Here is a 121,896-nt window from a genome sequence, read left to right on the forward strand (position 1 = left end):
GGAATGTCTGGCTAGTCTCCCTGCTGGGGACAATGGTGAATATGGTTTTCCAATGACCTTTTGAGGGAAGGAGACCTCCCTTCTGGCCCTGGCCTGGCTAACACGAGACGCTTGAGATTTGCTGGCAAGCCACTTAGTTCAAGGGCCGTTTGGGACAGTGACATTTGCACCGATGAAAGATTAAAAGAGAATAGTTAATCGTGTTGTCCTAAACCTGCTGTTGATTTGGATAGGAAACATTTATTGTAGAATTTGGCAAACAACCAAGGGTGGACTGAAAGACTTAATAACCCAGTTTCACAGCTTTTAAATGTTCGTTTTCAGCTTTACTTTCTGTCGTAGTATTCTGTGATGGAAATTCTGTGCTGCCAGTTATTTTAAGCTTGCCCTGCATTTGGCTCTGTTCCACTCTGCAGCCCTCCCCTCTCCTGTGCTGACAACGCTGTCTCATTTTGTCTGGGCAGATCTACATGCACCTGCGATGTTACAGCACCCCAAATGAGCAGCGCTACATCGTTCGAATCCTCTTCATTGTCCCCATCTATGCTTTCGACTCGTGGCTGAGTCTGTTGTTCTTCACCAACGACCAGTACTATGTGTATTTTGACACTGTCCGGGACTGCTATGAAGGTAAGTGAATTCAATAACTGTGGCAGCTTTGAGTCGTGGTTACATCTTTCTTATTGTTTTACACGATGTTGGCTGTTCTCTCAGCCCCCACTGGATAATGATGCTGGACTAGCCCAAGGTTGTGAATTCAAATCTTACTACAGCAGCTTCAAAACTGGATTCAGTGAATTTGGTTGAGATGCAGGGTGAGCCATAATCTTATTTGGAAAAAAGTAACAGTCTGAAGGGAAAGAATACATATGTATATCTCCCTCCCTCTCTCACCTAGTCTTTTTGCATTTATAACCTCTCCTTCTTTTGCTGCTTCTTTCCCCTTCTCACCCGTCCCATCCCTACTGTTTCCTATCCCCCCCTCCCTGTTCCCCAACGTCCTCTTCCTCGCTCCCCGCGCTCTCTCAGACAGAGACGAGCAAAATAAGCTTATAGTCTGCTCATTTTCAGGAGAGACGGTGGGTGGAATGTGAGGATGTCACTGGACTAGTGGTCCATACAGAGGCCCAGACTAATGTTCTTGGGATCGGGGTTCAATTCATATCGTGGCAGCTGGGGTTCAGTCTCGGTTTGAATTGGCACTTTATGAATTGGCGTTCTTGATAAACTGGCAAAAATTATATCCCTTAAAGACCACAGAGTTTACTATGTTATTGTGATTTCTGTGGTGTTTGAGTCACTGGTCGAGGGCGCAAGTGAGAAGGTTCTTTGGGTTTTATTTATTTAGTTGCATTATTTTTAAAACAATTTTATGCTGTAATTAAAATATAACAGTGATGAGTATGCCTCCCCCCATTGCATTTCTGTTACTTATCGTCTCTTTTTACATGGATTATGTAGAATAAAAGGTTTGCTGTAATAAAATGTGGAATTGAAAGTTAGTGGGAGTATTGGTGACACACATTGGTTATCATAGAATGTCATTTTGTTCCACAAATTCTCCTTCAGGGAAGGAAATCTACTTTCTTATTCCATTGTCATGTGACCCCCCCCCCCCCCCCCCCCCCCCCCAGAACCACAGCAATTGCCCTCTTAACTGTCCTAATGAGGCACTCTGTTCATGGAATGATACAATGCTTACGGTGTGGAAGCAGGCCATTCAGCCCATCAAGATCTGCACTGACCCTCCAATCAGCATCCCACCCAGACCTCCACCCTGTTACCATAACTCCACGTCTACCAAGGCTAATCCACCTAGCCTGCACATCTGTGGACTATGGAAGGAAACCAGAGCACCTGGAGGGAACCCACGGAGACACGGGAAGAAGGTGCAAACTCCACACAGACAGTTGTCTGAGGGTGGAATTGAACCTGGATCCCTGGTGCTGTGAGGCAGCAGTGCTAGCCACTGAGCCACCATGAGCCTCTAAGCTCCAATTGCATACCACCCACAGGCCCAGTCTGTCTAACTTTTTTGGTGAGCTATCTCACCCATGCCAGGAATTCGACTAGTAGACCTTCTCTGAACTGCTTCCAATGCATTTAGACCCTTTTTCCTAAGGAAAACTATATACTGTATACTGTAATCCAATTGTTACAACAGTGTAACCACAGGACCACCATGCTCCCCCCTCCATAGTTCAAGGGCAGTTAGGAATAGACGACAAATGCTAGCCCACATCTCACTTTAAAGAAGAGAAACATCCAAAAAGTTCAAAGCAATCTCAGATATAAATTAGACTTTAATTTAAATTAAATGCATAAGTTAATACCATTTTGGGGTCTGTTAATGCACTCCTGTGGCACGAAAACAACTTTACTCCCAGTTAGTCCCCAGGTTCTGAGGAAGGGTCACCAGACCCAAAATGTTGACTGATTTCTCACCACACATGCTGCCAGACCTGCTGAGCTTTTCCAGTGATTTCCACTCCTGTCTCTGATTTTACAGCATCTTTCGGATTTTTATTTTCAACCTCTTGGTCATTTCAGCCAATCCCACCCCCCCACCCCAGCCTTGAAATTAACATGTCTTACAGTAGCGAGTACACATGTAAAGTGTGCTTTTTGTAAATTGAGTTTGTTTAGTTCACTGAGGTGGCTGTTTGGTTATTGGGTGTACATTTCTGTGCTTCTCACTGATGGGCATTGTAGCTCTGGCAGTTTTGTTTTGTTTATTCATTCACATGATGTCTTGCCCATCTCTAATTGCCCAAAGGGCAGTCAAGATTCAGCCACAATGCTGTGGGTCTGGAGTCCCATGTAGCCCAGACCAGGTTAAAGATGGCAGAATGTCTTCCCTAAAGGGCTTAATTGAACCAGATTGGTTTTATTCCCGACAATTGGCAGTAGTTTCATTGGACTCTTAATTCCGCAGTTTTTTTGATTTGGATTTATATTTCGCCATGTGCTGTGGCAGGATTTGAAACTGGGTCCCCAGGGCATTAACTGGGTCTCTGGATTAATATCCTAGCAATTAATACCAGTTGGCCGTTGTCTCCCCTGTTCTGCTTTTTGTATGGAGCTGGTGGGATGTAAGCTGAATTTCTTTATTTGCTCACAAAATGAGTGCATTGCATTTATTACCCATCCCTAACTGCCCAGAGGGCAGTTAAAACTCAAGCATGTTGCTGTGGGGTATGAAATCACATGTAGGTCAGGCTAGGTAAGGATGGCAGATTTTCCTCCCCAGAGGGCACGGGATGGTTTTTTTAACAGCAATTGACAGCGGTTATGTGGTCACACCCTTAGGGTGGCTCTGAGGTTATAGACATGTTCACCGAGCCGGTGTCTTTCATCGCAGGCGTTTCGTCACCCTGCTGAGTAACATCTTCAGTGCGCCTCTGGTGATGCATTGGTGTTCCATCCCACTTGTTTATATGCCTCGGTCAGCTACTGACGAATGTAAAGCACCCCATACCCACAGCCAATAAAACTAACCCGGGTTCGATTCCACCCTCGGGTGACTGTCTGTGTGGAGTTTGCACGTTCTCCCCGTGCCTGTGTGGGTTTTCTGCAGGTGCTCCAGTTTCCTCCCACAGTCCAAAGATGTGCAGGTTATGGTGGATTGGCCGTGCTAAATTGTCCCCATAGTGTCCAGGGATGTGTCAGCTAGGTGGGTTACGTTGGGGAAATGCAGATTTGGGGAATGGGTCTGGGTGGGATGACCTTCAGATGGTTGATGTGGACACGATGGGCTGACTGGCCTGCTTCCATGCTGTAGGGGTGCTATGATTTTGAATGGTACCAAGCTCCTCCCTTCAAGAAGAGCTGCACACCATCGTCTTGAAGAGTTTTCATTGCCTCCTCCAGGGATGTGGGCCAGTTGAGAGGATGGGATCTGTTGGCGGGGGGTGAACAAAAACCAGAAGTTTGCTGGAAAAGCTCAACAGGTCTGGCAGCATCTGTGAAGGAAAATAAAACCGTTACCGTCTGTTGGGGGAAGATGGTTGACAGACACGTGAGCACAGTGTCCAGATTGACCTTGTAGGAGTGTTGCCAGGATGCTTGTGGAGCTCACTTCAAGGTGTCACTAGTATTTATTTAAAGATCCTCCCACAAAATCCAGACGGTATTGAAATTTCTCTAGCAATCTCCTATCGTTGGTCTCTGGGGTGACCACACTGTGATTCTGTAGGCCAAACTCAAAAGAGCTTTGATCGTTGCACCAACATAATCCGTTGTCTCCATAGTGATCATTTGGCCACATTGAGGGGGGGATGCCTTAAACTGTTTAATGGAGATCTCCCTCACATGGAACTTGCTGCGGACTGACAGAATCTCTGTCTTACAAGAGGAGCGTGGAAGGGCTTTTATGGCGCACTGGTTGTGTCTCTATCTCCAGGCCTGGAGATCTGGGTTCAATTCTCATCTGATCCAGAAATGGTGCAGCAGGTTGGTTAGTCTAGAAATTAGGAGTGGAATGGATTTCGTAGAAACCTATAAATTTCCAACTGGACCACATAGGACACATGCAGGAAGGAGGTTTTCAGTGACTGGGGTGTTCAGTATCGGGTATCACTAATAGTACGTGATGAAGCATTTAGAACTAAGATGAGGAGAATTGTCTTCCCCCAGAGAGTGGAATTCTCTGCACAGAAAACTGTGGAGGCCAAAACATTGACTGCTTTCAAAGAGGAGTTAGATGTAGTTCCTAGGGTTAAGGGGATCGAAAGGTTATGGGGAGAAAGTGGGTCCAGGGGACCGAGTTGGATGATCATTTTGAATGGCCTACACCTGCTTCTGTTTTCTGTGATAGTAGAAGATATCTCCCAGGGGAGGATGGAGCCAGGCTGTTGTTCCGTAGCTGACGTCAAATCTCCACCTAACTCCACCCCTGTAAGGTTAAAAGGGTTTTGTGCAGACTGAACTGAACCACCCAGCCAATGGGGCCTATTGTACCACATCTTTGCTTATCGGTGAAGATGTTGATATTGATAGTGACCCACAGCCGAGGCTTCAGTGGAGGTTAAAAAAAATCACGGGCTGTTCCTGGATCTGGCCCCCCACTGGACCCTGATGTAGACCCTTGACCTGAGTACCTGCTTCTGACATGCGCTGAAACAGGAAGTAATGAGTCAGCGCCCTTTCGTGTCTCCTGTATTATACAGTTGAAAAATTTAAGTTTCCATTGACTTACACATTTGCAGACTTAATGTATTTGTTTCTTAATTTGCTGTATATCCCCAATTAAAAGTTGTGTTTTTGTAGACCAGTTTCCTATAGGTTAAGAAAGAAAAATGACAGTTGTGTTTTATAGGAATAGGATTTTTGAGATCGGCAACTGCTTGATTTGAGCCAGTATGAATCAGACTGAAAAATTCACTTGAGTAAAATCACCTTTCAAATGTCACTCCCTCATTGGAGAAGTTTCCAATCATAGGGTTTACTTTGAATTGCCAGCAGTCTTCATTTTATTTTACTCACTTATTTTACAATAAGATTCTACCATCAAGCTTCCATCTTTTTTTAGGAATATCATCAGAATAACTGAGAGTAGAAATGACAAAAACATGAGCGAAGTTGCTTTAATTGCCAAACAATTTTCTTTCCTTCTCTCTTTCCTTCTCTCTTTCCTTCTCTCTTTCCTTCTCTCTTTCCTTCTCTCTTTCTTTCTCTCTTTCCTTCTCTCTTTCCTTCTCTCTTTCCTTCTCTCTTTCCTTCTCTCTTTCCTTCTCTCTTTCCTTCTCTCTTTCCTTCTCTCTTTCCTTCTCTCTTTCCTTCTCTCTTTCCTTCTCTCTTTCCTTCTCTCTTTCCTTCTCTCTTTCCTTCTCTCTTTCCTTCTCTCTTTCCTTCTCTCTTTCCTTCTCTCTTTCCTTCTCTCTTTCCTTCTCTCTTTCCTTCTCTCTTTCCTTCTCTCTTTCCTTCTCTCTTTCCTTCTCTCTTTCCTTCTCTCTTTCCTTCTCTCTTTCCTTCTCTCTTTCCTTCTCTCTTTCCTTCTCTCTTTCCTTCTCTCTTTCCTTCTCTCTTTCCTTCTCTCTTTCCTTCTCTCTTTCCTTCTCTCTTTCCTTCTCTCTTTCCTTCTCTCTTTCCTTCTCTCTTTCCTTCTCTCTTTCCTTCTCTCTTTCCTTCTCTCTTTCCTTCTCTCTTTCCTTCTCTCTTTCCTTCTCTCTTTCCTTCTCTCTTTCCTTCTCTCTTTCCTTCTCTCTTTCCTTCTCTCTTTCCTTCTCTCTTTCCTTCTCTCTTTCCTTCTCTCTTTCCTTCTCTCTTTCCTTCTCTCTTTCTCTCTTTCTTTCCCGCTCTCACTCTTCTCTCCACCCCCCCTCGTGCGCCCTCTCTCTTCTCTTCCCCGCCTCCCCCCTCGTGCGCCCTCTCTCTTCTCTTCCCCCCCCCTCCCCCCTCGTGCGCCCTCTCTCTTCTCCACCCCCCCCCCCCCCCCCCCCCCAATGGTATCCGTGTTTTGCCTTGGCATTTCAGATATGGATTGTGTAGACCCATATCTGAGAATCAATTTAGTCAATTTCTTTACATTTCATTGATATCGTGTAAGCGCTAAGGATATAACATCTGAAAGGCCCTGGAGATAAACATTCGGTGCCTACCATCTCGCCTGTAAGCTTGAAGAAGCTCCCACCCCATCCCCCAAATCGGCGGGTGTGGGACTGGGTGCAATGTTGATGATTTTGTGGTTTGTTTAACTTGTGATTTCTGGTGTCCTGATCCATTCCATCCATGATCATAGTTTGGTTCTAAAATTTTTGGAGCCTTCATCCCTGAGGAACAAAGATCAGCTTTTACGTGAGGTTTTTGAAAGATTATGAATGTCTCAGTCAAAAGTCCTGGTTTCGCATTTATGAAGATCTAGGTGTACCCGTGGTAAACATTTTGAAAATTATTTTCCTTTCCGAACCCTCCATGACCTTGCCCCTCCCTATTTATATAGTATCCAACGTAGAAAAGGGTTTTTCTCCCCCCTCCGAGTGGGGGAGCTCAAACCTAGAGGGCATAGGTTTAAGGTGAGAGGAGAATGATTTTTAAAAGGGACCTGGGGACAATCTTTTCACGCCGAGGGTGTTGTGTGTACAATGTACTGCCAGAGGAAGTGGTGGGTGCCGTTACAACATTTAAAAGGCGTTTGGACAGGTACGTAACTAGGAAAGGTTTGGAAGGATATGGGCCCAATGCAGGCAAATGGGACTGAGTTTAGTTTGGGGAAACTTGTTCAGCATGGACCATTTGGACCAAAGGATCTGTTCCCGTGCCTATGACTCCACAAATTTGTCTCTCCAAGCAGGACATTGGTGTCATTAACCTCAAAATAAGGGGGAGCAGGTTTACGACTGAGCTGAGGAGGAACTTCTTCACCCAAAGTGTTGTGAATCTGTGGAATTCCCTGCCCAGTGAAGCAGCTGAGGCTACCTAGGTGAATGTTTTTAAGGGAAAAATAGACTTCTGAACAGTAAAGGAATTGAGGGTTATGTTGATCGGGCAGGTAAGTGGAGCTGAGCCCATTAAAAAGATCAGCCATGAACTTATTGAATGGCGGGGTGGACTCAGTGGGCCAGATAGCCACCTGCTGCTCCTATTTCTTACGTTCTTTTGTTTTCTTTCTTATGATACTCCTGTGGACCCTTTTGTGATATTGCTTTTAGGTTAAAGGCACTATGTAAATGTAGATTGTTGTGCAGCTGCTCACTTGCTGCCAATAAAGTCAAATGATTCATTGCCTCATTGCTTCTCCGGGTCTGATTAATGTGGACAGTTTAGCTGATGTTTATCTGTTGTTACAATGCAGTCTGAGCCATGCAAAGCCTTTTGTTTACTGTGCTGAACTGTAAGAGTGTCAACAGATGGCACACTGAGGTGGCAGCCATGTTTGTTTTGCTTTTAGGCCTAAAGTGGGATGGGGGGGTGTGGCGGGGCGGGGTGGCAGGATTTGAATGTTTGCTCAAAGGCCGTTGCCTAGCAATTGTGCTTTGGTTAATCCCTCCGGGGAGTTCAGTAGCACAACATCTGCTTGGGTTGCCTAGGGAATGGTATGGGATGTTCAGGCAGGAAGGGAGTATGCAGCTATCTCTGTTTCCCATATTATATTTAAAGACCTCACTCCAGGCCTTGCTGTTTCAGGCCGCCCTCTTAAATAGTGCTGTTGTTGAAGCTCGAGGCTGTGCAGATTTTAAACACAGCTTGTCTGAATACAAATATCTGTAACCCTCAGAATAGAATTTGTTCTCTTCTAACAGTGGGCCTGTTTGAGAGAGGCTATCTTTAGCAAATGTTATACAGGGTTTTTTTAAAATAATAATGATCAGTTGATCTTCTGGTAGCTGATGGCGGAAATAAAACTGCTCCTCTAATTTATTTTTACTTTATTTCCCTCATCCCCCACCACCCCCCAAAAAAAAATCTGCAGCACAGTGGCTCAGTGGTTAACACTGCTGCCTCTGTGCCAGGGACCCACATTCAATTCCAGTCTTGTGTGATTATCTGTGTGGAGTTTGCACGTTCTCCCCGTGTCTGCGTGGGCTTCCGCCGGGTGCTCCAGTTTCCTCCCCAAATCCAAAGGTGTGTAGGTTAGGTGGATTGGCCATGCTAAATTGCCGTGTAGTGTTCAGGGATGTGTAGGCTAAGTGGATTAGCAAAGGGAAATGCAGGGTACGGGTAGGGAGGGGTTGCTCTTTGGAGGGTCAGTATGGACTTGATGGGCTGAATGGCCTGCTTCTCTACTATAGAGATTCTGTGAAATCGCTCTCCATATGAAAACAAATTCTTGCTCATTGAACTATGGGAGCAGTTCCTATAGATTGGAGGGTAGCTAATGTAATCCCACAAAGTAAGAAGTGAGGCAAACAGAAGACAGTGAATTATAGCCTAGCTTACTTGACGACAACAGTGGGGACAAGTGCTAGACCCCATTACAAAAGCTGTGATGGCAGAATACTTGGTGAGTTGGGACATTATGTTGAATTTGTACAGGATGTTAGTGAGTCCAGTTTTGGAGTACTGTGTCCAGTTCTGGTTCCCCTATTATAGGAAGGATATTAGTAAGCTGGAGAGGACTCGGCAAAGATTTACCAGGATATTGCTGGGAAATGGGGGGGGTTTGAGTTATAAGGAGAGGCTGGATAGGCTTTTTTTTCATTGGAGTGTAGGAGGTTGAGGGGTAAACTTATTTTATAAGACCTTTTATAGAACTCCGTAAAATCACGAAGTATAGATAAGGTGAACGGCCGGTGTCTTTTCCGGAGGTTGCCGGGGTTTCAAGATGAGGGGACATATTTTTAAAGTGAGAGGAGAAAGATTTAAAAAAGGACATGGGAGTGGGGGGGTGCAACTTGTTTTACGCAAAGAATGGTTCCTGTAGCAGGGAGACCAGAATTGAACACAGTATTCCAAAAGTGGCCTAGCCAATGTCCTGTACAGCCACAACGTGACCTCCCAACTCCTATATTCCATGCATTGACCAATAAAGGCAAGCATACCAAAAAAATCATGAGGGCTATAGATAAGGCGAATGGCAGGTGCCTTTTTCTGTACGTTTGGGGATTTCATGGTCAGAAATCACAACATCAGGTTATAGTACAACAAGTTTATTTGAAAGCACAAGCTTTTTGACCTTGTGATTTCTAATTTTATCCATCCCATTCAAACACAGGTACCTCCGTATCATGGGGATTTCAAGACTGGGGTGCATATTTTTAAGTGGAGATTGATTTTACAAAAGACATGAGGAGCAAGTACTTGACACCGAGTAGATTGTGGGTGGAATGAACCTCCCAGAGGAAGTGGTGATGTGGGTATAGTTGCCCTACATGTGACTCCGAACCCACAGCAATGGAGTTGACTCTTTGACATAACAAGCTACTCAGTTGGAGAGCAGCTAGGGCTGGGCATCAAATGTTGGCCTTTCTCCGATCCCACAAAAGAAGAAGCTTTCAAATAAGACCATAAAACATAGGAGTGGAAGTAAGGCCATTTGGCCCATCAAGTCCACTCCGCCATTTAAATCATGGCTGATGGGCATTTCAACTCTACTTCCCTGCACTCTCCCCGTAGCCCTTGATTCCTTTTGAGATCAAGAGTTTGTCAATCCCTGCCTTGAAGACCTCTACCGTACCGGCCTCCACTGTACCCCATGGCAATGAATTCCACAAGCCCACCAAATAAGGACTAGTAGATGGCCCGAGAATAAAACATGAGATTATTGCAATGGGGCTGAATGGTTTCATGTCCAAGTGTGTCAAGTACGAGTTTCTACAATCTCTCTGCAATGACTTAGTGACTGACCAATCTGTCTCCTGGTTTGCCTGATGACAAGCCAAGTGTCTCAGGTTTTGCCATGTGCCTCTCACCCATAACAGGTTGAGTCACTGAGCAGAAATCCTTGCATTACTTTTTGACTGCAGCATTCTGGCAGGAAGAGAAATTGTTCAGAATGTGGGGCCATCAGAAATGAAAGAGGTCAATTTTCACTTTGCCCTGTTCGTACTCCATTTTTTCCCATTTGGGGGTTAGGTGTGAACAAGTCAACAGCTTGTGCTTGTAAATATTTCTAGGATATTAATTTCTCTCGCTCATGCTCCTTCTCTCCCTCTTTTCCTCCTTCTCTCTTCCTCCCCACCCCCCCCCCCCCCCCCCCCCCCCCGGCAATCTCTCTTCCTCTCCCCCCTCTTTCCCCCCCCCCGCCCCAACCTCTCTTTCCCCCCCCCCGCCCCAACCTCTCTTTCCCCCCCCCCGCCCCAACCTCTCTTTCCCCCCCCCCGCCCCAACCTCTCTTTCCAGCTGAACTGTGTTTTTATAAAGCCCTTGAAAAGGCCAGGGCTAATTGAAGTCATCTGTGTAGGTTTTGTTTTAACAAAATGCTAATTCTCTGGATGTCGTGCCATGAGGCCAGAGTTCTTTCCCATCAAAGTTGTAAGGACACAGGAAATGGGAGCTCATTCAGCACCCCCAACCTGCTCTTTGTCAGTCGATAAGGTCATGTCTGATCGGGTTGTGCTGTGGCTCCAAGTTCCTATAAACCTCGACTCCCTTGTCATCTATCCCAGCTCCTGAGTAAATACAAGGGGAGGAGATGACCTACTGGTATTCTTGCCCATCATGGAATTTGAATTTCATAATAATCTGGGAATTATTATTTCCAGTTGCCAAGGAAAAGCCCATCTGGTTCACTACTACCCTTCAGGGAAGGAAACTACCATCGTTACCTGGTCTGGCCTCCACGTGACTCCAGACCCTCAGTAATTTTTTTCCTTAATTTATTCTCGGGATGAAGGTGTCACTGACCAAATAGCATTTATTACCCCATCCCTAATTGCCCAGAGGGCAGTTAAGTGTCAACCACATCACTGTGGGTCTGGAGTCACATGTAGGCCAGATCAGGTAAGAATGGCAGTTTCCTTCCCTAAAGGGCACTAGTGAACCAGATGGGATTTTCCAACAATCGGCTATGGATTCAAGGTCATTGTTAGATTCTTAAGTCCAGATATTTTTATTGAATTCAAATTCCACCATCTGCTGTGGTGGGATTTGAACTCTGGTCCCTAGAAGTTATCTGGGTCTCTGGACTAGCAGTCTAGCAATTTAATACCACGAGGGCAGTGTGGCTGAGTCTTCAGGGATAAGCAATAGAATCATAGAATTCCTATAGAAAGAAGGCATTCAGCCTGTTAAGTCTGCACTCACTCTCTGAAGAGCATCCCATCCAGACCCACTCCCTACCCTCGTCCTTCATTTCCCCTGGCTAACCCACCCTAACTTGCACATCCCTGGACACCATGGGGTAATTTAGCACAGCTAAACCCACCCTAACCCGCACATCCCTGGACAATATGGGGCTTAGCACAGCCAATCCACCCTAACCTGCACAGCTTTAGACTATGGGAGGAAACTGGAGCACCCAGAGGAAACTCTCTCAGACACGGGATAAATGCTTGTCTAGCTAGTGAAACCCAAATACCCAAAAAGAATTTCAAAAATGCTTCTACTACTCTTGGCGGAAGAGAATTCCAAAGATTGAGAGAAGAAATTACTTAAATGGAGCAGCTATAATTTGCAACTCTACCCCCTAGCTGTAGACTCCCTCGTGCAGTGAAGCATTCTGCATTGGCACATCCAATCTCCCTCAGAATTTTATATACTTCAATATTATCTTGTCCCACTCTTCTAAGCTTCAGTGGAAACTCCAGAAACGGTACAGTGGCTTTGAATTGTCAGAATGGCTTACTTGCAAGTTTCTGAGGAGGATGAGGGCTCACCCATGTTTGTGCGAGACTCGAGTCACAAATTATCTGACGGTTTGGTTTAGTTGCCATTTGTTTGGATGCCAAATGCTTTTTGCTCTTCGTTTTGAAAGGGAGAAGAAGAAAAGGCATTCAACTTTTTCAAATAGTGGGATTTATAAGGAGGCACGGTGGCCCAGTGGTTAGCACCGCTGCCTCAAAGCACCAGGGACCCGGGTTCGATTCCAGCCTCGGGCGACTGTCTGTGTGGATTTTGCACGTTCTCCCCGTGTCTACATAGATTCCCCTCCGGGTGCTTCGGTTTCCTCCCACAGTCCAAAAATGTTCACGTTAGGGTGGGTTGGCCGTGCTAAATTACCAGGGATTATCCGTGGGAAACGCAGGCTGTGGTGGGTCTGAGTGGGATGCTCTTTGGAGGGTCAGTGTGGACTTGATGGGCCAAATGTCCTGTTTCCACACTAGGGATTCTATGATTAAACTCCAGGGTCCTGGGCCTAGCTTATTGGAAGCTTGTAGTAGAGTGTTGCTGTAGTGTCGCTTTCTGACTGACGTGCGCTCTCTTGCAGCCTTCGTGATCTACAATTTCCTCAGCCTGTGTTATGAGTACCTGGGAGGAGAGAGTGCTATAATGTCGGAGATTCGAGGCAAGTCCATCGAGTAAGTCTCCCATGTTCCTTGTTGTGTTGCGCTCTGGCAATCCCACCTCAGATCACCAAATGCAGTTAAATCTGTTCCTGGAAGTTTCATTGACATGTTGCTGTGTTCCAGCCATTATTGACCAACATGTCCATCCTTGTGTCACACTTGCCTGCACCAATCGTAAATTAGAAAGACTCCTTATCCAACTGCATGATGGTTCATTGTTGGCCAGGTCACCCTTTATCCCTTGGTTTTGCTCTATAATCTGCTAAACGACAATGTTCAAAGAAAATGACCCAAAAATGCCCAATACTGTGACCTGGCAGCATCTTATCCTTCTGTTCAACAAAAATGCTGCCATTCAGCCCATCTTACCGTCACTAGTTCTATGCCCTAGTGTCAATCTCCTGTCTTTTCCTCCATATCTCTGCATGCCATTTCAGCCAAATAACGATCCAACGCCTCTCTTGAATACCCCAATTGATCCCGTCTCCATTTCCAGGCAGTGCATGCCATTCTCTAACCATTTGATGTTGCGGGGTGGAGAACGTTTGTCTTTTTTTTTCTATCATCACCCTTGCTTTATTTACACGTCACTCTTTAAATCAATTTCTGCTGTTTCTATTTTGAGTGGGAACAGGTCCTCCCCTGTCTACACTATCCAGCACCCTCATGGTTTTGAAAATCTCTATCAAACCTCTTCTCAGCTGCCTTCTCTCCAATGGAACTGTCCTAACTTCTTCGATCTATCCTCATTCCTGAAGTTACTCATACCTGGAAGGGTTCTTGCCAATTGCTTCTGTACTCCCTCGTATGCATTCGCATCTTTCTTATAATGCGATACCCACATTCTGGACAGTACTGCTGCTGAGGTCTAGTGAGTATCTTGCACAATTTTATCACCACCCACGTGCTCTTGTAATCTATGCTTCTATTAATAAAGCAGGGGGATACTGTCTGTTGTCACCTTCTGAAGAGCCACCTTCAGCAATTTGTGCATGAAGACTTGCAGTGAGACCTCTTGCAACTGATGCTGGGAATATTACTAACTAAGCGTACTCTCCTGTAGGTCCAGCTGTATGTATGGTACATGCTGTCTGTGGGGGAAGACATACTCCATTGGATTTCTACGTTTCTGTAAACAGGTACGATTTGCACTTTGAACCTTGACCCTCCATGCTGCCAGGTCGTTGCCAGAAGCAGCAATTCTTGCCTGGTAGTTTTCTCCCGCCCCTAACCCTTTGCGATTGCTGAATGGCATCTGCTTTTGCTTCCAGGCCACCCTCCAGTTCTGTGTGGTGAAACCGCTGATGGCCATTATCACCGTCATCCTCCAGGCCTTTGGCAAGTACAAGGACGGAGACTTCAAGTGAGCAACCGTGTAACTTTATCGTTTTGACTCTCTCATTGTCCTCCTTGCCCACCCATTTCCATTATCACCGCAGATGCTGCCTAGTGATACCAGGCAGAGGGTGGTACAGTCCACTGTGGTTGGTGACCTGTAGGGGATATGTATGCATGGGTGCAATTCTGTTGCAACGTCACCAAATCTTCACTGGTACTCTTCTAGTAGGTGGGCAATATTGCCGGGAACCCTCACTGGGGTCAAAGAGACGCCCAAAGGAGAAGGGGTCTCAGCTGTTGGTAGAATACACCCAGAGGTGGGAAACAGCCCTGACTACTTCACATGGGCTCCAAATTGACGTCCCCGCTCTTTGCCAGCTGCAGGATGGTGGGACTATCGGACCACCAGCAAAACAGTGTTACCTGTTGCTTCCCACCACATTGTGCCAGCCGTACCTCTCCCCCCTTGGTCCTCGCTGATTGGTCTTAAAATCCAGCTCATTGAGTCAGCTGGGTCAAAAGCTCAGGCCAAGGAGGGTCGGGGGCTAACATCCGAGCATGAGAGTTAGGAACTGGATTAGGCCATTCGGTCCCTCAAGTTTTCAGTGAGATTGTGGCTGATCAGATTGAAGCCTTGACCGCACTTTCTAGTCTCCCAGTAACCTTGTCAGTTGAGGATCTATCTAAAGCAAGCCTAGAGAGTGCAGGAGAACCTCAGCAGGTATGGCAGCATCAGTGGTGAGAGAAACAAAGTGTGGAGCTGGATGAACACAGCAGGCCAAGCAGCATCTCAGGAGCACAAAAGCTGACGTTTCGGGCCTAGACCCTTCTTCAGAGAGGGGGATGGGGAGAGGGTTCTGAAATAAATAGGGAGAGAGGGGGAGGCGGACTGAAGATGGATAGAGGAGAAGATAGGTGGAGAGGAGAGTTGGTGGGGAGGGAATAGGTCAGTCTGGCGAGGACGAACAGGTCAAGGAGGCGGGATGAGGTTAGTAGGTAGAAACCTGTCTGTCCGTCCCTGGATGGACCTATCCCCTCGCTACCTCCCCACCTATACTCTCCTTTCCACCTGTCGTCTCCTCTATCCATCTTCGGTCCGCCTCCCCCTCTCTCCCTATTTATTTCAGAACCCTCTCCCCATCCCCCTCTCTGAAGAAGGATCTAGGCCCGAAACGTCAGCTTTTGTGCTCCTGAGATGCTGCTTAGCGTGCTGTGTTCATCCAGCTTCACACTTTGTTATCTTGGATTCTCCAGCATCTGCAGTTCTCATTATCTCTAAGGTTTTGAGTCTGATGTGACTCCTCTTCAGACTCTAAGTCTGTCTGACTATGCCTTTAAATATGTGCAGCCTCCAACACCCTCTCAGGACGAGATGATTCTGTGGACCTGTGACAGAGAAAAGCTGTTCTGTTCATCTCTGTCTTAAATTTATTTTTAGCTCTAGCTCTGGTCTCCCCCATAAGAGGGGACATCTCCCCTGTTGCGTTCCCTATGCGCCTTGAATGATTGAACTCAATCACCCCTTTTTTTTTTCTTAACAGATCCTGGCCCAGGTTGTCCAGCCTTTCCAAATAGGACATCCTGTTCTTGTAGATGAGGGAATTGTGGGTTGTGTGTGTGTGGGCATGGGGTAGGTGTCGGCCAGCAGAAAAGTTGGGAGTTGAGATCATGATCAAATCAACCATGATTGAAAGCAGATTCACCTCGAAGGACCTATGTTCCTGTGTTCATCCCAGGAACAGTTCACTGACACTTTGACTCTTTGACTGACTGACGGATGCAGGGCTTGTGAAGCCAAATGGAGAGGTAGAGGTTTGGTTGTGAATGTTGGTGTTCTGAGGTAAGATGGTCAAAGCTGCCAGTGTTGGAGAGAAAGGAATTGGAGGTGTTGAGCAGGAGGTCTGAATGGGCGGAATACAGATTCCTGCGGAATGCCGTGTCGTCTTATCCTGATGTGGCCGTCGCTGGCTGGATCAGCACCTATTGCCCATCCCTTATTGCCTTGGAGCTGCCCCCTTTAGCTGCCTCAGTCCATTCATTGTACATAGATCCATGCGGCTGTTAGGGAGGGAGTTCCAGGATTTTGATCCCTGACAGTGAAGGAACAATAATATATTTCCAAGTCGGAACGATGAGTTAGTTGGTGTTGTTGCCCATACGTCTCTCTAGACGGTCACCGGCCTTGGCGTGGGAATGTACTGTCTCGGGAGCCTTGCTGAATTAGTGTGTAGTGCTCGCTGTGGTTGGTACCCACTGCTGCTGTTGTCTGTCGATGGTGTAGGAAGTGAATGTGGTGCCAGTCAAGCAGGCTGCTTCGCCCCGGATGATGAGATTAGATTAGATTCCCTGCAGTGTGGAAACAGGCCCTCCGGCCCAACAAGTCCACACCGCCCTTTGGAGTATCCCATCCAGACCCATCCCCCTATAACACACACGCACACCACTGAACATTATGGGGCAATTTAGCATGGTCAATCCACCTGGCCTGCACATCTTTGGGCTGTGGGAGGAAACCCACACAGACACGAGAAGAATGTGCAAACTCCACTCGAACAATTACCCAAGGCTGGAATTGAACCTGGGTCCCTGGCGCTGTGAGGCTGCAGTGCTGACCACTGAGCCACCGTGCCGCCCCTATGATTTCAGGGTTCTTTATTCTCCAAATCACTGGCACAGAATCTCAACGTTTTGCCGTCGTGCAACGTTTTGATGCTGTCCGACATTGCCTGAGACGCCAGACTTGTCTCTGATTACTGCAGTGGTTCAGTGTTTTTTTTTATTTACATACCTATATGTTTAAAGTGAGAAGGCAAAGATATAAAAGGGACCTGTTTTAATGCAGAGGATGGTGCATGTATGGAATGAGCTGCCAGAGGAAGTGGCAGAGGCGGGTACAATTACAACATTTAAAAAGATTGGTATATGAGTGGGAAGGGCTTAGAGGGTTATGACTCTGTGCCCACCCACTGAGACTCCAATTGAACAGGTTCCAGGCTGTTGAAACAGAAGAGCCTGTTTGCATGCTGTACACCTCCATGACTCTATCTCTCTGAGCGATGTTTGACTGGGATCTTTCTCTCCTCCCATCTAGTGTTGCCAGCGGCTACCTCTATGTCACCATCGTGTACAATATCTCAGTCAGCCTTGCCCTCTACGCTCTCTTCCTGTTCTACTTTGCCACGCGGGAACTCCTCAGTCCCTACAGTCCGGTGCTCAAATTCTTCATGGTGAAGTCTGTCATCTTCCTGTCCTTCTGGCAAGGTGAGAGCTCCTGCCGAGAAACAGCGCGGTCGTAGAACAATACAGCACAGAACAGGCCCTTTGCCCTCGATGGGCATTGGGAAAGTATAGAACCTGATGCCTGAATGGCCTGGGGAAGCGAAACTGACAGGTGTATCCAAAAAAGGATAAATACGTGAAGTGAAATATCACAATGGTGAGGAGTGCGGCAAATTAGATGGGATGGCAAAGAGCTAGCACATGAACAATGGGATGAATGGCCTTCCATTACTGCACTGCTCTGAAGAAGATATATATTTTTAACAATGTACTTTCTTTCAATAAAAAGGCAAGGGATTGGGAAGTGAATTGCGGAACATGTTGAGCTGGAAATGTTTTTATTTTAATGGCGATTAATGGCAATACGCTCACTGTAGTAGGGGTGTGGTCTGTAGATGTTTTTAATCAATCTCCTATAGATGTTCTAACACATCTCTGGAGCAGGTGGGCCTTCTGGCTTAGAGTTAGGGACATTGCCACAAGAGGTTGATGACTGACGGCTGTTGGGCAGAGAACGAGGTCTGCCTCGGCCTGTGTTGGGGGACAAGAAGCCACTCTCTCAACAAATCCAGCTCCTGTTCCTGGGGCCAGCATACATTAAAGCTCATTTTCCTGTTCAATGTGAAACAAAATGATTTCAATATCACCGTTTTAGAACTTTGCAAATGCACGAGTCAGTGTGGCCTTCAAGCTGCTCTGCCACCCAGTAAGATCATAGAATCCTTACAGTGTGGAAACAGACTATTCGGTCCATTGAGTCCACGATGACCCTCCGAAGAGCATCCCACCCAAACCCCCTCCCCCTACCCCTGTATCTCCCATGGCTAATCCACCTGGCCTGTACATCCCTGGCCAAATTGTCAACAGTGACATAACCTGCACGCCTTTGGACTGTGGGAGGAAACCGGAGCACCCAGAGGAAACCCATGCAGACACGGAGAGAAGGTGCAAACTCCACACAGATAGTCACCCGAGGGTGGGATTGAACCTGGGTCCCTGGTGCTGTGAGGCATCAGTGCTAACCGCTGAGCCACAATGCTGCCCATAAATCAAACCCGTTTGCATGTCTTGTGAATGTCGTCTTCCCACCTACCCACGAAAACCTTTCATTCCCCCGTCTGTCTATCTATTTCTGCCTTTAAAATAGTCAATGATCTCACATCCCATTCCAAAGTTGCACAACACCTGAAACAATTTTCTGCTCGATTCTTCTGTCCTGAAAGAATTATCCCTAATTTTAAAGCAGGACCCTCACCCAGCCCTGTCTCTCTGGAAAAGCTTTCCAATTGATGAATCCCCTCTCCCTCCACTGATTAGTCCTCCCCAAAACTCTGTAAACAGCTTCCCTTCATATATTTAACCCATTCTTATTATAACTTCTCATTTGATCTGCTTCCACCACCCTCTTCAGGTACTGCATTCCATATCGCAGTAGTTTAAAAATAAACTGCTTTTTTTTATTTTCCTCGACAGCTTCTCTTATGAATGATCTGATGTATGAATGTTGCCGGTTAACCTTAAACAAGGTTCAGCATAAGATAGACTTGTTTATTCTTTGGTTCCCGCCCAATTTTTATTTTTAATTGTTTGCTCATAGCATGAGGGCGTTGCTGGCCAGGCAGCATCTATTGCGTGTCCCTTATTGCCCAGAGGGCTGTTAAGAGCCAACCACATTACTGTGGGTCTGGAGTCACATGTAGGCCAGACCAGGTAATGGCGGCAGATTCCTTTCCCTGAAGGACGTTAGGAAAAGTCCCATCTGGCTCACAGCCATTGGCAGTAGCCACGTATAAAGGCAAAAGACTAGCACGGGGAATGCTGGAGAAACTCAGCAGGTCCGGCAACATCTGTGGGGAGAGAAAGAAAATTAACATTTTGAGCCCGGTATTACTCTTTTTGGCTGAGCATGGCCACCATCAGATCAGATTTTTATTGAATTCAAATTTCACCTTCTGCCATGGTGGGATTCGAACCCGTGAACCCAGAATATTAGGCAGTACTTAGGGTTAGGCAAGTGATTTTTTTTTTAAAATTCCTTTACAGGATTTTTAAAAATTCCTTTACCTGACTAGGCCAGCAATTATTGCCCATCCCTAATTGCCCAGAGGGCAGTTGAGTTGCCCACGTTGCTGTGGGCCCGGGGTCACATGTCAGCCAGACTGGGTAAGGATGGCAGGTTCCTTCCCTAAAGAGGCATTAGTGAACTTGATGGGTGTTTTCCTGACAAATGACAACAGATTCATTGTCATCATTAGACACTCAATTCCAAATTTTTATTGAATTAACTTCCACCATCTGCCCTGATGGGATTCAACTTAGGGTCCCCAGAGCATTAGCTGAGTTTTTGGATTAACAGTCCAGTGATAAAGCAACTAGCTCATATGTGTGCTTGTGTCAGGATGTGTGTATGGGTGAGCTGTGTGGTGCAAAGGTAGGAGTGGGAGTGGATAGAGATAATGGGAACTGCAGATGCTGGAGAATCCGAGATAACACAGTGTGAAGCTGGATGAACACAGCAGGACAAGCGGTGTCTTAGGAGCACAAAAGCTGACATTTCGGGCCTGGACCCTTCATCAGAAAAGGGGGATGGGGAGGGGGAGACTATTCTGAAATAAATAGGAAGAGAGGGGGAGGTGGAGTGAAGATGGATAAAGAAGATAGATGGAAAGGTACCTCTGTTGGCAAACAGCAATCATAGTATGAACACTCCCACAGAGCATTAAAGTGAAACGAGACTCTCGGGCTATTCTACAGGACAAATAGTGACTTTTCACCAACACAAGACAGACACCCTAGATACAGACCATCCATAAAATGCATGAGCAGTTGGTCACTCTGGGTCCGTCATCTGCCAGCGACAGTAAATGTGTGCTGAAATTAACACAAAAGGCCAGTATTGGAAACCTCAATCCTTCCTCTTATAAAACCCTTACATGTAATGCAAATGATTGAGAATTGAATGAAGTCGACCTGACAATATGGCCACGGATTTAGATGATATATGTAGAGGATAGTAGACCTTTTATTTTCATTTTGTAAGTTAAGGAAAATTGCATTTCTGGACACTTTGTTATGCTGAGATATTCATAGTGGTGCATCTTCTAAATTAGCTTATGTTCTAATTGATGCAGACAATATGAAGAATTATGATTGTTTGCTTTCTTTGTATCGTCATGACATTTCAGCAGCACCCGCCCTCATGACTTTTCAGTAAAACAGTTTAACCCGCCCTCCCGAGCTCTGTCCTGTGTTCCTGTAGAACTGACTGCTTTTGGATTACAGGACTGAGACAGACTCGGATAAAGGCCAAGAGCACCCTCTGCTGATGGAAATGTGCATAACCACAGACCCAAGACCACTCCATTTTGGGAATAGTTCATGGGTGTGATTTGGCAAGTGATACTGACTAGAAGGCCATTCGGACCATCGAAATGTAACATCCATACCCTCCCTAAAGTGTTGTTCTTGCCACAATGTTATTCTATGGGCACATTTCAGTGATGTACGAGTGTCAGCAAGCTATTCGACTTTGCGATGCATCACTGTTATGGCCAGTTGGTGCAGTAACGCCACTGGAAGGGTAACCCAGAGGCCCAGGCTTGAGCTGTGGAGACACAAGTTTAAATCCCACCACGACGAACTGGTGGCATTCATATTTAATTAATAATTGCAGAATTGTATACTAGTTTTTGTAACGGCGACCATGATGACCACCATTTCTTAAATTAATTCACAAGGTGAGGGCATCGCTGGCCAGGCAGCATTTATTGCCCATCCTTAATTGCCCAGAGGGCAGTTAACAGCTAACCACATAGCTGTGGGTCTGGAGTCACATGTAGGCCAGACCAGGTAAGGATGGCAGTTTGCTTCCCAAAAGGGCATTAGCGAATCAGATGGATATTTTCCCAATAGTGGATTCATGGTCATTAGACTTTTAATTTCCAGAATTTAAAAAAAAATTTGAATTCAAATTCCACCTTCTGTCGTGGCAGGATATGAGCCCAACTCCCCAGAACATTACCCCTGTCTCTGGATTAACAGTTCAGCGATAATACCATTAGGCCATTGCCAGCCTATAGTTTCTGATCACTCGTATTGTTTTAGGGAGGGAAATCGACTGCCCATATCTGGTCTGGCCCACATGTGGCTCCAAACACCAGGCAATGTTGTTGCCTCTTAGCTGCCCTCTGGGCAATTAGAGATGGCCAATAAATACTGGCCTCGCCAGTGATGCCAGTATCCAATGAAAGAATAAAGGGGGGGGGGGGAAAATATGGAAGCATGCCAGAAAAATGCAGCAGGCCTTGCATGAGATCCCAAACCTTTAATAAAAATAAAGCCCTCTTCATGTTTCAGTGTAGCTTCTGCCCAAGGTGACCTGGCTGCTGCTGTTTTAAATAAAAATAAATCTGGGGCATTAATAATGATATCAATCTGAGCAAGACCAGCAAACGTAGCCTACACCAGGAATCATAGGAGTATTGGAACTGGAGAAGGCCGTTCAGCCCCTTAAGCCTTTTCCACCATTCAGTGAGATCATGGCCGATCTCTAGCCTAAATCTGTAGACCCACCTTTGGGCCGAATCCCTTCATACATTTGCGTGACAAAAATTTTTGTTATCTTGGATTTTAAAGTTAACAACTGATCCAGCGTCCTGCTGTCATTTGTGGAAGAGTGTTCCAAACATCTGCCATGCTTTGTGTGTGTGGAAGCCCTTTCTAACATCCTTCTCAGACAGTGGGGATTGTAAGGCAAGGGGCAATTAGAGGAAATGGTTTACCCACCCTGTCTTTTCCTGTTAATATCTTTGATCAGATCACCCTTTTAACCCTCTAAATTCTGCAGTATCAAGTCATAGTATTCCTGTGCTTCTATTGATAAGGGTGCTGTGATGAACTGGGTGAACAGAGATAGGAGATTGAGTGTCAGACGTGGCTCAGCGGTTATTGCTCTGAGCCTCTTGAAGGTGATGTGAGCGCCATTTGAGAGAGACGTGAGGGTTTAAGTCCAGGTAGAAGGCTCGGTGTAGTGCCCGAGAGAGTCCTGTGCCGACTGCCAATGGAGACCTCGAGCTGAGGCCTCTCCAGTGGATGAGAAGCAAACCCCAGCCCCCCACAATATTTTCAAAGGTGACCCCAGAGGCTGTTATCTCCATTGCCCCAAACAAAATTTGTCTAGCGTCTAACAAAAGGCCAGTAGCATGTTGCTGCTTGTGGGAGCTTGCTGTGCGCCCACTGGCTGCTGTTTCCGCTGCATTTGAACGGTGACTACATTTCAGAAGAACGTTAATGGCTGCACCTCACTGAGGCATGCTGGGATTGTTAAAATGGGTTGCTAAAGTTCCACTTTTCTCTCTCCATTCAGCGCCTCTGCAGCGTCAGGTCCCAATCAACGGTTTCTGACCCTGGTTATTCATTCCAGTGTGTGCCCCCCCCCCCCCCCCCCCCCCCCAAACTTTGGTCTCTGCCCCCTCACTGTCTTACCCCACCGCCAGCAGTTGAGTGGTCAGTCCTCCCCACCCCTACTCTTCAATCTTTGCCGTCCGTCCCTCCCCTGCCCTTTCTGCTTTCCTACTCTGTCTTTAGAGAGATGTCTCCTTTAGCTGCTGCTCTCCACCTTCCAACTCCCCCCACTCCCAAAAAAACCCCAAACCAGCCAAAACCTTTATTGGAGAGGGATTTTTAAAGAGGAGTCTGATTCCTGTATTTAGTAGCACAAATGGACCTTTATTTGACGCTCCTTGATCACACATGAGACGGGTCACAGACTACTCTGAATCGGGCTTTGACATGGGGTCCACTTTCCCTTTTAAATACGGCTCAGATCGGAGGCCAGTGACACTCTACCTTCCCCAATAAAGGACAAGATATTTATACTTGCTGGTTGTATGCGACATTGCTGGCTTGATTGGCACTGCATCTGCAAACATTCATTCCCTCCACCACCGACTCTCAGTAGCAGCAGTGTGTACTATCTACAAGATGCACTGCAGAAATTCACCAAAGATCCTCAGGCAGCATCTTCCGAACCCACAAACATCTGGAAGGGCAACAGCAGCAGATACATGGGAACACCACCATCTTCGAGTTCTCCTTCAAGCCACTCACCATCCTGACTTAGAAATATATCGCCATTCCTTCACTGGGTCAAAATCCTGGAATTACCTCCCCAACAGCATTTGAGGGTCAACCCTACAGCAGGTGGATTGCAGCAGGTCAAGGAGGCAGCTCTCCACAGGGGCAACTGGGGAGGGGCAAGATGTGCTGGGCCCCGCCAGTGACGCCCATGTCCCACAAATGAATAAATAAAATGCAACAGTTGACATCCGTGTGTGCTACATCCTCTCTGAACAACCCATCCAATGTGACTACAACATCAACAATGGGCAGCATTATGGGCTACCTTGGGCCCTCCTGCATCTTGTGATTGTTTTCCAGACCCCCCCCCCCCCCCCCCACATTGTCCTATGATTATTGACCACTTTCCAATAATACTTGTTATGTACCTTCCTAGACATTTCCCAGCCACACTGTGAACTTGCTTTTTATTAATGCCTTTACAAATTCGGCCATGCAATTCATATCCCTTGCTGACCTTAGTACAGACAATTTAAAAAGGATGTTAATGCCAACCAGTTGTTATAATATTTGCAATATCAGCTGTGAGGTAAAGTTATACAAAATTAAACCTGATACAATGATTCTGTGATTAAGCCAATGATTTCGGGATCAACTTGCGAAGTGGCTGTTGTTTATTCTCTCAAGGTCGTAGCGACCCTGTTTAAAAATTGTTTCTGCTCCAGCCGCGACATTACTTGTCTCTTGGTACTGTTACGAGGTTATTTTGGTTATACCTTTTTTATTTGTTGTTCTGATCTTGCTGACGGGGAAGAAGTTTCTTCAAGGGTGTCTCTGCAACCAAGGCTTAACCGCCTCCGGAAATTTTAATCCCCCAAAATCTAACAAATTTAAATCTCTTTTTATTATTCAAATGTGTATCTACTCTGTCATATGTGTTCATAATTATTTTAAAAAGCTGCGTCTCGGGCCGGGCTAGCTTTCCCTTTCAATTTTGTAGAAAAATTGGAAATCTCAAATCACGTAGTTTTCATCACGGCTGCCTTATCAGAGGCTTGTTGTCTCCATTCTAGTCCCATCTTAGTAAGACTCAAAGACTTTTTGTTGTCTGCTTGTTAAGATTTGAGTTACATGCAATGCCGCATCAGGCAAAATTCCCTTTGATTGTCTATGTCTGTTAAAAAGAAAATCCCTAATAGACATTTTGTCATATTCAGCTGTGGCTAACTGCGGCAACCTTTCCCAATTTCCAAGAAATGCCCTCGGAATTTGGCGGACGGTAATCGGTCCTCACATACGTTGCCCCATCTTCGCATTCCGTATTCCCCGTGCCAGAGGTTACGAGATAATGAGGGAGCATGGCAGAGGAGACACTGTGTGCCTTGTGGGTAAGGTGTCTAAAATGTGGGCACAGACTTAACATAAAGGTCCAAGCATTTAGACCTGAAACAAGGAGACATTTCTTCACCTAGAGGGTTGTGAGTCTTTGTGTTCCTCCACCCCAAGACAATGTGGATCATTGAATATATTTAAGGCTCAAGGTTTGTTTACGCTTAATCGTGCAGCATGGAAAAGGACCTTTTGGCCCATCTTGTCCATGCTGATCAAGTTTCCCAAAAAAAGCCAGCCCTATTTGCCTGTGTTTGGCCCATTTCCCTCTGCACCTTTCCTAATCATGTACCAGTCCAAATCTCTCTCAAATGTAGCTGTACCTGCACCTACCACTTGCTCTGGCAGCTCACTCAACACCCTCTGTGTGAAAGTGGTGCCTGTCAGGTCCCTTTTACATCTTACCCCTCTCACCTCAAACCTACACCCTCCAGTTTTGAACTCCTGCACCCAGGAGGAAAAGACCTTGGTTATTCACCCTATCCATGCCCCTCGTGATTTTGTAAACCTCTATAAACGTCACCCTTCAGTGGAAAACATCCCACACTATTTTGGTGCGTGTATGGAATGAGCTGCCAGACAAGTGCTGGAAGCTGGTACATTTGCAACATTTAAAAGGCATCTGGATAGATAAATGAATAGGAAAGGTGTGGAGGGATATGGGCCAAATGCTGGCAAATGGGTCAGAATGGGATGTCTCGACTGCATGGATGAGTTGGACGGAAGGGTCTGTTTCCATAAACAATGACTTCATTGTTTTATCCAGCCTCCCCTTATAACTCGAACCCTCCAGTCCTGAAATTGAGGAATACGGGGAATTGAAGGAGAATTGGAAGCCAGTGATCAAATGTGAGAGTATTGGATGTTAGAACATTTTCAAAGGGTCTAACTCCTCTTATTCCCTGTGATGGCTATGTTGATGGCGAAATATTCTTTGGCTGAGTTGCTTATTTTCCAGGCTGTTGTTTGTTTGTTTAGTTGCTGTTCTTTCCCTTCAGGGATGCTGCTGGCCATTCTGGAGAAGTGTGGAGCTATTCCCAAAATCGACTCGCCAGAGTTCTACGTGGGTGAAGGGACCGTCGCTGCGGGATACCAGAATTTCATCATTTGCATTGAGATGTTCTTCGCGGCCATTGCACTGCGCTATGCTTTCACCTACAAAGTTTATGCAGACAAGCGAATCGACTCGCAAGGTAAGCTCTCACGTTCGATCTATGGGGTGATGCATGTTATGTCAGAACTGAAAATAATTGAATGAGGCGGTTGGTAACAAAGTGCCAGAGTTAGGAAGATACAAACCAACTCCTCAGTCAATCCCTTTTGTAATTTCCATAACAGCGAGCGTCCGATTCAGTTTTGCTTTAATAAATTTGGAAACAGCTTTTGTGGAGGTTTAAGGAGCCCACCCACTCATTCACAAATCGATCCATTCACCCACCCTCACGTCCACCCACGCACGCACACTCAATAGGGGTAAACACGGTGCCTGGCCTACTTGTGAGGAACTTCATTTCTGATCGGTATTTGCTTTATTGACACACATCTGTCGGTGTTCCACAAAGCCCAGCCATTTACTTCTGCGTGCATTCTCTCGCCTGCTTTCCCCCGCCCCACTCTCGGCCCTCTGTCTGCCTGGTACCCACATCTTTTTTCTGTATTTCTTCTTGACACCTTCTGCCCTCAGTCCCTAGCTCCCTACCCAGCACCGCCCCCGTCTCCTTGCTCCCTCTCCGCAATATCTCCTCCCCCCCCCCCCCCACACTGTTTCCCACCTCCCATTCTCCTTCACCCCTCCTCAGTCTCGCATGACACCCCCACTATCCTTCCCCCTCTCTTGCTCCTTCTGGCCTGTGCCTGTCCCCAGACATTGAACAGTAAGCATCCAGAGAACTAAATAGTTTTGGCTTTCCTGGTTAGACATGAGACGTCCAGCCCTTTTGAATCTGATGTTTTTTAACAAATTGTTAAAAGTTGCGGCTTTATGGGACGTTCTTAATGAGCTCTGTTCATCGTTAGCTCTTGTCATGCTATAATTAGTTAATTATCATGAATAAGCAACCTCCCAGGGGACAAAAATCCCTCTTAAAAAACATTTATGGTTGTTTTAGGTTATCCTGATCTGCATTGTCTTGATTATCCTGTCTTGTGGCCTCAAGGCAACACAAAGATCAAATGTCCCTCTTCCATCCAGCTCCGTCAGCTAACTCACCCCCTTAAACCCGAAAGCAGGCCCTGACTAGATCATATGGCCCAGAACCATTAATAACTGGCTCACCGCACACGCACCTCAACCTGCAGAGTGTTCCCAGTGTGTTCTGTTTTTGGTTAAACCCTGGAGCACCCTGGGAATGGCTGAGTTTCAATTGTATTTTTGCATGCAACACAAATCTATGTGCTGAGTTGATGTAAAATGAAATGGAAAAAATCCTCAATAATGAGAGATTAAACCGCATCCTAATCCTAATCGTGTAACGCATCTCTTATTAGATTGTGCGATAAGAGGATTGTTGGCTGGGCCAGCATTTATTGCCCTTGAGAAGGTGCTGGTGAGTTGCCTTTTGACCCCTGCGGTGCTTGGGGCACCGGGCACCCAAATAGTGCAGTCAGGGAGGGAGTTCCAGGATTTGGACCCAGCGACACTGGAGGAACGGTGATATATATTTCCAAGTCAGCACGGTCAGCGGCATGGAGGGGAATTTGAGGGCGGTCGTTTTCCATTGTATCCAATGCCCACGTCCTTCACAATGTCACCTGTTACGAACACAATCTGGTTTCCATCCACGTGTCTTGCCCTTGCACATCCTGGGATCCCAGCTTTACTCGGTTCGTGTCACTGTTGCTTGGCGTGACTGAGCATCCGTAAAGGTGCCACTTGAAGCAGGGGTTAGTATTTGCTGGCTCTGTCAGTTCTGTTGGTTTGCGACTGATACTCAACTGGCCCTCGAGTGTCAAGGCTACCGTAACTATGCTGAACGCCCAGAGGACCAGCAGTTTGAATCCCATTTCTGCAATTTTGAGATGCCTGTCCAATTATTCTTTTTTTTTGTGATTTTGAAAAGAACTTGGAAATGGAGAGCTGGTTATTAGTGATAATGGCCATGAAGCTATTGAGTAGTTACTTGAAAACTTGACTGATTCCTGGCCTTTTAAGGAGAGAAAGACAGCCTCAGTTGGGTCTTCCTGATTTCAGTCTTGCTTGAATATGATTTAACTTCTATTCACGCTTAACTCCGGCCATATTTCTCCAGCACCAGTCACTGTTTACAAAAAAAAAGCTCCCTGCAGTCTCTTGAGGCAGCTAGGAAATTGCACCGTTGTCAGTGACTCCCCTATTCTGTAAATGAGTATTACGTGTTCGGGGTGGGGGTGGGAGAACACCTTACAATTGTTGTTTTGGGTTTTTTAAATCATGGCGCTATCAATTGCAAGTAGTGTTTGTATGGAGTCTCGGGGGGGGTTCTTTTGCATTCATTCTTTTTTTTTCTCTTTCTCTCGCTCTCCACCCGACACCCCCCCCACCTTGTCTCTCACTCTTTCTCTGTCTCCTGCTTCTGCCAATCTCTCACTGTGGATAGTCCTGGCATATGGGCCCTACGGTAGGCTGAACTTATCTTTATTTTCTCATTTGTGTGTAATTGCTGAATTTGATTCTTGCTCTGTAAATATGCTGCATTCTTGCCTTGTCTGTGGACCTCGCTTGGGAGCATCAGCAGCAATGATTCCAGTAGAATGCGAGAGAGAGAGAGAGACAGAGAGAGAGAGAGAGATGTGCGCTCATATCACACCTTTCAGTACCTGAGGATGTTCCACAGCTGGTGAATGCCAATGATTGATTTATTTTTAAACCAAAGTGTAGTTGCTTGTAATGTAGGGAATGCTGCACAGCAAGCTCCCACAGCCAACTAAGGGTGATATGATTTTGTATTTTGATGATCGAGAGTTGAATATGGTCAGTGGTACAAAGGGGAGCACTCATGCCCCCTTGTGGAAAGTATGCTGCACCATCTTGCCCCCTGCTTAATTGGGTAGAAGGGATCCTGACTGAGATCTCATCTGAAGGGTGCAGCATTCGCCCCCCACCCACCCAAGTGGGGCACTGAGACGGCACAGTCTTTGACCGTCTTAGAGCAACAGGTTAGCAACTGCTCAGAGTGCTGTGGCAGATCTCCAATGCTTTGGCTTCTGAGCAGAACTGCATAACCCCTATCTCTGTTAATTAAGGGCAGGCGAGAGCCGAGCAGTATGATCCAGGCCAGTTAATCCAGAGACCTCGATAATGCTGTAGGGACCTGAGTCTGAATCCTGCTCATTGGCCTTGGCAAGTTGATGTTGAGCTGCTATGTTTCTCGGGGTGTGGATGTAATCACTGCACTGTTTGGGGGCATGTTTCAGTTCATTTGGAGGGGGGGTGTGCATAAAATCTGGAGTTAAAAGTCTAATGGTCATCAATACATTGTCGATTATCAGAATTACCCATCTGGTTCACTTTAGAGAAGGAAACTGCCATCTTTACTTGCAACAACACCAACAAAAACAGAAGTTGCTGGAAAAGCTCAGCAGGTCTGGCAGCATCTGTGAAGGAAAAAGTCAGAGTTAATGTTTTGTGTCACTGAGTGTTCGAGTTAATCACTGGACCCAAAACATTAATTATGATTTTTGTTTTTCCTTCACAGGTGCTGCCAGACCTGCTGGGCTTTTCCGGAAACTTCTGGTTTTGTTCCGGATTTGCAGGATCCACAGATCTTTTGGTTTTTATTTTGCCATCTTTACCTGGTCCGTACACGTGACTCCAGACCCACAGCAGTGCGGTTCGCTCTTAACTACCCTCTGGGCAATTTGGGTTGGGTAATGAATCCTGACCTGGCTGCTGGTGCCCTCATTACGTGAATAAGTTAAAAGGGGAAAAAATTCCAAAGCCTTAACTCATCAAAGTCACCCGAGGAGAGAATTCTGTTTTGGAATTGTTCAGGGGGGTGCTGGAATTGACTGGGTTGTGTTGAGTTGAGGCCGTGCCACCAGTGTTGGGAACTGACAGTGATTCTAACTCTTCCCTGATTACCAGTTTTGATCTGTTCTTGTGCGTTTGAAATGAACGTGAATTTGGGAGAAGGTTCCTAAAGACTCCATTTTTCAGCAGGGTGTCAGGAAGAAATTATGGGTCAAAATTGGACACAATTGTAGGCATCTGCTCCCACTTTTTTTTTGGGTTTTTTTTTGGGTTTTTTTCCCCATTTGGGTTTCAGTGAAGGCCTTGACTCCAGGAAACTCTCACCTGAGACCTGAAACCAAGGCCATAGTTTGGCTTTGATTGGATATTAATGTCCCCTTGAGCCACTCGTTTCGATGAGGGTGCTGGGGTGGTTATTCTGACTGTCATCACTCATGTTCAGCCCCTTGACAGGGTTTGAAAGCGCCTCATCAGCTGGTCTTGTCTCACTACTGTTCGTGGGATCTAGCCGTGTACAGACTGGTACCTCCCCCCACACCCCCTCACCCAATCACGGTGGGGAATGGTGGCTCCTTTCAAAATGTACTCTATTTGAGGGGAAGAGGGCAGAATGTGGAATTTCTAAAAATGTCACACTTACTGGCATTGGTTTGGCAATCTCTTGCGGAGAAGGTGCCAAAATAGGGGATGTAAAAATTGTGCAACTCTCTGGAAACCACATCAAGGAGCAGTTGGGGGGGGGTGGCATTCAGAGATGGGCTACTTTGTTTTACAGAAGCAACCTTTTGTCTTTCAAAGGGAATGTCTAAACTTAAAAAAAAATCAAGCATGCAAACTGCCTTCTTAACCGTCCTGTCTACATGTGACACAAACTTAAGGAATTACGTACCCAAGGTCCCTCAGTTCTATAATGCTACCCAAGGCCCTACTTTTAATTGTAAAAGCCATGAGGTGTCATGTTGAGGTTGTGCGAGGTGTTGGTGAGGGCCTCTTCTGGAGCACTGTGTGCGGTTCTGGTCGCCCTGCTACAGGAAGGATATTATTAAAGTGGAGAGGGCTCAGAAGAGATTTACCAGGACGCTGCTGGGAATGGAAGGCTTGAATCATAAGGAGGGGCTGGATGGGTTGTGGCTTTTTTCAGTGGAGCGTAGGAGGCTTACAAAATCATTAGGGGCATAGATAAGGAGAATGGCAGATGTCTTTTCCCTAGGGTGGGGGATTTCAGGACTAGGGGGCATATTTTTAAAGTGAGAGGGGAAAGATTTTTAAAAGGACGCAGAGGGCAACTTCTTTTTTTAAACAGAGTGGTTCATGCGTGGAATGAACGTCCAGAGGAAGTGGTCGATGGCGGGTACAGTTACAACGTTTAAAAGACATTTGAATCGGGACATGAATAGGAAATGGTGGGAGCGATGTAGGGCTAGTTTAGTTTGGGATTGCGGTCGGGATGGACTGGTTGGACCAAACGGTCTGTTTCTATTCTGTATGACTTTTTTTTTATAAAGACTTAACGAGAGTCCCAAGATGGAAATTTTGGCTTTGTCTGAAATGGATTATTTGTCAAATTGAGATTTCTGTGGTTGAGTAGAGTGCGGTTGACTCATAACTGCCCTCTGATATGCCCTCGCAAGCTGCTTAGATCATTTAGGGAAGTGAAGCAGATGCTGACACTCTCATTCCTATGAAAGAGTAAATATAATTTTTTTTAAAAATGGTCATTTGTACATCCAAGCCCAGTCTCTCCCTTCTTCCAACCCCACACCAACCCAGTCACTCCCCTACGCTCCCTCCACACCCACCCAGTCGCTCCCCTCTCTTATTTCCTCCTTCCCCAAAACACTCCCAGTTACCACATTCAAAATAAAACCTGTGACTCCCCACCCCCCCCACCAAAGATCCCAGTTACTTCCAATTCTTTCCACTGCCAACAGAGAAGAACCCAAGTCCCTTCTTTTACTCCTCCCTAGAAAATCCCACCCTCTTCAAAAATACAGGCCCCAGTCACTCTTCCACATGCACCCCCCCACCAAACACTAATGCTCCAACCATGTCCTAAGCTGTCCCTCCCCACCCTGAGTCAGCCTCTCTCCCTCCCCCCTGCCCACTTCCCCACGCTCCCGCGTTCTTTCTTCCCACCCCCCCTCTCCATTCCCAGGATATTGTGGGCAGTACGCTTCATAGAACCCCTCAGTGGGTGTCAGCTAAGCCTCACTGAGAAGCCTGGTGCCAACTGTACCCCCTTGTGTAGAGGCCTCCAGAGCACGAGAATATTCCTTCATTGAAGAAGAAATAGGAGCCGCGTGGTGATTCTGTAATTTGTGGGTGCTGTTCAGTTCCAGCCTCGGGTGACTGCCTGTATGGAGTTTGTACATTACCGTAGTCCAAAGCTATGCAGGTTAGAAGGGTTAGCCATGCTGAATTGCCCCGTAGTGTTCAGGGATTCAGGCTGGGTGGATTAACCATGGGACATGCAGGGTTACAGGGATGAGGTAGGGGACTGGGTCTGGGCAGGATGCTCTGTGGAGGGATGATGCAGACTCAGTGGGCTGAATGGCCTGTTTCTCTGCAGCAGGGATTCTATGAAACTCATTACTTGTATGTTTGAAACCGTGACGTGCAGCCCAAGGGTTGAGTTCTTTTAAAACTGCTGGAATGAGAGAAACAAAACCTGAAATTTCTGGAGAATCTCAGCAGGTCTGGCAGCATCTGTGGAGAGAGAAACTGAGTTTCTAATGTTTCAGGTCCGGTGACCCTTCTTCGCAATTGGGTTTTCAATCCACACAACAAAAGCCACTCTTTCCTTAAGGTTTTCTTTGTGTGAATATGATTTTCTGTTGCAGAAGTTACAAATTAATAAGATGTTGAGTAGCCGGCTAACGCTCCACAGTAGGTTCCGAAACTTTCAGGATTGGCTTGGAATTTCCAGGAATTGCAGATCCATCTCCAGGATGGTGCTCTGTGCTCCTCTTGGAGACGAATCGCAAAAATACTAAAATAAGGATAATCACTTTCTTTAAACGTTTCTTCCTAGATGTAACAATATTGAAAATGGGGAGGTCTTTTGACAGTCAAGTGCCAACCCATTTCGGTAATGAAGCTTTTTTTCTTCACTATGATGAACCCCATTTCTGGAGGAGCGTCATTTGTTTTCAGTTCACTCCCGGGATGTTGCCATCTCTGGATGGACCAGCATTTATTGCCCAGAGGGTGGTTAAGAGTTGACCACATTGCTGTGGGTCTGGAATTGCGTGTAGGCCAGATTTCCTTCCTTAAAGGACATGATCGTTTGTTGGAAAAGCACATCTGGTTTCACTGTCATCATTAGACCCTTTAGTTCCATTTCCTTCATTCAAATACCATGATCTGCTGTAGCAGGATTTCAGCTTGGGTCCCCAGAACATTAGCTGAGTTTTTGGATTAACAATCCAACAGTAATACAACAATAATAAATTTAGGGCAGTACAATGGCTCACAGCACCAGGGACCGGGTTTGATTCCACCCTTGGCTGACTGTCTGTGTGGAGTTTGCACGTTCTCCCCATGTCTGTGTGGGTTTCCTCCGGGTGCTCCGGTTTCCTCCCACAGCCCAAAAACGTGCGGGTTAGGGTGGATTGTCCCGTAGTGTTCAGGGATGTGTAGATTAGGTGCGATATAGGGGGATGGGTCTGGATGGGATGCTGTGAGGGTCAGTGTGGACTTGTTGGGCTGAAGGGCCTGTTTCCATGCTGTAGGGATTCTGAGCACCACCGAGCCATTGAATCCCTGCGTGGGTTTGAAACATTAACTCTGTTTCTCTCTCTGCAGATGCTGACTGTTTCTACCAATTCCTGTTTTTATACAAGGACAGGCATGTTGGCCAACTCATGGCTGAAGCCTGGGGGCAAATCATGGGACGTGCAGTCTCCCAGGATTTGGTTTAGTCTCAGTTGGCAACACTTCAGGTTTAGGGTAACACTTGTCTCCGTCTCCCAGTGATCTTCAAATCTCTTGTGAGCTGACAGTCCAGGAGAGGCCTGACCTTTTGGGGCCAGAGTTTGGTCAGACAGGCCTACTTTTACCCTTCCCCCTCAGTCTTTACTGCACCACCTTCCCCATCACCCTAACACCCTTTTTTTTTCCCCCCTGAAGAAAGGTGCAGACCCAAAATGTCAGCTTTCCTGCTCCTGATCCCGCCTGGCCTGCTGTGTTCATCCAGCTCGACACCACCTTGTTATCTCACTTCTTGTAAAGTTGCTTTTATTTATTAGTTGGATGTGGGCATTACTGCTAGGCCAGCATTTACTGCCTGTCCCTAGTTGCCCCTTGAGAAGGTGGGGGTGAGCTGCCTTCTTGAACCACTGCAGCCCACCTGCTGTAGGGTTGACTCACAATGCCCTCAGGGAGGGAGATCCAGGATTTTGACCCACTGAAGGATAGATTTCTAAGTCAGGATGGTGAGTGGCTTGGAGGGGAACTTGCAGGAAGTGGTGTTCCCCTCTATCTGCTGCCCTTGCCCTTCCAAGGAAGCAGGCATGGGTTTGGAAGGGGCTGCCCCTTTGGTGAACGCATGGCTCAAGATTTGGTGCAGCAGGAAGGGTTTCAGACCCCCCGGATCATTGGGACTGTGTCTGAGGAAGAGTCTGCAGCACCTGAAGCAGAGTTGGACTAACATTCTTGCAGGAGGGCCATGTGCCAAGTGGTGAAAGTGGGACTGTAAAGCCATGCAGCACAGAAACAGACCCTTGGGTCCGACTCATCCACACTGACAGGGCATCTCAATCTAACCTAGAGCCAGTTGCCAGCATTTGGCCTGTATCCCTCTAAACCTTCCTATTCATATACCCATCCAGGTGCCTTTTAAATGTTATAATTGTACCCACCACTTCTAGCAACTCATTCCATACACGCATCACTGTCTGCATGGAAAAGTTGCTTCTTAGGTCCCTTTTAAATCCTTCCCCTCTCACCTTAAACTTATGCCCCTCTAGTTTTGGTCTCCCCTACCCTGGGACAAAGACTTTGGCTCTTCATCCTATCCATGCCCCCCATGATGTTATAAAGCTCTATAAGGTCACTTCAATACTTAGTGCTGACCTGAAAGGGTCCCTTTGTGCCATATGATGCTCCCATTTGCTGTTACCAATCATAGGAATATCGGTGACACTAAGCAGATCCCTTGCCGCGCTCCGAGCCAGTGAACAAACTCTCCCTTGCATGACGTTGCAGGGGTGCAGTGAGCTGTGTGAGGGATTGGTGGCCAAATCAGGCCTGGGTGGATCGGTATGTCACTGGGCAACCTCAACCCGCAGTGTTGTCAAGATCAAATCCTTCAAACGCTGCGCATCACATGATTTGGCCCCCAGGCTTCAGACCAACACATCCATCCTTGTAATAAAAAACAGGAATCGTTGGAGAAACTGAGCAGATCTAGCAGCGTCTGTGTTGGGGGAGAGAGAGAGAGACCAGCGTGGGTTCTTGAAAAGCCTTTTAAATTTTATTTTTTAACTACTCCTCAGGTCGCTGCGCACCCATGAAGAGCATCTCCAGCAGCCTGAAGGAAACCATGAACCCACACGACATCGTCCAGGATGCCATCCACAACTTCTCCCCGGCCTACCAGCAGTACACACAACAGTCGACACTGGAGCATGGCACGCCCTGGCGTAACGGGCACGCTGCCTCACGGACCCACAGCTCCACCAGTATTCGCGACACTGAGAAGACACTCCTGCTGAGCTCAGACGATGAGTTCTGAGCTGGTCCTGGGTGGGTGGGGAATCCAGCTGCGACAGACTTCGAGCAGACCAGTGTTCTCTCCGAAAGGGGGATGACAGGGTTGGGGTGCGTGGGGGCAGCGACACAGGCTAAGAAAGCGGCCATGTTAATTTTGTTTTCTGTCTCCCAGCGGTTTTCCCTGCAATCAGTGAGCGTTTTAGAACCCACGTTAAACATATCCGCTCCCTTCGAAAACCAGCCTCTTTATTTTCTGGCTTTCTGTTTATTTCAACCTGTTGTTCTGCAGCCAGTTTCCAGTTAGCGAGACTCTCAATTGTTGCCTGAGTGAAGCATATCAGTTGGTATAGGCCAACCTGATTTTGTTCTGTGATTGTTTGTTTGTGTGTGTGTTTATTTTTAAAGAAATAATGTTTTGAGGGCCTTAATATCGAGGAATGGGTAATCCGCAGCAGGATAGGTAACTGGGACAAGGTCCTTGTGAAGGCCATGGACATGAGCAGCCTTGGGATTTTGTGGGGCGCTGTCACAGAGAGATTAGGAGGCCTGCTTTATGGATCAATGTCTACCTACCAGCCCCCTCCCCCCCCCCCCCACTCCATCAGCAACTTCCAATCTGCACTGATACTTGCAGGAGATGCTTCCACACCCCAGTAGGATGGAGACCAACAGAGATCTGTCACTGGAGTGTAAGAGGGCACCTGTGCTTGTCCAGCCCATCTCTGGAGCTGATGCTTCTCGTCAGACTGTCTGTGCCTGGGATTTGTCAATATCTCTGCAACCCCCCCCCCCCCCCCCCCCCCACCAGCACATTGGACTGTGCCGTGGAGCCTGTCTCCTGGTTCCACGTGCTGTGTCACAAGAGAGGCCACCTCCCTGTCGTCTCCAAGCAGCCCTCTTCACCCAATTCCACAGCTCGGCCAGGACTGACTCTGGTCTGAACCGCAGTTCGGTATCTTCCCATTCTCTCGACATTCCCAAGGGGACGAGCATCTGTCGCAGCCAGTCGCACTATGTTGCAGTGTGGAGATGGAGTCAACTTTCTGGGCCTCTGTTTTGTTGCACCCAGTTAATGTTCACTGACTTTTAAAGCCCATCTTTTTATTAATGTGAGCCATTTTTGCTTTGTTGGTGAGTACTGGGTTTTGGTATTACGGTTTTGTTTCTCCTCGGTCGAATCATTTTGGCTACCTTCAAACTTTTTATGTTGTACTCTGGGAACTGGGAATTTTAACTGAATCTACTCATTGGGCAGCTGGCTGGGTTGAGTACACTACCCACTGAGAACATTCTCTGGTAAGGATTAAACTCGGTTAGCGGGTATGTGAAATGACCCTCTTAATCTGACTTTTTAGTGATTTGCTTTTTGTTTCCTTGACTGATTTTTGACCGGTCCTGGAATTGTTGTTATAGGCTTGGCTGAATCTCACTAATGTGGAGTGGTGGGATGCAGAAGAGCTAATTATATAAGTAACACACCCATTTCTGCTCCATGCCAGTTGCTGTCTTCGCAAATGTTAAGCCCCAACATTACAGGTTTTACATTTTTACAGCTAAGCCCGACCCTTACTGGCTGCGGTCTTTTCTCTGGCCTGTATTCTGGCATCAAACTGATACCAATTACTTGCCATCAAAAAGAGCATAGACTTCACCCCCCTCCCCCCCCCACCAAGTTGACAGGAACGCTCCCCCTCAAAGGGTTTGTTTTAAGAATTGATCCAGTTCCAGGCTCTATCAGTTTGTTCACCATCGGCAGGCTTGTTCCTCTGGTTGTGGCGCTAGAGAAATGACCAGCGCCGTTGGCCGTTTGACCTGTTTTCCGTTCACCGCAGTGGGCGGTGTCGCTAAGAGCAGTGCTCAGGGCGTTGGGTTAGGGTTGAACGTTTGTACCCACCTGGTGCCACCCCATGCCGATCTGCTCTCAACGTGTGAGTAGCCCTGTGCGGGACCGTTCCTGTGACAGAAAAATTCCCAACACAGATCAAATTTCATCTTTTTTCTAAAATTTTTACTTCAGGGTGAAGGAACTTAAAGATGCTCCACCTGTTCACGATGCCTCTGCATTTTTGTACTGACATTAGAAATGAGTGCTTCATGTTCCAGTGAAGTTTTAAGAAAATGCTCCAGGGGTTCTTAGCTAAATCCCTAATGGTGATTAGAAGCTCCTTGGTTGCCTGTTTCCTTGCATTCTCCTGTCACCAAGTGAATTCTAATTGTTGCCACTTTCCATCACCCATTGAAGGGTACTAGCCATCTCAATATTACACATACACTGTCTCAGTTTCTATTTTTATGTATGGTTTTCCCACTGCTTTTACAGCATCAATACCTCCCTACCTTTTTAAACCTTTTGTTTGCCAGAAGTGAACAAGTTATTCCATTTTCTTTGCTCGCAGAACAGCAGTTGCTCTCTGCCAGCCCCCCTTCACTAAACAGCCTTTGCAAGAAAGAAATAACAGGTTCGAAGCCATCAGTGGGCACTGTGCCTGTTGTCCACAGTCTGTATTTTGAGTGAACGTAGATGGCTGTAGACCCTGCCATCGGAAAGAACTTGTGAAAGTAGCTTAGTGACCCTGACTCAGTGAGGCCAGCTCTTTTTGAAATTGAAGAAGTTCATCTGAAGGCTAACCCTTTTACTGATACTTCACCCATCAGTATTGCCTTCTCGGTTAATATTTTAATAAACTCATTGGGCTATAACCTGGTGTAGTGTGGTGTTTGACTTTGTCAATGCCAGTCCAACACTGGCACCTCTACGATATTGCCACCAATACATGTTTTGGCCAGAATGTGGCTACGAGACCATTTACCCTTCTGTTACAACTGCTGTACAGTGCCATGATGGCTAGCACTGCTGCCTCACAGCACCAGGGACCCAGGTTCAATTCCACTCTCAGGCAACTGGCTGTTTGCAAGTTCTCCCCGTGTCTGTGTGGGTTTCCTCCGGGTGCTCCGGTTTCCTCCCACAGTCCAAAGATCTGCAGGCTAGGGTGGGCTGGCCGTGGGGAATGCAGGGTTACAGGGAATGGGGGTGATGGGCCTGAGTGGGATGCTCTTCAGAGGGGCTAGTGTGGACGTGACGGGCTGAATGGCCCACTTCCACACTGTAGGGATTCCATTCTATGATTCGAACTGAATCCAACGTATCTTATTTCAAGAAAATCATTTGGCCATTCCAAACAACCAGAAGTGCCCACCACCTTCACTGTTTTCAGAATGTTGCTTGTTGCTTTCTGTAAATGAAAATGTTGTTGCATTGTCCTGATCTCAATAAATTAGTTTTGTACAAGTGGGCACCTCACTCACTCTAGGGCACTACCTGTGTGGGTGGAGCACTGCCTGAAGACCCAGGGTTTCTCTTCTCTGCTGTTGGCAAAGTTAGCTGCTGCAAAAGAAAAGTATATATTTTTGAGATTCACTCACTCCAGGAAACACAACTGGCTATTCCCGACACAGGTCGGGGTGGGGGGGCGCGTGCCCGACTAAGGTCGGCTGCCCAGAGGGATGGCTTTGACTTGATCCATAGCCGCATGTTTGTTTGTGGAAAATCACTCCAGTGGCTTCCATCTCGACGCCTTGTTTAATCGATGGGAAGGTGGATGATTGGAATCTCCGCTCCGCGGTGTTCCTGTCGTGTTGGGTCTGGCTCCGTGGATTCAGAATAGTGAGGCCCCCTTCGTTGCCTGCACCATCGCAAGCTCCTGAGGCAATCCTCAGGCTTCATGTTAAAGGTCTAGGCTTCAACCATTGGCAGGGCCTATTGCCACCTCTTTACAGTGCCCTCCCCTGCACCCCACCTTCCCCTGTGATTTTCAACATCTCCCTATGCTGTTGAAATGTCCTCTTGGGAAGAGTCTATTGGAGGCTCTGGTGGTTTCTCATCCCAACAGTTAGTGAGTGACCTCAACTAGGCTTTCTCTTCAGTTTACTGTGAAAGTTTCTTTTACCCCCAACGTTGGCAGCTTCAGAGATAGAAATGTGTTTTTAAAAACCGCATTTTCCTATCTGATTCCTCCTACCTCCCCCTTTTCCTACTGAGTTCCTTCCTCCCGATCCACTTGAAAATTAGGTTTTTGTTTGATTATTATTTAGGCTAGACTACGTTTGTCATGAAATCATCTCAGTCATAGCTTTAAGTAACTACTTGAGGAGAAAATGCGGCCTGTCTTATTTAATCTGTCTCCGCATCGTGCTTGTGCTATAAACTGTGTGGAAGAAGGGGGCCAGTTGTATTTGAAGGGGAGAAAGTCGAGGAAGCCATTTTGGATTTTCCTCCTGGCAACATAACTTGGGATGTAGAACTTGTCTAGTTCCTCTACGCATCCTGGTCAGTTTGAATTTTAATCTCTCCTCTTTCTCTGTCAACTGTTAGGTGCTGATCTCCCCTCTTGGTGTACTTTTGAATAACAGTGTGAAGAAATTTCTGTTTTTTTTAAAGAAAGAACATGATGATTATTAATAAACCAGTCTGTTTGCGAGGCTCCTGCCTTCAGTTTTGCTCAGCAGCCTTTAGACAATTTTTCTGTTTTTTATTTTGTTATAAGGTGCCTGGAGCCAGAGCCTCTGTTCAGTTCGGAGGGTAAAGGACCAGGGTGGGTGGGATGGGGTAATGGGGGAACTCATATTTATGGGGTTGTGGTGTAATATTGTACATAAATATACATATATATTGAAATAATGTATGATATAAAGATTGCAGATGACAGAAAGACCTAGTTTTGTATCTTTAGCCATCATTTGTGTACATCAATTTAAGGAAGCTGCTTCTATTTTGGTTCTTGTGATGTTTCTCCTCAAAGAAAGTTAATAAAGATCTTCTATAGATTGTCACGTCAAGTTGCCTGTTCTGCTTTTGTGACTGGAGAATTTATTGGGAATGGATCCGGGTGCAGCTTCATTGGTGCCACAGAATGTCCCATCAAGCCACACATTCAGGATCTCTGGGTAATTGGACTTGGTCAACCACATAATACAGGATGGGCCTTTGGGTGATTGGAAGGAACATCCACACCTCCCCTCTCACCATATCCAGTGTCCCCACACATTACACACTTACCAGTGGGGTTTGTGAAACACTGGCTCGTGATGTGATTTTCTCCTCTTGGCTCCCAGGTCAAGAGCCACTAAAGTCAACTCGAAGCAGTCTCTGTAACTCCAGCTTCACCATGCTCCAGCCTTGAAGCTCAACAGAGCATTGACTCTGAGATAACAAGGTGTGGAGCTGGATGATTGCAGCAGACTAAGCAGCATCAGAGGAGCAGGTAAGCTGACATTTTGGGCCTAGGACCCTTGCTCAGAAAAATTTCTCTGTCCCTCCATTTTGTCTCTCTCTCTCCATTGTCTGTCTGTCTCTCTCTCTTTCTCCCTCTCTCTCCCCCCCCCCCTCCCATTCTCTCTCTAATATTGTTTACACTTGCTGTCTTTCATTCTAATATCTTAAAAAGCTGGCAAAAGATTCCTACTGACTGGAAGCGTGGAATATAAAGATTTGTTTCCCTTTTGTTTTGCTGAAAGAAGCAAATACTGGGAAATGTTCTAAATGTACAAAATGATTCGGACTTGTATGTAGCATCTGCCAGTTTTTAGCTGTTCCATTTTTTTTTTCTGGGAATGCTGGTGTTTCTCTTTCTGTTTCTCCCTGTTTTTGTGATGACTCATGCATTTCTAAACCCTCTGACTTTGGCAGCCACTCTGAGACCTCTTGTCTTTGGGACTGGCTTCATGGAACAGTCTAGAAGCAGGAATTTCAAATCAGACTGAATTCCATTCTGAAGATGCCTGAGCAAGGGAGAGGTTAGTCGTGGCCTGGTGTTTTATATTTGATTGCTATGAACCTTTTCCCAGTTCCAAAACCTCCAGGATTGAATTGCGGGACCAGGCTGAGGCCATTCGGTCCACTGAGCCTTTTACTATTTATTCCAACCATGTCTCAAAACCATTTTTCTGCCTTAATGTGCTTGCCTAACCAAAAAAAAGTCAGTGATTATTGACACGTTAACCACCTCCTCAGGAAATAATGTACATTTCTACAGTCCTTTCTGCTGTCTTTGTTCAATTTCTTTATAATTTTATACCATCTTTTCTGGACACCCCAAATCAAAGGAAATATATTTTAAAGCAGCAACTAAAGTTTTTAATCACCCTTTAAGACTGAGGTAAGAAGGAATTTCTTTACTCCGGTGAGGAAATTCCCAGAGTAGGAGAGTCCCAAATTACAGGGCATAGGTTTAAGGTGAGGGGGGGAGCAGATTTAAAAGGGACCGAAGGGGCAACTTTTACGCAGAGGGTGGTGCATGTATGGAATGCGCTGCCAGAGGAAGTGGTGGAGCCTGGTACAATTACAGCATTTAAAAGGCATCTGGATGGGTTTAGAAGGATATGAGTCAAGAAGGATATGGGTCAAATGGGCCTAGATTAATGTAGGAGATCTGGGTGGCGTGGACAAGTCGGACCGAAGGGTCTGTTTCCGTGCTGTATGTCTCCGGGACTCTGTTTCTTCGCACTTTGAGACTCCGAAACTGAGCAAGTTCAAGACAGAAATTGATGTGTTCCTGGGGACTTAGTTATGTTAAGGAATAGGGAGATAGTGTAGTAAAGCAGCTTTGAGATGATTAGGCAGGATCTAGAATGGCAGGACAGGCTGAATGGCCTACAAATGTTCCTTAATTAGAGATGGGCAAAAACTGCTGCCTAACCAGCAATGCCCTGTGAATGAGTAAGTAGTGTGTATATACACGCACACAGTCAGGTGCATGCACCTCTGGAGCAGGAGGTAGCACATGAACCCAGGCCCACCTATCTCAGAGGTGAAAGGCATTACCACTGTACCACGAGAGCTCCTTTTTCCCCTTTCAATCTTTTTATTCTGAAGGAAATACAAATCTGTTCAGTGCAATGTGAATGAGAGCAAAAGGGGGAGTTAAAAATCCAGACTCTCATTTTAGATTAGATTCCCTACAGGTGTGGAAACAGGCCCTTTTGGCCCAAGAAGTCCACACTGCCCCTTGATATATCCCACCCAGACCCATCCCCATCCCCCACCTATAACCCACACACCCCTGAACACTGGGCAATTTAGCATAGCCAATCCACCTAGCCTGCACACCTTTGGATTGTGGGAGGAAACCCACGCAGACACGAGGAGAATGTGCAAACTCCGCGCAGAAGGTTACCCGAGGCTGCATTCAAACCGGGGTCCCTGGTGCTGTGAGGCTGCACCGCTCACCACTGAGCCACCATGCCACCCATTTATGCTGGAGATGAAGAGACACTTTTGAGGGTTGAGAGTCTCTCGAATTCTCTTCTCCCAACGACGCAGCAAAGGCTGAGTCACTGAATATTATTAAGGCTAAGTTGTTGGCAAGGGAGTTGTTAGATCAGCCAGGGATCTTTTCATTTTGCCAGAGTGTGAGAAGGACAATCTATCAGCTCTCGGTGTTGTCAGGGACAGGGACAGAGAAAATCCTAATGAATGACAGTGTTCAAAAAAGGGAGAAAGACTGAGAATATCAGAGAACTGAATTGGCTGCTAGTGCTAACAGGCGTGCACTGTTTTAGCTTACAGGGTGTTGCTAACTGCAAAGTTGTCATTCCACCCCCAGAAAAAATTTACATTGGTTGGGTTTTGATCAGAGCTGGGATTTCAGGAATGTTGGAGAAGGAGATCAGTAGCTTCGTATCCTTCAAAGTTTTGGGCTGTGGCAAACTCATTAATGTGATTGACACCAGGAAGTAAAGGAACACAAGATGAATTCAGATGGGTCAGACGTTATGTTTCAGTGAATATTTTATCACATTTAAAGGTTCTGTATAAATGGAAGTGGGTTTGTTAAATGTGTGTGGTTATAGTTGTGATTAATTTTTTGGTTCCACTTGTCAGACGCAGATGTGTCTTTTTGTGGGCGGTAAGACTGGGACAATTCTCTGGTCAGCTGGAGCCTTGTAGCTACAAAACAAGAGGGTTCTGAGGGACGGTCACTGGACCCAAACATTAACCCTGCTTTCTCTCAACAGAAAGAAAAGACAGCTTGAGACAAACATTGAGTGAAAAAAAATATAGTCAGGGAAGCAAGTTCTATAGTTCAATAGCTCAGACTATTGGCTTTATTGATGAGTGCAGGAGTTGGCACGTCATGTTGCAGCTGTACACTGCTTAGGCCACTTATGGAATATTTGCATTCGATTCTGGTCTCCCTGCTATAGGAAGGATGTTGTGAAACTTGAAAGGGTTCAGAAAAGATTTACAAGGATGTTGCTGGGATTGGAGGGTTTGAGCTACAGGGAGAGGCTGAATAGGCTGGGGCTATTTTCCCTGGAGTGTCGGAGGCTGAGGGGGTGACCTGATAGAGGTTTATAAAATCATGAGGGGTATGAATAGGGTGTCTATTTCTCCAGATCATGGAATCTGAAAGTAGAGGGCATAGGTTTGAGGCAAGAGTGGAAAGATTTAAAAAGGACCTAAGGGGCAACGTTTTCACAGAGGGTGCTGGGAATGGCCAGCCAGAGGAAGTGGTGGAGGCTGGTACAGTTACAACATTTAAAAGGCATCTTGATAGGTACATAAACGGGAAGGGTTTACAGGGATATGGGCCAATGCTAGCAATTAATTTAGGATATCTGGTCAGCATGGATGAGTTGGACCAGAGGGTCTGTTTCCTTGCTGCACAGCTCTATTACTGTAAAGTGCAAATTTATTTCTCACAGTTCTTTTGATTTTTGCAATCATGTCACAACATTGTCTGCAGAGTGATGGCTGATTTTCAGTTCAGTTGCTGAATGGCAGAACAGGAGTCTTTTATTAGAATTGTTTCTTTTAGAGGCTCTAGGTTTATAGTACTTCCTAGCACCTGTGGATTGGAGGGTAGCTAATGTAACCCCACTGTTTAAAACAGAAAATTACAGACCAGTGAGTCTGACATCAGTTGTGGGCAAGATGCTGAATTGTTAAGGATTTTATAGCGAAGCATTTAAAAACAGTGATACAATTAGACACAGTCAGCGTGAATTTACAAAAGGCATATCATGCTTACAAATCTATTGGAATTCCTTGAGGATGCAACTAGCAGAGTTAATCAGGGAGAGCCAGTGGATGTGGTTTATTTGGATTTTGAGAAGGCTTTTAAAAAATTCCCACATGAGAGATTAATGTGTGAAATTAAAGTCCATGGGATCAGAGCATATTGTATTGAGATGGATGGAAAATTGAGAGGAGGAATAAATAGGTCTATTTCTGAATGGCAGGCATTGACCCTGTGATATACAGTAGGATTCAGTACCTGGACCCCAGCTCTTCACAAGGTTAAGATATGGGAAATAAATGTAATATCTCAAAATTTGCAGATGACATAAATCGGGGTGGAAAGGTGAGCTGTGAGGAGGATGTAGAAATATTGTAGTGTGATTTGGACAGGATGAGTGAGTCAGCAACGCATGGCAGATGCGGGATAGCGTGGATAAATGTGACATGATTCACTTTGATAAGGAAAGCTGATTATTATTTGAGTGGTTCAATGAGACTTGGGTTGGGGGGGTGGGGGGGAAGCGCACGCTCCTCGTGTACCAGCCGCTGAAAGTAAGCATGTCGGTGCAGCAGGTAGTAATGGTAGAAAACTAGTGGAGTAGAGGAGCAAGGAGGTAGATTTGTGGGCTAAGGGGATAAAAGCAGATGGTGGGATTAGGGAATGAGCTCAATGATTAGCCACCATGTTGAATGGCCTCCTCCTGCTGTCACTTTCAGTCAGAGAGAGAACCGTGAGAGATAGTCTTGTTCGTGGACAACTGGATGGCTCTCTCCTGTACCTGAAAATCTGAGAAACAGACCCATCTGAAGGCTGTCACTCAGCAGATTGCTCCTTAGTTCAAAGCTTCATCGTCCCAATCATTACAGTGTCTATTCATTAAGTATCCCCCACCCCCCCTCCTCACTCACTACACAAGACTATGGAGCAAAGCATATACCACACAGGATCTCACTTGATCTTCAAGTGGCAGGGAAAATAGAACCCTCCTGGTTCTTTTAAACTTTTGTAACGGTCTCCAATTTCCATCATCCAGTTTAAAATTCAAAATGAAAAAGTGTGGGTCCCACCTCCCAACCAGCATCTTTACTAATGGGGGCTTTCCTCACATTCTCCACCTTAACCCCAGTCCCCACCCCCAACATCAATTCCCCATTACAGAGCTACCCCTCCACCCTCGCTGCCCTGGTCATCTTACTGTTGTCATTGAGGTGGGGATAGGGAGAGGGTGACTTTCCAGGTTGGAAATGAAGCATGAAAACGGGAAGATAAACAGCCTGCCTTGGAGGAAGCTTTCTCACTTGAATTTCTCTTTCCCCCACCAAAGAGCCAGTTTGTTCATGTTCTATGTTGAGCCTCAACGTGAAACCAAAGCCATGGCTCACTTTGTGTTAGTAAACTTTCTCCTTGAAACACATTCTTTGAAAGATCTGATGAACTTGTGAGTAAATTGTAATTGTGTGCCTACAAATTCCACTGTTCCTTTAGAACATCAAAAGCACAGAGTCTGAACTGTGACTGAAACCTGAGAACATTGGAAACAGGAGCAGGAGTAGGCCATCCGGCCCACAGAGCCTGCTGCACTATTCGGTAAAATCATGGCATATCTTTTCATGGACTCAGCTCTACTTACCTGCCAGTTACCATAACCCTTAATTCCTGTACTGCTCAAAAATCTATCTTTGCCTTAAAAACATTCAACAAGGTAGCCTTAGCTCTTCACGGGGCAGGGATTTCTACAGATTCACAACACTTTGGGTGAAGAAGTTCCTCCTCAACTCAGTCCTACATCTGTTTCCCCCTTACCTACCAGTAGAAACAACCTCCCTGCTACCTATTCCCTTTCAAATTTTACGTTTCTATTTGATCCCTCTTTATTCTTCAAAAATTCCAATGAGTATAGCCCCAGTCTCACCTCATCAGCCAACCCACAACTCCAAAATCAACTGAGTGAACCTCCTCTGCACCCCCTCCAGTGCCCATGCATCTTTTCTCAAGTAGGGGAATGGCCCGAGGCTCCCTCAGCGCCCATGTTTCGGCAGAAGTCACGTACAGGCTCAGAGTGCAACCCTGCCAATTCCCATAAAGTCAATAATCACATAATTGTGGAATTCACCTTTTGAGGTGTTTGATAACACACATCAAAGCTTGGGTCATCAAGACCATGTCTCTTTTTTTAAAAAACTGTATTTTGCGATAGTGGACTGAAGAAAGCAATGAATGCTTTAAAAAAAAACCAAGGACTATGGTATGATGTGTTGCACTTTATAAAAGCGAATTAATAAAACTCATTTTAAGTTGTTTGCACTGCCGTTTTGATCAGGTGATTCAGGGGGCAGGAAGCACGTACAAAGTGATATTCAGCTGGCACTAAGTGGCTAATAGGCTGGGGGATTTGTGGAACTTCCTGGGTTCGTTGGCAACTATCTGACTATTCATTGAATTTCAATTCCACCCATGATTTGAACCCAATGATCCCAGTATGCAAGCTTGAGCCTTTCGATTACTTGTCCAGGAATATCACCATGACACCATTGTCTCTGCAAATCATTGATTTGAAGGAAGTCACTCGGCCCATCATTTCCATGCTAGCTGAATGAACAACGTTCATAGTACTTTCTCCCAACATTTTTTCCAGATACCAATCCAATTCATTTCAACACCTCACTTGAATCTGCCTCCAACAGAACTCCAGGCAGCACATTTTGACACATGCTTACTCGCTGTGTGAAAATGTTCTTCCTCGTGTCACTTTCAGCTTCCCAAGTACCTGTGCATTCTCGATCCGTCCGCCGTCTCTACCTACACTGTCCAGACCCGTCAGGGTTTTGAATCCTCCCCAAGCTCTCCACTTTCTTTCAGATGATCCTTAGAATTCTCCTCAGTGTCAAAATAATAGAGCCAGCCATTTAGGACTGAGATGATGAAAAGGGTCGTCACCCAAAAGCTTGGGAAACTTTGGACTGTTCACCCCAGGAAATAGTGGGCATGTTCCCCTTTTGCTAACCTTCTCTTGAAGTGATCTGATATCTCTCTCTCTCTTTTCAGCACAAAACACCCAAACCACTTAAAATGTAGCTCGCTGGAACATGCACAAGTAACCAAGGTTTTCTGCAATGAAAGAAACAGGCATTTTGTTATCTATTCAAGAAAAATAATAAAAAAAATGCAACATCAAACACACACACAGATATGAAGTTTAAATGGAATGTGTGGGGTACAGGCAAGGCCCTCGAAGCTTATGTAATTAAAGAAAGCCCTTAAAACTCTCGAAGGGCTAGATCTTTAATGTGAAACCATAGTTAATGGTCAACCTGGATTCTTAGCAGTAGCAGAATGTGTAGATAGCTTTGAGCTTGCAGTGCGTAGTTACTCTCCCAAATTGATTTTTTACACTCACCTCTCTTTTTGTGTCTGTGTATGTCTTACAAAGAGAGTGTGAAAAAGAGAGCGTGATTGTGTGACAGTGAGAGAGAGAGAGACGCACAGAGAGAGAGAGAGAGAGAGAGAGAGAGAGACGCACACAGTGAGAGTGCAAAAGAACGAGAAATAATGAGAGGGTGGTCTTTCTTTTGTCTCAACCTGGCAACAATTGGGGAAGGGTTGCGGTGGGTGGGGGCATGTGTGGGGTGGCAATGATGAGCAAAGTGGGTGGCTTTCTTAAATCATCCTCCTCTGCCCTCAGCCTGTGATTAGTGTCCCCTCCCTCACCATCAAACAGAGAAAGGCTATCAGCCTCCCTCTGCGGCAACTCTTCATGGGAGTCCAGGCTGCTGATTCACCTCTGAGAAGCCCATCAAATCGAACCTTAAGTCACTGAAAGGAGCTGGAGTTGTCGTTTGAGTGGGGGGGGGGGGGGGGGTGTTGGAGGAGGGGGCGGGGGGGAGGGATGGGGGGTGGTTTTGCTTTGCTGATGTGGGTTTGGGGGGGGGGGGTGGGGGGAGAAGCGGAGTCAGTGGTGGGTGGGGGGGGGGGGGTGGGGGGAGGTCTTTGCAGGGAAAGACATTACACATCAACACAATCAAATCACTGGTGTGCTCTGCAGAGTCTTGTCCATGACTTTCGCATTCCTCCCTCCACACACCACTTTCTGTTACGGTGATCAGACTCTCCAGTATCCCCTGCAATGGCTCAAGAAACTTTCAGTTCAAGGGGTAATTAGGGACGGGTAACAAATGCTGACCCTCACCAGCTGCCCATGTCCCACGAAAGAATACATTTCAAAGCTCGTGGGCCAGACAACAGCCAATGGAAATGGACAAAAGTATATGGAAAATTGCTTTTATTGATACAGTATACAAAATAAATGCATTGAGATACATTAATCTTACAAGGCAATAAATACGTGGAAATTTTTTAAGAGATGGTCATATAATATATAAAACGTACATCTTTTAATATCTACAAACAAGTCATATAGGAAAGAAAAAACTGAAATAATTTATACAATAAATAATAAAATCAGTACTCACAGCAGCTCTCCCAATATCAGAGTCCACAGCTTGTTCGAATGACCATGGGAGTTCCAATTTGGGCCTACACTCACCATATAAGCCTACTCCCACTGTGCTTCCCCAGCGTCAGGAAGGCACAAAAGGTGTTAGTCAGCCTTATGCCTAAACTACATTTGTCTAATCATGACCTCGGTGTCTAAATATCATGTGACTTTTAAAAAAATATAATGTGTGTATATGAAGGATGCTTCGAGATTATTGCTTTGCAGTTGCTCACGCTGCATCAAAACAAGATTTTCCCACTTGTATTTAAAAGGTCTTCAATTTTGTCTGTCCGCTTCCTCTTAGGCTACAGACCAATCCCGAGTTTTAGCTTTTGCTAGCGGCATGTTTTGGGGTGGGGGGGATGTAGATGAAAGAGAGGGAGGTGGTGGTGGCTGTGGAGAGGGGAGGAGGAGTGTGGAGAGGGGAGGGGGAGTGTGGAGAGGGGAGGATAAAAACGGCATAGGAGAGAGAGAGTCCTAGCTGCTGCTTGCAAACAAACAATGAGACTCCATGACAATCTCAGACTCACTGGATCTGCCAGTTACAGGACCAACAAGGGCAAGTTAAATCTTCCCATCCACCCGTTGTCTAATATCACCACCCCCCCGTCAATATTTGCCAACTGAAAAGCAAGCAAAAAAAATCTCCCCAATTAAAATTGAAAACAGGCCAAACAATCCTGGTTACCATCCCGTCAATTCACATAACATTGCCCTCTCTCCTGCACGTAGACCCCAGTTAAAATGGAGTGAAATACCCACAAAACAAATCTTGATTTGAATGCAGAGTATCCCATATCTTTATCGTACAGTGAACAAGCACATAACCAAAGGGACATTTTGGTTGTCAATCGAGGGCCGCAGGTGTCCTTTGTCAACTGAGCGCCACAATGGGACAAAATAACTGCAGGGACGTTATTGGAGACCACATACCTTACCACATTTAATGGTAAGTGGGACAGATTTTAAAATAACTCGGGTCTTGGCGTTGGCAGAATCAGCACTTGGCAAGATGGCAATGAAGCTCTCTGTAGTGATGCTGGCTTTCAGGGCCGGCGGGTTGGGGGGGGGGGGGGTGGGGGGGGGGGGGGGGGCGGGGGAGGGTGCGGGTGGAGAGAACTAATCATGTGGATTAATGCTCTCCCCAGCCACAGTCCCAAAGACAGGTCTACCTGAAAGGGCACCCATATGGAGCAAAGTCCCAGAACAGGTCACAGGAATTTGCCCATCAGTTACTCAGTCAGTCGAATGTGGAAGGGCGGCCATGAGAGAAGGAGACACTCCCATAGAACCCACGTGTCCTTTAGGCCACACACAAAAAAAAGACAAACAATTGGCCAAATGGTGAAAGCATCTTTTGACTAGCTGCTACCTCAGAGAGTGAGAAACTTGCATTCGTCTGTTCTGCTGGCTGCTTGCTTTTTGTTTTAATGCAGGAGGACGAACACAGATTGAGGGGAGTGAACAGTCTGTAAGTGAGCCAGCATGATTCCTGCAGGATCCCCTCTGTACCTGTCGAAACCTTGACTTTTACACTAAGGCCTAGTCCATGCCTGACATTATACTGGGAGGGTCACTAATGTCAACTGCGCCAGAGACTGATCGATCTGCAATGGCATGCACTCCACACAATGGGAGGTGTGAGAATAGAAATGATCAGATCAAAAACACACATCTCTCGGTGCTTTTTCTCCTTGTTCACTCCACACCCACTACACACATCCACCCCATGCATCATTCAAGCTGCTGCCCTGCTTCGGAATACCCAACCCCCATAGTAAAAGGTAAATGATGACAAAAGCTAAGTACAAATACTGAGTAAAAACCGAAAGAACTGCGGATGTTGTAAAATCAGGGGCAAAGACAGAATTTGCTGGAAAAACTCAGCAGGTCTGGCAGCATTTGTGAAGAAAAGAATCAAGAGTTAACATTTCAGGTCCAGTGAGTAACACTAACACTAACACCCAGCGACCCTTCCTCAGAGGTCAGCGGATCCAGAATGTTAACTCTCGATTCCTCTCCTCACAGATGCTACCAGACCTGCTGAGCTTTTCCAGCAGCTTCTGTTTTTGCGGCACAAATACCTTCAGTTTAAACTGCAGAAGGATAAAAGAATCGATTTAAAACAGAGGGATCAGTGCAGTGAATTGGCCAAATTTTCAATGACAGCACCTCCACAACCTGCAACTCCCACCAGCTTAAAAGAACAGCACCATTAGGCACATGGCAACACTCTTTTCCAGGTTCCCCTCCAAAAACACAGCGCCCTGACTTGGAAATAGATCACTTCTGTTGCTTCAGTGGCCCTGGGTCAGAATCCTGGAACTCTTGTCTCCAACATCACTGTGGGTGAACGCCACTGAGAGGTCCACTAAGCCCCATGGACTGGAGAGACTCTGGAGGGCTATTAATGCAGGAAAATAAATGTTGGCTTTCACACTGATGACCCAAAAAACTTACAAAGACCACTCCATCTGCTCAGGAACTGTTACAGGTCCTAGTGACCAGATACTTGGGTTCAGTATAACATCCCAGCATTTGTACTCGATACATCTGTGGATGAAACCAGGATCCAAAAAGCTTTGCTATTTACTGTCTCAATATGTGCTGTCAATCACAAAGATTATGCACATGAACTCCATGTCTCTGTACATCCATTTATTAAAAAGCTGAGGCAATTTTAATTCTTTTGCATGTTTCTACACATCACACTTCTCCAGATTAATTAAACCCAGGGCTCACTAAGCTTTATCCCGACTTAGTTGAGAAGGATTAATAAAAAAAACAAACAAACTTTGGGACTAAACTTCATCCATGCCAAAAACTCAGTCCATCAGCTCAACAACTTCAAAGTCTTAGTCAACGTTTTCAAATTGCTCCGCAAGTACTCTTCTCCCAGCTTCACATTCTCCACGCTCCCAAAATTCCACTTACTTACATCCCATCTTCTGCACTTCCAGAAATCCCCCCCCTCCACCAAGCTCTGCTCACACCTCCCCCTATACCCTCCAAGCTCCAGCCCAGGTCCCATCCACTTCCCCATCAAGCGCCTGGGGACATTTTGAAACAATGTCATTGAACCTCATGCAGCACATTGTGTATTGGAAATAGACAATTGTTGGAGAAACTCAGCAGGTCCGGCAGCACCTGTGGAGAGGAAACAGAGTTAAATGTTGAGTCCTTCTTCAGGGCCATGCTTTGAAACTTCAATGCTGCCTGACCTACTGAGTCCTCCAGAAATTGTGCGTTTTGGTTTCCGATTTCCAACACCCGCAGTATTTTTCTCTTATTTAATGTTCTGTACGGACTCAACCACTAGTTTAGATTAGATTCCCTACAGTGTGGAAACAGGCCCTTCAGCCCAGCAAGTCCACACCGCCCCTTGAAGCATCCTTGAAGTTTGCACATCCTTCCCGTGTCTGCATGGGTTTGCTCCGGGTGTTCTGGTTTCCTCCCACAGTTCAAAGTATTGCAGGCTAGGTGGATTGGCCATGCTAAATTGCCCCAAGTGTTCAGGGACAAGCGAACTAGGTGGGTTAGCCATGGTATATGCTGCATTATGAGATACGGTTAGAAGCTCGTTGGAGGGTCAGTGCAGACTCGATGGGCTGAACTACCACACAATATGGTTTCTACGCCAATGACCTCGTGGCCATCTGCACTAAATCGCTCCCTGTGGGGTAGGTTTACGGCCACTGTTCTCTTTTAGGGTAGCAATCCCCGAAAGCCCGTTTGATCCTGGGTGCTTTGGGAAACCACTTGCTGGTCTCATGATCGGCAGCTCTAGTCTCAAACGAGGCATAGTCTTAGTGCATGCTAGTAACAATGTACAAACTACAACAACATGAGAGCCAATGCCACCATGGAGGACCTCAATGGTAGGCCTCACTCTTTCAAGATCTGAAGATGTTCTCTCACCCTGGTCAAAACCACAGACTTATTTCCATAGAATCCCTACGCTGTGGAAGGCAGCCATTCGGCCCAACAAGTCCATATCGACTCTCCATAAGAGCAACCCCACCTCGACTCACCTCCGTACCTTATAACCCTACATTTCCTGCAATCAGTGATTTCACAGATTAACCCTTTTTGTTCGCAGTAACCATTTGTCCCCGAGATGAGGCAATAAGGCAAAAAGTTCTTTTCTCTTTGATGGATGATCGTTGGGACGGGCGTTACAAAGAATAATCAATTCGCAGCTGGAAGAAATTACATTTTTCCTTCATTGTGTGGAAGACTGGGGGTAGAGGGTGTGGAAACTAGGTCAGATTGGGATGTCTGGTCAGTGTGGACAAGATGGACTGAAGGGTCTGTCTCCATGGTTGTATGACTCTAGGATGGGAAGGTTGCTCCCAGCTCTTGAAAGCAGCTGTAAACATGCACTAGTTTTCTGTTGACAATTTATGTACCAGGTGATTTTTTTAAAAAAATCAGGTTTCAGTTGAGATTCTGCAGGCCACACATCCACACAGGTCAAATATTGCAGCTCGTTATGGATATAGGAGAAGTGGTACAAAAACCATTTACACCCATCCCTGTGCAAATAAAAAGGAACAGGATTCATTCCAATTGGTTACCCTCCCTTTTCCCAGGAGTTCTGAGATGTGGAACTCCCAGACCCTCTTACAACCCACATCTCATCGCTTCTTGATTCATCGAATAACCCCTCCTTTCTCACACCTACCTTGGTCTCCTCAACCACCAGTCTGTGACTTCTTAATTTAACTCGGACCCTCATGTAATAAGCACCCTTTCTATGAACTTCCCATGCCACTGACATTTCTCCTCCCGTCATAACTCTCACTCCCACTAAGCAGGAACTTCTGATAAGCATGCAAAGACATCTGGCCACATTCACAACATACCAATCCATTAAATACACAAACTTCCAGGCGTAACAGATGTAAGATCCTGATCCAAAGACAATATTTTGCCCAGTTCGTCCTGTTTCGGGCCCATTATGTCTATCCTCAACGCACTGCTGAAACATCAACTAAAATACAATTCAGACTTGGCCCGCTGTTGTGTTTTGTTTTAAAAACACAGCACTGTTTTAGTCACTTCAACACCCAGAGACACTAAAATGTGAAAACCCCTTTCATCTTTTAGGGACGGCCTCAGTCAGGGCCTCGTGCTTTATTGAGGACTTGTGAAACATCACCTTGGTGCCCTACTGAGAGAATGCTGCACTGTCACAAGGGCCTAACATTGGGAAGCAATGTTGAAACAAGACTCCATTCCACTTCCTCAGGTGGCCTTATAAATCCCCACAGCACCATTCTGCAGAAGAGGATTCTCCACCGGTGCTCAGTCCAACATTTATCCCTCAACCAACATCTCTGACAAGAAGAAGAAAAAAAGGAAGGTAGGGTTATCTGACCACCGCAAGCTTGCTTTATCGCACATCACAATAGCGATCGCACAGACTTCTCTGGCTGCAAAATGTCCAGCAGTTACAAAAGGTGCTTTGTAAATGAAACCTTTTCTTCTTTTTAAAAAAATAACCACCAAGGCAGCGTTCACCACAAAATACTTAGAATGTTAGGAGGGCCGGTCACATCCTCAGTGCTTCCTGGCCAATGACTCATTTCTTGAACGCTTGTCGCTTCCACAGGCAAGTCTCAGAAATATCTGGAAGCTGGTTGGCCCGTTAATCTTCCTTGATATCGTTAACGTCAGGATAAGTGGTGGGTCAACAGACCAGGAGAAAAATAATTTCCTTTCAGATCCCTCACTCCCTGCCTTAATTGGTCAACAGTACAGATCTCCCTCACTAGTTCACAGCATTTGTTCAGCTGCTCGAACACCCATATCTCTCTCTCTCTCTCTCTCTCTCTCTGTCCCTTCTGCAAACCTCCAACTCCAAACCTCTCAAAACAGCAACAGACTCGTCGCCAAACCAAACCTACACAATAGCACACAACGACTTACACGTTCCTTCTGCAATATTTCTTCAGGGCAACATCACCCTACCCTCAGAATAAACATGCACCTTTCAGGGGTATTTCCTCTATGCAGGTCTCAGATGCTCTACAGTGCCCTGTCTGTCCATCCAAGTGCCTACTCTGTTATTTAAGTCACATCTCAGCCATACAGGTACAATACACTCGATACTGTGCAGCTACGCTTCTAGACTTATAGAGTTGTACAGCATGGAAGCTGACCCTTCGGTCCAACTTGCTCATGCTGACCATGTTCCCAAACTAAACTAGTCCCTGCATTTGGCCCATATCCCTCTAAAATTTTCCTGTTCATGTACCTGCACGAATGGTTTTTAAACGCTGTAACAGTGCCTGCACCTACCACTTCCTCTGGCAGTTCATTCCACATACGAACCACCGTCTGTATATACACTCAAAAAATTGCTGCTGCGGTTCCAGAAGCTTCTTAGGACTGGGAACAGAAGAATGTTTATTTTCACTCACAGGAGCTTGGAATCTTTCAAATTCTCTGCCCCAAGGGCTTGTCAAAACTTGGCCACTGTCAAGGTGGAGTGATGTTTGACCTTGCAGGGCATATAGAGGAATGAACAGGAGAGAATGGAGGGGAGACCAGAGGTCTGTCACAATCACAGTGAGCGATAGAGCAGGTTCAATGGGCCGAATGGTCTGCTACTGCTCCTGTTGGAAAGAGATTAGTTGCCCCCGCACCCCATCCACACACACACACACACACACACACACACACACACACACACACACACACACACACACACTCTCCAGTACCGACACACACATACCTCACAAAGATTTGATCTTCAGTTCAAGTGGAGGAAACACCCTCGAGCACTGAGGGCTCTAATATTTTTGAGCAGAGAGCTGTTTTGAGTTCTGTGGTAGTCCACCCAGACATAGTACCTTCACCTTGTTGTGATTGTGGGGGCTAATGGCTTCAGGTCTCACCGTGGACACTGAGAGAACATGCAGCAGATAAAGCACAAACAGCATTAACCAACATCGACAGGCCCAAGGGGACAATTCCTGGGGCTGGTCAGGTCAGGGCTGGAGGTGGGGGCTTGGTGGGCATTGTTGGTTGGTTGGTTGGTTGATTGGGGGGTGGGGGGTGGAGGAGGTTAAGCTGAGTCACTGCCAAAAACTGCTCTCTGCAGCAGGAGAAGCCACAAGGTCAAGGAGGCACAATGATGTGGTGGTCTTTGGGAAGGATGGATGTTCAAGTGTCTCATCAAGGGGGACTATGAAGCAACAGTTAACTAGCTGGAAACTAAAGGGTCAATTCTTTGCCATTGAGGAAGCAGTCGTCAGTGTTGATGACAGACTAGAAACCCTCCTCCTACGACAATGATATTTGCCGGGATACAGCACACAGCAATTTGTTTGAAAACCGCAGTCTGTCTGGTTCAACTTTGGGCCCGGCGGTCTGCTTAGTCACCGGGCTGTAGCGGCCTACCCATCTTCCAATAGGAAGAAACATCACCTGGACAGCTTGAACTCTTCCAATCTGTCCAATTTCAGCCAGGAACTAGACATTGTCCAAGAATATCTAGCTTATACAACCTGATCACCCTGTGAGCCTTATGTCCTGTTGTGTGGATATATAAATGAAGAGAAAATGCAGTTAGCATAACTACAGGAGGGAACAACAGTCTTGGATTACGGTGAACCACTAACAATGTTAATCCTGCATTATTTGCTTGTCACACCTCTGCAGAGCACATTCACCCAACGGCTTATTTTAGTGTCCACCTTCCTTTGCATAATTTGCATGTATGTAATCACAATCACTATTCTTTTCACACCAACAGGACACAAAACATCCCACTCTCCCTTTGAAATAGTCTTGACTGTAAATTTGACCTCCAGCTACTGACAACACCCCCCCCCCCCCATACCCAACACAACCAAAATAGCAGGCTTTAAGGCACAAAAAAAGTGAACTTTCCTAAAACCAAAAGAACTGCAGATGCTGGTAATTAGAAACAAAAACAGAAGTGGCTGGGAGAAACTCAGCAGGCCTAGCAGCATCGGTGGAGAGAAAGCAGAGCGAACTGAAGTTCTGAAGGATCACTGGACCTGAAATGTTAGGTCCGCTTTCTCCTCTCCATAGATGCTACCAGACTGACTGAGTTTTTTGGCGATTTGTTTCTGCTTCTGACAAGATGGCTTGCATTTTCCTCAAGGAACATGAGGGTTCACACTACCCTGCCAGCAGTTGGTATTGTTTGAAAGTAGCTCACACCAAAAAAAAAACACCCAGGAAATTCCCCATGTATTGATTTTCTTGGCATGTTGGCACCTTGTCAATCACTGCTTCTCAGTATCCAGCACAACTACAAACGAGCTGAGGAGATGTGGTCAATTTAGTTTGCCTGCTCTGTTCTGTTACCAGCAATCCAAGGTGAAGACAAAATGGAAGGGCTTTGTTCTTGCTTTCTGAAGGACTGGTGACATCACTTCTGGTTACCAGTAGCCACAGTTGAGAGATTTTTCTCTCTCTGCTTTATGTAAAGCGCCATAAAATTAAGTCCACTAATTAAGACAAAGGAGAGGCATTTGTGCGAGGAGACAATTAAGACAACAAATATCCAGCTTCTGCAGTGGGGCCTACCTGTCCTCAGTTCATCCATTCAGCTCCATGGCAACAGCCTATCCGTCAAATCAAAACTGGGCCTGCTTCTCAAAAAAATGACATAAAACACACATATATACACACACACACACACACACACACACAGTTATGAGCACAGGTGAGGTTTCAGCTCATGAAGTTATATTTTAGGCATGCTTGCCCCTCAAAAGAGTCAGTTCATCAGGGATTAATGGTTCGCAAACCAGACGCGCTGAAATGGAAACAAGGCCTAGTTCCGAAAGGTGCTGTCATGACTGTAACCCAGGAGGCTGAGGGGCATCCCCGAACATGCACACTGAAGATTGGCTACCAACAGTATGTATTATTTTTAAAAAGCAGCAAGGTTCACATCAACAGGTCCCTCACTTCTGTTGAGACTAAGTCAGTTGCCAATTTTAAATCCAAGAGTTTTGTTAACCAAAGGCATTAGTGGGGAAGATGGAAAGGCTGCTGTGTGTGGATTGAGCTCAGTTGTGAATTTATGGACAAGAGTAGGCCATCCGGCCCTTCAGGCCTGCTCTGCCATTCGGCCCTTCAGGCCTGCTCTGCCATTCAACAAGATCTGATTTTAACCTCAATTCTACATTCATACAGACACCGCCCAATAATCTTCCACCCCCAAGTAATCAAGAATCTAACTCTGCCTTAAAAATATTTAAAAGATGTTTTGTAAAATTTCTTTCATTCACAGGATGCTGTAGGCCAGCATATATTGCCCATTCCAAATTGCTGAGGGCAGCTCAGCGTCAACCACATTGCTGTGGGTCTGGAGTCACATGTAGGCCAGACTAGGCAAGGATGGCAGCTTCCTTCCCAAAAAAAAGACTTTAGTGAACCAGATGGTTCTTTTAAAAAAAAAATTGGCAATGAATTCATGGTCATCATGAGACTCTTAATTCCAGATTTTTACTGAATTCAAACTCCAGCATCTGCCATGGTGGGATTCGAACTCCAGACTGCCGAACATTAACTGGGTCTCCGGATTAACAGTCTGATGATAATACCACTAGGCCATTGCCTTTTGGAGGAAGGCATTGTCAAAGGCTGAATGGCAGCACAGATTGAGGGGGTAAATGGCGATCGCCAGTACCACGTTCGCCATTGAGGGAGTGGACCCATTTTCTTCACTGAAGGCCGTGTAATTCTGGCATTGTTCTTGGTCACATGCAACCCCCAACTCTGAGGAACTGTTTAAGACTTGTGAGCGACACATTCTGGTCTTGTACGCCTCAGAAAAAGGAATGGAGCTTCAGTAGGTTCGTTTGAGTATTTCTGTTTTTTGGCCTTGGGACAGGGCCGAGGTGGTAGGCAGAGGCCTAGCAAGCTTGCAGCCTGTGCTGAAAGTTATTCGACAACCTTGGGAGCCCGTTCCAGTCAGCACACTCTTAATATTCAGCGCTGGGCTCCCATCTCCTTTCACTACCACCCCCCCCTTTCCCCCAACCAATTCCTGTCCCCAGCAGCTCTTCCACCTCAGATCAAAGTGGCCGCCACTGACTTCCTGCAATGGCAGCACGGTCTGTTTGGAAAGGTTGTGGGGCGGGTGGTGGGTAGGAATGCAGAGAATAAAAAGAAATATGACTGAAAAGACGAGAAAACTAAAACGTTTTTGCGCCACGTAAACCTTGACTCGTTCTGGAAGCAGAAGGCCCTTAAACCTTGCAAGCCACGGAAATTTTCCCCCTCCCCCCGACCCCCCACATCCCAAGGACAGCGGCCCTTCTGCTGAAAAAGGAAGATGGCGGCGGCGGCCTGAACGCTAGCGCGAGAAGTTGGACGATTTCACGATGGTGATGACACTAGTGGTGTTGACCTTGGTAGGGGTGATAGGCCCACAGGCCACCGTCCTGGCGAAACTCTGCAGCGCCTCATATTTGGAACGCAGGGCGTCAAGCTCGGTCTTCATGCCAGCGTTCTCCGCAGCGAGCTTCTCCACCTCCTGCTCAAGCTCGGCCTTCTGGCGCTCCAGCTCCTCCTTCTGCGTCACCCGCTTCACCCGGCAGCTGGCCGCGTAGCCGCGGTTTTTCAGGGTTCGCCGCCTCTGCTTCAGGTTCAGGATCTCATCCTTGGAGAGGCCCCGCAGGTGGTGGTTCAGCTCCCGCACAGACATTGACACCAGCTCTTGGTCCATCAGCACCGGAGTGTTCTCACCCGATTCTCTCTTAATCTGCGGGCAGAAACAACAGCTGGTGTAAAAATCATAGAATCCCTACAGGGCGGGGAAGAAAGAGGCCATTTGGCCCATCGAGTCTGCACCATCCCTTCAAAGAGCACCCCTGCTTTTTACCCTGGCTAATTGCACTGGGACATTGGACTCATTCAGTTTGAATACGTGCTAACCATGAAGTGACAGAATCCCTACAGGGCAGAGAGACACCATTTGGCCCATCGGTTCTGCACCATTCCCTCCGAAGAACATCCCACCCTATCCTTGTAACCCTGTATTTCCCACAGCTAATCCACCCAACCCGCACATTCTGGGACACAGGGCTCATTCAGTCCAAGTAGGTGCTGAATATGTTCAAACCATACCATTGCTGTAGTGTGGAGAGGCGCCATTTGGCCCATCGAGTCTGCATCATCCCTCCAAAGAGCATCCCTGTAACCCTGCATTTACTATGGCGAATTCATCAAACCTGCACAGTCTCAGTACGCATTAAGGTTCAAATCATTGAATCCCGACAGTGTAGATACAGGCCATTTGGCCCATCGGGTCTGCACTGACGCTCTGAGGACTATCCCACCTAGACCCAGTCCCTTTCACCCCTATCCCAGTAACCGTGCATAGGGTTTGTAACCATGGCTAACCCACACATCCCTGGACACTATGGGGTAATTTAGCATGGCCAATCTACCCTAATCCTTTGCAGACCAAAATCAAAAAGGGGCCAAACATTTTAAGGCAGAAAGCACATAATATGACCCTTTGCATGTTGACCCCTGTGAAGTTGTCTTGGAGACCCTTTTCCCTTTGTGGGCAGCACAGTGGCTCAGTGGTTAGCATTGCTACCTCAGCAGCAGGGACCCGGGTTCGATTCCAGCCTCAGGTGACTGTCTGTGTGGAGTTTGCACATTCTCCCCGTGTCTGTGTGGGTTTCCTCCAGTTTCCTCCCACAGTCCAAAGATGTGTAGTTTAGGTGGATTGGCCATGCTAAATTTCTAGTGTCTCAGGTGAGAGAATGCAGGGATAGGGTATGGGGTGGGTCTGGTTGGATGCTCTTCAGAAGGTCAATGTGGACTCGATGGGCCGAATGGCCTGCTTCCATATTGTAGGGATTCTATGACATATATGAATTTGGGTTCTTTAGAGACTGATTGACGAGGGGATAGCTAACAGTGTTTATTAGCCATTAATACCATCCTGAACATGGTAATCACAGGTATACCAGACTCTGACTTACAGCTATAGTAGGTAATAACTAATCTATCCAATTTCTGTTCTGCATTTCTCTCCCCTAGAGAGTAGTTTACTCTGGTATAGTTTGGCCTCGTGCTTTTCAAAATGCTCGTCTAGTTTAACTGTTCTAACTCCACCCACCCAATGGTATTTATACCCAGTGATGTGCAGCTCAATATATCATCATGGGGTCATTTCAGGGTCAGAGCTCCCTGTGTCAGTCATGACTTAATCTGAAATTGCCATTTACGAGCACATGCTATCCAATCAAAATGCTCACAATAATTAAACAGGCCATTCAGCCTAGCAGTGCCATGCTGGTTTCTGTGCCCTTACAGGAACAGGGTTTACCTTGCCCTATCCAACACCCCCTTCCTTTATTTAGCTCTCTTGTGAATGCACGTGATTTGCCTCAGCTAGGGAGTGTGGTAGAACCTGGCTGAGTTAGGTCACAGGATCTGGGGACAATCAAGGGAACAGATGGTAGGCAAAAAGGTGCGGCTTCTAAAAGCCACTCCCTGCTTGTGCCTTCAACCAAGCAGAAAACAAATCGAGTGTCTCCCTCCCCATCCCCCGATCTTGATTGGCAGACTTCAGAATAGAGGCTCCAATTGGCCGACAGCTCCCAGCGACGCGGGCGATCAGTGTCGAGGCCCACGATAGGGAGAGATTTTCACCAATCAACTTTCAGCGAGTGGACTGGTGGATGACCTGGTGAGGGGCTGTTGTTGGCATGTGTTCATCGCCCACTTAGCACATCTCACCTCCCACCCTACACGCCCCAAGGATCACACCGGGAAAAATCTCGCTGACAGTTAATGCAGGAGAACAAGTTCGGAGACAAGGAGATGTCTTTTTAAATTCAGTTTGCCGTACGATCTGGAGTGCACTGCGCAAAGGAATAGTAGAATATGCAGAGAGTGCAGTATCTTACACAGTGACAAATACAGTACAGAAGCAGGCCATTCAGCCTGCTCCCTGTCCTAGCATGTTTAATATTTGAGAGTCTCCAACACAGGCATGAAAGGTGAGGGATCTTGTGCACTGGATGAATCTATAAAGGTCAACGTGTACAATATCAGCCACTTGGTCCTTTGAGCCACTCCACCATTTAATAAGATCGTAACTAATCTGGTTGTGGCCCCTAAAACTCCTGGGAAAGAGAGTGCAACAGATTCACAGCTTCCTGAAGAGGAAAACAGCATTCTCCTCGTCTTGGTCCTAAAAAACAAGATTGTTCTGGTTGCCCCAATACAGGAAGGATGTGGAGGCATTGGAAAAAAAGGTGCAGAGGAGATTTACCAGGATATTGCCTGGTCTGGAGCGCAGGCCTATGAAGAAAGGCTTGGGTCTGTTCTCATTGGAGAGATGGAGGCTAAGAGGGGATTTAATAGAGACATACAAGATGATCAGAGGATTAGATAGGGTGGACAGTGAGAGTCTTTTTTTGAGGATGACGACTTCAGCTTGTACAAGGAGGCATAGCTACAAATAGCTACAGGGGTGATAGATTTAAGACAGATGTCAGAGGCAGGTTCTTTACTCAGAGTGGTAAGGGTGTGGAACGCCCTGCCTGCCAATGTAGTTAACTCAGCCACATTAGGGGCATTTAAACAGTCCGTGGATAAGCATAGGGATAATGATGGGATAGTGTAGGGGGAGGGGCTTAGATTAGTTCACAGGTCGGCGCAACATCGAGGGCCAAAGGGCCTGTTCTGCGCTGTATTGTTCTATGTTCTAGGTTTGTTCTTAAACTGTGTCCTCAAGCTCTGCCAAATGGGGAAACATCACCTCAATGTCTAGTCTGTCAGGGCCCCTCAGTAACTAAATATTTCAATAAGATAGTGCCCCCACTAAACTCCACTGGGCAAAGGCTCAATCTGTTCAAAGCAACAACCTCACCGTCTGAACAGGAGTCATACCTGACTCGAACCATCAACTCTGTTTCTCTCACTTCACAGGTACTGCCTGACTGAGGTTTTCTGATGTTTTCTATTTTTTTTTTAAATTTCAAGCACTTTGCTTTTAACCTAATAACCCAAGTATCCCAGCTAAAATTCCACCTTGCACTTTTAACCAAGTGAGCACAATTCTTTGTGTATTTTCCCCAATCTCTGTCGCAAAAACCATAGACTATTCAACCATCCTGTAGCTGCCGGAGTATGCACTTTTCACTTCGTTTTTTTGTAAAAATGAAAAAGTGACAATGAAGTACCATTCTATTCCATTGCTCTGCGACTCTAAGGGGCCGAGCTAATAAATTCTAAATCGACCCAACCCCTTTGTCTGCCCTCACATCATAGAATATACTGATAGAAGCAAATCAATGTTTGTTCATCGTCCATGCACAAAATTCTCAAAGGGTCAACCCAATTCCAATTATACACAACAATGCTTCTAATCTCTTGAGGGGCTGGATGAACACAGCAGGCCAAGCAGCATCTCAGGAGCACAAAAGCTGACGTTTCGGGCCTAGACCCTTCATCAGAGAGGGGGATGGGGGGAGGGAACTGGAATAAATAGGGAGAGAGGGGGAGGCGGACCGAAGATGGAGAGTAAAGAAGATAGGTGGAGAGAGTGTAGGTGGGGAGGTAGGGAGGGGATAGGTCAGTCCAGGGAAGACGGACAGGTCAAGGAGGTGGGATGAGGTTAGTAGGTAGCTGGGGGTGCGGCTTGGGGTGGGAGGAAGGGATGGGTGAGAGGAAGAACCGGTTAGGGAGGCAGAGACAGGTTGGACTGGTTTTGGGATGCAGTGGGTGGGGGGGGGGGGGAAGAGCTGGGCTGGTTGTGTGGTGCAGTGGGGGGAGGGGATGAACTGGGCTGGTTTAGGGATGCAGTAGGGGAAGGGGAGATTTTGAAACTGGTGAAGTCCACATTGATACCATATGGCTGCAGGGTTCCCAGGCGGAATATGAGTTGCTGTTCCTGCAACCTTCGGGTGGCATCATTGTGGCACTGCAGGAGGCCCATGATGGACATGTCATCAAGAGAATGGGAGGGGGAGTGGAAATGGTTTGCGACTGGGAGGTGCAGTTGTTTGTTGCGAACTGAGCGGAGGTGTTCTGCAAAGCAGTCCCCAAGCCTCCGCTTGGTTTCCCCAATGTAGAGGAAGCCATACCGGGTACAGTGGATGCAGTATACCACATTGGCAGATGTGCAGGTGAACCTCTGCTTAATGTGGAATGTCATCTTGGGGCCTGGGATGGGGGTGAGGGAGGAGGTGTGGGGACAAGTGTAGCATTTCCTGCGGTTGCAGGGGCAGGTGCCGGGTGTGGTGGGGTTGGAGGGCAGTGTGGAGCGAACAAGGGAGTCACGGAGAGAGTGGTCTCTCCGGAAAGCAGACAGGGGTGGGGATGGAAAAATGTCTTGGGTGGTGGGGTCGGATTGTAAATGGCGGAAGTGTCGGAGGATAATGCGTTGTATCCGGAGGTTGGTAGGGTGGTGTGTGAGAACGAGGGGGATCCTCTTGGGGCGGTTGTGGCGGGGGCGGGGTGTGAGGGATGTGTCGCGGGAAATGCGGGAGACGCGGTCAAGGGCGTTCTCGATCACTGTGCAGGGAAAGTTGCGGTCCTTGAAGAACTTGGACATCTGGGATGTGCGGGAGTGGAATGTCTTATCGTGGGAGCAGATGCGGCGGAGGCGGAGGAATTGGGAATAGGGGATGGAATTTTTGCAGGAGGGTGGGTGGGAGGAGGTGTATTCTAGGTAGCTGTGGGAGTCGGTGGGCTTGAAATGGACATCAGTTACAAGCTGGTTGCCTGAGATGGAGACTGAGAGGTCCAGGAAGGTGAGGGATGTGCTGGAGATGGCCCAGGTGAACTGAAGGTTGGGGTGGGAGGTGTTGGTGAAGTGGATGAACTGTTCGAGCTCCTCTGGGGAGCAAGAGGCGGCGCCGATACAGTTATCAATGTACCGGAGGAAGAGGTGGGGTTTGGGGCCTGTGTAGGTGCGGAAGAGGGACTGTTCCACGTAACCTACAAAGAGGCAGGCATAGCTGGGGCCCATGCGGTTGCCCATGGCCACCCCTTTAGTCTGTAGGAAGTGGGAGGAGTCAAAAGAGAAGTTGTTGAGTGTGAGGACGAGTTCAGCTAGGCGGATGAGAGTGTCGGTGGAGGGGGCCTGGTTGAGCCTGCGGGACAGGAAGAAGCGGAGGGCCTTGAGGCCATCCCCATGCGGAATGCAGGTCTCCACCTATCTGGACTCCATTTTCTCCCCTTTGGTCCAGGAACTCCCCACCTACGTCCGTGACACCACCCACGCCCTCCACCTCCTAACCCTGCAGCCTAATGGTATCAATGTGGACTTCACCAGTTTCAAAATCTCCCCTTTCCCCACCGCATCCCTAAACCAGCCCAGTTCATCCCCTCCCCCCACTGCACCACACAACCAGCCCAGCTCTTCCCCCTCCACTCTCTGCATCCCAAAACCAGTCCAACCTGTCTCTGCCTCCCTAACCGGTTCTTCCTCTCACCCATCCCTTCCTCCCACCCCAAGCCGCACCCCCAGCTACCTACTAACCTCATCCCACCTCTTTGACCTGTCAGTCTTCCCTGGACTGACCTATCCCCTCCTTACCTCTCCACCTATACTCTCCTCTCCACCTATCTTCTTTTCTCTCCATCTTCGGTCCGCCTCCCCCTCTCTCCCTATTTATTCCAGTTCCCTCCCCCCATCCCCCTCTCTGATGAAGGGTCTAGGCCCGAAACGCCAGCTTTTGTGCTCCCGAGATGCTGCTTGGCCTGCTGTGTTCATCCAGCCTCACATTTTATTATCTTGGAATTCTCCAGCATCTGCAGTTCCTATTATCTCTGCTTCTAATCTCTTATTTGCTTTTGGGTGTCACATGCCAGACAGTATTTATTATCAAAAACCATTTGGCATGACGGAAGTTAAGACTTCATCAAGGGTGGGGAAGTTGGGAAGACGGGACTGGTCCTTTCTGTACCAGGAGAAAGTCGCCTCTTACCTTCAGTGCTTTACTTGCTCTGTTGCTGCTCATCATGCGAGGAACTTGTTCAGAACAGGTTCCCTAAAAATCAACAAAAAAAGGGGAAGGTTAGCTGTTGTCTTCTACACAGCATTGCCAAAGTTATTCATTCCCATTGTGGCTCCCAGACCTTCCCAGTTTCTGACACTACTTCCCTCGCCACTTTTGCGACACCTGCTTTTTGCAGCCCTCCACAGATCTTGATGCAGACTGTCAGGGATCAGAGATGCCTTTCAAAACAAAAAGAATGTGGGCATTGCTGACTGGGTCAGCAATTATTTTCTGTCCCTAAACATCCAGAAGGCAGGCCATTGCCATTACCAGCTTAAAAAGAGATGAAAAAATATTACTTGGAGGAAGGAGTGAGCCTCTAAACTAACTCCATCCTGCTCTCATTCACAGATTGAAAATTGGAAATGGAACAAAGCAGGTACAAAAATTAAGTATAGAAGTACTGTAACAACAAGCACAGGTTTGCAGCAAATAGCTCTTTAAAGCCTGTCCTCTATTGAGAAGGCACAAGTCACGAGGGTGGTAGAGTACTCTCCACTTGCATGGATGGGTACAGCTCCAATAAAACTCAAGATTCTACACTATCCTGATCTACCCCACACTTTAGTGCATTCCTCTTCACATAGTTCTGGACCTTGGAACGTGCCAGTCTGCAAACACCCAGTTGGGGTCAACTCTTTATGCCAATAAAGGTTTCAGGCAGACCAAAGAGCTTCTTTCACTGAATTGATGGTCCTCTGAGTGCGGTCAATGTTTGTCTCAGTCTGCGTCCCTGGGAACAGACCGTAGAGCAGAGTTTCATGTCAAACAGCTGCTTGGGACGAAAAAACACCATGGTAACTTTCTCCAGACTTCCTTTGCAAAGGCACATTCTAGACGTAGCTGAAAGACACACACAGTCTCTTCACAGGCAGTGTGCGGTGGCACAGGCTGATTGGGCATACGTACAGGATCTCACCAAATGCCAAGCAATGCCTTAGTGCTTGTTGGTAAGTTCTTGTGATGAGACATTCTCTTAAATGACTTTGACAGTCTGCTCAGGGACAACCCAACAGGATCCACCCTCTCCTTTTCTTGCAGGGTCTCGAGCATGCTGCATGCCGACCACTTCCTGATGAACTTGTAGTCAAAAGGTGCTTTTCTTTGCAAATTTATCCTTTGTAACACCAGGGACATGTAGAACCTCAGTACACAGTGACACTTGGTGTTTGCGTACCGAGGGCCTGCACACAGCTTGATGCAGTTGCATACAAAGTGGCCATCAGGGTGAGGGTGACATTGGGTACATTCTGCACCCCGCCCTCCCTAACCAGAGCTTTGTACATTGGAGTCCCTACAGACACAGTCCAGCTTGGACCTCCAGATGAAGTGGAAAATGGCTCAGGTGACTGCACTGGCACAGTTTCTGGGAATGGGCTAGAACTGTGCCATGTACAACAGAGAGAGGGGGAATGCCTCACACCCGATGACCAGGTTTTTAAACCAACAATGGAGGGGGAACAGTCTTCCCAAAAGCCAATTTCTGCTTCACCTTGGTGATACATTGCTTCCAAGTTTTGGCACACGCCTGGGCTTCTCTGAACCATCTATCCTATACTTCAGGCAGTCTATCCTGGTGAAGGGGATAGAGGATCGGTCGGCCCAGTTCCCAAAAAAAAACAACCCCACGTGGTCTCGCTCTTGCCTCCATTTACCTTGGCTCCCGAGACCAGTTTAAACTGGTCTCAGATTCTCACGGGTCTGTGCATTACCATTTTCTGCTCAGATCCACTGACAATGTCATCCATGCACAGGGAGGCGTTGACCTGCAGACCTCTGCTGCCTGGAATAGTTGCCCCTCTCAGGCTCACATCCTTTCCTTTCCGATAGACTCAGCAAAAGGCTCTGTACAATACACAAACAAGGCAGGAGAGTGGGCAGCCCTGCCTCACTCTGGATCTGATGGGGGAACTTTGATTCCCACCTGTTGACTGAGATTGCACTATGTTGATGCAGAGCAGTCAGATCCAATTACAGATTCCCTCCCAAGAGCCCATCTTGGAGAAGGATGTCCCACATGTAGGTATGTGATATCCTGTCTATGTCTCCATGTTAATCGTTATTCATTCACTAAAGATATTCTGCTAGGAATCACCTGATTAAATGCTTAAAATGTTAGTCTTATTTGGAAACATCACCTTGCAGAAGTGGGCTGACAGCAAATTGACATTATAACTATCATCACATTCAATTTTGAGTTTCTTTTCTCACTGACTTAACGATAATTGAGCAGAGGGAAAAAGAACAGCTTCTCCTACTGGGGTCAACTTACCTGGCACACTCTGGGGTGGGGTAGGGTGTCGAGGGAGGAGATCTGTGCATAAATGCACCAACGGATGTGGGAACAATTTAAATTAATGTCTTTGATCATTTTGCCTTCCTCGAAACGGATCATTCAGTTTTGGATACAGCGTCTCAGAGTACGTCTGTGTAGAATTGTGGGTAAAATATTGCAGGTTGGTTGGGGTGGGGGGGGGGGGGGGTCAAGCTAGTGGTGACCCTCCACCTCACGAGGATTGGACGTGGCTCAGTAACTGGGACAACGAGAGAGAGAGAGAGAGAGAGAGAGAGAGAGAGAGAGAGAGAGAGAGAGAGAGAGAGAGATGGTGATCGCACACATTGGGGAGGGACAGGAGAGATTTCACCATTTCTCTGACCAAGTTTTCCCAGGGCAGGCCATTAACAGACAGACGTTTCCAAGGCATCCTTACTGTGGTGAGACACTCCCCAGGCTCTCTACAGGAGTGAAGGGTAAGGTCAATTCAATACTGAGTTGCTGAGGGATATTTGGGGGAAGGTGGGTTTTAGGTTGACTTCAAAAGGGAGGAGTTGGGATATCAGGTTAGATCAGGAATGTCTATGCCAAGTGGTTAAACGGCGATGTCACAGCTGGTGAAAATCTTCAATGCACAAGAGGTCAGAATAGAAGGGTAACGTTGAGTAGAGGAGGCGACAGAGAGATTAGAATCACCCATGTGCCTGGGAGATTTCCAGCAACTGTTCCTCCCAGTATTAACCATTTCAATATTCTGATCAATAAATATTGATGTATTATTTAAAAGAAGAGGAAAACTGTCCCTGTTTGTTTGTGTCTCTCATTTGTCTCTGGAGTTTTGCTCTCAGCAGTTTCTAAGAGATTGATCTTCTCTCCTAGGCAACACCATGAAGGTGATTTTTTTCTTTATTTTTATTCATTCACAGGATGAGGGTGTTGCTAACTAAGCTGCATTGATGGTCCATCTCTAATTGCCCAGAGGGGAGTTAAGAGTCGACCACATTGCTATGGGTCTGGAGTCACATGTAGGCCAGACCAGTTAAGGATGGCAGTTTCCCTCCCTTAAGGACATCAGTGAACCAGATGGGTTATTTCACCAACAATTGACAATGGATTCACGGTCATCATTAGACTCTTAATTCCAGATATTTTATTGAATTCAAATACACCATCTGCCATGGCAGGATTTGAACCCAGGTCAGCGGAATTGTCTGAGTCTCTGGGTTAACAGCCCAGTGATAACTCCACTAGGCCGTTGCCTCCCCCTTTTGTAAATGATGTAAGGAGTCACAGTCCGCCAAAGGACCAGAAGGGGTGGCATGGTAGTTCAGTGGTTGGCACTGCTGCCTCATAGTGCCAGGGACTAGTGTTTGATCCTGCCCTCGGGCAACTGTCTGCATGGAGTTTGCATATTTTCCCTGTGGCTGTGTGGGTTTCCTCCAGGTGTGCCAGTTTCCTCCCAGTCCAAGGATGTGTAGGTTAGGGTGGATTGGCCATGGGAAATTGCCCATAGTGTCCAGAGATGTGCAGGCTAGGTAGCTAGGGGAAAATGGAGAGGTTACAGGGATTGGGGGGGGGGGGGGGGGGGGCGCGGTCTGGGTGGATGTGTGGGGGATGCTCTTCTGAGGATTGGTGTTGACTTGATGGGCTGAATGGCCTGCTTCGACACTGCAGGGATTCTACAATAAGATACAGGAGCAGAAGTAGGCCATTCAGCCCATCAAGCCTGCTCTGCCATTCAATGAGATCCTGTCTGATCTGATCATTCCCAACTCCATTATCCTGGCTTTTCCCTATAGACCTTGATTCCCTTACTGATTAAAGGTCTGTCTATCTCAGCCTTGAATATACTTAATTAGGCAGCCCTCTGTGATAAAGAATTCCCACAGATTCACTACCCTTAGAAGAAATTCATCCTCATCGGTCTTAAATATGCTACTCCCTTATTCTGAGATGATACCCTCTGGACCTAGGCTCTTCCACAAGGGGAAACAACCTCTCCATATCTACCCTGTCAATCCCCTTAAAATCCCTGTGTTTCATCTCTCATTATTCTGAACTTCAATGTGCGCGCACAGGCCTAATCTATCAACCTTTCATTGATTATGGATAGCTTGAAGGCAATCACTGCAGAAGATTGTGGTGAGACGTAGAGGTAGGGTCTCTATGAACCAGCACGACCGCTGTGGGGATTGGACCGTTAACTTTGTTCTGCAGCACACACTATGTAGACAAGGCAGGGCATTTTCTAATCCAGCCACTGCCAAGAGTAAGTGGTGGGGTTGGGGATGGTTTACTAGCGGGAATGGGACTGTGTCTGAGTTCGGATCCAGCTTTTCGATATATCCATAGCCTTCCCCAAAGTCAACTCCAGTCTGATTCTTAAGTTCTAAACCACACTTCCGGTTCCTTTCACATTGCTAAATTCCAGAAATTCCCTCACAAACAGCATTTCAGGAACACCTACACCAAACGGATTGCAGTGGTTCAAGAAGGCAGCTAACCACTGGCCCAGCCAGCAATGTAGGGGCGGTGGTAGACGCAGGTGCGTGGGGGCGGGCGTGATATGTGCCTGTTTTCTCACACTCCCCCTTACTCTCAGGTCTTTGGTCCCCCATGCTCCCAAAAGATTTTCCTACTCCCACCCAATGCTCTCATTTCTCACAGCAGGAATGCAAAAATTTTTAACTCCAGACACGGTCACAGTGGGAAAAATAGTTTGGCAACATCAATGTACACACTATTACACCGAATACTGAGCTGTGCATGACACCTCCCTCTCTGGTCCGGGCTGTACAGAATACTGAGCTGTATGTGACTCCACTCCCTGGTTCAATTTACTCCAATCTCTCTTCTCAAAGTCTCAATAGCAATGTGACTTCTGATGTCAATGTTACATCATATCACTAACACATGCATTCTCCATGTGGAGGTGCCAGTGAGGGGACAAGGTCAGAAATCACATAACACCAGGTTATAGTCCAACAAGTTTATCCGAAATCACAAGCTAATCGGAGCCTCAGGTGTCAGTGAGAGGGGTTGTATCAGATGCTGAATTTATAAGTAAATTTCAAAAGGGTCACAACACTAATGAGAATGTATTAAACAAACCTAAGATGCTGTTAAATTTTTAATCAGTTGATCTTTTACTTATAAATTCTGCATCTTATACCACCTCTCTCACGCACTAACACCTGGAGGAGGAGCGAGGCTGGGAAAGCTTGTGTTTTCAAATGACCCTGTTGGACTGTCACTTGGTGTGGTGCGATTTCTGATCACATGCATTCTCATTACAGGAGATCTCTGGGTCATGAATAGATTCAGATTTTAAGTTGATTTGTACTCAGGTTAGAAGACAATACACGTCAAGTATAAAAATATATAAGTAACATAACAGTATGAGCAAATATTCACATCTCGGTCATAGGCACGAGGTTTGTAAGTTGGGGGCCCCTTGTATGATTAGGGTGTACAGATTAAGCAGGCAGTGAGCATTACCACTTTAAGACACTTAACAGCATCAGACCACCTTCCAATCAGCAACTGGTGAACATCCTCTGGGGACCCAATCACAGAGGACTAAATTCCCAGAAATCCTCAATCCATGGCTGACAGAAACCATACTGAGATTTAAAAAAAATAGAAGAGGTCATGTAGAGAAAACGGAGGTTGGGAAGAGGGAAATTTTTTCAAATTTCACTCATAGGACATGGCCAGCATTGGCTGGCCGGTATTTAATGAACATAGAACATAGAACAGGCCCTTCAGCCCACGATGTTGTGCCGACCATTGATCCATTTGAACATTGTGGCTTGCTCAGTCATTTCCAAGGGCACTTAAGATTCAACCACATTGCTGGGGTCTGGAGTCACGTGCAAGCCAGACCAGGTAAGGATGGTAGATTTCTTTCCCCGAAAGGAAAAACAGTGAACCAGATGGGTATTTTCCAACAAGCAACAAATAGTTTCATGGTCATCAGTAGATCTGCAATTCCACATTATTATTGAACACAAATTCTACCATCTGCCATGGTGCACTTTGAATCCGGGCCCCCAGAAAATTATCAGAGGAGCAGGAAAGTTTGACGTTTCAGGTCGGGACCCTTCCTCAGTTTTCTGAGGAAGGGTCCCGACCTGAAACATCAAACTGTCCTGCTCCTCTGATGCTGCTTGGCCTGCTGTGTTCATCCAGGTTCACACCGTGTTATCTCAGATTCTGCAGCATCAGCAGTAACTGCTACCCCAGAAAATTAGTTGAGTTTCTGGATTAATAATCGAGCAACAGTACTGCAAGGCAATCACTTCCCCAAAGACTTGCAGTTGAAGAATAGAAGGTGACAGACACAAAAAGAGAGAGAGAGATGGAAGACAGTTATCCGAGGAAGGTGAGAAGCAGATTCGCCTTCACGTTTGCCCATCCTGATCTTGTTTCCTATTGGAAAGAGGAAAGTTGGTTCTTTTTCAATTGAATACCCAACCGTTCCTCTGACCGCTCAGGATCTATTGGGAGCAGAGAAGATTCCAGATTCATGATTTTGCCCCTCCAGAGATCTGAGCAAAAAAAAAGCAAAAATGAGTCTGACACTCCACTGCAGAGCGGAGGGAATCCTGCACTGCCAAAGAGGTTGATTGAGATGTTGCCCCCTCCAGTGAGCATTAAAGACTCCTTTATTCAAAAGAAGGGCAGAGAGGTTATCCCAAGCCAACATCTCAAATCAAAAATCTTGTCATAATCCTATTGTTGTGAGTGGGAGCTTCCTATGGCAAATTGGTTGCCATGTTTTCACTTAACAACGCTAGCAGTATTTTCATTGGCTGTTCATTTTGGAATGTCTGGAGGTCATAAGAACATGAGGGGTAGGAATAGGCTATTTAGCCCATCGAGTCTGGTCTGCCATTCAATATAATCGCAGCCTATCTTGGAAGTCAGTTCTACTTTCCCATCCTTTCTTTCAATTTCTTGGGACGCTGGAAGTGTGTCCATTTCATCCTTGAATGATAAAAATGTCCAGAACTCTGAGTGAAGAAAATTCTCCAAGACTGACAACCCTAAGTCAACAGCCTTCTCCTCACTAATGTCAGAAATAGTAGCACACCCCTCCCTGACTTCCGCAAGGCCCACTGATTTAGATTCAACAACCAGGTGAAATAACAAGGTGTTCACCTCTGACCCCTTGATAGAAAGATCCAGTCGACAGCTACTTTTAAAGGGTTGGCCGGCAGTGGTAATACAGTGAGTGCTGCTTCAATGATGTGAAAATTGGGACTTCCAACTCAAAAGGAACTACAACCGAGGCCCAATAAAAGGGCAAATGGATACTAGATGGAATGAAGTCCGTTGCCTTAGGGCAGAGCAGGTTCAGGGATCCACGTGGAGGGTGGATCCATAATAGGCAAGTGGGTAAGGATGGGAACAGGGAGCCGCCCTTTCTTCCCACTTACTTTATAATGACAGTGGAGGCAGAAATAGTCTTTAAATGGCAATTGATTTGATTTATTGTAGTCACACATACCTAAGTACAGTGAAAAGCTTCCTTTTGTGAACAGTATAGGTAGATTATAACATGAGGACATACAGATCATAGCGTTCTTACACTGAGGCATACAGGTTACAACTGCATAAAACAAGATCAACATTAGCAAGTTCAACATTATTTGAAGTTAGACATTCCATTCAGCTCTCTAATGACAGCCAGGAAGAAGCTGTTCTTGAACCTCTTGGTGCATGTCTTCAAGCCTCTGTCTTCTGCTTGATTGGAATTCTAAATGCAGCATGCCCAACAACAGGCTGGCTAGCTGATACCTCACCCACCTACCGTAAATAAGGGACAGGCTGGAGGTGGGTGGAAAGGTGCCAGTCAAATGACCTAGTTTATTTTACAATCCCTCAATGCAATCCTGCCCACCCCCAAGGTCTCAGTGCCCACCCTGTCAAAAACCTTCAGAACCTTGAATCGTTTAATGAAAACGCCTCTCATTCCTCTAAACTCTAGAGAATGTAGACAGAATTTACTTCACCTCTCATCCCAGCTAATGGTATTACAAGTGAGTCCCAGCAGGGAACCCAACCTGGTAGATCACGTCTGGCTTTTGATTTCGTTGAAACTGAACTGAGTCATTCCCATTTCTTTTCCCAGAGACAGTTTGAGAATTCCTTTCCAAGTCTGCTGGTGTGAACTTTTCACAAACCAGAGGGCCTAAACATTGTCAATTCCAACAACACTCCAATTTATATCCAAACTCTCCTAGCCTGTAAGCTTGACAAACTAGGCACTTCTACCGTGGGTGGCTGGCTTTGCTGGTCTCCTGCTTAGACAGAGAAGCTAAAATGGAGTTCAAAGACCAATCCCTGATACTCTGAACAGGAAACAAGAAAAGGGAAAGACTTTGCTTTGTTTACTCCAATAGTCATAAACTTCAAAATATAAACATCTTTCCATTAATACCACAGGGATCTGCAGTCACATGTTGTGGGCAACATCAGATTTAGGCTATTGTTCCAGAATGACTTGCAGACCTTTTTATTTAAGAAATCAACCTTTATAGAATTAACCCGTGTTCATTGGTCTCTGTTTTGAAATCCACACTCAAAAGACAATAATATAATACACCTTTTGTCACATTGGATAGCATTTCATTCAAGAGACCAAGCTTGCAAATTTTCACTGACTCATTCTAATGCAATTATATCCTTCCTTGAATATAGCAACCAAGCTGCACACAGTTGTCCAGCTGTGGTTTCACCAAAGCCCTGTAACAAGACTTCTTTATTCTTGTACCCCAATCAAAAGGCCATTCACTTTTCTCATTGCTTCTTGTACCTGCATGTTAACTTTGAATTGGATGTAATTGTTCAAGGAACTCAAAACTCTGAACATCAACATTTAAAGACAAAAATCCCAACTTTCTATTCTTAGGACTAAAGCAAATAATCTCACTTTCTCACATTATATTCCCTCTACCGCCTTGATTCCCGTTCACAATCAATCTTTGCACCCTCTGTTGTCTTCAGTTTAAATTCTTACCCAACTTGTATTGTCTGCAAACTTAAAGACTAGAATGAGGATGTGTTTAAGATATATCTTAATAACAAACCCCTAGCAACAATTCTATGGAATACTCCGCTAGGCACAGCCTACCAACTTGAAAATGCCCCATCTCTGCTTCCTGCCCATTAATTAATCCCTGAACCTTGCCAATATTTCAATATCAGCGCCATGATATCTTATCATGTGTACTAACATCTTGGGTATCATTTTAGCAAACGCCTTTCAGAAATTCAGTTACACTACATGGACTGGTTCCCCTTTATCTACTAGTTAAATCCTCAAAAAAACTCTAACCAATTTGTCAAACAGGATTTCCTTTTCATAAAATCATTTTAGCTTGCTTTAATCATGCTTTACTTTCAGTGCATTGTCAAGACTTCCTTAAAAATGCCAGCACTTTCCTGATGATTAGCGTCAAGCTAACTAGCCTGTAGTTTCCTGTTTCCTCTCTCCCTTCTTTCTTGAATAACCATGTCTTATTTGCTAATTTCCAACCTTCTGGGACCATTGCACAATGTGGCAAATGTCTGAAAATCATAACTTGATTCTCCAATGCTCTCTCTTTCAGAGCCCCAGCATGGAGACCATCAGCCCCTGGGAACTTAATTGAGTTTAAATCCCTTTAACTCTCATCTGACATTAGACTGTCTGACTCATACAGCACAGAAACAGACCCTTTGGTCCAACCAGTCCATGTTGACCATATTTCCAAACTTAACTAGTCCTTCCTGCCTGTGCGGGGCCCGTAGCCCTCCAAACATTTCTTATGTACTGATCTAAATTTATTTTAAACACTAACTGTACCCACATCCACCACATCCTCTGGAAGTTCATTCCACACAAACTACTGTGTAAAAATGAAACTCCCCCATGCATTTTAGAAAATATCTATCTTTCTCCTCTCACTTTAAAAATATGTCCCCTGGTCTTGAAATCCCCCACAAGGTCACACCTCAACCTCTTACACTCCAGTGAGACAGTATCCAGCCCCTCCTTACAACTCAAACCCTCCATTACTGGCAACATCCTGGTAAAAACTGGAAGAACTGCGGATGATGGTAATCAGAAATTAAAACAAAATTTGATGGCAAAGCTCAGCAGGTCCGGCAGCATCTATAGAGAGAAGTCAGAGTTAAATGTTTTGGGTCAAGTGACCCTTCCCCAGAACTCTTCCAAGCGATTTTTGTTTTGGTAACATCCTATTTAATCTCTTCTGCTTAATAATATCCTTCCTACAACAGGGTGGCTAGAACTGAACACAGTACTCCAGAAGAGGCCTCACCAACACCCTGTTCAACCCAAACATAATGTCCTTAAATACCTTAACTGCCTCACTCTTATGAGCCCTTAGGTTTAACCTCTGCTCTGGTATACAAACAACCCGTGTTTTCTACTTGGAAGGCAGACAGAAAGACATACCAAATAAGTGTGAGATCTCCTTTCACCCAGACTAAAGAGAGGAAGCTATGCAGCCAAAACCTAGTAGCACACAGAAGAGGTCATCAAGTAGAAGGCAGAAGTTCAAGTGAATGTTGCTGGGTTAGAACTACACACAGACTTTCATGCATCTCACCCTCAGAACGAGGCCTTTGGAAGGTAGGCATATCATGTACTGATTGCTAACCGTGCTTTTGCTTTTCTTCTTTCTTTTGTGGGATTTAGGCAAGGCCAGCATTTATTTCCGATCCCTAACTGCCCTCAGACTCTGCTGTGAGCCTTATATCAGGGGCATTTAAAAGTTAAGAGTGAATCACACTTCTGTGCGCTTGGACTCATCTAAAAGCTACACCAGATAAGGACAGCAAATTTCCTTCTCTAATAGTGAGCCAGAGGTCTGTTTTCCAACAGTTGATACACTTTACAGGGTCTCCATTAGTTTAGTATTTTAATACACCTGGAACTTTTAAAAAAAAAAGTAAATTTCACCATCTGCTATGGTGGGATTCATTCCCATATCTCCAGGAGATTAGCACAGGACTTTTATTTTTAAATTCCTTCTTCGGATGTCACTGGCCAGGCCAACATTTATTGCCCTTGACCAGTTGCCCCAGTGGGTCTGGAGTCACATATAGGCCAGACCAGGTAAGGATGACAGAATACTGTCCCTAAAGTGAAGCAGTTGGATTTTTCCAACAATTGACAACAGTTTTACGGTTGTCATTAGACTATTTCCACCATCTGCCGTGGCAAAATTCAAACAGGGTGTCTTGATTTCTGAAGGAGGGTCTAGGTCCAAAACATCAGCCTTCCTGCTCCTCTGATGCTGCTTGGCCTGCTGAGTTCGTAGAGCTCTACACCTTGTTATCTCTTGTCTTGATTGGCTCTCTGGATTAACAGTCTAGTGATAATACCGCTAGAAATCCAAAAGGCAAGGGGATGCCCTACACTGGCAATACAGTGCCACTGTGCCATCTTCGCTGTTTTCCTCCTCCTTACAAAAATTGGCATTGGTCTCATCATCACCACTAGACTAGTTTTTAAATTCCAGATTTATTATCTAAATTAAAATTCCACCAGCTGTGACAGGATTTGAACCAGTGCCCGCAGGGCAATAACTCGCACTGAGTCCAGTCATTATCCAGTCTTCCCATTAGATTAGAAATAAAAACCCAAAAGAACTGCAGATGCTGTAAATCAGGAACAAAGTTGTTAGAAAAACTCAGCAGGTCTGACAGCATCCGTGAAGAAAACAAGAATCAGAGTTAACGTTTCGGGGTCCGGTGACTCTTCCTCAGGACTGATGGCAGCTGGGAAAATGTTGGTTTATATGCAGAAGATAGGGATCGGGATGGGGGAGGCAGTAAACGATAGGATAGAGTCTAAAGACAGAAGAGCAGTTGGATAGACAAAGGAGTTGATAACTATCTGGCTAGAAGGGTGAATAGCTGTTAATGGGGACTGTTAGTGACTAAAATATTAAATAGTAGATTAGATTGTTGTACAAAATGCGGAGGAATGGAATTGTGGGAGATATAGCAGTTTGGATCGGAAATTGGCTTGCTGAAAGAAGACAGAGGGTGGTAGTTGATGGGAAATGTTCATCCTGGAGACCAGTTACTAGTGGTGTACCACAAGGGTCGGTGTTGGGTCCACTGCTGTTTGTCATTTTTATAAGTGACCTGGATGAGGGCGTAGAAGGTTGAGCTAGTAAATTTGCAGACGACGCTAAGGTCGGTGGAGTAGTGGATAGTGACGAAGGATGCTGTAGGTTGCAGAGAGACATAGATAAGCTGCAGAGCTGGGCTGAGAGGTGACAAATGGAGTTTAATGCAGACGAGTGAGAGGTGATGCACTTTGGTAGGAGTAACCGGAAGGCAAAGTACAGGGCTAATGGTAAGATTCTTGGTAGTGTAGATGAGCAGAGAGATCTCGGTGTCCACGTACACAGATCCTTGAAAGTTGCCGCCCAGGTTGACAGGGCTGTTGAGAAGGCATACGGTGTTTTAGCTTTTATTAATAGAGGGATCGAGTTCCAGAACCAAGAGGTTATGCTGCAGCTGTACAAAACTCTGGTGCGGCCGCACTTGGAGTATTGCATACAGTTCTGGTCACTGCATTATAAGAAGGATGTGGAAGCTTTGGAAAGGGTGCAGAGGAGATTTACTAGGATGATGCCTGGTATGGAGGCAAGGTCTTACGAGGAAAGGCTGAGGGACTTGAGGCTGTTTTCATTAGTGAGAAGAAGGTTGAGAGGTGACTTAATTGAAACGTATAAAATAATCAGAGGGTTAGATAGGGTGGATAGGGAGAGCCTTTTTCCGAGGATGGTGATGGCGAATATGAGGGGGCATGGCTTTAAATTGAGGGGTGAAAGATATAGGACAGATGTCAGAGGAGGTTTCTTTACTCAGAGAGTAGTAAGGGAATGGAACGCTTTGCCTGCAACGGTAGTAGATTCGCCAACTTTAGGTATATTTAAGTCGTCATTGGACAAGCATATGGGCGTACATGGAATAGCGTAGGTTAGACGGGCTTGAGATCGGTATGACAGGTCGGCACAACATCAAGGGCCGAAGGGCCTGTACTGTGGTGCTATGTGCTATGTGCTAGATTTTTTTGTCATGTGTGCGTGAGTACAGGAAAACTGTGGAAGAAGTGTGAAGAGTCGCTGTTCTCTGGTGCCATCTTAGAATTCTAAATAAAACGCAAAATTTAAAGAAACAAAAAAGCAAAAAAAAATGTCCAGTTCTGTCCAGTCACTTGCCTATTCAGCCTGGCTCTTCCCTCCCAATGCAGGAAATCAGCCTAAGGCCTGGAACCTCCACCACTCTTCAGAGACCTGGGGTAGGACTCAGGGCAGCTGTGGCGGCAAGGCCTTGGGACACTGATGCTGCCTTCCTCCACCATTGTCAAGAATACGGCAAAAATAAAAAAAATACAGATGAAAATGATGGAGAGATGAAAAAAAACTGATGTGGCTGGCCTGGTTCTCATGTTCAGCTGATGCTCTAGGTTCAGGAGCCCAGATGTTGCCTACCCTCCTGCTGCTGCCAACTGTTCATCTTTAAAATTAGAGTCATAAGGCACAGAAAGAGACCCTTTGGTCCAACTTGTCCACACTGACCAAATAAATTAATCCAGTCTTATTGGTCAGCATTTGATCCTTATCTCTCTAAACTCTTCCTCTTCATGTACCCATCCAGGTGCCTTTTAAATGTTGTAATTGTACCAGCCTCCACCACTTCCTCTGGCAGCTCATTCCATACACGCACCACCCTCTGTGTGTGAAATAGTTGTCCCGCAGGTCCCCATTAAACCTTTCACCTCTCACCCCTCACCCCTAAACCAATGCCTTAGAATCTGTTAGTTCTTAGTTCTTAGAAAAGAACTTGGCTATTCACCCTATCCATGACCGTCAAGATTTATAAGCCTATAAAAGGTCACCCTTCAACACTCCAGGGAAAACTAGCTCCAGCCTATTTGGTGTCTTCCTATAGCTCAAACCCTCCAACCCTGGTAACTTCCTTCTAGATCTTTTCTGAACCCTTTCAAGTTTCACAACATCCTTCCTGTAGCAGGGAGGCCAGAACTGAACACAAGATTCCAAAAGAGGCCTAACCAACGTCGTGTACAGCCGCAACATGAGCTCCCAACTCCTACATGCGATACACTGGCCAACAAAGGAAGCATACCCAAGCCTTCTTCATTACCCTGACTGCCTGTGACTCCAATTAAGTTTGTCATGAACTTGTAAAGATCAACACCCCTTTAAAAAAAAGGAAAAAGAGAGTCACCTATAATTAAGAAGATCAAAGCTGCATCATTTTATTTGTCACAAAACCTCATCTCCACGAGGTACAGTTTACAGGTGCTGAATATCTCAGGAATGTTACACAAGTGCACTCACGCTATCGGAATGCATGGGACATCGGGATCAAGCCCAGACACATCCAAAGTCATCATCACCCAGGCCAGAATGAAGAAACAGAACTGCTGGATCTGCTTCAGAGAGAGCAGGAACTGCACATGCCGGAGAATCTGAGATAACAAGGTATAGAGCTAGATGAACACAGCAGGCCAAGCAGCATCAGGGGAGCAGGAAGGCTGGCGTTTCGGGCCTAGACCTTTCCTGAAGAAGTGTCTAGGCCCGAAATGTCAGCCTTTCTGCTCCCCAGATGCTGCTTGGCCTGCTGTGTTCATCCAGCTCAACACCTTGTTGTGCTGGAACTGCTTAGCAGGTCTGGCAGCATCTGCTGAGAGGGGGACCGAGCCAGGATTTCCGATCTGCAACCCTTCGCCTTTACACCAACCCCTGGTCTCTGCGTGAAAGTTCAGTACAGAGTCCCCAGGCATTACTGGTTCCATTCTCCCTGGGAATGCTCCACCCACAAGTGCAGATAACTCCACGCATTCAGAGAGAGATGACAGAAACAGCTGGCATTCAATAAAGGAGAAAAAGGGCCATCAAGCAATTTAGGAGGTGGGAGGAATAAAAACTGTCCAACTGTACAAGGAGGTGAAGTTTCAACATCACAGTGATGGGAACAAAGTCCAATATACCCCAACCCTGGCAGGAATTTGCACGTATCGATTGGAACAATATCTTGCCCGTGAAATATTGGGCAATATTTATCCAGTTTGGCAAAGGTGGAACCAACTGAAGTCTTAACTTCCTTATTGTTCACATATAGTTGCAAGAGTTTAATTTTTAAAAATAGATACTCTTGGATGAGTAACATTTTCAAGTCATTCATTCAGTGAATTCTCCATGAGTCACTCATTACAGGTCAGACCTGTATTTCTTCATAGGTATTGTATTGCAATAGGATCTGTTCAACCAGCAAGAATGCAGAGCAGGCTTTTGCCACAAAAGACCAAACTGATCCTAAAATTGCTTTATGGCCAGGATGTAGGAAAGCAAAAAGAAAACAGCAATGCCCGAGTTCACCTGACAAAAGGAGAAGTGCACTGAAAACTTGTGACTTCAAATAAGCCTATTGGACTATAACCTGGTGTCGTGTGTCTTCTGAAACTTGTCCACCCCAGTTCAACACCAGCACCTCCACATTATGTCTTTGATTGGGAATGGGCATTAGGCAAAAAAGGATTGAGTCAAGTCACAAAACTGCGGTTGTATGATGGGAAATATGCATAGCACGGTGTTTTATTTACTCATTTGTTGGATGTGGGTGTTGCTTCCTCTTTTGCCTGTCACTAGTTGCCCCTTGAGAAGGTGGTGATGAGCTACCAACTTGAACCGTTGCATTCCAACCTGCTGTGGGTTGACCCACAATGCCCTTTGGAAGGAAATTCCACCCAATGACAGCAAAAAGGAATGTAATGTATTTATACCAGTTAGAAAAGGAGGTCTGAGAGATGGCAACAAGATAAAATCTACTGCACACTTAAAAAAAATGCCCAGGTATATCCAGTCTACACAAATTCAATCCAGCGAATTGTCGCTCCATCAAGCCATCAGAGTGACAGAACGCTCATTGCTAGTCCTCTCCAGCAGCATTTATCATGATAGCCGGCTCTCTCGATGCTCATCCGTTTCAAATCCCAATTTTGACCTTTTCGATGGTCCAAACAAGGAGAAGGTAAAGATCCGAATTCAGGAAGGGCTGTAGGCATGACTGTCCTCACTGATAAACTGGTCTTCATTGACAAAACTCCAATTCTCCTCAAAGAGACGATGAGCAACACACGATTTACATGGTCTTCAAAGAGTAAAACAAGATTCAGGCTCACCTCCTTCAGTAAGTCAACATCAGTGGCGTCTTCATTCTCTTCCACTCTTTCCTCAAAGAGCCGAGTAAGGTTGTCTTGAGGTTGGCTACCCAAATCCTTGGCGCTGCTTTCTTCCACTACATGAAGTTCCATGGAGAGAAGATAAAGGTCCATGTTATTTTTCTGTGGTTGACAGCTTCGTCAACGAAGATGGGGTCACAGTGTAATGAGTCAACTTCGATCCCTTCTTCAAGAATCTTCAAAAAAGATGATTCAGAGCAGGATTCACCTCCCTGACATTGAATTTAGACTATCCCCTGCACATGAAGTTGTACGATGGACAGAGAGAGTAGTTTAGGCTTCATCCAGGGCCTGGTGACTGAAAGAACAAGTGTGTCTCCTCCTGTACTTTGCTTTCTCAGTCATAACCGTGAGAGAGCTTTCCAGCAGTAACTCTTGTTGCTCTGATACCTCGCCAAAGAAATACACATCTATAATCATCCATCTCTTGGACACTGATGTGTCGCGTCCTTGACGTTTTAATCCTACAACAGGAAGTCTCCAGCCATTGCGACATACTGTTGTAAAACTGCTTCTCGAAAGGTCTGGAGTAGGCCATTCAGCCCCTTGAGCTTTTCCTGCAATTCAATGAGATAGTGGCTGATCTGTGACCTAACCCTAAAGCCTTGCCTTTGGCCCATATCCCTTAATATTTCTGCTGAACAGAAACCTCCCTCAGGATTTAAAAAGGTCTCACGTGGCACGAGAAACATTTTGCCAATTGCATCCATAACTCTGATGGGCAGCAACAGCGGTGTCTTTCACTTGTTTCAGTTTCCTTACTGGTGCCTTTAACAACTCCCTGTTTCACACATTTGACTGAGTAAGCAGCCAGGTCCTCAGACGGTCCTCTATTGTTGTAGCCTCTTTGGAAACACCCCTTCCACAGTGGCAGGGGCAGCAGTCTTCATGGTTGGACAGACTTGGCATTGAAGTGCCAAAGTCTACCACAAAGGCCCATCTTCCCATGCTGCTTGCTAGGGGGTTTCCGACACAGACTATTATTACTTCGCCATCTGTGCCTCCACACGTTGTAAATTAAAAGTAGGAGCTGAAGGCTTAAACTAATTCTCTACAGTTGGCTTCAATCACCGGTGTGACAAAATGTCATCTGCTCTGCGGGTACAGACTGACCTAAACCTTGTCTGATTTCGGATTAAGTCTGGAGGACGTGGGTAGGGGTGTTAGTAGTTGAAGTGGAAGTGCTGGTCGATCCTGCGCAAGCATCAGTTGGAGGCTTTGCTCTTGGTCTAGGGCTTCATGATTATCTTAGCCCGATCTTTCTCAGTTCCCTCAGCGCATGTATAAAATCGGCAGTAACAAGACTTTAGCTTTTTGTTGATTAACTTACTGTCATAGTCAGTCCCCAGAACGTCCTCCATTTGGGATGACTGCTATTCTGGTTGAGACGTTAACTGGGAACGTTGCAAAACTGTTTTCACACCTCTGCCACCATATTACAATATCAGGATTGATTGTTCTTGTTTAGGGGAGAGGATGGCCTAGTGGCTATTAATCCGGCGAGCCAGGCAGTGTTCTGGTGACCTGGGTTCAAATCCTGCCATGGTAGATGGTGGAATTTGAATTCAATAAAATGTACAGTCATAGAGCACAGAAACAGACCCTTCGGTCCAATGTGTTCGTGCCGGCCAGGTTTCCTAAACTGAACTAATACCATTTGCCTGCATTTGGCTCATATCCTCCTAAACCCTTCCTATTCACATACCTGTCCAAATGTCTTTTTAACATTGTAGCTGTCCCCACCTCTACCACTTCCTCTGGCACCCCATTCCATACATGCATCACCCACTGGGTGAAAAAGTTGCCCCTTGGGTCCTTTTTAAAAATCTTTCTCCTCTCACCTTAAACCTATGCCCTCTAGCTTTGGACTCCCCTACTATGGGAAAAAGGCCTTCACTATTCATCCTATTCAGAGGATTTTAGAAACCTCTGTAAAAGGTCACCCCTCAGCACCCAACACTCCAGTGGAAAAGTAGTCCTGGCCTATCTAGCCTCTCCCTATAGCTGAAGCCTTTCAGTCACGGAAACATCCTTATTCATTTTTTTTTCTACATTTTTCTAGTTTAAACATCATCCTTCCTGTAGCATGGCAACCAGAATTGTATGCAGTCCTCCATAAAGTGGCCTCACCAATGTCTTGTACTGCTGCAACGTGACATCCCAATTCCAGTACTCAATGCACTGACCAATGACAGCAAGCAAAGCCTAACAACAATGGATCCATTCTCAATGTCCAGGGAAGACCTATCTGTTCACTAATGCCCTTTAGGGAAGGCAACTGCCATCCTTACCTTGTCTGGCCTACACGAGACTCTAGACCAAAAGAGTGGTTGACTCTTAACTGCCCTCTGGGCAATTAGGGGTGGGCAATAAATGCTGGCCTAGACAGTGATGCCCTCACATCCCATGATTGAACGAAGCGCAAATAATTAGGTCTAACCTTAACAAGAGCCCCGGAACTTTCTATTCCCTACTCCCTCAAATGTTCATCGAGCTTCCCCTTAAAATTGATCCATATTTTTCACTTTTACCACTCCCGACAAAGGCGAGTCCCTCATATTTAATCCTCTCCCAGGATAAACACTTTCCTTTGATCCCGTGTTGGATTTCTTGGCGTTTCTTAATTTTGACGAATTCTACGGTCTTCCCCACAAGAGGAAACATTCTCAGGATCCCGCTATCAAAACCTTTCACTGACTTACAAAGGTCTCGATTAGGCCTCACCTCACCCAATTTATCAAGAACACACACACAGACACGGAGATAATAGAGGTATTTATATCACTCGCTTTCCGAGAAACAATTTCTCAAACCTCCTGCACGCACAGAATTTTAACATTGTGGAATCCATTAAAAACCAGGGAGGTGAGATTTCCCATTCTGAACTACTCCGAGCACGAGTGCAAAAAGTGTATACACTGGTGATATGAGCTCCAGAACTTTGTTATAAACTAACAGAGAAAAAGTGTTTGACTGAAACATTCCCTGACAAGCAAAATGAAGAGAAAATAAATAGCATTTATAGGCGACTATGTTACTATGGAGATGCTGTTGCATAGAAACACCACAGTGACTTCAGGCTCGCATCGACTCAAAAGCACAAGCCCCCGCGCCCCCCCCCCCCCCCCCACACAAACTGGGATTAAGCATTTTGAAGGAGCCCCGAGAATCCTTACAAGTAAGCAGTTCTCAAAATCAAAGATTTCAAAATGGAAGCAAGGTAAATGATGCTGCAAGAGCTGCGTGAACAGAGACTGAAGTCCTGCTCGACTCCAAACTGATGTTGAGCAAAAACAAAGAGCCAGCATTTATATAGCACCTGGCACAGTATCACAATTTCAACAAGCGTGTTCACTGTCGTAACACGGGAGACATGGTGGCCAATTCATACACAACATACTCCCTTGGACAGCAATGACGTGATCAGGAACGTCGGCACCCAGGCTAACTCTCGTTTTCTTCCAATGGCAGCGTGGGACGTTATGAGATCACCCGAGAAAGTAGATGAACGAGAGGTGGCACCTTTCACAGCACTGCACTCCCTCAGTTCTGCACTTGGGAGTGGATCAGCCTAGAATGCCAACCTACATATCTGCAATGAAACCCATTGTCGATTGACGTGCAAACCCATCTAGCACACTAATGCCCTTTAGGGAAGGAAATCTGCCATCCTTACTCAATCTGGCCTATACGTGACTCCAGACCCACAGCGGTCCAACGACTCAGCTGCCCTCTGAAGTGGCTGAGCAAGCACTTGGTTTGAGGACATCTGGGGGACGGGCAGCAAATGCTGACTTTGTCAGTGATGCCAACATCTCAAAGAAATATTTGTCTTCCTTAAAAAAAATGAAAGTGCCCAAGGCTCTGGAGAGAGATTTGACCTCTGGTCCTTTGGCATGGACAGAGACTTCTTCCTTACGGAAGCATCACCCTACCCTATTGTTAGAGCAAGCACAGAATAAACTGCTAATAGAACTGTGGAGCTGTGCTACACGGAAACTGACCCTTCGATTCCAACTCCATCATGCTGACCAGATATCCTAAATTAATCTAGTCCCATTTACCAGCATTTGGCCCGTATCCCTCTAAACCTTTCATATTCACGTGCCCATCCAAATGCCTTTTAAATGCTGTAATTGTACCAGCCTCCACAGCTTCCTCTGGCAGCTCATTCCATACACGCACCACCCTCTGCGTGAAAAAGTTGCCCCTCAGGTCCCTTTTAAATCTTTCCCCTCTCACCTTAAAACTGTGCCCTCTAGTTTTGGACTCCCCCACCCTGGGGAAAAGACCTTGACTATTCACTATCCATGCCTCTCATGATTTTATAAAAACTTCTATAATGTCACCCCTCAGCCTCCAATGCTCCAGGGAAAATAGCCCCAGCCTATTCAGCCTCTCCCTATAGTTTAAAACCTCCAACCCTGGCAACATTCTTGTAAATCTTCTGAACATTTTGAAATTTTACAGCATGTCTATTCACAGGAGGCAGGGAGCAGTGGGTTCAATCTGTACCCCCTAGATTGGCACATCATGGTCCACACCAACCACCTTTTGAAGGACATGTTAATCTGAGGCTCTGCCTGTCTAATGTGTAAATGTAAATGGCCTCCATGGGCTGTTTTCTTCCCCCAAAGGCGGCCAAGAGGTTTTCCTATTGTCCTGGCCAAGATATATCCACTAAACAGCACTCCAAAAATAAACTAACTAGTCACTTATTGTGCCACCTGCATGTGCGAAAGATCTTCTGAGTCTGAGTCTGTCAACAAACAGCTGTATTTCAACTTGAAACTCTAGGGCCACGAGTGACGAGACTTCCTAAAAGAGGGAGTCTCTGTCTCAGTTAGGCAGCCATTCGGAAATTTACAATGAATTTGTTGCCAATGTCAGTTCAAACCTAGTTTTAAAGGTTGCTTCCACCTTGTCAACTGAGCTGCTCAGTAGTGGTGACATTGTCTCTGTAACTTTCACTTCCTCAAAACGTAGTCGACGGAGAAATGCCCATGGATATCATTTCTCAATTACCCCCTGGAAATTCTACACCGAGTCCCGCCTGTATTGCTCAAGAGAGAGGCATATTGGCAAAGTTTCTTTATTTGCACTGATCAGGACAAATAGCAAGAATTCCAAATGTTAATCAGTCACAACAACAAATGTTGGAGGAGCAAAGGGGTGTCACTTGGTGGTCAAGTTGACTCTGGCTGAGACATTACCATGAAGAAAGCAAACATTCAGCTCGATTGACTAATCAACACCCTTGGAATTCTTGCATTTGTCCTGATCAGTGCAACAAGAGCTCCAGCGACATTGCTCTCTTTTTAAGCACGCTAAAATTGAAGGTTATTGAATTGAAGACAGCAGCAGGACAGAGTGAGGATAATGGGTGGGCACTTCAATTGGCAGCATGTTAACTAGGGATGTTCTACAAGACTGTCTTCTGAAGCATCAACAACTCACCACGTCTATTAACAGCTTAGATAATGGAATAGAAAGTCACACATCCTAATTGGCTGACCACACAAAAAAGGGAGACAATATTGTGAACAGTGCAGGAGCAAGTTACTGCTGGAATCTATACTGAAAACAATCATTAGAGCTCTCAGGAGGCACGGTGGCTCAGTGGTTAGCACTGCTGCCTCACAGTGCCAGGGACGTGGGTTCGATTCCAACCTTGGGTGACTGTCTGTGTAGAGTTTGCACATTCTCCCTGTAGGTTTGCTCTGGGTGCTCCTGTTTCCTCCCACGGTCCAAAGATGTGCAGGCTACATGTATTGGCCATGCTAAATTGCCCCATAGTGCCCAAGGATGTGTAGGTTAGGGTGGGTTTATATGGGTCTGGGTGGGATGCTCTGAGAGTTGATGTAGATTTGTTGGGCCAAAGAGACTGTTTCCACACTGTAGGGATTCTACGATTCAATGAGAACATTAGTTTGCTCTCTCCCCAAGCACACTGCCTGGCCTGCTCTGATCTCTAGCATTTTTTGTAAACAGTACAGGTGGGCGTGTAATATTACAAGAAGATAATTGATTAAGTGAATGGGCAAAAAAGTAGAGATTACAATGCAGGCAAATGTGAGGTCATCCACTCTGAACTGAAAAAGAAAAGGATAGAATGGGATATTTTCCAATTGATGAAAATCTAGAAACAGCGTGCATCCAACAAGGCTTGAGGATCAATAGATCGGTTAAAATGTCACAACAGGGTATGAGACAATGTTTGCTCAGAGGATCTCACCCAGATCCAGCCTGATAACCCAGCTAATCTACACATCCCTGAACACTACGGGCAATTTCCCATGACCAATCCAACTAGCCTGCACATCTTTGGACTGTGGGAGGAAACCCACGCAGACATGGGGAGAATGTCTGTGTGGAGTTTGCAGTCACCCAAGGATGGAATCGAACCTGGGTCCCTGGTGCTGTGAGGCAGCAGTGCTAAACAGAAGCTCCATGCCACCCTGTAACCGGCACCAGTAACATAACTGGTTACATCGTTAAGAAAGACAACGGCACCAGGGACCCAGGTCAGTTTCCACCCCCAGATGTCCAAGTAGAGTTTCTTTCCCAAAGCACAATGTGCTCCTAAGATGCTGCTTGGCCTGCTGTGTTCATCCAGCTTCACAATTTGTTATCTCGGATTTTCCAGCATCTGCAGTTCCCATTATCTCTGATCACTCCTTCAGGATCCTGTTTTGTCCACAAGTCAACACAATACAATTGAAGGTGCTTCTCCTTATGACACTCCTCAGTGCTAACCCTTCCGCAGCCCATATACAGAGATTCCACAAACTAGAGCTGTATACCTTGGAATTAACATGGTTAAAGGATAATTTGTTGAAGTTTCAAGGTATTAGGAGAACAAATCAAGTAGATTGTCCGAAACTATTTCCACTGTTTAGAAAGTCTAGGACACAGCAGCGAGGACTTAAATACAAAATAAGGGCTTGACCTTTCAGGGATGATATGAGAAGTCAGCTCACATGCAAGACACTTGGTGTAGGCTTTGCTAATGGCAAGCGATACCAGATTAATTTTTAAAATAAAAAAATTATTAAAATTGGTTTACTGAAGGGTCTGACGGAACATGGAGTAACATCACAGCTCAGCCCCACGACTTCAGAATGCAAGGGTCAAAGTGCTCAGCGGCCACTTCCTGCTCTTGTGTTTCAAAACACAAGCATTTCCTTTCTTAAACGAAAGCACAGGTACAGAAATGCCGAGATGAGAAACGCTGATCCACGTCTCTCTCTGGAGATGAGAGGCCCCTGCTGACAAAACATCTCATTCATCCACTGGCAGTCCCTCGAGGATTGCTCTCTTCCACCCCACCCAGAGCGTATCTGTAGGTGGCTAGACAGACCAATGGGGGCTACCGCAGGCTCTGTTTACACTTGGGGCAGAAGATGGTTGTGGGAAGGAAGGGTTGGGTGGGGCATTGACGTATCCAATCGCTATTTTCGCCTGGCTCCTGCTTCCCCCCTGATGGCTCAATGACTTCCTGGATGCTCCTCACCCATTTTGGATGGTCTTGGGCCAGTGATTCCCAGGCGTCTGTGGGAATGCTGCACTTTACCAGTGAGGCCTTGAGGGTATCGCAGAAGCACTTCCACCACAATCCCTGCTGCAGGCTCATCTTGACAACTCTGGTAAGCTGAGCCTGAAGCCTGTTTGTGTAGGCCCAGAAAGAGGCCTGGGCAGAAACAGTAGGTGACACATATCGGTGTGTCCTTCTTATAAGGTGCAAAATGGAACCCCAGTTAGACCAGTAAATTTGTCTCCATGCATTACCTGTCCCCCCCCCCCCCCCCCCCCCGAGAGGCCTGGACTTCACAGAATGATGTCGTCTTTTGAGACAATGCACACACTTGATCTCTACATAGTTGCACATCGCCAAACAGGTTCAACAATATAAAACAGGACATATTCAACAATGATGGGGAAGTGGCAACAGAAAAACAAATGATTTGATGCAAAATGTACACACAAGCATTAGCTGATCACACACAATGATGGATAATGGTTGCATAAAGCAAATATAATTGAAGGAATGGGTTTCTGCCTTCCTCTCCTGGAGGGGTATCTCCTCAATTAACATCTGCTACCTTCCTGCACCAACAGCCATTTGAAAAAGCGAAACATTGACACCAGCTAGTCACCGAAGTCTATCCTTTTTAAATTCACTTGTTGGATGTGGGCACCATGGGCTGGACCAGCATTCATTGCACCTCAGGAAGGCAGTGGTTAGGTGTCTTCATGACCCCCTGCAGTCCACGTGCTGTAGGTCAATTCGCACGTGTTGCGCCTTCTGTAATTACATGGGAGATGCCGAGGAGTGGTGGAGGAGCGAACTAGGGTGCTGTTGGAGGGAACAGTCCCTACAGGATGCTGACAGTGGAGGAGAGAGGGGAAGGTGCATTTAGTGCTGGTGTCTGCTGGAAGTAGCAGAAATGCCAGAGGATGATCCTTTGAGTGTGGAGACTGGCAGGGCAGAGGAAAAGTGGAACCCTACAGATGTTCTTGGAGGGAGGGGGAAAAGAGGTAAGGACAGAAGTGCGAGAGAGAGAAGTCAGACACAGTTGAGCAACTGGTCAATCACAACTGAGATGGGGGAAGTCCTTGGTCAAGGAAAGAAAAGGTGGTCACATCAGAGACAGTATGGTGGAAGGTGGAAGATGTGACAGAGACACTGGGAAAATGGAATAGAATCCTTGCAGGAAGTGGGGTGCGAGGGAATGCTGTCAGCGACACTAGGGGAAATCAATGGGCTTGTGTTGGATGTTGGTGGGCAGCTGATCTCCAGAAATGGAACCAATGAATTCAAGGTAGGGAAGGATGAGAGATGGAGCAAGTGGTGAGGGATGGAGGGAAATTGGAAGCAAAACTGATGCTTTCCTCCATTTCTCCTTTGCGCACCTTCATTTACACCAGTTTTATCATTAGCACTACCTTTGTTTTTTGCTCTGGGAACTCTCAAACTGTTGCATTTGTTCCCTCCTACCCCTTTCAACCAATTTCCAGGTCCTATCCAAATTCTGAAGAGTCACACCAGATTCAAATCTTTAACTTTCTTTCTCCACACATGCTGCCAGATCTGCTGAGTTTCTCCCAACAGTTTTTCTTAATTACTGAACCAGCTTTGCAGCCTTTTGAAGCACACTGAGGGCATACCATACATATTAATCTTCGACAACTGTGCAGACAAGGACAAGACTGAATGAAAGGTCAAAGCTTTCAGCTTGCTACCCAGGGATAAAAAAAACAGGAACTTTGAACAACTGCCCATTGATGGAAAGTTCCTTTCTCTTCGCCATCAGGTAGCTTGGAAGAGCTGTTTTATTTCAGGTAGCTAAATGAAAGTTTAACTTGGTTGTTTCTTGATGGAGTGGCTCAGTGATTAGCACTGCTACCTCACCGCACCAGGGATCTGAGTTCAATTCCATCCTCGGGTAACTGTCTATGTAGAGTTTGCACATACCCCCCACCCCGCCCCGTGTCTGCAAGGGTTTCCCCTGGGTGCTCCGGTTTCCTTCCACGATCCAAAGATGTTGCTAAATTACCCCTGGGGTGGACAAAAATCAGAAGGCACACACCAGGTCATAGTCAATCATAGAATCCTGACAGTGTGGAAACAGGCCCTTCGGCCCAACAAGTCCACACTGACCCTTGGAGCATCCCACCCAGACCCATCCCCCATCACCTGCCTAATCTACACAGACCCCTGAACACTACAGCCAATTTAGCATGGCCAATCCACCTAACCTGCACATTGTTGGACTGTGGGAGGAAACTCACACTGACACGGGGAGAATGTGCAAACTCCACACAGATAGTCGCCCGAGGGTGGAATTGAACCCGGGTCCCTGGCGCTGTGAGGCAGCAGGGCTAACTGCTACGCCACTGTGCCGGCCTAATGATGAAGTTGACTGATGAAGGAGCAGGACATTTCAAATCAACCTGTTGGACTATATCCTGGCGTCGTGTGACTTTATCGTTGCTATCACCTGAAATACTTGGATCATCCGCTCTTTTATCATGTCGCCACGTGTGGGAGCTTGCTGTGCGCAGTTTGACAGCCACGTCTGACGTGACAACAGTGACTACACTTCAAAAGTACTCCACTGCCTGTAAAAGGGGTTTATGATGTCCCAAGGTAGTGTTACACTGAGTGTAACATGTAGTGCCAGGGCCAAAATGGCTGCCTACATAGATTGCCCCAACTGAGCTTTCTGGTCACCTCCCAGCCACCCACCTCACTGTCGGCCATGGCTCCCATTCCCAACAGTAGCGTTGGCAGTAAATGCAGCCTTATATAAAAATCAATTCTGCAACCTGTTTCCAAAATCCAGTATGAACCCACAGCACTCACAATCCAACGTTCCTCCACGTGTCCTTATTCTTCAAATGAAAATTTGCTTCCCCACCATCTTCCGCTTCACTTTCAGTCCAGAATCTAAGCCATTGGCCTCTCGATTACAAACAACAATCATTAACGATTCAAATCATTGGGAATTCCCAGAGTGCGGAAAAAGCCTCATCGAGTCTGCACCAACCTTCCCAAGAGTATTTCACCCCACCCCCTATCCATCTAACCTGCACATCGTGGACTGGGGGAGGGAACTGGAGCAAACCCACACGGGCAGATAGTTGTAGAGTCGTGGAGCCTTACAGCATGGGAAGAGGCCCTTCAGCCCATCTTGTCCATGCCATGCAGTTTTCACAACTAAATTAGTCCCACTTGCATTTGGTTCTCCTTCCTCCGTACCTATCCCACCCACATACCAAGTTACCAGAGGCTGGAATCAAACTGGGGTCCCCGGCACCGTGAGGCAGCAGTGGTAACCACCATACCACCTAGTGCAAACATATCAGGATCTCATCTTGGCTTTCTCCTCAGGACGAATCCTGGCGTTAGTCTCAGGCCTGAAGAAGCATGTGCATTCCTGAAGGATATTCAGGCAAGAGCAGAAAGCAGAAACGCAGTATTCTAAAAATACACTGCACATTCCTAACTGTCAACACAAGAAAAAGCAGAACAAAAAAAATGTTTATCTGAAATTAATACAAGGTCATTCTAAACCACATTCCAACGGCTGAATGATTCAGCATATTTCCTATTTTAAAACAGGCCACACTACACCCCCGCTTCCATCCCCAATACTCATCCTGCTCCCTCCCAGTGGCTACAAATCTGTAGCCACTGAAGTGTCCCCTCCTCGTTCACTTGACCCCTTTTAGCAAGTTGACACATTGCGTACAGTGCTCAAGCACAGCCAAGACTGATCAGGTCCTTACTCTGAGCACACTACTTTCTACCAAAAACCTAACAAGGGACAAGCGTAGGCCCTTTGAACCTATTTCGCCATTCAATAATGTCATGGCTGACTTGATTTTAACCTCAGCTCTACATTCCTGCAAATCCCTGATAATCTTTTAACCCCCTTGGAGAAGAATCTATCTGTACCTTTAATAATATTTAAAGATTCAACATTCAGTTCTTTTTGAGGAAGGGACTCAACTCCCCAAGGAGAAAAAAAAAGTTTCCTCATCTGCATCTTAACCTATGATCCTCTCATTGTAGGTTCACCCACAAGAGGAAACAGCATGCAATTTGGAAAGGCAAATCAGGGCAGGACTTATACACTTAATGGTGAAGTCCTGGGGAATATTGCTGAACACACACTTTAGACAGCAGGGTCATAGTTCCTTGAAAGTGGATTTGCAGGTACACAGCAGATTGAAGAATGCATTTGGCACACTTGGCTTTATTGGTTTAAGTATAGGAGTTGGGAGGTCATGCTTAGCTGTACAGGGCATCGGTGAGGCCACTTTTGCAACATTTCATTTAATTCTGGTTTCCTTGCTGAAGGAAAGATGTTGTGAAATTTCAAAGGGTTCAGAAAAGATTTACAAGGATGTTGCCAGGTTGGAGGATTTGAGCTACAGGATGGGGCTTTTTTCCCTGGAGCGTTGGAGGCTGAGAGGTGAGCTTTATAAAGGCATGAGGGGCATGGATAGGCTGAATAGCCAAGGTCATCTCCCAGGGTAGGGGAGTCCAACAATAGAGAGCATAGGTTTAAGGTGAAAAGAGAAAGCTTTAAAAGGGACTTAAGGGGCAACTTTTTCACACATCGGAACGGCTTAGGGGGATATGCAGGCAAATGGGACTAGTTTAGTTTAGAAAACCCGGTCAGCACGGACAAGTTGTACTGAAGGGTCTGTTTCTGCGCTGTATGACTCTATATGCTTGCAAGTGGGGCTAGATTAAGTTAGGATATCTGCTCAGCAGGGGCCAAAGGGTCTGTTTCCATGCTGTACAGTTCTATGACTCTAAACAGAAGCAGCAGTAGACCAATCGGGCCTGAGGAGCCTCCTCTGTCATTCTGATCTTTTTGGAGACTCAGCTCCACTTACCCACACACTCACCCTTTAAATTCCTTCACTGTTCAAAAATCTTTGTCTTCAAAACATTCAGCGAGGTAGCCGCAACTGCTTCACTGGGCAGGGAACTCCACAGATTCACAACCCTTTGGGTGAAGAAGTTCCTCCTGACCTCAGTCCTATATCTGCTTCCTTTTAAGGCAATACCCTCTCGTCCTAGTTTTACCTGCTAGCAGAAATAACCTCCCTGCCTCCAACTTATCTATTCCCTTCATAATCTTACATGTTTCCATAATATCTCCCCTTATTTTTCCGAATTCCAATGAGTATAATCTCAGTCTACTCAGTCTCTCCATGTAATCCAACCTCTCAACCTAGCCATGCAAAATGCAGGGTTGCAGGGTTAGAGTAGGGGGATGCGTCTGGGCAGGATATTCTTTGGAGGGGCAGATTAGATATGGAGAAAACTTATGCCTCAAATCAGAGTCATGGGTTCAAGCCCCACTCCAGGTACCTGGACTATATTATCTTGACTGGCTGTTCAGTGTAGTACAGAAAGTATCAGAAAGGCTGCCACACAGACAAGGAGCATGATTGTCTGGCCCTCCAAGAGGCACAAATAAGCCACAAGGGCAAAGAAAATATGTTTTGAATAAACAAAAGAAATGCAGATGAAGATTTGAAACAAAATCAGAAAATTGCTGGAGAAACTCAGGTCAGGCATCCGAGGAGAGAAAACAAGAGAGTTAATGTTTCAAGTTGGTGACCCTTTCTCAGAACCTTCTGAAAAGGAGTCTGAACTTGAAACGTTAACTCTGCTTTCTCTCCAAAGGGGCTGCTAAAACTGCTGAGTTTCTCCCAGCAATCTGTTTTTGTCTCAAGGGACGTACATCATTTGGCTACCATTTCTCAGATATCCAATGCTTCTGGGTTAATGAGCTCAACTACAATCTACAATCCACAGATTTTAATACCAACTGCACAGTGCAATAGGCTTCTTGTTTCTATCCTGCAAATTAAATAGAACTAGATTTTGCAATGAGCAATAACTATTTACATAGTGAAATCAATTTTTTTTCTTTATTCATTTGAGATGTGGTTGTGGCTGGCAGGCCAGTATTTATGGGTTGTCCTTAGTTGCCCTTTGTTCTTGGGTTTGGGGGGGGGTGGGGGGAGCGTTAATAGCATTTATATCCCATCCCTAATTGCCCTGTGCAAAGTAGGCGTAAGCTACTGCCTGGAACTGAAATTTATGGGGTGTGGCTCAACCCACAGCACCATTAGGGAGGGAATTTCAGGATTTTGACCCAGTGACACTGAAGGAACAGCGATATATTTCCAAGTCAGGACGGTGCGTGACTTGAAGGGGAATAGACAATAGGTGCTGGAGTAGGCCATTCGGCCCTTCGAGCCAGCACCTCCATTCATTATGATCATGGCTGATCATCCACAATCAGTATCCTGTTCCTGCCTTATCCCCATAACCCTTGATTCCACTATCTTTAAGAGCTCTATCCATCTCTTTCTTGAAAGTATCCAGAGACTTGGCCTCCACTGCCTTCTGGGGCAGAGCGTTCCATATATCCACCACTCTCTGGGTGAAGAAGTTTTCCCTCAACTCTGTTCTAAATGGCCCACCCCTTATTTTTAAACTGTGTCCTCTGGTTCTGGACTAACCCATCAGTGGAAACATGCTGCCTCCAGAGTGTCCAATCCCTTAATAATCTTATACGTCTCAATCAGATCCCCTCTCATCTTCCTAAAGTCAAGTGTATACAAACCCAGTCACTCCAATCTTTCAACATATGATAGTCCCGCCATTCCAGGAATTAACCTCGTGAACCTACGCTGCACTCCCTCAATAGCAAGAATGTCCTTCCTCAAATTTGGAGACCAAAACTGCACACAATACTCCAGGTGCGGTCTCGCCAGGGCCCTGTACAGCTGCAGAAGGACCTCTTTGCTCCTATACTCAATTCCTCTTGTGATGAAGGCCAGCATGCTATTAGCTTTCTTTGTGTAAGCAGTGGTGTTCCCATGCATCTGCTACCCTGCAATCCTCTGATTATTTTATATTTAGTTGAGAGCTATGTTATTGTAGACAGTGAAGGGTCTACAGCTCCTGTTCTATTTGTATCATCGTAGCAAAGAGGGGGCTGGAAGAGCAATTAATGGTTACCTAGCCAATCAGCAAAGCGAAGGAGGGCTCTGTACCAAACTGGGAGTCTAGGCCATGCCATTATGGAGTAGAGGGATGAATGCGAAATTAGTCATGGCTACAAATGTAAAGGCCCCCTACTCTTTCAGCCAAGCTGAAAGCAACAAGTACTTTCTTTTCTAAAGAAAACGTTTTTGGTTAAAACAGAATAGTGCTGCCTCCATCACCAGAAGGCCCTGTGGTCACACGCAATCCTGGATTCTGTGGCTTCGGGCCTCCTCCGCTCGCCCCAACCTCCCTGCCACACCCCTCCTCATCTCCTGTCCCTCAAACCTTCCCTGTTCAACACCTGAAAGAAACACAGCAGACATAAAAGGTTTTGCACAATTCAAAGTCTCGCAAATAGTTCACTTTTGCCAAAAATGAGACACATTTGCAAGTTTTTCACCTTGTGGTCATTAGGACCATTCACAAGAATGGCCAGCATTAAGGAGCTGGGGGGCCCCAGCAATGGCTCATTTCAAAATGGCAGGTGGTCTTCTGATTTTCACGTCTGCTTGCCTTCTGCGGAGATTACAACTGACACGTTGACATCGGACTGTCAACCTAACATCACACCGTACTTTATACGTAGACAGCTGTGGGGAGGTGGATTGGACAGTTCAGCTGCTGTAAAATCCAGCCTAAAAAATTGCCGCGCTGTATCCCCATTTAATTAGCAACATGTGAAGGCCAAAGCGAGAAACGTGTCTTATAACCAATTGCATCTTCGGTGCTCATTAAATTTTCAATCCTAACCAGCAGATCTCCAAGTGTTACTCATTGGGACAGTGAGCCAGCCAATGATTTGCACCGGGGACTTCCTGAGTGTATTTGGGAAACAGAGCATTTTCCAAATGGTCAAAGGTGGTGCAGAGAGTTCGGACAGTCCAGATACACTACATCTTTACGACATCATGAGAAGGTAGGGAACAATAAGTAGTCATGGTCTGGAATGCACTGCCTGGACATCTTGAAGACCTCAACTGAACCTGCCTCAACAAGAGGAGCATTGGATGATTATTTGGATAGAAATAACATGCAAGGTTTAGGGGAAAATTAGGAGATTGACACTAGGTAATCACACTCAGAGATCCAGCAGGTGGAATTGACAGTGTACAGTGAGACCATTCGGTCCATCATGCCTACTCATTAAGTAAGCATCCTTACCTATCTCCAATACTTTTCCCCACATCATTGCACATTGTAGGGGTTATTTAGACAGAAATAATCCCTACAGTGTGGAAGCAGGCCATTTGATCCCATTAAGTCCACACCAACCATCTGAAGAACATCCCACCCCTCTACCCTATCACTGCAACCCTGCATTTTCCCAGGCTAATCCACCTAGCCTGCACACTATGGGGCAATTTAGTATAGTCATTCCAGCCTAAACCGCTTGGACTTCGGGAGGAAACAAGAGCGTCCGGCAGAAACCCATGCAGACACAGTGAGAACGTCTGTGTGGAGTTTGCAGTCACCCAAGGCTGAAATTGAACCCAGGTCCCCGGCACTGTGAGGCAGCAATGCTAACCACTGAGGCACTCAAAGAAATCAAGCAAATTCAGGATCCTTGGATTTTTGGTTGAGGGATGATAGGTGTGGAGAATAATAAAAAGGTGAGTGGATAATGCCCCACATCACTAATTCCTTGAACTGGGGACTCTGTGCCTCCTCCCGTCCTATCAAGAGGGGAAAACAGAAAATACTTCAGAATGACAAGTGTTTCAGCTGAAGGAGGTCATTTGGCCTATTGTCTGCTCTGGCTCTCTGATTGAGCATTTTTACCTAGCGTCAATCTGCTGCTTTCCCCCACATCCTTACACATTAGATGATTAATTTGATAGAAGTAATGTTCTTCTTGAAGGCCTCAATTGAACCTGCCTCCATGACGTTTCCAGGCAGTGCATTCCAGAACCCAATTACTTGCCAAGAGAAGATGTGCTCTTTTTGCTTGTGTCACATTTGCTCCTCTGGCAAATCAGTTTAAAATCTAGGCCCTCACGTTCTTGTTCCTTTCACAAGGTGGGGTGTGGGGTGGGGACTTTTCCCTATCTACTCTGTCCAGCCCACTCATGTTGAAAGCCTTGATTAGATCTCCTCTTGACCTTCTTACCAAACAGGAAAGTTCCAATTTCTTCAATCTATCCTCATAACTGAAAAGGTTCTCACCCCTGGAACCATCATCGCCATGCCTGAAATCAAATGGCTATTCTGAAATTTTTATTTCTCTAATTCATTCTTATGATTTGAAATGCTGAACTTTTTATTTCTTGACTTCTCCAGTTGTTTTTTCTCTTTAAGAACTTAGATTCCTTCTACCCAAGACAGTGCCTTAAGTGATGACTTGTAAACATTTCACTGTACTCATGCGAGTACGTGTGACAATAAATCTAATTCAACTTTCTTAAAAAGAAAAATGGCTTCTTCACTCTCTCTGACGTATTCACAGCTTTGCTATAATGTGGAACCTGGAACACACAAACACTCCTGCGGCAAAAGTTTGAAACTCTTGTTTTCAAATGGCAACCAATTCCACATTAAGATTTTTTTAAAAAAAAATCAACACAGAGTGGTGGTATTTTTGTGAGGGAGGAAGGTATGAGAGGGAGTTGGGTCACGAGTAACCCATACTCTCTCACAGTATAACGGAATAGGCCTGCAGAGGCTAAACAGCCTACATCGCCCCTCGTTTGGTGGGAAAGTATATGGCTGGGGTAGGTCCAATGCTTGAAGGGTCAAGTAAAGGTTTCTGATAGCTCGGTGCTGCAACAATAGAAGCCCTTTGGGGGTAAGCACATTAGCTTGAACTTATCAAAGTACACAGGCACTCAATGTTAGCCCACCCATTTATTTAAGAAGGTTACAAAACCCTACAGCTACTACCTACAAGGACATCTTTTTATTTCAAGATTTTCTTGGTGACCGCACCAATTAGAAGTGAGCTACAGACACCATTTACAAACATTGATTTAACTCAAGACCCTATTCGGTCAATTAGAAAGCTCCTGGTGATACTTTGGGAAAAAATGCAAAGACAGAACCAGTAAGAGCAGAAGTTAAAAATCAATAAAGTAGCTGCCATTTATTTCTGACAATAGATAATTGCTCATAGCCACCTGCTCCAGCCAAGAGTAAAAGTTGCTTTTGTGGGTTGACTTATCAATAATGATTACTGTGTACATTAAAGAAATAAAGTGAATAATTGTAGCAGCATGTTGATAACAGCCATTGTTACTGACAGCTGCTGTGTCACAAAATGCAAAACATTCTCAATGATGTATTCATCAGTTTTGCTCTCAATACAAATTCAAACTGTAATTGACATGATTGCTCAAATAGCAGAACAACGTCTGATTGAGTTGTATAGTGCCAACGCATGACTTCTGAGACAAACCAAATGTGGAATCACATTTTATGTGTTGTTACTTTTTAAATGGCCAAAGGTGAGCTGCTACCTGTTGCACCCCTACATCCAAACCACTACCCTTATTCCAACTCTGCACCGCCCAAGGTAGCAAGGCATTTCTGAACATCTTTATCCATCTGGATCAGACAGTGACTGTCAGTTAGTATTGCTCTCACCTTGGAGAGAAGTGGTTGCGGACTCAAGCCCCACTCCAGGAACTTGGGAGCACCAGAGTCAAATCCAATGCTCCAGTGTGATAAAGAGGGAGTGCTGCACTATTGCAGACTGCCATCGATCAGATTGAGTTATTAAATGAAGAGCTGGTCTGCCTGCTCTGTTGGACATAACAGTTATAAAGTTACACAGTCATACAGCATGGAAGCAGACCCTTTGGCCCAACTAGTCTATGCTGACCAAGCTTCCCAAACTAAACTAGTCCCATTTTCCTGCATTTGGCCCATGTTCCCCTAAAACTTTCGTATCCATGTACCTGTACTCAATGATCACAGCAATGAAGGCAAACGCATCAAATGCCTTCTTTACCACAAGGCGCCACTCCAATATGACCAGTGTATCTACCACTTCCTCTGGCAGCTCGTTCCACATATGAACCACCTTCTGTTTTGAAACGTTGCGTCTCATGTCCTTTTTAAAATTTTACTCCTCTCACCTTAAAATTATGCCCTCCAGTTTTGAAACTCCCCTACCCTAGGGAAAATGCCTTTGCTATTTACCTTATCCATGTTCCTCATGATTTTATAAACCTCTATAAGATCACCCCTTGAATTCCTGTGTTCCAGTGAAAGAAGTTCCGGCCTCTCCTTATAACTCAAACACTACAATCCTGGCAACATTCTGATTAATCTTTTTCTGAACTCTCTCCAACTTAATAATATCCTCCGATAACAGGGTGACTAGAACTGCACACAGGACTCCAAAAGAGGCTTCACTAATGTCCTGTACAACTTAAACATGATATCCCAATACCCGTACTCAACAGGTCTAAGCAATGATGGCAAGCGTGCCAAATGCGTTCTTTTACCACAAGGTGCCTCTCAAACATGGTTAAAATCAGGTAGTTAGCACACTGCATGCAATCTAGCTGCCACACTTCCCTGTTACAACTGGATAATATAGACCAGAAGTACTTCATTAGTTGTAAAACACTTTGGGACATCCAGAAGTTGTGAAAAGTCATGAAACAGTAAAATGCTGTTGTTGTCTTTACAAGGGGGCATGAAAATCAGCCGGTCAATGATGCAATGTCACTTACTCACCCAAATGCCCTTCTGGCTGTAAGGAATGCCCCCTCCTGTGCCAGAGCCCAGAGAGTCTATTCAACATGTTCAGGGCTTTGTATACAAACCCAAATCTCACTGGAACCCCATTCTAATGAAGTACAGACTAAAGTTCTTGCACTAACCACTCACCGTACAGTCATTTTACTGTGTTAAATAAACCTTTTTATATATATACACAAAACTTGGGATCTAGATTCACTAATTCCACTGCTCTTCCGTCATTTGATCCAAGTGTGCCTCTCAGCCTGTTCACAAACCACTAATGTTTACACAAATTACTTATGAAGCAGCACCCTAACATCAGCTGGAGACATGGTCCCTCCTTAACGTTAGAAGAATGAGTGAAAAGGAGAGACGGGTTAGGTGTATGGGTGGCACGGCGGCTCAGTGGTTTGCAGTGCTGCCTCACAGCACCAGGGACCTGGGCTTGATTCCACCCTCAGGTCCATGTAGAGTTTGCACTTTCTCCCCGTGTCTGCGTGGGTTTCCTCTGGATGCTCCGCTTTCCTCCCACATTTCAAAGATGTGTTGGCTAGATGGAATGGCCATGGGAAGTGTGGATTATGGGGATGGGGTGAAGGATGCTGTTCAGAGGATTGGTGCAGACTGAATGGGCCAAATGGACTCTCTTTCTGCACTGTAAAGATTCTATGAATGTAGAACTTGGCCATTTAAGAGTTAAGGGCAATGAAGGTTAGGCAGCATGTTTTCCTAAAGACATCCAGATCCCGTGAAAGAACTTTAAAAAAATGCATGTCCTTCCTTTTGCTCTACATTTTATCAAACCAGTTTAATAAAGGGCAGGAAACAAAAGAGGTTATGATACAGTTGTGGAAAGAGCAAAAAAAAAGTCTATAATTTAAACATGACTGGGATATTGGGTGATATTGATGTCACTGTGGTACCCTGAATATATTTATAGAAGTGCATCGCCATTGTGCCCTTAGGGTAGCTGTGCTTCTAGAATGAATTTAATAAAGTTCAGACAGGCATGAGAAAACACTTCTGAATTTCAGTACCTTTGGCCTTCCAACCATCAGATGAACTTGGGGTTTCAGTTAATGATTTTTATTCAGTTCAAAGTTTTTGTTCACTATTTAGGAGGGCTGTACTTCTGAAAAAGCCAATGATCTTTGTGGAAGCTGAACCAAACAACCTGTTGATATACAAAGTTTGGGTTGTTTGGAAAATAACTTCACCTTCAGGCTCGGCAAGGATTCTAAAGGAAACAGTGGGTGCAAAAACCAAAAATATCCTTTATCCGAAAGCCAGTGGGTCCCAATGTTTTCCAGACAATGGATTCCAAACCTGTTTTAGGGAATTGCAGTAACTATGGGATATTTCAAGAAAGAGTTGGATCTTAGGGCAAAACAGATCAAAGCATATGGTGTGAAAGTGGAAACAGAGTAGAATGATCAGTCACAATCTTACTGAGTGGCACAGCTGGTTCAATGGGCCAAATGGCCTATTCCTGCTCCTGTCTGCTATGTTTCTATCATTCACATCAACCAAAAAAAAAAACGGGTTGATGGGGCCTCAGCTGAAATGTTTCATTAGTTAGACAACACCCAACACTGTGGTGCTCCCTCAATATCGATGATGCAAAGACTTTGGTTTATAGAGTTCAAGCATGGACAAGGTTAAAAGCTGCAAGATGTGGAATGGAGTAATGACTACACAACAAGTTTTGGATTCAAGTACAGCAAATTCGGTTTTGGTGGGCACCTTATGAACCAGCACTGTCGAGAAGCCAGCATAAATTAAATACCTCAAATGCTGTAACATTTACTGTAATATTCTGTCCAATTATTAGGTTCTGATTTACCTCAATGTGCATACACCTCATGTGAATAGACACAAAGTAGCAACATTTAATTCAATATCGAGTCAATTTCTCCTCAAATACTGCTGTGTCCGAGTATCTACAAGATACCCCCCAGCTGAAGGGGGCAGTGAGATGGCTCTCTGCAGGAAAAGGTTTAGTCAAGACATGATGATTTACAGAATATTATTATTATTATTATTATTATTAATAATAAAATAACTTATGAAGTATAACAGTGATGTGTATCCTACCCCCACCCACTGCATTACATTTCTATTACTTAGTGTATGTTGTGACAGAGATTGTGTGGACATCTTGATCAACCAGAATATTTGGCATATTCCTGGTCCAATAGGTGCTGGTTAATAAAAATATTGCTGTACTTGTTTGTAAGAGAACAGAGACCCCGAGAGGGGTGAACAGTCACACATTTGAGGTACTGGAATGATTTCTATCACAGCAGCAGATAGGGGGCCTCCACACGTGAAAACGTAAACACCTTGCCCAGAATGCATTCCACTCTCAACATTGATACAACTGCTCTTACAGATTTTTTTTTCCATTCATTTGTGGAATGTGGCTGTCACTGACAGGGCCCAGCATTTCTTGGCTGCCCCTCGTTGCCCCTTGAGAAGGTGGGGGGTGAGTTGCCTCCTTGAACCACTGCAGTCCACCTACAATGCCCTTAGGGAGGGGATTCCAGGATTTTGACCCACCGACAGTGAAGGAACGCTGATATATTTCCAAGTCAGGATGGTGACTGACTTGGAGGGGAACTTGCAGGGGGTGGTGTTCCCATGTATCTGCTGCCCTTATCCTTCTAGATGGAAGCAGGCATGGGTTTGGAAGGTGCTGTCTGAGGATCTTTGGTGAATGTCTGCAGGGTTTCTTGTAGATAGTAGCAGCAGTGTGTACTGAGTGTTGCTGGTGGAGGGAGTGGATGTTTGTGGATGTGGTGCCAATCAAGCAGCTGCTTTGTCCTGGATGGTGTCAAGCTTCTTGAGTGTTTTTGGGGCTGCACTCATCCAGGCAAGTGCACCCATCTGTCACACTCCTGACTTGTGCCTTGTAGATGGTGGGCAGGCTTTGGGGAGTCTGGTGGTGAGTTACTTGTCGCAGTATTCCCTGCTTCTGGCCTGCTCTTGTACCCACTGTGTTTTATGTGGTGAGTCCAGTTGAGTTTCTGGTCAATGGTAGCCCTCAGAATGTTGACGTTGGGGTATTCAGTGGTGGTAAACCATTGAATGTCAAGGAATGGTGGTTAGATTGTCTCTTATTGGTGATGGTCATAGCCTGGCATTTGTGTGGCATGAATATCATGGGTCAGGTGTCATTCTGAAGAGCCTTCCACCTATGTCCAAGGCAGGTGGCACAAGTGGAAGTGTCTCCTGGTTAGTCACGCTTAACACAGAGCGACACCACCCCCAAACTCCAGCTCAGCACTTTACAAACTTTGTGTCATTGCAGTCCCACTTTGGGGCTTGATCATTGCCTGAACTAACCCTCTCAGTACCCACTGAGAGAAAGAAATTGAGTCAGAGTTGTACAGCACGGAAATAGACCTTTCAACCTAATTCATCCAGGTCAACCAGATATCCTAAATTAATCTGGACCCATTTGCCAGCATTTGGCCCAAATCCCTCTAAACCCTTCCTATTCATATACCCATCTGTTTAACCTTTTAAATGTTGTAACCCTACCAATCCCATACACGCACACCCTCTGTTTGAAAAACTTGCCTCTTAGGTCCCTTTCATATCTTTCCCCTCTCACCTTAAACCTATGCCCCTCGAGTTTAGGATTCCCCCACCCTGGCAAAAAGACCTTGGCTATTCACCCTATCCACACCCCTCATGATTTTATAAACTTCTATAAAGTCACCTCTCAGTTTCTGATGCTCCGTGGTAAAGAAAACACTCCACCTCTTCCTGTAGATCGGCCTCCCAACCCCTACACTCAATGCACTGAGTAATAAAGGCAAGCATGCCAAACCAAGCACATACTAAAGGGCTTGTTAGAGTGGAAGTGTACCAAAGTTTGAACTTTTAGAGGTGTAAAGCTTACAACCCCAAAGTTTTACCTTAGAATCCTGACTGCCACTGTGGGAAGCCCTGCTATAGCCTCTGGCGACAGTTGACTAACCTACCCATGCTACGTTTATTAGTTGGACTTATAGTCGTCACACGTACAGCACAACGTGGAGAGAGAGAGAGGGGGGGGGAGAGAAAGAGAGAGAGGGGGGGGAGAGAAAGAGAGGGGGGGGGAGAGAGAAAGAGAGGGGGGGGAGAGAGAAAGAGAGGGGGGGGAGAGAAAGAGAGGGGGGGGAGAGAAAGAGAGGGGGGGGAGAGAAAGAGAGGGGGGGGAGAGAAAGAGAGGGGGGGGGAGAGAAAGAGAGGGGGGGGGAGAGAAAGAGAGGGGGGGGGAGAGAAAGAGAGGGGGGGGGAGAGAAAGAGAGGGGGGGGAGAGAAAGAGAGGGGGGGGAGAGAAAGAGAGGGGGGGGAGAGAAAGAGAGGGGGGGGAGAGAAAGAGAGGGGGGGGAGAGAAAGAGAAGGGGGGGAGAGAAAGAGAAGGGGGGGGAGAGAAAGAGAAGGGGGGGGAGAGAAAGAGAAGGGGGGGGGAGAGAAAGAGAAGGGGGGGGGAGAGAAAGAGAAGGGGGGAGAGAAAGAGAGGGGGGGAGAGAAAGAGAGGGGGGGAGAGAAAGAGAGGGGGGGAGAGAAAGAGAGGGGGGGAGAGAAAGAGAGGGGGGGAGAGAAAGAGAGGGGGGGAGAGAAAGAGAGGGGGGGAGAGAAAGAGAGGGGGGGGAGAGAAAGAGAGGGGGGGGAGAGAAAGAGGGGGGGGGGAGAGAAAGAGAGGGGGGGAGAGAAAGAGAGGGGGGGGAGAGAAAGAGAGGGGGGGGAGAGAAAGAGAGGGGGGGGAGAGAAAGAGAGGGGGGGGAGAGAAAGAGAGGGGGGGGAGAGAAAGAGAGGGGGGGGAGAGAAAGAGAGGGGGGGGAGAGAAAGAGAGGGGGGGGAGAGAAAGAGAGGGGGGGGAGAGAAAGAGAGGGGGGGGAGAGAAAGAGAGGGGGGGGAGAGAAAGAGAGGGGGGGGGAGAGAAAGAGAGGGGGGGGGGAGAGAAAGAGAGGGGGGGGGGAGAGAAAGAGAGAGGGGCGGGAGAAAGAGAGAGGGGCGGGAGAAAGAGAGAGGGGCGGGAGAGAAAGAGAGGGGGGGAGAGAAAGAGAGGGGGGGAGAGAAAGAGAGGGGGGGGAGAGAAAGAGAGGGGGGGGAGAGAAAGAGAGGGGGGGGAGAGAAAGAGAGGGGGGGGAGAGAAAGAGAGGGGGGGGGAGAGAAAGAGAGGGGGGGGGAGAGAAAGAGAGGGGGGCGGGAGAAAGAGAGAGGGGCGGGAGAAAGAGAGGGATCAGACTTAACATGGGAGGTCTGTTCACAAATCTGATAACAGCAGGGCAGATGATGTTCTTGGGATCTGTTTGTACATGTATTGCAACTTAAACTTCTGACCGACAGAAGAGGGTACAACTGGGGTGGGAGGGATCTCTGATTCTGTTGGTTGCTGTACCAAGGGAACGGGAAGTGTAGAAGGAGCGGATGGATGGAAGGAAGGTTGGTTTGTGTGATGGACTGGCCCGTGTTCACGACTATCTGTAGTTCCTTGTGGTCTTGGGAAGAGCAGTTGCCTCACCACACTACCTGCAACTATGCTTGTGAACGTGTACAAATGCAACACAGAACTCAAAAGTAAATTCAGCTTCGTTGGAACTAATTGTATTGTGGATAGCAATATTTCCTCTTTAAAATAGGCACCGACAGATACATTCTTCAAACGCTATCAAGGGCAGGATATGTAAGAGAGGGGAAAGGGATCCGAGAGGCAACTTACTCTTCATAGTGAGTGGTGCGTTTATGGAATGAGCTGCAGAGGAAGTGATAGAGGCGAGTACAATCACAGCATTTAAAAGACAAACTAGGGGGATAGGAAAGGTTTAGGGGAATATGGGTCAAACTCAAGCAGATAAGACTGGTTCAGTTTAGGAAACCTGGTCGGCACGGATAGGTTGGGCTGAAGGGTCCGTTTCCATGCTGTATGGCTCTACATGGTCCTTGTGAAAGGAGGATTCTATTACCCGTGATGTTGGTGATGGGGTGAAATATCAGGCGTGAACATAGCATGGTACGTGAAGATTGGCACCAGCTGCCTAAAACATTGGCAACCCATGAGACTGTCCATGTAACCAGTGCCTTTTATGGCCACGTGACATCCCAGAGCCAGTGGAAAAGTGTATTCAGTCGTACATGTATGAAACAAGGCGACCAATTTACCCAATGCAAGTTCCCTCAAAATGGCAATGTGATAATGGCCAAATGATCAAATTCTAGTGATGTCAGCAGAGAAACCAGCATTGGCTGCAACACTGGGCTGCCAGCAAGTCCCCACTCTGGTGCACTTAATTTTGTACTGGGTCTTTTGGAACAGAATTTGAATCCATGGCCTGTTCACTCAGAAGCCAGTGGGCAAGCATAGAGTCACAGAGAAGGATCAGCCCATAGATGAGTTCCATGGGAAAGAAGTGTGGTGAAAAAGAAAGTTTTAAAAAAAAACTGCTTTTAAAAAAAAGACAAAGTGAAGTGCAGACGAATTGAATGCAGCAATGGTCAAGGAAGACAAAGAAATGGAGGGCAAAAGTGACAAGATATAAGATTCATCGAAGAAGAAAAAGTGATTCTGTACAGGGTAGGAACCTGGAAAGGAGCAATAATGCAGAAACAGGAGGCAAATACACTCGCGACTTTTATGAATTCTATGAAAATGCACATATTTTCACAGGTTCAATCCAGAACAGAAGGCTGCTTTCTCAGCCAGCTCAATAATAGAAATCCTGACTTGGAGCTCTGCTAGAAGTTAAACAAATTTACACCAGCCTTGGTTTCTTACCTTTTGACTCAGTCTGGCCTGCGAGTCAGCAGGTTAATGATTCACCCCTCCTCCCCAAGCCAAACCCCCTGTCCAGTCTAATGCGACAGCACGTTCATCTAAATGTAACATTGAAATTAGCGGGGGCTGGAGAACCTTCAGCTTTTAGGTGAAGTATTAACAGAGATTGCGGGAGAGTGGGTAGCAGCGGGAGGTGAAAGATGCCATGACACAGTCGAAAGAAATGAAGGGTGTGCGCCAGGCGTCCAAACTAAAACTCACTTAACAACAATCATTGAGCAAGACAAACCACACCTCTTACTTACTCTTCACAAATCTACACTTTGCAGTGGACGCTTTGCATGTCCTCCCACATGGCATCAATGAGTGAGCTTAAGAAGTAATTAATTGGTTGCAATGTGTGTCAGGATAGGACATATGCACTTGCAGGTTCCTTCCCTTGCTCTGCGCTCCATCAAGCTGATGCGCTGAAATTTCCTTAACTGTTCCATCATTAAAACTGCATTCTTCTACCTCCATAACATTGGCTGCTGCTCAAGCCCAGTTACAGCTGATATCCTCATTCGCAGCCTTGTTTCTGTAAGTGATTGTGACAAGGTCAGCCAGCTGGACCTCATAGAATGAGTTCCCTGATTGGACCAGGTTAGCCCCAATCAGGGAGCCCTGGCTGACAGACTTAAACAGGAGTGTCAGACATCCTGTTCACTCAGAGCTGGATCAGTGTCGAAGACTCCACATGTAAATAAAGGGTGACTTTTTGATGGGATTCCAGCCTCTGGGGATTTATTTCAGTTACCACTAGCCATAACAATTCCAATGTAGTCCAGGCTGGTCTCCCAAGTCCCAAAAAACTTAAAAGCAGAGTTGCGGATGACCAAAGTCTGATTTACCTATTAATCATGTACTCACTAACCTAGACAACAAAATGTGAGGCTGGATGAACACAGCAGGCCAAGCAGCATCTCAGGAGCACAAAAGCTGACGTTTCGGGCCTAGACCCTTCATCAGAGAGGGGGATGGGGTGAGGGTTCTGGAATAAACAGGGAGAGAGGGGGAGGCGGACCGAAGATGGAGAGAAAAGAAGATAGGTGGAGAGAGTATAGGTGGGGAGGTAGGGAGGGGATAGGTCAGTCCAGGGAAGACGGACAGGTCAAGGAGGTGGGATGAGGTTAGTAGGTGGATGGGGGTGCTGCATAATGCTACACTTGCCCCCACACCTCCTCCCTCACCCCTATCCCAGGCCCCAAGATGACATTCCACATTAAGCAGAGGTTCACCTGCACATCTGCCAATGTGGTATACTGCATCCACTGTACCCGGTGTGGCTTCCTCTACATTGGGGAAACCAAGCGGAGGCTTGGGGACCGCTTTGCAGAACACCTCCACTCAGTTCGCAACAAACTACTGCACCTCCCAGTCGCAAACCATTTCCACTCCCCCTCCCATTCTTTAGATGACATGTCCATTATGGGCCTCCTGCAGTGCCACAATGATGCCACCCGAAGGTTGCAGGAACAGCAACTCATATTCCTCTTAGGAACCCTGCAGCCTAATGGTATCAATGTGGACTTCACCAGTTTCAAAATCTCCCCTTCCCCAACTGCACCCCTAAACCAGCCCAGTTTGTCCCCTCCCCCCACTGCGCCACACAACCAGCCCAGCTCTTCCACTCCACCCACTGCATCCCAAAACCAGTCCAACCCGTCTCCGCCTCCCTACCCTGTTCTTCCTCTCACCCATCCCTTCCTCCCACCCCAAGCCGCACCCCCATCCACCTACTAACCTCATCCCACCTCCTTGACCTGTCCATCTTCCCTGGACTGACCTATCCCCTCCCTACCTCCCCACCTATACTCTCTCCACCTATCTTCTTTTCTCTCCATCTTCGGTCCGCCTCCCCCTCTCTCCCTGTTTATTCCAGAACCCTCACCCCATCCCCCTCTCTGATGAAGGGTCTAGGCCCGAAACGTCAGCTTTTGTGCTCCTGAGATGCTGCTTGGCCTGCTGTGTTCATCCAGCCTCACATTTTGTTGTCTTGGATTCTCCAGCATTTGCAGTTCCCATTATCTCTGATACTCACTAACCTACATTGGCTCCAGTGAAGTCATGTCTCCATTTCAAAATTGTCAACCTGGTTTTCAAATCTCCTGTCTCTCCCCATCTCTTATAGCCTCCTTCAGCCCTCGGAGGTATGGGTTCCTCTAATTTGACTCTTGATTTTAAATTTCTCCAGCATTGGCAGCCTTGCTCTCTGCTCCCTGGTATTTTCTCCTGAAACTATTTGCCCTCTCAAACCTCACTCTCCTCTTTTAAAAACACTCCCCAAAACCTGACTCTCCAGCTAAGATTTTTGGTCATGATCTGCTTTAATAGAGAGAGGGGGTCTTATGCCGCAGCCATAGCATCGCTACCTCTCAGCCAGTTACTCAGGTTCAAGACTCATCCTGGGATGTTTCACCCATAAGCATGCATCAATCCAATGGAAATCCTTGGCCCAACCGTTGGAAATAAGGATGGGAGAAAAGTCAGCCAATGTGCCCAACCTACTGCAGCCTCAAGTGGCTTTGTGCCTGACTTTGTCCTGCGGAGCACCTTCAGACAATTTGTTGCTTAGGAGGTGCTATACAAATAGAGTTTATTGATGTTTAGATGGATATGGGCTAAATGCAGGCAAATGTGATTATTTTAATTTGGAAAACTTGTTGAAATTGACAAGTTGAAACGGTGGCCTGTATCTGTGCTGTATGACTCAAAGTGCAAGCAGATCAAGGAGCTACAGTGCAGACTGAACATGAAGCTGCTGCAAGTGCTGGTTACATTATGGAGAGGGCACTATGGGCCAGCCTACCGTATCTCTCTCTCACACACACACACACACCCGGATTCCACTCAAAGATATATTCGCAAGTTTCCATTAGCTTGGTAGACCATTGACTACTGGGCCAACCGTACAGATGGACCTTGGAGAACCATAACTAAAAATGTCTGACACTGCATGACCACATCAAGACTTGCCAAGCTAAAGTAATATCTCATTTTTTAAATAAAAGTTAAACATACTATTAGTTCCAAATGCTTCACATAAGCCTCCTCCCATCCTACAGAAAACTAGCCCTTTCTCCCTTGTGTGCTTCAATGACTCTGTGCTCAAGCAGCCCAGAATCCTCTTGTAGGAGTAAGTCGATGGAATGAGCTGCCAGAGAAAATGCTAGTACAATTACAACAATTAAAAGGCATCTGGGTGGGTATATGAATATAAAGGGTTTAGATTAGATTAGATTCCCTACAGTGTGGAAACAGGCCCTTCGGCCCAACAAGTCCACACTGCCCTTTAGAGCATCCCACCCAGACCCATCCCCCTAAACACTACAGGCAATTTAGCATGGCCAATCCACCTAGCCTGCACATCTTTGGACCGGAGGAAACCCATGCAGACAGAGGGAGAATTGCAAACTCCACACAGACACAGTCACCCAATGCTGGAATTGAACCCGGGTCCCTGGCACTGTGAGGCTGCAGTGCTAACCCCTGAACCACCATGCCGCCCACAATGGGTTACTGGGAAATAGACCAAATGCCAGCAAACAGGACTAGATTAATTTAGGATATCTGGTCAGCATAGACGAGTTGGACTAAAGGGTCCATTTCCAAGCTATACATCGCCATGACTCTAAGTACCATAATCTACCAAATTACTGGGTACAGCATGTTCTCATTTTTAAAGTTTTTTGGTAACTCTTGATTTTTGACTTTTTTTGAGGAAATCTCGACTCAATCTGGCCTTTTAACAATCCATGTTCCCCCAACTACCGCTACATCACGTTCACTCAACGCAATAGGCTGATTTAACATACTGCACCCCTACAACTGAAAACACCACAATTCAGTCTCGCCTCAGCTTTTTTTCCTATCACAGTGTAGCTCTGCTTTTGAAGAGTTGGCTCCATCCTAATGTAGGAAGAAGTACAGTCATTACACCATTCTACTCCCACTGTCTGCTGATCACCCAGGGACAAGGCCATGATCCACGCCTCCACTCCTTGCAGAAGGAGAAGTCTCAACTGGTAGAGGACAACCTTGGCGGTTTGGAAATATCACATTGGCTCCACTTCAACTCCCCTTTCCTCTCTCTTCAAGCTCCAAGTCTTGAGATCATTTGACGTGTCTGGAAATCTCTTGGCACCTTGCCCAAAGCAGAGAGCCTTGAGATCCTTAGGTTATTTGGATCTGTGTTAAAGCCTTATTCTACTCTCTAACGCGAATATAAATGGATAATTTCAGGCCTTTTCCCCCCCTTTAATCATTCATGGGATGAGGGCATCACTGGCTGGGGAGCATTTATTATCCATCCCTAATTGCCCAGAGGGCAGTTAAGAGTCAACCACATGACTGTGGGTCTAGAGTCACATGTAGGGCAGACCAGGTAAGGATGGCAGTTTCCATCCCTAAAAGGGCATTAGTGAACCAGATGGGCTTTTCAGACAATCAGCAATGGAGTCACAGTCACCTTGCAAAGAGACATAAAAAGACTAGGCATCATATAGGACTATACCTGACCACCCCCTACAAGCAGTATTATTGATGAAGGGTCTAGGCCCGAAACGTCAGCTTTTATGCTGCTGGGCCTGCTGTGTTCGTCCAGCCTCACATTTCATTATCTTGGATTCTCCAGCATCTGCAGTTCCCATTATCACATTATTGCTTCAGTGTCACTGGGTCAAAATCCTGTAAGTGTGTCTCTAATGGGACTGTGGTTGCCCCTACCCTATGCCGACAGTATTGGTGGCCTGAACCACTGCTTTCTCAAGGGGCAATTAGGAATGGGCAATAAAAACTTACCCACCCAAATCTGGTAAGCGAATATTTTGGAAAAAAAACTTGACAAAAACAAACTTTCCAAATTGTTGGCGCAGGAGAAAAGATTGTACAGAAAACCCCCAAACTTTAAAAATGTCATTGACCAGGCGACCCATCTTGAGAGATGCTGGTTGTAGGTGTGTATTAGCGACAACTCTTACCATAAGGCTGGGGGCCTGTGCTTCAAAACAGTGCCACCCAAAGCACACAGTTTTACATCGCATCAGAAAGATAACACTGCCAGCAGTGCTGCACTCCCTCAGTCCTAGGCTGGAGTGTTCAACCTCAGTTCAAGCCAGTAACTCTGGTGAGCCACAAGCAAGTGCGCAACGAACTAAGCCACAGCACTCTCTCTCTCTCTCTCTCTCACTCACAGTGATCAGAAGCTATATTCAGGTCATTTTTCTCTTGCCTTGAGAGCAGTAATCAATGATCCACCTTTGTATCACTTCTTCTCCATTCTATTTCAAAAAAAAGGTTTGCATAACCGGTATGGGGCTCTGCTTAAACCATTCACATCCGCAAGATCCGTCAGCCGATATAAAAATTCTCCAGAGATCCAGACATTTTAACAGAAGCCGTCATTGCCCCTGCCAATCGTCCCAGCCCACGATGACACTGGAATCCGGAAAATACCTCACTAGTTCCAAATAAAAAATGACTAGGAACCACATAACTCAGGTTCTGAAATGGACTCCAGATAGCTGCTGAACCACATGGTTAAATATTAAACAGATGCTTGGATGGTGGAAGGTACTTGTAGGGGACTGCATAGGGACATAAATCACTACAAATATAAGCCCACTTAACAGAATTTCATTACAACAAATGCTTCTCTTTTCAATTTCCTACTTAAAAATGGATCATTTAAAGCTCCCCATTCAATCTTATTGCTGACTTGTTAAATCATCAACTTTTTTTAAAGAAATAGAAGCATTATTTACATTTTTATCTACCTGTGGAATGCGGTGCTTCCCCGTCTGGATTTCTTTTCACCTTGTTTAGGCTTTTCTCGGGTTCAATATCTGATACACTTAGGTGTTTACACTTCTTCCTTTATTCCTCCACCCTCGTTCAGTTCACTCGGAAAGGAACGGCTTCAGGGTGGAAGGGGGGGGGGGGGTAGGGGGGAAGCGAAGTTTTGAAGAAAACGAAAATAAAAATCCAAGCGGAGAAAAGGTCCAGTTTCAGTCTACAAAGCAAATGAGAAAGAAAATAACGTTCAGTCTAAAATGTGACCCAAAAAGCGCAAAGATAACTGAAGATAAAATCTAACCCTCGCGAAATAAATACAAACCAACATTAAATCTCTGAGATAAATTTAAGAGCTGGCCCCGCAAAAAAAAAATTGAAACACACCAACATTGAGACAGATTGGATTCTCAACTCAACCATAAAAGTGCATGCTCGTAGAACTGCAACTCACGGTGATGCAGCACCTAAATCACCCAGCCCAACTCAACAACAACACTGCTACTGACTGATCCTAGCAAACAAAACTTATTTTGTTTTATTTCCCCAAAATAAAACACTAAGGAGACAAAAATAAAATCCTGTTGAAAACATTACCCTTCCTTCCTTCCTCACACTTCCACTGGGCAAGGTCTGCCGAGTGTTTTGTCTCCAAACCCCCTTGCCCTCTTTTGCCTGTATGAAAACAACTCAGTTCCTGGAATTCCTGGGTCAGATGATACTCACACACGCAGCTGCCTTTCATTCATAAAAAACACAGACCGCGAGCACGTCACCCACTTGTTGCCCATAGATGGCAAAGAACCTGACGTCAGTCAATCCGGCTGGCGGATGATGTAATCTTCCAGGGCCGCCATCTTTCTGCGGGGCAACAGCAACAGGCAGCTCCTCCCAAATGGTGCTGCGGGGCAAAGAGACTTCCTGGAGGCTTGCTATGCCTCGCTGCAGTGTTACTTTTATTTTTTTTAAAGGAAGTGCTGCTTTTATAATAACACGGGACCCTCTGGGAAGAGTGCCTTTGAATTCCAGATACTTTATGATCTGTCCTGAGGAAGGGTCACTCGACCAGAAACGTTCACTCTGACTTCTGGCCACAGATGCTGCCAAATCTGCTGAGCTTTTCCAGCAATTTTGTTTTTGTTTCTAATTTACAACATCCACAGCTCTTTCAGTTTTTACTTTATGACCGCAGATTTAAAAAGACATGGAATTAGATTTCAACAGTCTATGTAGCCTTCCTCGACAACCCCTGAAGTGTTTTATTCTTAATCGGAGCCACTGTTGTAAACAGGACAGCCAGTTTGTGCAGAATAAGAGTGCACAAACCTCAGAATGATAGTGACCAGGGCTTTTATTCTGTGATTAAATGATAAATAGACTAGTCAGGGAATACCCTTCCTCAACCCAATTCAACATATTACCAACTTTTATCATATAGTTTGCCAACCATTGCAAACATGTTACCATCTTTTACATTCACCTGAGAGTACAAGCAGGACCTCATTCCAAAAAGCCCCTTCAGTGCTCACTACATGTCATCCTACATTTTTGTAGAGACAGAAACAGGAATTGCTGGATTAGCTCAGTAGGCCTGGCAGTATCTGTGGAGAGAAATCAGTGTTAACGTTTTGGGTCAAGTAATCCTGCCTCAGAACTGATAGTAGGTACAAAATTGTTGGTTTATATGCAGAAGATAGGGTGGGAGGAGGAGATAAGGAGTAAACAACAGATGAGTGTAAGGATCTGTTTAGAATGGCAAATAGCTATTAATGGGGACTGTTAGTGACTAACAGTGGATGGTGTATACTAGGAGACTGTATGATTACAAGGCCTGGTGTGTGGTGTAGAGGTGAGGACATGGGAAATCTCAAGCCCTAAAGCTATTGAACTCAATATTGAGTCTGGAAGGCTGCAGGGCCCCCAAGCAGAAATTTGGTAAACCCTGTTCTGCAGCAGGGTCATTGGACCCGAAACGTTAACTTTGAATTCCTTCCACAGATGCAGCCAGACTTGTTGAGTTTTTCTAGTAAATTCTGTTTTTGTTTCTGAATTCCAGCACGGAGATTGGAATGAAGTCAGCCAGGGTGGATCTCATAGAATATGAGTTCCCTATTTGGGGTTGTTAAACTGGGCCAATCAGAGACGCCTGGCTGACAGGTATAAACAGGAGTGTCAGGGTATGCTCACTCTTGGAGCTGGCTCTGACCTAACCGTGTCAGTGTCATGTACTATGTGCATGTAAACAAAAGGTGACTTGGTGTTGGGATACTGGCCTTCGTAGAGTTGTTTCATCCAACATCCACCATTCCTTGGTAATTTAGTTTACTTTTTTTTTAGTCAGGACTCTGGAATGAGGTTTGACCACCCCAAGCTTCCTAAGACCATAAGAAATAGGAAGTGGAGTAGGCCATTAGGCCCCTTGAACCTGCTCCTTCGTAAAATAGGATGATCCAACATTCCTCATGTCCTCTTTCCTGCCTGTTCCCCTTAACCCTTGATTCCCCAACTGATCAAGAGTCTATCTCAGCCTATCTCTCGACCACTCCATCTGAGCGTCGAGTCACCAGCCTGCCTCAGCTCAAAGGTACAAGGGAATATAAGATGTCAGAAGTAGTCAGATACAATGAGAAAATTAGAAAGTTGTCAAACCTTTATGTACCTTTTTAACACTGAAACTGTCCATGCAAATGTTTATTATGGCGAAGTGAACATAGTAATATTGAAGACAGGAGTAGGATTGACCAATTAGCGCTTCGAGCCTGCTTTGTCAGTCATTATGATTATGGCTGGCCATCCAGCTTAATAGCCTGTTCCCGTTTTCCGATATTCTTTGATCCCTTTAGCCCCAAGTGCTATATCCAAATCTTTCTTGAAAGTCAACATAATTACACGAACAGCCCAAAGTCCTAAGGCAGGTTTCTTTATTCTACTGGCATCTGAGACTCCAGGCCAAGATCTGGATTTTTCTTTCTTTGCTTTTTGCTGTTTTTCTCTTATTTCTGCTATTCTTTCTTTAATTTTATTTTAGTTCTTTTTGTTATGGTTTTGTAATCAAGATGGCGTTGTATTCCTGTATTCCTATTCTTGACGACACAAGACGATAAATCTAACTCTAATTCTATTCAGATCTCTCCAAACATTAAGAGAACTAAAACTGGGAAGAGAGAGTGTTTACATTGGATTAATCCTATAGTACATATTGTGGTTGAAGAATCCTTTGTCTCTGTTTGTATGTTGGCCTCTCTCTCTCTTTCTCTCCCCATAAGGCCTCTGCCTAACAAAGATAACACTCCTGCAGAAAAGTTTTGCAAAGTATAGTCAGCCTCAATTGTTCTTTGAAGTGTGGGAGCACATTATCAGGATCATGGGGAAAAAATGGACTCGAAAGACCAGGAGAGAAGCTACTGATCAGTGAGGGATGTGTGATTGTTAGAGTGGATCTCAGTTTAAAAACGCTGGTAAAATGAATTGCTTCACAGCAAGCATTGATCAATTTCTTGCTGAGGCATCTCCACAGGAATTTCATGGCCAATCCCACTCCAGTGATACATCGGGTCATAGCGTCATAGAGATGTACAGGACAGAAACAGGCCCTTCAGTCCAAATTGTCTCTGCCGGCCAGATATCCTAAATTAATCTAGTTCCATTTGCCCACATTTAGCCCACATCCCCCTAAGATCTTCTTATTCATGTACCCAACCAGATGCCTTTTAAATGTCGTTATTGTACCAGCCTCCATCACTTCCTCTGGCAGCTCAGCCCATCTCCACAACACCCTCTGCATGAAAATTTTTCCCTTTAGGTCCCTTTTGAATCTTTCCCCATCTCACCTTAAACCTATGCCCCTCTGGTTTTGGCCTCCCGTACCCTAGGAAAATGACCTTGGCTACTCACCCTATCCATGCATCTCATGACTTTATCAACCTCTACGAGGTCACCCCTCAGTCTCCAACACTCCAGGGAAAATAGCCCCAGCCGATTCAGCCTCTTTCTATAGTTCAAACCCTCAAACCCGGCAACAGCCTTATAAATCTTTTCTGAACCCTTTTAAGTTTAACGCCATCTTTCATATTGTAGGAAGATCCAAACTGAATGCAGTACTACAAAAGTGGTCTAACCATTATCCTGGACAGCAATAACATTTCATCCCAATATCTATAGTCAATGCACTGACCAACAAAGGCAAGTGTACCAAACACCTTCTTCACCATTCTGTCTCCCCGCCGCTTCACCTTCAAGGAGCTTTGCACCTACCCCCCTAGGTCTCTGTATGGCAACACTCGCGGGACTTTACCATTAAGTGTATAAATCCTGCCCAGATTTGCCTTTCCAAAATGCAACACCTCAAATTTATTGAAAGTAAACTCTATATGCCTCTCCTTGGCCTATTGATTAAGGTCCCGTTGTACTCTCAGGCAATCTTCTTAGCTGTCTATTACATTACCAATTTTGGTGTCATCTGCAAACTTACGAACCATTCCTACTATATTCACATCCAAATCATTTGGTTAAATGACAAAAAGCAGTCGGCCCAGAACCAATACTTGTGACACACTGTTGGTCACAGGCCTCCGGTCCAAAAAACAACCCTCCACCATCACCGTCGGTCTCCTACCTGCAAGCCAGTTTTGTATCCACATGGCTAGCTCTCCATGGAATTCATGTGATCTAACCTGGCTAACCAGTCTACCTGGTGGATCCTTATTGAAAGCCTTGCTGAAGTCCATATAGGCAACGTTGTCCACTCTGCTGTCATCAATCATCTTTGTCACACCTAAAGAGGTGTTGGAATTGTGACGGAGTGGCTACCTGAAACAACACTGCACTCCGTCACTGTCATCACCTGCTGCAAGTCCTGTTACTGTATTTTCCAGGGCTAACAGATGCCTGCAGCATTGTTTGTTGGTGATGAGTTCTTGAATCTTTCAAAGGCAACAGATTCTATGTGCCAGCGTGCCTGCTGCCAATGCAAGGTGACCGTTAAAGATGGCTGCCGGCTGCCATCACATGTGGACATGTTGAGAATTATGTTACAACAGAGCCTTCTGGTTGCCTTGGAGCTGAATGTGGGTTGGAAGAGTGCTGCTTCCCTGCACGCACCATTTCTGGTCATCCTTCCCTCTCCTCCCAGTTCCAGCTGATGTTTGTATCCAACCCCTCAAGCCCCCATTGCTGGCTGTTCCTCCTCCACTTGCCTATTGGCCCCATCCCTCACCCCTTTCATCCCCACTCTAGTTACACCTCTTGAACTACACTTCTTCTGTCCACACCCTTTGCCAGCGTACCCACATTTGCCCCCAGTCACACTGCATGGTCTTCCACTTCAGACTCCTTCTCAGGACTCTCGTCATTGACCACCTATTGGTGGCATTGCTAATTACAGAGCCTTTATTCGTACAGAACCTTTAACATGGGAAAACATCCCAAGGTGCTTCATTAATGTTTACTCAAACAAAATTAGAGTGACTGTGGGTCAAACGAGAAGTTAGGGCAGATGATCAAAAGCTTGGCCAAGCAGATAGATATTAAATAAATGTCTTAAGGGTATAGATGGAGAAGTTTAGAGAGGGAAGTCTAGATTTAGGTTCTATGGCAGCTAAAAAGATTTATACCTGCCATTTATAGCTTCAAACTACAGTTCACAAATGAAATTCTTCATGACAACATGGCTGAAATTATAATAAATTCCTTAAAGCATTTGTTCCCAGGTCCATGCCTACTTCAAAAATCCAAATATTGAGTCATACAGTCATACAGCACGAAAATAGACCCTTTGGTCCAAGTTATCCATAGCAAACAGGTTTCCCCTGGACTAGTCCTATTTGCCTGCATTTGGCCCATATCTGCCTAAACCTTTCCTATCCAGGTACCTATAAAAATGTCTTTTAAATGTTGTAACTGTACCTGCATCTACCTCTTCCTCTGGCATTCATTTCACACTAAAAAAAACCCTGTATGTGAAAACGTTACCCTTCAGGTCCCTTTTAAATCTTTCTCCTCTCACCTTAAAAATATGCTCTCTAGTTTTGAACTCGCCCTATCCTAGGGAAAAGACCTTTGCTATTCATCTGATCTCTGGCCCTCATGATTTGATAAATCTCTATAAGGTCAATAACAACCTCCCATCCTCCAGTGAAAAAAATCCCAGCCTCTCCTTATAACTCAAACTTTCCAGTCCCGGTAACATTCTGGTAAATCTTTTCTGCACCCTTTCCAAATTAATAATATCCTTTCTAGAGTAGAACTGTACATGGTACTCCAAAAGTGACCTAACTCACAGAAGTTGCACAAAGCAATCTGAGCATGTGCAGTTTGCAGAATTTCTCAGTGTGTTGTCAACACTATCTTAAGGCCATGCCCCGACCCAGAAAGGATCAGAGATTGAATTCCCAAGTATTTATTTTGGGTACGAGCAACCATTTCATTCTGAAGTGCTCAGTCAAATGAGATTTCTGAAGAAGGGACCCAACTCAAAGCATCAACTTTCGTGCTCCTTTGATGCTGCCTGACCTGATGTGTTCCTCCAGCTCTATACTGTGTTGTCCTCTTGACCTGCGGGGTTTTGCTATAGAATAATTTATTTTGATTTCCTTCCTAACACTAGTAGACAGAGAACATTTCCTGAGTCTTTTCTAAAAATTGCTTAGGCAAATATAGAATCCCTACAGTGTGGAAGCAAGCCATTCGGCCCATTGAGTCACGGTGGCTCGGTGGTTAACACTTCTGCCTCATAGCGCCAGGGAAACGGGTTTGATTCCACCCTTGGCCATGCTAAATTGCCCATGGTATCCAGGGATGTGTAGATTAGATGGATTAACCATGGGAAATGTGGGTTTATGGGGATAGGATAGGGGGTGGGTCGGGGTCTGATGCTGTTTGGAGGGTCACTGTGGACTTGATGGGTCGAATGGCATGTTTCCATATTGTAAGGAATCTATGAGTCCACACCAGCCTTCCGAAGAAAATCCCACCCAGACTCACCTTATCCCTGTGACCCTGCATTTCCCACGGCTAGTCCACATCCCTGGACACTATGAGCAATTTAGCATGGACAATCCCTCTAGCCTGCACATCTTTGGACTGTGAGAGGAAACCGGAGCACCCGGAGAAGACCCACACAGACATGGGGAGAATGTGCAAACTCCGCACAGACTGATGCTGGAATTGAACGTGGGTGCCTAGCTCTGTGAGGCAGCAGTGCTAACCACTGATCCACCGTGCCGCCCATAGCATACGCTTTCAATCCTGTAATTTGTCTCCTAATTGCCTCATGACTGTACTACTGCCATGTCT

At 46.0% G+C, this 121,896-nt stretch overlaps 2 protein-coding genes across 6 annotated transcripts in view; one reads left to right on the plus strand and one right to left on the minus strand.

The window, feature by feature from the left end:
* Positions 1 to 36,412, plus strand: part of LOC125447118 (transmembrane protein 184B) — a 74,483-nt gene extending 38,071 nt beyond the window's left edge. Inside the window, exons 3-10 of one of the 2 annotated variants that reach the window (XM_059640446.1) lie at positions 465 to 630; positions 12,806 to 12,896; positions 13,948 to 14,023; positions 14,156 to 14,247; positions 17,314 to 17,483; positions 25,967 to 26,161; positions 28,544 to 28,564; positions 35,412 to 36,412. In XM_059640446.1, the coding sequence (XP_059496429.1) occupies positions 465 to 630; positions 12,806 to 12,896; positions 13,948 to 14,023; positions 14,156 to 14,247; positions 17,314 to 17,483; positions 25,967 to 26,161; positions 28,544 to 28,564; positions 35,412 to 35,650 (1,050 nt within the window). In that variant the 3' untranslated portion in view covers positions 35,651 to 36,412. The remainder of the gene's footprint in view (positions 1 to 464; positions 631 to 12,805; positions 12,897 to 13,947; positions 14,024 to 14,155; positions 14,248 to 17,313; positions 17,484 to 25,966; positions 26,162 to 28,543; positions 28,565 to 35,411) is intronic. The other variant, XM_059640447.1, reaches the window with a different exon arrangement.
* A 19,421-nt stretch (positions 36,413 to 55,833) lies between these two features.
* On the minus strand, positions 55,834 to 115,277 carry LOC125447181 (transcription factor MafK-like). Of its 4 annotated transcripts, none has more exons than XM_048521376.2 (4): positions 115,201 to 115,277; positions 114,588 to 114,823; positions 66,093 to 66,155; positions 55,834 to 59,896 (listed from the first exon to the last, which is right to left on the minus strand). In XM_048521376.2, exons 3-4 carry the CDS (start codon positions 66,126 to 66,128, stop codon positions 59,489 to 59,491), a joined length of 444 nt encoding a protein of 147 aa, XP_048377333.1. In that variant the 5' UTR covers positions 66,129 to 66,155; positions 114,588 to 114,823; positions 115,201 to 115,277; the 3' UTR covers positions 55,834 to 59,488. The 4 variants fall into 4 exon arrangements, with proteins under 4 accessions (XP_048377333.1, XP_048377334.1, XP_048377337.1 ...); XM_048521377.2 differs by having other exon boundaries at positions 114,576 to 114,823; XM_048521380.2 differs by lacking the exons at positions 114,588 to 114,823; positions 115,201 to 115,277 and adding an exon at positions 114,006 to 114,211.
* Positions 115,278 to 121,896: the final 6,619 nt, after the last annotated feature.

This window comes from Stegostoma tigrinum, chromosome 38, assembly GCF_030684315.1.
Source record: "Stegostoma tigrinum isolate sSteTig4 chromosome 38, sSteTig4.hap1, whole genome shotgun sequence".
NCBI classification, from domain to species: domain Eukaryota; kingdom Metazoa; phylum Chordata; class Chondrichthyes; order Orectolobiformes; family Stegostomatidae; genus Stegostoma; species Stegostoma tigrinum.

Coding starts and splice junctions, on each gene's coding strand:
- LOC125447181 (XM_048521376.2), bottom strand. CDS start 66,128: ATGATGAGCAGCAACAGAGCAAGTAAAGCACTGAAG. Junction 59,897..66,092: donor GAGCAAGTAAAGCACTGAAG/GTAAGAGGCGAC, acceptor TTCTGCCCGCAG/ATTAAGAGAGAATCGGGTGA.